General features: G+C 40.1%; 5 protein-coding genes and 1 pseudogene across 16 annotated transcripts; 4 read left to right on the forward strand and 2 right to left on the reverse strand.

The window, feature by feature from the left end:
- Positions 1-1,222: 1,222 nt before the first annotated feature.
- LOC113142781 (unconventional myosin-XVIIIa-like) lies at positions 1,223-58,973 on the reverse strand. 6 transcript variants are annotated; one of them, XM_026328032.1, is made up of 47 exons: positions 52,822-52,977; positions 51,868-52,103; positions 51,688-51,711; positions 50,028-50,795; positions 48,532-48,621; positions 47,942-47,968; positions 46,945-47,010; positions 46,089-46,176; positions 45,576-45,682; positions 45,312-45,488; positions 44,977-45,187; positions 44,736-44,878; positions 44,464-44,564; positions 44,243-44,306; positions 43,705-43,849; positions 40,845-41,015; positions 39,955-40,045; positions 39,388-39,580; positions 37,428-37,514; positions 35,698-35,836; positions 34,669-34,828; positions 34,383-34,569; positions 32,932-33,157; positions 32,677-32,786; positions 31,434-31,499; positions 29,861-29,989; positions 26,018-26,161; positions 25,706-25,795; positions 25,354-25,473; positions 25,114-25,231; positions 23,755-23,882; positions 23,341-23,495; positions 22,320-22,443; positions 21,985-22,185; positions 21,554-21,664; positions 19,700-19,804; positions 19,371-19,517; positions 19,037-19,150; positions 17,953-18,069; positions 17,331-17,414; positions 13,583-13,720; positions 12,875-13,060; positions 12,638-12,777; positions 11,960-12,004; positions 7,235-7,357; positions 5,235-6,651; positions 1,223-3,421 (listed from the first exon to the last, which is right to left on the reverse strand). In XM_026328032.1, the coding sequence occupies exons 2-46, from the start codon at positions 51,904-51,906 to the stop codon at positions 5,250-5,252; spliced, it is 7,401 nt and encodes a 2,466-aa protein (XP_026183817.1). In that variant the 5' UTR covers positions 51,907-52,103; positions 52,822-52,977; the 3' UTR covers positions 1,223-3,421; positions 5,235-5,249. The 6 variants fall into 6 exon arrangements, with proteins under 6 accessions (XP_026183817.1, XP_026183819.1, XP_026183821.1 ...); XM_026328034.1 differs by having other exon boundaries at positions 51,868-51,934; positions 52,822-52,947; XM_026328036.1 differs by lacking the exon at positions 46,945-47,010.
- Positions 58,974-62,006: 3,033 nt separating this feature from the next.
- On the reverse strand, positions 62,007-62,814 carry LOC113143057 (gap junction alpha-3 protein-like; annotated as a pseudogene).
- A 2,925-nt stretch (positions 62,815-65,739) lies between these two features.
- LOC113143560 (vascular endothelial zinc finger 1-like) lies at positions 65,740-77,310 on the forward strand. Of its 2 annotated transcripts, none has more exons than XM_026329263.2 (5): positions 65,740-65,834; positions 70,788-71,539; positions 74,379-74,448; positions 74,549-74,711; positions 74,962-77,310. In XM_026329263.2, the coding sequence occupies exons 1-5, from the start codon at positions 65,742-65,744 to the stop codon at positions 75,327-75,329; spliced, it is 1,446 nt and encodes a 481-aa protein (XP_026185048.1). In that variant the 5' UTR covers positions 65,740-65,741; the 3' UTR covers positions 75,330-77,310. The 2 variants fall into 2 exon arrangements, with proteins under 2 accessions (XP_026185048.1, XP_026185050.2); XM_026329265.2 differs by having other exon boundaries at positions 74,992-77,310.
- A 7,319-nt stretch (positions 77,311-84,629) lies between these two features.
- ksr1a (kinase suppressor of ras 1a) lies at positions 84,630-106,673 on the forward strand. 5 transcript variants are annotated; one of them, XM_026328485.1, is made up of 21 exons: positions 84,630-85,146; positions 93,432-93,572; positions 96,342-96,489; positions 96,598-97,087; positions 98,562-98,731; positions 99,139-99,208; positions 99,320-99,403; positions 99,638-99,699; positions 99,790-99,899; positions 100,171-100,339; positions 100,654-100,695; positions 101,014-101,062; positions 101,145-101,223; positions 102,105-102,398; positions 102,491-102,687; positions 102,783-102,879; positions 103,005-103,138; positions 103,538-103,669; positions 103,769-103,904; positions 104,128-104,261; positions 105,938-106,673. In XM_026328485.1, the coding sequence occupies exons 1-21, from the start codon at positions 84,937-84,939 to the stop codon at positions 106,014-106,016; spliced, it is 3,027 nt and encodes a 1,008-aa protein (XP_026184270.1). In that variant the 5' UTR covers positions 84,630-84,936; the 3' UTR covers positions 106,017-106,673. The 5 variants fall into 5 exon arrangements, with proteins under 5 accessions (XP_026184270.1, XP_026184271.1, XP_026184272.1 ...); XM_026328486.1 differs by having other exon boundaries at positions 101,160-101,223; XM_026328487.1 differs by having other exon boundaries at positions 101,163-101,223.
- A 3,377-nt stretch (positions 106,674-110,050) lies between these two features.
- On the forward strand, positions 110,051-112,060 carry LOC113143172 (uncharacterized). Its single transcript, XM_026328652.1, has 2 exons — positions 110,051-110,205; positions 111,081-112,060. The coding sequence occupies exon 2, from the start codon at positions 111,089-111,091 to the stop codon at positions 111,812-111,814; it is 726 nt and encodes a 241-aa protein (XP_026184437.1). The 5' UTR covers positions 110,051-110,205; positions 111,081-111,088; the 3' UTR covers positions 111,815-112,060.
- A 1,530-nt stretch (positions 112,061-113,590) lies between these two features.
- LOC113143338 (oligodendrocyte-myelin glycoprotein-like) lies at positions 113,591-115,997 on the forward strand. 2 transcript variants are annotated; one of them, XM_026328910.1, is made up of 2 exons: positions 113,591-113,850; positions 114,562-115,997. In XM_026328910.1, exons 1-2 carry the CDS (start codon positions 113,843-113,845, stop codon positions 115,937-115,939), a joined length of 1,386 nt encoding a protein of 461 aa, XP_026184695.1. In that variant the 5' UTR covers positions 113,591-113,842; the 3' UTR covers positions 115,940-115,997. The 2 variants fall into 2 exon arrangements, with proteins under 2 accessions (XP_026184695.1, XP_026184696.1); XM_026328911.1 differs by having other exon boundaries at positions 114,565-115,997.
- Positions 115,998-118,284: the final 2,287 nt, after the last annotated feature.

The following is a 118,284-nucleotide window of genomic DNA, read 5'->3' on the forward strand; positions in this document are numbered from 1 at the left end:
ACTGCCTGGCAGGGTGGCCTTCAACCAAGGTCAAAATGTGGAGCTGCTTGGCAAATAGAGCTGCTTATGCATAAACTGGCACACGGTTTCATTTAACAGTCAGTTCTGACTCAGTTTGGCTTGTCTCCATCTACTTTGTAATTTTAAAAGCTTTCTCTTTGTCCACACCGTCAGAGAAGCTTGCTGGGAGAAGACAAGTGGTTTTCATGAATATTTCAAGAAAAGTACACACTTTAATCCAAATTCCAGGTGAAATATTAAGGATATGAGGCCTTGACATACTCAGATGTTCTACTCAATAAGTGAACGAATGACATGTATAGCAATGGTTACACTACTGGCATTCTATATTATTGTGTAAGGCAGTCCTATCCGTGGAAGTGCAGCATTAGACTTCCAGTGCAGCAAATGGCCAAGTCATTCTGTCTAAATAACAGGGAGGGTGGCACCGTAAACACAGACTTGCTTGGCTTTGTCGAGCTAATGACTTCCTGCTCCAGTGGCTTGTGAAACAGTGTTAGAGCCAAAATAAGTAAAATCGGGAGCAGAATTTAATCTGTCACTCAAAGGAAAGCCTTTAAGCAGAAACATGCAGCCGCCCAGAGGGTGCACACAAGAGAAGTGAAATTGCAGCAAAAGCTTCCTGGCACAGAGTGAAGCACCAGAACAGGTTGTGTATAGAAATGAGGATTACAGATTGGTTGGATAAATAGAGGATTCTTGAAAGAAAAACACACTGAAGATGAATGTCAACCAAGGTGGTAATCTAAAACCATCAATCCCTTTGAATCTAGGTAAGCGTCACCTATGTAGAATTGAGATTGAATGTGTGGAAAGGAAGACTGTGCTTTCTCTCGGTTTTTGATCTTCCTGAATATGCCCCAAGCTTGGTTTTGAACTGTGTAGCTATGCAGCAGTCATATTAACAACCCAAGTGTTGCAAGATAGTGTGAGCAAAGTTCAGTCTGCCTCAGAATTAATCATTTCTAAGAATTGTTTGTTTCCTCTGCAGTCTCCTGGGAAAAGTGGATGGGTATGATGAGAAGCTACTCTAGGGGAGATGAGCTAAAATTAATCAAACACATAAATGACTTGTTTTGCTAAAGCTGTCCTGCATTTTTTTAACCTCCTTTCCTCCAACTGTTTTCTGATGGTGGTGAATTCGGAACAAAGCAAAACAAACAACCAAATTATACCTTACAGCAAGCCGGCATCGATTCTGTAAACAAACAACTGAATTTATTTACCGAAAAACTCCAAAATCACTCATATTACAAATGGTGATCTGTGCGATAATGAAAATAGACACGCGTTTTCAAAAGATACAATGAAGTACACAAACTTTTGAAGCATTTTGTGGGAGGTGAGGAACTCCAGAGTAGAGGCAATGAAACTTACAATATATTTTTTTTTAATTTAACAAGTCTATTCTGAATCACCAACATCAAAGTTTCCTGTGTCCCACATTAATATTCATGTCTGAAGTAAAGGAAAAGAAAAACATAGAAAATAAGACATGAAATGCAGATTAGCCTCTCATGAAAATATATGCAAATAGCAAGCCAGACACTGGAAGATTTTTTTCACAGCACAGACTCTATATATATATGCTTCCTATAATAGCTCTAAACCCATAAAGTTATAGTCATCTAAGGATAATTATCATTCTGTAAGGCCAAATATAGAAAGTTTCATATGTGTCTAGACAAACATGGTAATTAGTGGACTATTTATGTCACTTCAGATCTGAAATCCCTTGAAGGTACTGAATTACAAGAGCAGAGTGGCTGTAATTTCAGGGTATTTTGGGCAGTATTCTATGGGCCTATAGGGGTGGATAAATGAGGAATGGAGAACACTCCCAAACATACCATTACAGAGATAAAGTTGAATTGTTTGACACTTGCTTTTCTGACAAAAAACCTTTACTGAATAAAAAAGTCAAAATCTCCATCCTCTGAGACTTCTTGGCACCTTGAACTAGGAAGACTAACATACTGAAAATGCTGCAATTATTTTCCTGCTTGAACCAATATGGACAAATTATCCCTCAATTCAAGATTATCTGCACTGTACACCTATAACACATAACCACACCAGCAGCTGAGACATGAAAATGGATTTCATTATACTCTATATCCAACACAGAATATTATTCTGCAGGATTCAGGATAAAATGGAGATTTGGTTTATTCTATACAGTAGAAATCCAGTGTTTCTGAATCTAAACAAACACCATGCATCCCTGCATTTGCAAATTCTAAAAGTCTCTGTGGAAAGCTCCTTTATAACAGCAAACAAATACATTCCCTTTGAACTTTAAGAAATATGACAAAGTGAACAAAAGCATGTCTGAGCCTTAATGGAGCCAAACCAAAAGCATTCCAGCATGTACTCCACTTCAAAATAAGAATAAATCAGGAATATGACATGTACCTTATCTTAATAAATACTTCTCTCGCTAGTTTTTGAAAATCTTACTTCATTTGAATATTATGATAAATAAAGGCTTTTATTCCACATAAACTATATATGTATACTATATATACACATTTAGATTAGATTTTGTTTTAAATCCATTTCTCAGCACTTCAGACATATAAATGGGATTTATCCTTAAACATCAAAGAGATTGTTTTAATAAAAATTCTATTATTTTTATATCAGCAAACATGACTTATTATCACCTTGTTCAAATGATAGCTATCTCAACTTGAAACAAGAGCCATATGTAAACCTGCAGCAAGATAATTAATTGAAAAGGGGTTAATTCCTTCCCCTGTGCTCGTCCACATTAATGGGTAAGAGATAAGAACAGTCTTTAATAGTTGGTCAGACCGTTCTGAAGACATCCACCCCGAATGGGCTTATCTAAATCCTCTTGGCAGAGCCATCTGAATAGTCAAAGGAGTGAGCTGAAGAGCGCTTAAATTTGCAGCTCTTATAAATAAAACAGGGACAGAAGTTACAGTGATAGTGCTCAACTTTACTGATGTGCATTAAGTACCTCACTCAATTTGTTGTGTTAAATCAAGAAAAAGAAAAAAAAGAAAAAGGACATTTCAGCCACAGAAGCAACATGATTTCACGATGTGAATGGCTGTGCCATAATAAGTGAAAGATTGTCAAAGGACTAAACTATTTCTAAACACTGTGTGTCTTCACTGTTCTCCCCTCTGGAAGCAGCTGGCCATAATGGTTGCCTCCAAAGTGGTTGTAAAGTTCCGAGGCAAATGATGTCTCTCCTGTGTGGTTGGAGTCAGTGAAAGCATGAGGTGACCTGAGTTTGGGTTATGATGCGCTCTCTCCCAGCGCGCCTTCGCTGTCGCTCTGCCTCAGCGACTGCCTGCTGGAGTCTCTGCCCGCCTCATCCTCTTCATCAGATCTGCCAAGACTCAGGTGCCTCTTGTACACAGGAGGGCTATAGGGGTCAACACACATAGAAACACACCATTATATCATAACTTGGCTACTTATAGGAGAAACGACACAGAGGAGAAATGAGGTTGTTAAAAAACACGGGACAGGAAACTACAAACTATTTAGGCTACAAGATTACATACTTCCTCAGGCAGCAAACAACGCATCCCCTGAAGCATGCATAGCCCATGTGTACATTGCTATCACAATTTCTTATAGTTTGTTTTTATTGTGAATTAGTAGTCTGTATGAGAAAAATGCTTGATATGTTTTTGGTCCCAGTATTACTGGGATTAAACCACAGAAATCCTTTCAAAAAAAACTCTTAGCAATATAAACATCAGCCACAAACCCTTTTCATGCACAAGTATTGTGAACATGGCATAGTGTTGAGGTCTTAGCAAGCAGTCAGTGAAGACAGTGATATAAATACCAGAAGTCCAATCATGCAAATTATTAATTCAGCACTGGTGACTAACAAATAATGATAACTCAAAGTCTCAAAGTACACTGCAGGTGCAAAGAGGTCAGTTCTACATTGTACCTTGCTACTTCTACAAACCAGTCTTATTAGAGGTGAATTAAGGCCAGGCCTTTACATCCTTCGATTATGTTGCCATGACAACACATGGTCACTAATTGCATTACTTGAATAGGAACCTAAATAGGGGAGATTTCCTATATCCAGAGTGCACTGCTCTTTAATACACAAGGAAAAAGCAACATGTCCTTCCAGCAGAATAGCACCCACAATGGGATCATGCAATTTATGAGGTGTCCCATCTGTTCCAGCCTTGTCATGCATACAAACTGCTGCACAAGTGTTAAATAAAGCAGAATAATGCTAACAAAACTTTGAAAACTTTTTTTTCTAAGCAGCATGATGTTTTGTATGGTAGTGAGACATTGAAACATTTCAGTATGAAAAAACTGAAATGTCAGAAAAATACATAGAGAAAAATATAGCTGTGTTTATTTACAGTGAGAGTAACCCTGTGTAGAAAAGACCGTTTTCATCACATTTTGGTGTGAACTGCACTCTTAAACTCTACAGTGGTGCTACAGCTAAGCAAGAAGACTAATGAAAAGACCTCCCACTAAAAAAAAAAAAAAAAAAAAAAAGCTAAACTAATTTCAGCATTTTGATTATGATGCTGTGTTCAAGTTAAATTACATTAACAATCATGTCACATCTCTGTAAATTCTTTTCATTAAAGCAAATGTAGGTTTCATTTTGTTCTTGTCTCACTGCCAGTCAGCCACGACTCTCGTACCGACACTTTATACTTATAACTGCATCAACACAACATTAGAAAAACACACAGATGTGCAGATGCAATAAATCTTTGCAAAATTGGAACATTGCTTTAAAACCCTAGTATATCTGATGACTAGCTTAAAGTGCATTGTACTGGTTGGAATGAATACATCTTAAAGCAATATAAAAATATTTGATGAATTACAGCACAATGATGGATTACTGTATATCACAAAATGTATCAAGTGCTGTTTATAATGGCATTTGGAAATGAAACTGAAGTGACTGGAGTGCAAAGAGAACTAAAGTCTACTGCAGGTATTGCAGTAATTTGGTGAGATTGTTTGGAAGATAAATGTGGGCAAATAAGAAAAGCATTTTTGATGGTTTCTAATTTGATAACATCACTTGTGAAAAACACAGCTACTCAATATTAAAAGGATTATTCACAGAGTCAATAAGTAGAAAACATTCACAGACAGAAAACAAAGTTAGTAAGTGAAATATCAGTTTCAGATTTGCCAGGCTCCTGTGTTAATATCACAGCAAGCATCACCTTCCACCGCTGGTATCAGTCACTGTCAGGTCTGTAGAGGTATTTCATCATCAAGCTATCCATCTTCTTTTGCCTCTTCTTACTGTCCTTCTTGCTAGATGGCCCATGACCTGAAGGCTCTTTCTTATCATCATCAGATGTGTGTTTCATGCCTCTTTTAACACTGCTGGAACTGCGGTAGGAAATCGTTGAGTCAGAGGAGGAGGAAGAGGAGGACTCTGATGAGGAAGAGGAGGAAGAGGAATCCTCTGACTCACTTTGCTTCTTCTTAGACCTCTTCTTGGACTTCTTGCCCTTCTTTGCCCTTGAGCTCTTTCTGCTGTGACGATCATCTGAGGAGGAGTCGTCCGACGCACGGGCTTTGGTTTTTTTATTTTTACGGCTGCGAGAACTTCTGGTGCTCAGGGTGCTGGACGGGCGATTGCCATAGTCCAGAGCGGACCCCGATGCAGAGCGACGCAGGCTGGACGTGCTGCGGCCAACCCCCTCGTCTTCTTCCTTCTTCTTACTGCCCTCGCTTCCTGCACCCTTCTTTTCATCCTCACTGCTAGACTCATCAAGTTTGCTGCGCTTGAACTTAATGGGTTTAAAACTCAGCACCTCATTAATAGCAGCCTCCAAATCAGGATCCAAGTAATTGCGGTGGGTAACTGTTTTAATGTCAGACGTATCAGGTAAATTACCATCTGAGGAGCGTGGTCGGGCCGGAGTGGAAAAGCTGCGGCTGACTGAGCGGGGACTGTAAGGTGAAGCTCTTCCTTGACTAAAAGCCACACTCTGGCCATCATCGTCACCATCTACATGCAGACCAAACTCACTGAGGCCACAGCTGCGAGCAACAGACAAGCGTGAGCTACTGCGTTTGTCGTCTTTCCAAGAAGAGCTGCGATGGAGCGACCTGGGGCTGGAGCGGCTCACACTAGTGATAGTCGACTTATTGTCATCATCCATGTCCAACACACCCCTCCTTGTGGACGCTCTGCTGGGAGCTACAGAGAACACCATGGATTCCTTATCAATTTCAGGGCTGCTGCGGGAGGTCCAGCGGGACTCCAAGCCCTTCCTGGCTCTGCTGGTGGCCTCAGAATAGGCCAAAGAGATGACAGAGCTTTTGTCATCCAAGTCTTCCTGTGTCTGGCTCTTCTTCCAATCCTCCTGGAGCTCCCCGGATTTAGACTTGGCTTTGCGAATTGATGCATGATCTGGCATGTCAGGCTGTTCTTTGAGAGTGTTAAACAGAGAGCTCTCATCCCCTGTCCCCCCGATGGAGTCTTTCAGGTTGGAACGCTTTCTGTAGCTTAGGGAACTCATGACGGACACTGATCTGTTCTGCTCTACCTCTTTTGCATCTTTACTTCCATCATTCAGCTTCTCTTTAACTTCTTTCACCTCTTTGACATCGGCATTTGCTGAATATCTAAAGGATTATGTAATGCAATCAACACCAAAGATAACCAACAAAATAAGAAAGTAAAATACAGTCAGAAACTCTGGCCAACGTTAAGGGGAAATTTCAGTCTTTTATGCAACATGTAGTATATTAAACCACAGCTGTTGTGTGCTAACATGGAATGTTGGTGCCTTGAATCATATCTCTGATTTCAGACTATAAAAATAAATTTTCATTTTGTGTTTGGGATCTGTCAAGTATCAGGGGATATATACAACACATCTGGCTATTGCTGTTATGTACAGTATACACTGTAACAAGTGAGGCAAGTGAGAAGATCTATCTAACTGTGGCAGAAGTGTCATTTAGCATGCCAACTGGCCATGGGCCACTTCAATAAATTTGACAGCAGCCGCTTCCCTATTCCGCCTCCTGTCATTAGACAGATTACCAAGAGAGAGAGATGACACCTAATCACGTGATAAACCCATCCTTCTGTTGCAAACTGCCCCGGGGCCTTTTACAGGCTGGGAACATAGACAGTTTTATCACCACAGGGATGTGCATGGTTATATTCTATATAAGGATGCAAAAGGGCTTGGGCACTAACCTGGTGCTTTTCAGGCTTCCCTCATCTGACAAAGCCTTGGTGGATCCTTTGTTTTTTGAAAGCCAAGACTTAACTCCATCCACACGGTCCTCCACCTCTGAATCTGATTCTGCCTCATCCCCACTGTGAAGAAATGAAATCAGCTAGATTTTGTGAGAAGCTTCTGAGACGCTAACACACCACAGCCAAAATACTCACCTTAACAGGTCACTTTTACAAGTGCAGCAATTTATAATCAAATGAGATTTGAATTTGAGAATTCACCTTTTTTAAAACATAAATTATCTTAAGAATTTTCCTAAATCCTCACTTGCTACTTCTAAAATAATAGTAATAATAGTTAACCACCATAGTTGCAGACACAAAATTGCATTAAATGACTTGTTTAAGAATATTTTATGCAGTGTATCATCAAAATAATTGCACAGGTATAATTTGTTTTTGTTAGTAACTACATAACCAAAGCTTTTTCTTAGTACATGTATTTGTTTTGTTTTGTTTTTAAGAACAATGGTCAGTATAATGCAGAACAATCCTGAGAGGCTGTAGATAAGAATAATTATGTGATACAATAAGATCTACAGGTACATATTCAAAATGTTTTTAAGAAACTCAGATGAGGGAAGCAAATGCATAATCTGGCTGAATGCAGATGAAGCTCTTAGAGGCATAATTAACTTGTTTGGCAGGTTCTGGGCTGCTAGCATCTGTGTGGCATGTCACCTGCTCCTGGTGTGATTGTTATTGGAGTGGTGCCATGACACAGCCCCATAGCCCTTTGCTTGACATAACAATCAATCCATGGAGACCTGCAGATCGCGTTGAAAAAGCTTGGTAGATCCCACCTGGTAAAGGTCACTCCTCTTTCATTTGTTTAAAATCTATGGTGCATTTTTGAAGTTATTCACCCTTATTGTCCTGTAAGGTTAATGTCACGAGAAATGGCGTGGAAGAGTTGGGTCAAGTGCAATAACCTTGAAGCTAATTTCCGAAACACATTTTGACCAGTATTGACAGTGGTCGAAATGTGTTTGATGAAGTGCATTGTGTGAAAAATGTTCCATTTCTCTGAGCAGACGCTTGCATCCAAAAACAGTGCTAGATACTATACACAGCCTTTCTTGGCTACACATAGTGTGAAAATTTATTTTAATAAACAGTTTTAAGAGTGCACAGAGGCATGCATGCTCTCAAGGTATAAACTATGTGTGATGTGTGTTGCTGTGGTAAGCCAGAGAAAATTAAATTCCCCATGATATGGTTTTTAGTTCCAGAACAACACGCTGTATATTAATAACACTAATGACAGTGTTGTTGTTGAGAAGCTGCAACTTCTAGTTCCTCTTGATTTGTAGACGACTTAGAAGTTTCATCTTTATGATTATTCATAGCCGTACTTCCAGTCATTTCCAGGGAGCCATGCTTAATCAATCTAAAATATCTGCTTGACAGCTGACTATCATTAAAAATCAGTGTCTTGGACAAGCATAGCTATCCAAACCCTTGAGCATGCTGCAAAATGCATGTAAGTAGCAATCTGAGTGTCTGCCACCAAGCTTTGTTTGCTCACCAGCTTGTTTTGCAGTGCAGTCTACCTAAAAACTTTTTTTTTTTTTTTTTTTTTTTAAACACAAGAAAGGTGGTGGCATTGCTGGTGGTGAGTGAGCACAGACAGAAAGAAACCTTTGTGACTTTGCCTGGATTGTATTCACGCTTTCAAGCTTTCTGAGACCATTTACATATTTAACTTTCTCATAATCGACCTTATGGCCAGGCTTTCTGGGGGGACGGTAATAATGATCCCAGAGAGACTAAATGGTCTGATTATCTTCTTTTCTAGAGGAAAAAAAACAGTTCACTTTAGAGTTTGAGAGGTGCTTCATGAGGCAGCAAGCTGAAATTGTGAGTCCAAGTTCAGCTATTATATCTCATCCGTTTATTTTCCACTCCCTCTCTTCTGCACCACATGCTAAATATAACTGATGAAAAGCTCAACACAAAAAAGATAATAGGTTCATTACACTAGCATGTTGATTACAGATGCTGCCCATTTGTCAGCTCTGTGATGCCCTGACTTTTTAACATGATATATTACACAACAAAATACTGAAACCAGCCCACAGCAAAATCATCTCCCTGTCCTCCCTCTCTAACACGAAATAAAAGGTGGCTCGCAATTGAGTGCTGCGCAAATGGTGTCACAAATGATTTGTCCTTGGCCCCACACTAGTAGCTAACCAGTCCTGAGGCTCGTAGATACAAACAAGCCCCAAGAATTTAGAAATAAACATTAATCGCTTCTGACAATCGGCCTGCACTGGTTGTAAATCTTTGTCACAAATACTTACACTCAGCATCAAATCTCGTATGGCTTGGTTCTATTAGTTTAGCACTTGTGGTACCAGCACCATATTTTTATGGTATCTAGGCAACATGAGCTATTGCATATTGACAAAAAAGCCCACAGTGCATCAATTTATGTTAATTAATCAGTGGGCACTCTACACATTATGATGCAATTCAACCCTTGCAACCCTGATGGTCAGTTCATACCGACTGAATCATTTATACAGTTAGCAACAGTACGTAATGCAGCCTCCTGCAGTTGTGAGAGGAAGCCCAGATTGAATTGAACACAATTTTTTACATTATCCCCCACAATAATGACAATACTCCTGCTATTGTAACCTCTGTTTTGAAGCACTGAATACAAACATGTTGAATAATAATGCAAATCATCTGGAAAACCCACTTCATAATTAGAAGAAAAATCACCTCCCCCAGTACTGTTCATCCATGCTGCTAATGCAGGGATGTTGAAGGAAGGGAAAATGCAATTAAGTAAACATGGCAAATCATTGCTCTTTTCCGTGAGATGCACAAAAAGAATGCAGTGCGCTGATACACACTGGTTGTCTGATGACAAATAGATAAAGAAAAAAACGATAAAGACTGTGATACCATGTCTCTTTGAAGAAGCAATCAGAGGTTAAAGTGGGAAATTATGGATGGGTATATGTGCTACAAACTGTAGACTACATTTCTTTGATACGCACTGATGAAGGTTTAAATAATTTAACATGCAACAAAAAATCCTTTCATTGCATAAAATCTGAAACAAATAGGATTTAGTCAGTCAAAAGAACATCTTTAACATTCACAATCAATGACTACGCATTTTACAAGCAAGACAAGGTGAGTATTTGTATTTAAAGTTAGATGTTTCACAGCACGCATGAAATTGGATTAGTGAAGCATTTACATGCATGGAAATCAACAGCAGAGCTTTGGGTGAAAACATTTCAGCAGTGCACTGTCACTGTCTCGAAAAGCTTGCTGACTGTGCAGTCATGGACGCACAGTCACAGGGTGCAGCAATCATTTCACAGGCATCAATCACACAATTGTGCTATGTGTCTTCCACAGCACATGTAATTCCTCCCACTGAGCTAAGTTCATGTAGTGGGGCCAATTCAGATCATCTCTTCACACTATAGCTTGAAAATGTATATAACAATACATTTCACTGGAAAATGCAGATAACAAATTGATGTATACATATGCTGTATGTGTTATATATTTTCAACAGTGCAAAACTGCACAGTATATTGTGAGAAATGGTTATTGTTACCAGTACCATACATTTTAACTATATTTGGCCTGATGCTATAATGTACTAGAAATAATGTGAATTTTTTGAGATAAAAATGCAATTTTAGATTACTTTTAAAAACAGCTCTGAAGTTAAGCTACACAGCATATATATATATTACCATATGCATGCATTCTGTACTGTATGTATATAATCTATCTGTGTTATTTTACAAAAAAAAAAATGTTACTGAACATTGAATTTCTCTCGTTAGGTGATGCACATAGTGCTGTAAGCCCAAATTTGTCCAAATGCATAATTCTGATTGTAGTACAGTTTATCTTCTGGTTATGCTGTAATAATTTTAACAGATGTATCTCAGTCTCTGTTCTTATTTCTTCTAATCTTAAGACTATAAAAAACTAAAGTAACTGAAATCGACATTATGGAACCTTCACACTAACTTAGCGGGACTTGTGCTGTGGAAAAGACACTAAGGAAGAGAATATGGGTTAAAAAAACAAACAAAAAACAGTGTCTTTCAATGCAAAATAACTTTAACCCTAAACCCAAACAAATGAATTTTGATGGTTCATGAGGATGGTGCAAATGTAGCAAAGGGTGATGTCTGATGCAAAAATATTTAGGGAGACAATAATACAGTATTACCACAGGTCTGTAACACCTTTCTGTATTTCCGATTTTCTGACTTTCTACAGGTGTGAGAGAGGCTTAAAGGAGTATACCAGTGTCCTTTAGTTTTAAATGTTTCACTATCCTTGTTTACATTTTCTCTGACATTGTAAATATCCTGCATAACGTCAGATTTTTCTAATACCTTCATGCTGCACTAAAGGTAAAAAACATCTTCAACGAGGCCCGACTGTGTATAGACACCTCCAGACACTTGGCACAAAACCAAATGAATAGCTTTTATCAGAGATTTATACCACAGACACGGTTTTCCATCTATTTAAAATTAATTCTCCTCACAGTGCTACAGTGAACAACACAAACTGAAAGGATAAGGAATACTGCATTATTGTCTTGTGTTGTTGCAAAGGGTGAGAAAAAAAAAAAAACTGGGAAACAACCATAATGACAAAGACAAAGGATGCATTTTTCATTCTCACGTTTTGTTCTTTCTTTTCTGATATTTTGTCACCATGTCTTGCAAACTGCCAGAAGTGAGGAAGACACCAAAAAGGGAACAAAGAAAAAGAGAAAAAGAGAAGGTGAGATACATAAACAACGGTGCAAAAAGAGGACAAAATAAGTTAAGCAACAAATAAATGGTTTTACACTTGCACACATAAAATAACTATCCATTGTAAAACACTGAGTCTGTAAATCAATTCGTGCTGTTGCTGGCCTCCTTCTCAAGTAGAGCTGGGGGTGTGTAATATCTTACTTCTAAAGCTCTGTATTATTGCAGTTAGTGTTTACCTCAGTGGGCTCAGAGCTAGCATAACCCTCAACCCCACAGCAAAGAGGGAAGGGGTAACCAAACAGGGAAAACCAGCACCAAGACAAAAGATCAGAAGGCAGGGAACCAAATTAAACCATGTGAGAAGTATTTGGGGAACAGAGAATAGTCTGACTCGCCTAGTACAAAAGAGGTTGGAGAGAAATAGAAGTAGGAAGATGTGAGATATAGTGAATGAAACGATACAAGTTGTGATTGACAGGCTACTAAAAAACCTTGCCGTTCTCATTTGGTAACTTTCTCAGAGAAAGTGCTCTAGCTTCACACAGTGTCCCCTGATGACCAAGCATATGTTACCTTTGAGAAGATTAAAATTGAGCTCTACCTGTTGATCAAATCCTCATTGTCGTCACTCTCCATCTCATCCTCGATGGCAGCCTGCAGGTCACCGATTCTCTTGAAGGCCAGCTTAAGGTCCACTTGTAAGCTTTGGTTTGCCGCCTCTAAGCTCTCAATGTCCATTTCCTGGGCAATGGATCACATCACAGAAGAAGCACGGTTACCTCCTCTAACATAAACTCCAGTGGATCACTTCAAAGTCTCCCAGCACCCAGAGCCTTACCAGCTCATGCCTCTTCCGGCTCGCCTCGCCCTCTTTCTTAGACAGCTCTGCCATTTCTTCTTTCATGTCCCTTATATTCCTCTGCATTCTCTTGTTCTGTTCTTTCTCCCTGTTCTCTGCAGCAATGTGTTGGTTTCTCTCCTCAGTCATCTTCTCGAGATTTTCCTTCAGACGACTCACCAGGCTCTGGGAAGTAGTCAAGGTGAATGGTGTGAAATCACAAAGGTGACATTTGGACAAAAGAACAACTCTTACACTTATGTGCAGCACTGTGTAACATTTAAGGGTTCCACGATATCGGGTTTGCTGTTAATACTGAAAAAAACACTGCAATATATCTATTTCCTTCCACCTTTTTTCCTTTTTATTTTCTAATTTAAAGGTGCACTAACCAGTGTAGTGTGTAAACCACTGGCAGTCATTTAGAATTAGAGAGGTGGGTTTTTTGGTAAATGTACTTTGGAGCATATACAGTAAAGATCTAAATGTCATGTGGTTAAAAGCGACTTTAAATCATGTTTTTAAATGGCACTTTACTGAATAATAAATCCAAAATATTTTTATTCATTGGTGGATGCATTTCATAACCAGCACCTCATAATTCTGAACCATGCCCTCACTTCATATTATCTCCGATTCCTAATAAATTAAAAATGAAATGTCAAATTTGCATTTACAGATTCACAGAGACAGGGAGGATTATCTCACCTCCAACCGTTTGATTTGTGTCCTCTCATACTCCAGCTTGGTCTCCAGCTCACGGATCTTGGCCTCCTGACGGCTCACAAGAGATTTTTCCACCATAGACTGTTCTTGGAACTCTAACTGGCTCTGCAGCGAATGAAGCTGTAGGAGAGACACATCCATACATACACATAAACGCAAAATCACTCCCTGAGAGGCATTCGCTGCACACCTCCACCCTGACCTCTAGTTTTCCATTTCCTCTTAAGTGAGTACTGTAGGTGTTATGTATTAAAACTAAATTAATGTTCACTTCTCACCTTTTGTGTGTAAATTTAATCTATCTTGGTGCATGTAAATATTGTGCATCAAGTCTGAATAATGAGCTCTAGATAAGTCCCCAATCTATCACAAATGGTCAAAAGAAGAGCTTGTGGTTCAGGCTGAATAACACAGAGTCACAGTAATTTCACAGGCTTTGAGATAGGACCAAGATTCATGCAAAGCACGTTTGTCCTTTCTGAATCGCTTTCTCATGACTGATAAAAAGAAGAAAGATACGTCACAACCCTGGCCCAAAAGGCAGCGTGGCACCTAATGAGAGACTTTGCATCTAAGACAAGGAGGATTTGGAGTTCTCCTTTGATATTACTAAAGAATCCCGATTTCCCTCCTTTTGGGGATGAGATAACCACTTCAAGGTCAGATGCTTTAGATGGCTATCACTGAATTCCCTGGCAGACTTTAACAATGCCTTACAGCCTGCTGTGTGTCTTAAGTGTAGCCAAAAATATTCTGATGGCTGGACCTTGGGTGTACCAGAGCTTTGGCAGGTGTGTAGCTTCATATAATAGAGCCTGGGTCTGCTGTTAGGAAGTGGCTGTGAAGTTATATTCGAAACACATTCTCTTCAAGGCAGATGGTTGTATTTGTTATCCTACTGCATATCAACACTTAGAGGGAAAACACCCACTGAAAGTCCACCAACTCTGAGCCTGAGCATGTATAATGTGCATGCAAACACACACTAAAGACTGTCATAGTTTCACTAATTGCAGCCTCAGCAGCCCAGAGGAAATTCATTTAGCAGACAAATGCACCGACTAAAAAAAAAAAAAAAAAAGGGCATGCATTAACACATGACACAGATGACATTTTAGACGTTATTGTCTGAATAAATAGTACTCTGTCAGAAAAACACTATCATTATAAAAGCACTATTATCAACATAGGCCTAAATCAGGTGCATTAACCTTTTTATCACATGAATCTACATCTGTGCTGAGCTCCAACCATTTAGCTGACAACTCCAGCACAGTATACAGTAACTAATCCAGTCAGCTGGGAAATATGCTAAATCTCAATTGAGAGCATGCTGACAATGTTAACATGATTTTTGCTGATATATTTTATACCAGGTTCATCATCTTCTTCATCATCTTGCATGTTACCATGCACACTACTTAGACTTACATAAGGACAGCTGTTGCTGATGGGTATTGGTCGAAAACCAAAGTATTAGATCATTCAAAATTTTCAGTCAAGGCACTAGAAAAAACTTCAGAGTGGACTAAAGAATTTGCATTTATGCTGCAGGGAATGTGACCGTGAATTACAATCTGAACCACAAATGTCAAATGGCTGGTGGTGCTACAGGAAAAGTCCAGTGATCACCAAAATCATTTGTTTACATCATCTTGACAACAGTGCCAAAAATGTGATGGCAATCCATCCAAACGGTTGTTGAGAGCATATGGACCAACACTAGGGGCATGACACTAGGCCAGAAAGAACCTAAAGTTATGTGCCTTGAATTAATATAATGTACAGCATAACACAGTTTAGCAATGAAAATATTCAAAGTTTATAGTAGATCTGGGTGATAAAATAATCTGAAAGCCATACTTAAATAAAAATGTCCTCCGTAATAGTGATAACCCTTGGGCACTGATATTAAATATTCTCATTGTGAGACTCTGCCTGAGCCCAAGCATTGTCTCGGTAAGCCTGCAAAGAGTATCTCACATGCTGATATCAGTTCTTTGTATGCAGAAACACTCAAGCTGTCATGATTCCTATCTCTGCCCTGTTTATGTTGCCTGTTCAGACCCCAATCACATTCTCACTTTCCCAGGTCCCTGCCATTGTCCATCCACTCAGTTAATAACCTCAGACTTCCCCTCCAGCAGCAGTCACCTGATCTTCCCTGCCCATCCATCCATCCATCCATCATCTATACCTGCTTATTCCTATTTAGGGTCACAGGGATCTGCTGGAGCATATCCCAGCTCTCTTTGGGTGAAAGGCAGGGGTCCACCCTAGACAGGTCACCAGTCCATCACAGGGCCACATAGAGACAAACAACCTCACACACTCACACTCACTCCTATGGGCAATTTAGAGTCACCAATCAACCTGACATACATGTTTTTGGACTGTGGGAGGAAACCAGAGTACCTGGAGAAAACCCACACAACACTCCACACAGAAAGGGCCCCTGCTGGGTTTCGAACCAGGAACCTTCTTGTTTCTATATAACCCTTGTGTGTTTCCATTTCTTTAAATCAGTACACTCACTGTTCTCACCATCCGGCTGTTAACGTGTAAGCCCTAATTTCTATTAACCCACTTCATAGCACCTTGTGTCTGCCTTGTGTCTGAATTTGAGTCCTCCTGCCTATGTTCTGTAAACCATTTGGGATATAACCAAAGCAAAAAAAAAAACAGTCCTGTTCTTGGTGGTGACTGTTAACACCTAAGAAAATCAGCAGCTTATGCCAAAGCTTAAAAAAGTAAATATACTTGCAATTAACTGTATGAACAGCTCCATATGGGTACAGTAGTGTTTCTGGAAGAGGTGGGAGGTTGGGGTACAATATCTGTATTGTTGGAAACACTGATTTATCAGTGGGAATTTTTTAAATATTTTTTGGCCATACTGTCAAGCCTACACTCCAAAAGCCTTGGGCAACACTGTGTTCTATGAATACATACTGCCAATAGTTTAGGTGATGATATACAGCAACTGAAATACAATGTGAGTTGGTAATTATTTGTATATTTCAGACTGATCAGTCTGTTTTTAAATATATAAATATATGTTTTTCATGTGAGAGTAAAATAGCACTTTCAGGGTTTTTCTATTAATTAGAATAAACATATAAATGGTGCATACAATCATAGAAGCACAGTAACAAGATTTTGCTACTACATCCAATTATCACATTATTTCACATCAATAGTTAAGACATTTTGAACAAACAAATCACACCATCCAACAATGTTTTCATAGTTGTTTCCAACTGCCACCTTTTCATTTACCTGAACATCTTCTGAAATTTCAAAAGGAAATGACACATTGGCAGGAAAAGACAAACAAAACCACAAATGAGAGACAGAAACTGCTGCATCAAGTTAAGAGGTAATCAATGAAAGGACATAATAAGTGCTATTTCTCAAATTTAATATAATTGGTCAAACCATTGAAATGGGTTGTTGAATTTATGTACCTGACCCCTTCTTTAAATATGAGGACGAAATGGCAAATGAACAATTTCTCTCCTTGACTTTGCCAATTTCTACTATTTAAATGCAAATTGCTTTGCCGTTTTGGAGAGAAAACCTCCACAGAAATGTAGCATTTTTTTCCCCCTCTTGGTCACAATAATCAGAGAAATTCTGTGAAAAGCTGAAGCCTAATCAGAGAGAAGTGTTGAGGCAGCAGGCAGGTTCCTGGCAGGCAGCTATAGTGCTTTTGAATACTTCCTTGTACCTTTTCTTGGATCTCCTGCTTCTCCTTTGTGGCTTCTTCCAGCTGGGCCTGCAGGTCACTGATCTGGCTCAAGTCCCTGGCAGACTGGCAGACACACACACACACATACATACACACGCGCAAACACACACACACACACACACACACACACACACACACACACACACACACACACACACAGCCAGAGAAATAGGGTTTGTGTGTGAGGGAGAGGGGAAATGTGAGTGTTCATGTGTGTTTCAGTTATCTGTGAAATAACACTTTTAATGTAAATGGTTAATGAACATAATACATCTGTGCCAGACAGTTTGTCATGTGATCTGCTGTAGAGCAGATTGCATCTCCCCGACTGCAGAGCACACACTGTGTTTGGAGGGGAGTGTGTCCTCCAAACCTCAAAGCCACTCGACTTAGACATGCAGAAAAGGACAGAATATTAATGCTGATCTTACAGCTGGTATCCCAGAAAATTTCAAGCTAAATAAGAATAAACAAATACAAAGTTACAGCTCCTTTATTATTACATATTTGTTGAGCTATGTGATTATTTCCTTCTCACGGCTACAGGCCTGAGTGTTCTGCCTAAAGGGGAAGGTGACAGCATGATGACAGGTTGAGCTACCTGGGCAACTGCAGCCTTGTGTTTCTTCATCAGCTCATTCATATCCTCCTGATCCTCTTCCATACGTGACTGCAGGTCATTTTTCTCTCTCTGCAGACGGCTGACCTGCTCCTCCAGCTGAGGGACAAAGAGAAAAGGAAACACACACTTTAGTTGGGAATGACAGGATTTATTCATGAGCTATTGAATATGATAAATGGTCATTAGCTGGCTAGGCTGTAGCAGTCCTGGAATCTCATCTAATGGCAATGAAACACAATCTGGATAGGGTTCTGGCTGGAGGATGAGACCAATTGGAGATAATCAATTGGCTCATTTAGGCAGGGAAAAGTGCAGCCAGTGCAGCATACTGGTGATGTCCTATTTAGAGTTCATCCCCGGTGTTCAGGGGGGAGACTTGGGCCCCCGATATTCATTCTCTAATCTAAGACATTTACAAAACCTTCCCTTGCCATAAATGCAGCAATTAACAAGCAAAGCACAGGCACACAACGCTCTGTGTGTCATCCCCGGAGACACAAACATCCTCAGTCTACAAGTCTGAAATGCAGGCAGTTCCCTCATGAGACAGCCATTAATGAGCAGATGGAGAAGAGGGAAAAAAACATTCGACAAAGCTTATTTATCCATTATAGCAAAATGTTGAAATCAGACATATGCCAAAGGGCATTTATTATTATAATATCCTACCATGGTTTGATGATGTGTGCATATTAATGTTAGAGCCCTGCTGCATTTTGAAGAGTGAGAATGTGATAGACACAAGCCCTCTATTCATTAAATTTTTTTTTTTTTTGTTTCGTTCATTTGCTCATCAACAGAAAGGTACAGAAGCATTCACATAATTTTTTCTCTTATAATTCTGAGAAGAAAAAGGGGCAGGTATATTTAATCATGTTTAAATGTGTAATACTATACACATTAGCAATTACAATGCAGACAAACAATACACAAAAACATACTGTTTTACACAATTGACATTCAAGCCTACTCAAGTGAATAATTGGAACACAATTAGTGCAGTTCCACTCTACATCCTATGTTCCACCCTCAGGATGCATAACTAATAGAAGTGAAAACTCACCGACGTCTTAGCCTTGACCACATCTTCCATTTGGATATGCAAGTCCTCTATTTCAATCTCCATGCTCTTTCGAGCCTTCACCGCTGCAGCACAAGTGAACTCTGACTCCTCCAGCTGTGAGAAACAGGTGGAAGGAAAAGGTACCGGGGATGAATTGAGGGACAAACAGCAGTAGGCCAAGATCAAGGATGTAGCCTATATATTGAGAGGACTAAGGAAATAAATGTGTGCATAGAGTTCACTCTCTCAGATCAAAGTGTGTTTTTGCAGTTTCAGTAAGAATATGACTAATTCAGACCTTCATCTCAGCAAAGTGTTCATTAAAGTGGCGTACTTGATTTTTGAGCTGCGCAATCTCTCTCTTGCTGGGGGCGTTACTTTTCAGGTGGTCCAACATAATCTGTGCATCAGCCAGAAGGACTTTGGTTCTCTTCAAGTCTTTCTTGAGCCTCTTCTCTGTCTCCACATCCCTCTGGCTCACCTGAATGACAAAACAATCCTCTTCAGCTAAAACTGGTACACTTTTTCTGTCGTCCTCCTAAACCCATAGCACCTCTCCAGACTCAAAAGCAGTTTTCTTTCTAATCAACAGAAAAAGTGGCCCACACTAAAGTGCACACACAACTGCACTGACTAAGACCAGAGGCAGTGTGATGGGAGTACCTGGTCCTTGGCATTCAGCAGTTTAGACTCCAGCTCTCTTCTCTCACGCAATACTTTCTGCTTGTCTTCGTACTCCTCTTCCAGCTGCACCTCCATCTGTTTCAGCTGCAGGACACATGCACAGGATGTCAGGACGCACAAACAAATGACCGGTGATAAACAAAGTCAGACATAACACACTACTGACCAACATGTGGCTGCTTTCACACGTAAAAGACAAATGACTCCCCTCTAGATGCATCAAACATAGCTATCAAATTCCAGTTTATATACAAATTTGGATTTATTCTGCATCTATAGTTTTGGCTTATCTCATCTTATCTCATCTTATCTTAAAAAGAATTTTAGGAAGGGTAGCTCTTCCTGCTCATAGTGCATGGCAGCAGGCAGGCTGTGCAGTGGATAAACAATAATTTACACTTTCATATTTGTATACAGCATGTGACACATTCTGAAAATGTACTGCATGGACATTTCGGGCAATCACCCTCCTCCATATTGCAAACTAGCAGCAATGCTACACAAAAGCGCTGGTGAACTGTACGGTATAATCAAGTGCAACAACATAGCCAGTGAGGGGATTCAGAAATTAAAGGACATCAATATCAAGAAAGAAAACAAATTACTGAGCAGGCCTACAAATCACAAAAAACTCATCACAAAACATGACAGGGTGAATTCCTCAGTCAAACCAGACTAAGTGCCAAAGTGATGAAGCCAAAAAAACATGCTCTTTGTGGTAACTGCTTTTCTTGGTCAGCTACCCATTAGGGGAACCTGAAAAAGCCCAATGCCCATAAAACACTAACTATATGGTCCCATATGAATCCAAGTTCACCCATAATTACTTTAGATGACCTCAACTCCAAAAGGCAAATTGATTTTGAATTTACATCAGACATAATTCTTCTACATGTACAGAATGACACACTCAGGTGTTCAGGAAAGAGACTGATCAAAACACCATGACAGTTATCATCATCCTCCTCCTCCTCCTCTAAAGAGAAATCTTTACAGTCTTTTGTTTTGCTATCAGCAAATATGTCACACAAGGGAATCTTTGTCTAAGATACCTAGTTGCAGTTTTCCTTGTCATAATTGTGTACAGTGTAATTTTTTGATTAGAGGTAATACTTTCACTCATCCTTCCCTTGGCAGGAGCATATCTGTTAAAGGCAGAATCATGTTTTTTTTATTTATTTACTGAAATGCCCAGTTGATCTTCTTACAAAAGCAATCTAAGTAATCTAAAAACATACATTTGTGAACATAAATGTTCCATTAGGAACAAAGATGAGAAGTCTCTAGTAGTCAGGCATTTCAGCACGTTTAATCATACAGATGGTGACTTGTGTTTTATGGGTATTGAGGTTATTCAAGTTCTCTCAGCAGGGAGGTGACCAAGAAAAACAGTTACCACAAAAGCAGGGTTTTGGACTCATCATTTGAGCACTTTAATGCCCTCTTGTTTGAATGAGGAATTCACCCTGTCCTATTTTCGGGATGAGATTTTGGTGATTTGTAGGTCTGCTCAGTAATTTACGAGTCCCTTTATTTGCTACACTGTTGTGCTTGATTATACTTTATAGTTTACCTGCGCTTGGGTGGAGCACTGCTGCTGGTTTATTTGGCAATTTCCCAAATTGTCCGTGCAATGCATGAATAAAGATCTCTCTTGGAGTCCTGTCCTACTCTTTATTACTCACCTTTGCCTGTGTTGATTTATTGATGCACATTCTGAAAACCAGTATAAAGCTGAAATAACCAATCTAAGAACCTAATACAAAACTGCTTCACATTTCCCTATCTGATCAAAAAAAATTGAACAAATGAGTGAGAAAGAGTAGTGTCTACCTTCTTACTGCAGGACCGCCTGATCTCCTCTACCTCTTCATCCTTACTATCAATCTCTTTTGAGTGGTTCTGGCGCTGCCTCTCCATCTCCATCTCAAGGCGTAGCTTAGCCTGAGTGTATGATGAGGACCCAGACATAGAGTAATAGCACATAAAATAATTCCACAATCACAGAATCCAAAAATGCATACATGATAAAGATCAACGGTCTGATTTGTCTCCAAAGTGAGAAATATCCCATCACAGAAAAGATTATAAAACATTTTCAAAGATGTTAAAATAGAAAGAAGCTCATTGCTGAGTTATAGAACTTTAAGAGTTACGTTTTAGAGCTTTAAAAGTGAGCGGCATAATATAAGCAGCGTGCAGCAGTAACCACTTCAATATGTTTCCATATTAGCATAAAATACCACATCTGCACCAAACTATACCTGCTCCAGCATCTGGATAGTTCCAGCCTGTTCATCCAGTTCCTCTTCCTGGTCTTTCACCTTGGCCTCAAGGTCACGAAGCTGCTTCTTGACCTTTGCCAGTGATGCTTCATCCTTGGACTCTTGGGAGGACAGATCCTGCAGCTCTGCCTCTAGCTGCTGCACCTTCACGTTAGTAGTGCACAATTCACTGTCCTTGTCCTGCAAAGAAGAACAGACACGATAAAGCGCACATCAGCCCAGTTATGTCATACAGAGAAGAGAGAGAGCAGACATGCAGTCCCTGAGAGAGGATGTCAGAGTACATCTGGAGTATGTTCTGTAAAGTAGCTTACCTGCAGCTGCTGGCGGAGGTTAAAAATCTCACCAGTCATTATGTCTTTTTCTCGAGCCAGCTTCTCCCTCTGGCTCTTTTCTTTTTGTACCTCAGCCTGAGACTGGTTCTGCTCCAGGTCAAATCTAAAACACACACAAACACAATGAGAGACAGTTCAATGAAATGTTGACCCTTCATCAGACAAGGGCTTCATAGGGTTTGAACAGTCGAGAATTAGCCTAAAATGTGTAGGAAGTGTAATTACACAAAGTGCCAATATGTGTCACGGAAGACAAAAGCGTACAGGAGATGTAGCAAGATAAGCCTGGAACACCAAATAATTTGTCATTATAACTTGTCAGGGTTTAATGATGTGGCATAATTGTGTATGAATATTTAACAAAATATCAGCGCTGACTAAATAACAGAGCCTACATCTAACTTCAGTTACTTCAGAGACTTTCAGCTTCTGAGACTATCCTTGACACAGAGCCCAGCACTGCTTCAACACTACATCTATTTTAGCCTCAACTGTTATCTCCTTCCATTAGCAATCAATTTACAATTGGGGTGTAATAATGTGCAAAATGTTTTCTTCAGTTGTCTAGGGCAGAAGCACTTATGGTTAGTGAACTTAACAGCTAAGTGTTTCATGCTGTCAGCTCGTTGTAATTCCCTGTTTTTCTCTCTGAAGCGCAGCTGAAAATAATTTCACCCACAGAGCATCTTCAATTAGCCACAGGGGAGAGATCACATTCTGCCACAGCGATAGCTTCTCAAGTGCTTAAAGTCTGAGTCATTTTCTCAGCTAATGCAATTCCACAGATTACAGCACATCTCAGTCACTATTCAAATTAAAGAAAACTTTAGTGTTCCGCCGAGTGGGTCAGAGTGTCTGTGCTGGGTAATCCAAGGAGAAAAGAGCAATATGTTCTCTGGAACTGTGTCTATGAAAGAAAGAAAAAAAAGACATATATACAGATAAACAAATGGATAGCAAGACAGAGAGGCAGGCTGGGGGGGGGTTAGTTGAAACTAACTTCTTCTGTTTCTTCTCCAGATCGTGGTTGCGGCTCTGCAGTCCCTCCAGGTGAAGCTTGGTGTCCTGCAGCTCTGCCGTCAGTTTCTGGCACTTCTTCTTCAGCTGCTGCACAGAGTGCTGCATGTCCTCATTATCTGTCTGCAAATCAGCCAGCTGCAGCATACACACACACACACACACACACACGCACGCGCGCGCGCACACACACACGCACGCACGCACGCACGCACGCACGCACACACACACATATACACACACACGCGCGCACACACACACACACACATTTGTATTATTCTATTATGACAGGTCAATGCATATCATTATTGTATTTACTGTATATGACTGAGTGTAGTCTTATATTAAATACATTTGTACTTTTTTAAGTGATTTGATATTACAAAAAGTTTCTTGCCTTTCTCTCAACATGTCTTTTGCTCTGCTGCTCCGTCTCCAGCTTGTCATCAAACTCCTGCTGGAGTTTCTTTTTAGTGAAGTCCATTTCACGAATGGCTCGATTGTATTTTATCCTCCACTCACCTCCTGGAGGAAAGACATACAATTCAGAAATAGTCTGCTGCATTTGGGTGTCTCCTGTCTTTTATGCAATCCTATCATGGGCATACAGAGAAAGAGGCTCAAAAGCTCAGAAATGATGGATGCTGTGGATTATGGACTGCACTGTGCTGCCTGTGATGGTTATCACATTCATGCACTGAAATAATATAATCTTTCAGGAAATAAAACTTCTTTCATCAAATCCTGACCTCATGAGGTGAAAAAACATGCAACAGGAAACTACAATGCAGCCTTTACTATTCATCTGTAATCTTGGATAAACCAGAGGTAAGAATTCAGGGCACACCACATTAGTAGTTAGAGGAGGACATGTCTAAGTGGCACTTTCCACAGTTCTTAGCCGACCCTAATTCTGAAACTGTCAGAGGCTATCAGAACTATAACAACGGCCAGGCAGACATTCAGGTTCAGGTTCATTTCCAAGCCTTATCATTTTAGAGGCTGTCCATTTCTCCTTCACATACCAACACCGACTCCTCCATCAGTGCTGCTCATTAGCATATATATAGCATAATGACAACTTGCAGGGCCACCGGCTCTGATCCCAACGATTATTTTCTCATTCATCTAAGAATTCTGATATGCTATGTAATGGCTTGTCTGCTGAGGTGGGTTGAAGGGGGTGGGAACAGCAAAAAAAAAAAAAAAAAGAAGGCTTGTGGACAATATGCTCTCAGCAGGAGCTCTCTCTCCCAGCAGGTGGAGACCAATCAGTAACAGGCATTAGCTGTATGCCTGGGAGCAAACATCTTAATCCCCTAGCAGTAAATTTCCAATCTTGAAAAATATACTTAACACCATTATGCAAGATGCACCCAAGCTTTACTGCGGTGTCTCCTGGTGAAACTGTCGAACAAAGCCATTCATTCCCATAGCTATAATTAGCATGAAGGAGATTTTTTTTTTTTTTTAAACTGTTCAAATAATCCTGGTATGAGCTGGTCAGTAAAAAATGCTTCAGTCCAGAGCTGACCTGCCCATTAGGCAGGCCCCCACAAGCTACTGCAAGTTGTCATTAGGTACAATTAATTAGGGAATTGAAAAAAAATGTTCAAAAGACACTGATGACCACGATGGTGATTACGATGAGAGAAATGTCACTGCAAGTCATACCCTCAAATAATAACATGGATGAATGAGTCTACAAAAACAGTTCACCTGCTGATAATATCTATCAGTTTCTAGTTCAACTAACCAGCATCACCGTCATCGTCATCCATCTCCCCATTGAGCTCTGATGTTCTCATGAGGCGAGCTTCGATCACCTCCATCTCCTGTGATTCTAACTGTTTCTTCATGGCATCAAACTTAGGCTGAAATTCACAGGTTCACACATAAATCAAAAAAAGAGCTTAACAGTCACATTAAAATGGGAATTTATGAACTTGTATGCTGTAACAGTGTGATTTTCTTTTATAATAGTGTGTATATGTGCCTGTAAATCCTTCAGGTCCCTATCCAGACGGAGCCTCTCTGAAGTCTCAGTCTCCAGCAGCTGGGATGCTGTTTCACTTGTGCTTCTCTCATCAGCCAGCTCTGCCAACAAGTCTGCAATCTGGACACGCACGGAGACGCATACACACACACACACGGGCGCACGCGCGCGCACACACACACACACACAAACACAAACACACCCAGGGTATAATGCAAAACTATAAAATACTCATCATAGTTCTTGTACAACTAAGTCATCAAATCTTTAACTGAAATGAAAGAGTAGAACTCCACCACCAGTCTCTAACACCACCCTCCCAGCAGGCATTGCCACAGGCGAAGGGACTCACCCTGCTCTCCAATCGATCTGTGTTCAGTCTCAGCTCATTTCGCTCTTTCTCCACCCTCTCAAACTTCGATTTCAGCAGCTGTATCTCCTCCTGGAGCACAGTAGACAGTTACACAGTAGTTATAGTTAGTGTAGGTTACATGTAATGTTTCACATTAAAGTGTAAATTATTAAGCATTACCAGAAATTTCAAAAATTAATGAGAGGAAGTGTCATTCTACAATGGTGGGTAGTGCATTTTAAATGTGGATTAGCGGCCATCTAGCTGAGAGGGATCTATAAGGTGGTGCATATCAGGCAGAAAGCTGCTCACGTCTTTGCTTCTCATCTGCTCCTCAGTGAGCTGGACTTTAATGAGGGGTTGGACTGTGGTGAAGAGCTTCCACCATGGCCAGTCCTTCACACCACGGTTCTTCTTAATGTTTTTCTGGATGCAACGGATTGCTAGGTCCTGAATCTAAACACATATATAGGAACAGTCGCCAAAGACACACACACACACACACACGCGCAAACACACACGCGCGCGCGCACACACACACGTACACACACACACACACACACACACACACACATACACAGGTGGTAGTGTAATATTATTATAACTGCTTATAGCTGTAAATTGACCTTCCAGTAGAAATAAGTTGCTTTACGATCAAAACAACAAACATAGTAAATAGGGTAACCATAAGTCCAGTGCACAGTATGTGGACCAAGACTATTGCATAGGGCTTCGACACCTGGTGGTCCATGGAACCAGCTCAGAAAAATCACTCAGTGGAGTAATTGCTTTACATAACTCATCTGCCGTTACTCGATCATCCACACCACTGATGAACAATATTTGAAAAACACTGCATTCCTCATTCTTGTGTTATATTGCTTGTTTATGGGCTAGCAGGCATCCCAAGACTTACCATCCTTCTCTGGAGAATTTTCTGCAGTCTGTTCCAAGGCTGGAAGCTAATTTTTGATTAATTAAATCAAACATGTTGGCAGCTAATTCCAAGTATTACACGATTTCCATGCTGCTTATGCATGAGGCTCTTGAGCAGCAGCAGATTATAGGCAAACCCAATTAGAGCAACACAATTCTCAGCATCAGGTACATTTTGCCCTGAAGGTACTCGCTATGACCAATTAGGATTTGTCACACAGTGAAAGCCTTAACATGGAGCAAAATGCAGCAAATCTCTGACAGAAGATTTAAACAGGTCTCACTTGTCATATTTAGTCTAAATTGAATAGAAAATAAACAAAAAATTATTCTAAACCAACACCGTGGATAAACATTTTAGCATTCATACCATATTAAGAGGGTGTGACAACTGTAAGACAGTGATGTGAATGAGGTTTGTGAGCCAAGATTAGGACAAAAACTCAGCTGTCAGTCTCATCTGCAATTTTCTACATTTCCATTTTAGTTATGAATGTGATATCATACAAATACTGTATACATATAAGTGTTCAGGCACATATGTCAGATATATGACTGCAGCACTGGCTAATGGCACTAGCCATTATGCCTGTAGCTTTACAATTGTTACAATTGCTTGTTCAATGCAAATAATGAAAAGAACATTTTTAGGGTATCTGAAGGACAAAACTCACAATACATTAAGTGGCAGCTGAGGCAAAATAACAGACTTTTAAAATGTCAGAGTGTCCCCTTGAGGAGACAGTTGAAGGAGAGAAACAAAAAAAACAAGAAAAATTGTGTTTTTGTCATTTAATGTCACATGGGCTTGGCACAGCATCACAAGGTTAACATGCAGGGGAATATCAATCAAGGGAACGTGTGACTTTCTGTCACATCCAAATACATCAACTAGCAAGTGTCTGAGAGGCTTCACCAAACACCAAATTACCATCTACTGTACCTGCTAAGACTGGATACTTCAAACGGTGCAAGAGGCAATAGAGCCATATCAATTTTCACAAGGGGATAACAGGGTAACAGTAAGGGTGCAAGTGTATGTTATTCTACAATGATTATTCCAAGACTGAACATCAAAACCCTCTGGAAATCTTCTATGTGGGAAGACAGAAATCTCACTCAATAATCCACTACAGCCCTGCTTCTGTTCCAGTACTCTGGTGTTGACTAACTCAATCAGGAGTCCTTCAGGTAATCATTGTTAGAAGAGGAAACTATCTATTTCATACAGCTTAATAGTAATAAATCCAGTACACTGTGCCTAGTTAATTAGTAGGTTAAAAAAAGGGAAAACCAGGGAGAAAAAGCCAGGCTTGGCACTGCTCCTCACTTCACTCCTGAGCATCACATTTTATTCTGACTGTAAATACTGGTATAAAAATGCTAAAAGCTTTGATATACAGATTTTTTTTTTTTTTTAGAATTTCACCATTAAGTTTTTTTTTTTGAGGAACCCTTGAAAAGACTTTGTGTATCATTCCATTACTGGACAGACCAGTGTTCGCCAATACATAATTTATCCCAATGCAGTAAATATCTGCACCAAACAGAATCAAACTGGGCCATTTGCTGTTTAGAGGGGTAAGATAGAGCTAAGCCCAAACAGCTTTTTAATCCAAAAATCTTATTACTGATCTGTGCTGACCTGTGATAGACTGGCGATCTGCCCGGGGTGTACCCCACCTCTCGCTCAATGTCGTCCCCCCTTCCCCCGACCCTGGATGTGCCAGGATAAAAGGTACTGGATGGATGACCTGTGTTGTCCACTATTATCATAAACTCTTTCAACTACACTGTGGCAATGATTAAAATATCAGATTTTCAGGCAGTTCATTTAATAAAATGTATCAACGTTTTTGTATTTACATTTTGGGAAAACCACAACCACATTCACTTTATTGCCAAGATCCCTTCGTCTTTGCTTAGCTCAAACACAGGGATACAGCTAGGCTAGGCAACACAATGATAGGATCATATGTCCTTTAAATAAACCCCTACACTAGGCTGAGATTGTCACCTAGATTGTTATATTCATAACAGGATGTTACAGGCTTGTCAACTTAATGTCGAATTTAACAGCAATAAAATTACAAGATAATAAAAAATAAAACTACAAAGGAAAAAAAAGAGTTTCATATCTCTATTATAGCTATATTTGCAGGGGATAAGAGGCATATGGGGACAGAGTGAAAAAAATAGCCTCTTTGTTAATGGATTTTTTAATTGCACAGTTGCCAGGCAATTTTAATGGTTTCTCGCTGTTGATGTTCTTCATGTTCTAGCAGAAACACCAAGCTCTAAGCCTGCTTCACTGTGTTAATAATGACCTTTGAGCCATAATTTTCATCCAACATCCATTACTAAATGGAAAAAATAAAAAGAAAAATAGTAAGAACAGCAAAGAGCTGAAGGTCTAAGTAATAGTAAAGGTCATACTGATTTACCTTATTACAAAAATTACAATTTTATAATTTTACTGGCATTATATGCAGGTGAACAAGATATTCACTCACTAACAGCATGTTGTAGGGGATGGGGGGCAGTAATGGTGATTCTGTTTGTGCTGGTTCATCACTAGCCAACTGAAGTGACACATTCACTTAACTAGTAATCACAGAGGGGAAGAAGGACTGTGGGCCTCCATACATCACAATGGGACACATATGAGGTCCACAGAGATGAACCCATCATGCACTGGGAGAAAAATGGAAGCTGGGTAAAACAGGAGGCAGCACAATGTCAGCAGCGCATTTGAAAAGGCAGCGTTTAAGAGGAGCACTTCAACAAAATGCGACAGAAATGAATGTGTCACCATCAAATACTTGATTGGATAGGATTACACTACAGGAGAGTCAGGGTTAGAGAACACATTTGTAATTAGTTGAAGATTTACAGCTGAGCTGGTTAGATCTACACCAAGAGCAAAGCAAACAGGACCTAAAATTAGCTTTGAACAAGGAACTCAACTCCTTGAGGACTAGACACCACAGCTTCTGAAGTTCCCATTCTTCATCTACTTTATTACACAATTACGGACCAATATAGACCTTGATACTTTGTTAGCTTTTGCTAATATCAAATGTACTTTGTGATTTGTACTGGAGTGATGATGTATATCAAACTTGTGACAGATAAATAACCAAACACCAAAGTCAATTTCGATATCCTCAGTGATTTGAGCTAAGACTAACTTCATCTAACTGGTGATGACTTGCTTACCTTTCTCTTCTTGAATGCTTGCCGTGCCAGGTAGCCTCTACAGGCAGCTTGAAACAGCACTAGATTATGTTTGGTCTGCTCGTCCCTCTGCTCCTCCAGCTTAGCCAAGGTGCCAGCTCTGAAGAACAACTAGAAGGAAAAACGAACACACACATAAGATTAAATTGACATATTAAGAAAGAGTAAAATTATTGAGAGATCATGTAATGCTTTATGCCAGGGGGATATTAGATTTAGTGTGAAGCACAAGAGCAAAATAAAAACAGAAGTGAGCTAAAAAGTAAATAAGTGCACTGAAGCAGTAAATCAATGAGAAACAGTGTAATCCATGGACAAGTGAGTCTTATCTAAGTGAGAAAGCTGTGATTAAGTTATTATCTCTGACAATCAGCCTTGTCTGTTTCTAATCTGGGCCAAAGGTAAAACACGGGTAAACAGCCAATAGAAAGCGGTTCACATCACGGCCTGTCAATACCTCAGAGGGATTAGCTACTGCAAATGTAATTCATGTATGATGGCAGCAAGCTATTAAAATGGATGGATGATGTCTCCACCCAAGGTCTCCCCACACAGGTCCCAGTGCTTTATAAATTACCAAATCCATATGTGATTTCTTAATAAAGCAGAAACTGGAATTGATCAAGCAGCTTAAGCTTCTCCCTACTGACAACCAGTAGGGAGAAGTGATGCATTTAATGACACTGATGAATATTACCTTTCAAATTTCTTAGTAGGGGTTGTGCAGAAGCTGTCTTTCATAATCATCAGATGCATGTTATATTTTATGTATAGCTATGCTGTTTTTAGACAGGTGGCAATTGCTAATGGCAGATTTTATCCCGTCAACCATGATTTTACTGCTGTAGGGTTATTTGGGGTTGGTGTAATTGGCATGCAAGTGAGACAGGTTTCTAAGATGCCACTGGAATGCTTTGTGAATGGCCAACTGTGCTTGTCTACCTCAGAGCCCATTTCACACTCCAAAGTGTGGCACCATGTGAAGCTGCCTCCAAACTACTCTTGTACCATGTGTTATGAAAGGGCCCTGTACACTGCACATATCTACGAGCATAAGTTCCACTGTTTTGTTTATTATTGTTTCCTTTGATTTCCTTCTTGGCTGATGGCCACTTTTCGGCTGATAGGATTAGCCCGTCAGTGTGCCAGGCAGCGTTTACTGTGATTACTTTACTATGGTCGTGGTGAAAAACAAAGAGGGCCATCAGTTGTGAGAATTTGCTCTAATGACCTGAAAAGAAAGAGGGAATTATGCTCACATAGTCAGGCAGGGTAGAAACATGCCTCTCAGGTAGCCACTAGCTTAAAGACTGCAAAAAGGAGCAAGGCTTGGCAGATCTCCGAAAGAGGATGGCAAGCAAAACTCAAAGGGACAGGTGTAATGACAGACACACTCCCCACGAGAGGAAGTGTCCTTTACAGAAATACAAGGATGAAAAGAGCTGTATACTATAGCTCTGTGTTTAGAGCTTTAAAAGGAGTCAAAGTGACAGCAATTCACAGCGATGGTTTATTCAAGCTGTTTATTTATTTGAGGTATGGCGGTATTACTCACCCTGCTCAAACCCATGTGGTAGCTGCTCTTCTCTAAATCCAAGGACTCCAGTAGCTCCTCCACAGCCTGGGCAAAGGCACAACATGTACACAAACAGACAAACAGACTTAGACTTTCAACTGCTGGATCCAGTGGGGACTACTACTGACAATGCAACAGTTCAGTAGTCCACAGCTCCCCTAAGTTGCCATGCTGAACTAATGGTACAGTGCAGTGTTTCCTCTTTTCTCACATCCATTCCCAACTGTATTTTCTTTTGAAAGTAAGACAGTAAGCTCAGGAAAAGTTTGACTCCCCAGAATCTCCCAACCTCAACCACAAACCAATTACAACTATTCCCCCCAGAATACACCTGCTCCTGGCTTATGCTACATGACCCCCCCTCCCCCCTCCCCTGGTGTTCCCGCCTCCACTGCAGCCTTAAACACATACAGCCTATGCAGAGGTACACCATTAGCTAGCCCGGAGCCTCTCCTAGCCGGTGTATACTGTAGACGTATTGTTGTCTCAGCCGCTTCTCTCTACTTGAGCCGCCACCCTGAAAGACCACATCTAGATTACACCAGGAGAGGTTTGCCATGAGCACTGAGGGGCTTTTGTTTGCCAGTGTTTCCACAGAAACTCAGCTACCAATACACTGACACAGGGGAAAGAGCTTTTCTCTCCCTTAACTCTATTCTTTGACTCTCTCTCTCATTTTTCACTAGAAACAAACCTGTGCATTTTTTTTCTCTCCACTGCATTTCAACCAGTTTCTCTTGCAGAGGAACAATGCACCATCACACAACACACCCTAACTTTTAACTTTTAAAGGAAAAAACGTCAGGTAAAGGTTTTTTATTTTACAATCATTATCCATAAATTTAAAATAAAAGCATTAAAGAGGGTAAACCAGTACAGGCCAAGAAGCAGGGAAAAGCCAGTGCAGCTTGTGTCCAATCCCAAGATTACAAAAGATGATAAGCACATCTACTCAAATAGTATTTGGTAGCTTTGAATGCAGTGACGCACTTTCTAAGCCAGAATCCTGATCTGCCTCTTTAACAGGCGTGGTACTGATAAGGTTAAGTTGATTAGATCATTACAATAGCCCTGATAAATGAAGGTTTATTTCTCTGTCAGTGGGCTGCTGACAAATCAGGGGCAGATGTAATGAAGCTGCCTCTCAACAACATTAATCTTGACTGTGCCTGGCCACTGGCGGAGCTGTATATTTTACTACCTCTCCTGTTGACTGACTTACTCTCCTCTCATCCTTCACAATGTAATTCCTCCCATGCTTCTTGGTGAGGTGTGGTGCCAATACATCGAAGCGTCGGCGAAACTCAGAGAAGACCAAGTGATCGGGGTAACCTGTAAAAGTTGGTAGAGAATAATAGATCTTTTGTTTTTTTTTTTCTTTTTGGGGGTGTTGGGGATGTCTATAGCTTGAAAGACATTAGCATACTGTTTTTCAATACCTGTCATTAGTGTGAGGTGATTGTACTGGCTATCTCACCTTGCCTGTAGATCCGGAGAGCATCAAGCAGCTTTGAGCCACGCAGCTGAGCACGGAGCAAGGCTACATCTAGCTGCATTAAGCTGGGATCACCACTCTCCCCTTGAGCCTCACATTCCCCTCCTTTGAACAGGGATCCACTCAGGGCCTTGAGGGCATCTGCCTTAGGCAATATGCAGTGAACAAAGTGAATCCTGGACCGCCGCACCATGTCAAGGACAGCATCCTGGAAAAGACAGAGCAGGGTTAGAGGGCAATGTCATAACTCCTACTGACCAGCAGAGTTGTTTCTTCACCAACTGTTCTGCATACTGAAATGCAGACCCTACAACATGTCATTTAGTAATTATTTGTGTTTTAATAACAATAGGCAGCTTAAATCTGACATCTTAATTCTGTACAAAGCTTGAGAAAAACTCTGAATTCATAAAATCTAAATTGTTAACTAGCCTAAGGTGAATTACAAGGCTCACAGTTTTTAGTTTTCACAAATGTTTATTGAGCAATTCCCACATTTTCAAATTTTAGACCCATGTTAATACAAAAGTTGCCCATTTTTTTGTTTTTTTTAACCTTATCACATCATATGGTAACTGTCTCTCTGATTAGTATTTATGGATTATTCTAGTAGTGCTGAATAAACTATTTTCTGTCACAAAGTCTTGCTAATCCTTTTCATTTCTTTGTATTGTGCTGTATTACTTTAATTTAAACTAGGTTTAATTTTAACAGATCAGGAGCTTTAGACATTATGTCCATGTTTGAGGATTCCTCACTCCACAGTTGACATCTCTAATGATGCCTTAATTAACCATAACATATTTGCCATGAACAGACAGCAGGAATTTTTAAAACAGCCTGGCACCGGTCTTTGTCGATGAATGTGATCTAGGGTTTTACAGAATTATCCAATATTGATATTGTTGTCAAGAAACAGAGTTGGAAGCAAAATAGCTGCAGAGCTGTTCACACAGCACACCAACACCAGGCCTAATATCACCAGATTTATCTATGGCTGCAGCCCAAATACTGGCCTTGATCCCATCCATTTTCTTTAAAGCTCTATAAAGCAATTTGAGACTGCTACTATATAAGGCCTTAAGTAGATTCCAAAACAAATTTACAGCTATGAGCCTTGATATACTCTATCAACCTTTCAAATCCCTATAGCTAAACATTACCGACCAAAAAAAAAAAAAAAAAAAACTGAAGACTGGTATCTCAGTGGGTTTGGCAGCAGTACTACATCCCAAGGACTCAGTTGTTTCAATGCTAACATCCACACCTCCAGAGAATATTTGTCCATCAGGGAGCAATTTTGGACAAACAAATGTATAAACAAGACAATAGCAGTTTTTTTTGCTCCTGAATGCAAAACTTCAAATCACCAGTGGACAAATACATAAAAATACAGTTTTGAATGACCGATTACTTTCATTTTTTCCTCTCACCACTTGAAGCTTTATCTGGATACACAAAGACTTCTTCTTAATAGCAGCTACGCCTGTGGTGAAGGTCATTCTCATGCTCGTGGCTCGCCGCAAGGACAGCTGGGAAACACCTTCAAGGCCCGCAATGGAGCCGGATAAAACAGAGGCTCCACCTGCTCGGCTCATGCACAATGAGCTGATGATCTTCCTGCAAGAGATAAAGTACTCTCAGCCTAAGGTTCCGCAGTTAATCCACTAAGATAATATTCTGAATATACAGTAGTCCTCCTGCATATGTGATGCTTACTTTTGGGAGTCCTGCAAGAGGCTTGTAGCATTTGTAAAGGCAGGGTTCAGCTTGGCATAGTTCAGCCACCCATGGGCATCATACTCCACCCAGTCAGTCCCATGACTGTGGCCCAGCAGGAAATGACTATCCTTTTCACTCTTCAAGAGGAAAGTGTGACCTAATGTAAAGGCAAGGTAAGGTAAGATGCACTGGATCATTGTACATATGCAGAAAGATGACAAAATAAAATAAATCTAATCACTTTCAGGAGTTCATACAGTAATTCATACAATCCTACAGTCTGTATTAATGGTTGATAATAAATAAATAAGTTGTAAGATGGATCCATCTCATCTTGACTGCTTTGGTATCTGCAGTATGCCACAAACCTACAAGAACTTTACTGACAACAAAAGTCAAGCTGCTCCTAATGGGGCCTATGAGCCTGTCTATGCAGTTTTAGAGTGAAATGTTTAAAACTATGATATAATATTGCCATAAATAATGCAATGGTCTGACTAAAGCATGATGTGATAGACTATCAAGAGATGGTGGTAAACTATAGAGAAAATTTGGCCTCCATGAAGAATATGGATCAGAAGCTTTCAGCTGTATTTTTAGGGGGATATCTGACACTTTTTTCTCTACTGAGTCGTATTAGGTGTTTTTTATAAGCTGTAACCTTGGAAGGTATTGCCAAGGTTGTCAACAATATACACAAAAACAATTTCTATGACTCATCTACAGTTTAATCTGTCAGATACGATGTATTACATCAATATGAGTCCATTGTCCATGACACAAAATCTTCAGTAGAGGATTATAATAGGTCTCAGAGACTATAAATAAAACTTTAATATTTATGCTGCAACAGAAAAAAAATATGGCAACAAAAATAATAATCTATTTCTTCTTGCTTGTATTACATATTGACATTAGCTTTACTATATCTGTTCTTTTCTTTAACGACCCTTATCAGAGGGTCAAGTCGAATTCTTTTGTATTATAGTCTGAGTTTCTGTGCATGTGTTGTGGGCCTCTCCTTGCCTTTACTCTCTCCCTCAGCAGGTCCATAGTAGCTAAAGAGACGTCCCAACAGTGTTTCCTCTGATCCCCCAGGCTGCAGTGCCTCCTCCTCCATCAGCCACAGCAGGCCCCGTGCCTCATCAGTTCTTGCTGCCCGTACCTGTCAAATAGGACAAACACACACCCACAAAATTTCAATGTACTGTTTTACCTTCTATCAGTGGCCTGATCACTGTGCCTTCAGCTTACGTCACCCATTTGACCCTCATAACTAAAAGGTCTGCCTCAAAAATTCTTTTTTACTATCAGTCCCCCATACATACAACCAACCTTCTTGCCCAAGTACACAAAATGAAAACAAGATAATGAAAAGATTGTAGAAATGACACTTGGAATATTAAGAGCTGGTGGTTTGCTGTATGTGAGACAGCTGTGACGAGCTTGATATTTATAATAGCATTGAAATTATAGTCCCAAAAGCATTTGTGGTCTGTGTACCCTTCAGCAGTTACTGTGATAATGGTATCAATTTAGCATTTCCTTATAATGGAAACAGAAACAAAACTTGGTTCATGAATACGAAGAGTGGCAGAAGAGAAGGGATTAAAAAGTAATACAATTAGTATTTCAATTAGTGCAAACATAGAAGAGAAAATAAAACACATCTCAGCACTGATGGTCATGGAATTAGCGCATAAGGTTTTTGTTTTCCTCTTGTATGATATCAACTAGATAAATGTGCCTATTATAGGTGCACATCTCAGCTGCCAGAATTAAACAGCACACTTTGTGTTTTTGCATATAAACTCATAAGTGCAGTTTTTGTCCAAAGACTTTTACTGTAGAATAGGCCACTACTGTTTTGCGGATGACAACGAGGTCCAGAAGCAACAATGACCATAAGGTGGCCGACTTGGTTAACATGGCTCTGGCCTAAAACAACACCATCAACTTAAGAACTAAACCCACTAAACCAAAAATAGTTTTAGCAGCTATCAGGAAGTTACACTGGAGACATCCTTATCAGCAGTGAACACTACACTGACTCAAAATATAACAGAGTCCGTCTGGAGGAGACATATGACAACTATGAAGCTTGCAATGAACTGAGCATTAAGGTTGTTTGTGATAACGGACATCTGAGCTTTTCATTCTCGGCAGCAGCTCTTCAGAGCTGACTTTAGAAATGATTTTGAAGAATCCGTGCTTATATATTTTCATTTAGGTTTTAGTGTGATTCACTGCAATTCAATGCTCCTGATGACATTCCCATTAGAGTGGAAACCCTTTAAAAAGTAAAGCACTCAAACCAAACGTACTGGAATTATACCAAAGTGATGTATGGCTCTCTAAACACTGCCACTTCTGTTTCCATGGTGCACATCACTGGCTGCAAAGGCCAAACATTGATTTTCTAATGGTTCCTGCCCGGGTCTTACTTCTCTTTTTCAAGCTTCTGCCAAATAGCACCTTCCACCGTTTAGAAACTCACTAAAAGAAAACTTCTGATGCTTAAAAATGATATTCATTACTGAATAAAAAAGGGTGCCCAGAGATTAAATGTGAAAATAGATCATGAAAGACATGCAAGTCTCTCAGGTGTTGTGAGAGGCATTCAGAGGCAAGTTATTACACCAATACCAGATTTATGCATGAAAACACCGAGAAAAAACAAGTGAGTATGCAAGTGGGAAATGCAGTATAATATCAACACAGAAATGAAGACAGCACATTAAAAACACTGAACTTACTAGTGCTTGGCTGGAGGCCTGGTCCACCACTGCCACAGACAGAGATGTGCTGTGTTCTGTGTCTTCTAAAGCAATTTCTATGTTTTCCTGCAGGATGAAAGGAAGATTGACGGACCTTTTATTAGCCAATAAAATGATTGATTATCCAAGAAAAATAAAAATTCCTACAAAGATGTATTTTGGACAGAAAACTGTTTGGAATTACAATTTTAAAAGCTATTCAGCAGCTGTTTTGCTTGTGGTTCCCTTCCCCCCAAAAAATCCATAGTCCTGAGGTAGTGCTCTCAGACTACCCAAGAACTGTGGAGTTTGCACAAACTTGATCCCATGCTTCCATGAGCCCAGGGAGACATAACTTCCTAGTGACCCTGGCTCACGTGACATGGATTATCACAATTTGGTAATCCACTGCAAGGAATCCCAGACAGAGCTGCAATGATTAATGGATTAGAAGGTCAACAGAAAATGAACTGGCAAATATTTGGTTGGTTAAGTGTTTCTGTCATTTTTTAACTAAAAAGACTATAGATTTATTTCCCTTTTGTAATACATATGACAGAAAAATGAATATATTTTTGGGTTCTTGACTGTTGGTCTGATAAAATATTTAAACATTTAAAAGATGCCACCTTGTACCTTTTCAACAGGGATTTTCACTTGCTTAAGACAATTTATAGACTTAACAATTAATCAAAAGCCCCATCTACTCGGTAACGAGGCAGAATTTCTCCAGATGAGAAGAGTCTAACGCAGGTCATATTTTAAATGCCGAGTACCCTATTTATGTATATTGCAATAAAAAAACTATTGTATATTAGATGTAAGAAAACTAAAAGCCACAACAAATCTATTATAATAACAAGAAAATCTGCCATTTCCTTTGAATGTTTTTTTCTTACAGATAAATAGAAACTGTAAAAGATTTCATTACTGTTGCAGATGATAACATTTCTGGGATAAAGTGGAAATAAATATGCTAAATTACCTTCACCAGAGCAAAACAGGCATGCAGCAACTCACAGTGACAAAGCACAGGCTGCACTAGAAATGTGGGAATACGCTGGCAGTGCTAATAGTGCGGCTATGACAGATGTTCAAGTTGTGTGAAGTAGCCTAAATGATTTTTGTTCTCTGCTGTGGAGAGTCAATATGCAGACGAAATACAAAAACCGCTGCAGCACTCAACAGCATATAGATTGAAAACATAAAGCACACTCCTGTTGTGTGTATCAGAGTTTAACCTGCCTGTCACTGTTGATACAGTGTGCTGTTTTAAATGAGTTTGACCCAGTTTTCAATGACAGCTTCACAGCTTCTTATATTTTCAAGATGTATTGACAAGAGAGAATTACACTACACAGATTTATGCAACACTTCATTTCACTCCAATTCCCATTTTCTCAGCCAGAGGATGTGGGTGGGAATGTGGGTGGGAAATCCCAGGATCGTTGTTCGCAATATTAAATACGTTAATACTAATACGATCAGAATTTATGAAAGAAAAAAAAAATTAATATTTAATCTTAAACACTTTAAAGTTTTAGGGATGACTGTGCCCATTTAGTATGGTCCAGCATTGCAGGACAGAATTCTAAGAAGGACAGAAGAAGAATAGTTCCTTCATCAGTGAGCAACACTGCTGTGCAGCTGGGCGTGTCTCCCAAAGGCAGTTGTGAGTGACTTTACTTTGATCTCGGCAGAGGAGGTGAAGACTGGCATCACTAATGAGAAGGTCTAACACATGAATTACTTTGGCTTGTCACAGCTTGTGACAGGTGGGAGGGATAGTGTATCTGATGTGTGAAAACATACACTATTGGAGATGATGTATTTGAGAGAAAGCAGCCGACACAGAGAGAAAGAAAGATGTAGGCAGAAGAACGAGACAATAACAATCAGGCTGTGTGTGTGTGTGTGTGTGTGTGTGTGTGTGCGCGCGCGCGCTGCATCATTTCCTTACGTCTTTGTATCTCTCCAATTCTTGAATGAAAGAACGCTGATAGAACAGGGTCTGCAGACGTTCCTGAGTGTAGTTGTGGCACAGGTCCTCAAAGGTTGCGCCACACTCACGCTTAGCCAGCCTGGGGTTTTGAAAGCCTGGTGTGTCCACAATGAGCAGAGAACACAGGGCGTGCTGGCTGGATTTCAAGGCCCTGAAGCACAAAAAGAAAACACACACGTACACACAAACATTAACACTGGTATAGTTCGACACTTTTTATTGATTACAATCCCAGCATATAACCCTAGCTTTAACCTTTATCCACCACAGGACCAACATAACTCACACTATAAATAATCCTTATTTTATTGTAAAACCCAAAACCAAGTCTTAAAGTCAGAATAGCCTTTTATACCCCTCAAATACCCATTAAACAAATTAAAAACCGACATTATCTGGATGAGTATTGCATAATCTCCACAGAATTACGTTAGTGTAAAATTTCATTCAAGATGCCAAGAAATATATCCAGCCAAAGTAAATTTGATACAGCTTCAGTTAAGTACCAGAGGAAAAAATACTAACCGGTTTATTAAAGAAATGAGGATCGTGAAGAGTTCAGAATAAAGCCCCGATGCCATGGCCTCTAAACACTCCATGGCTGTAGCTTTGGATCCTGGTATGAGAGCATCCAGACAAAACAAATCAGAACTAGCCAGTTCATCACAATATTTCCAACAATATAACATGAAAACCAAATGAAATGTTTTCAGCTAGACTAATACTAAAATCACCCTGTTTGCTTGTAGAAGCATTGTATTTGGCAACATTACGACCAAAGGCATAAAGCATTCAAACTAGGCCTGAAATTGTTTCTGTAAAGCTGTGTCATTTAGGACTCAGGTGTTTCTGAACTGGTCAGATCAAACAGTGCACACTCATCTCTGTGCCTAGTGGCAATGGCCACCTGTTAAGCTTTCCTAATTTATTGCACTATCATACAAAATAGTGTGATATGGATGTATGTTCATATGTGAGGGGAAATGCAGTGAAGGTGAATCAGAGGCCAATTCTGTCTATTCCTACTGTGACCGACAGCTAACTGCATCCTCATGCCCTTCAAACTGTGTTGCAGTCTTGATGGAAGTCAGACGATCTGCACATTTGAAAAATCAATGTGAGGCAATTATGATTTCAAGGACAATGAATGAAGAGTGGTTCCAAAATTGCTTGTCCCGACAATTGCTTGTGTGTACTTATCTGTCAATAGCCATTGTAAAACTGTGGTATTCATTACTAAGATAAGCTTTACTTTCTCCAGAGCATGCAATTTCCCTCAGGTGATGAGCGGAGCTGTACGTGTGTGCATGTGTGTGTGAAAACAGAGTGAAAGTGACAAAGAGGTGGTGGGGGTGGGGGTTTGGGAGGGGGATGAAGAAGAAAGAATCTGTTGGTAAATGTGGTCTGTGGAGTACCTGCATCTGCTGTGCCATTTTCATCTGAAGCCTGGCGGACAGCGCTGGCTCTGGGCAGGGTGCCCTTGGCCTGGTGCTTGAAAATGGAGGAGGAGAGCTCCTCCAGGGTGCAGCCCAGCAGGTAGGCTGCCTTCTGGGCCCACTCATGACGTGCAAATTGTTTCCTGCCAGCTGAGACACGTGCATGAAAACCTCCATTAGCCATTCTGCCAACTACCCCAGGCACATGACTAGCCTGGTAGCTTTGTGACAATCCTGTCGCTGACAGGGTAGGATTATATCTCTGGTCAAGCTGACACTGACACAGCTGGTGACAGCATGCACTAAAAACATCTTCAGAAGGTTGGCAGCTTGAACACACTTAACTATTGTTGAAAAAAAAAAGACGTATGCTTTATGTTCAAAAGACGTCAGTGAAGTTGAAGTGCTAATTGCCCCTTTTATCGGCTTGAGAATGAAAGCAAAACTTATAAGGGGACCAAATTAATTTATTTACATAAAAAACTCCTTTTGGAAACACACATTTCCATTTAATCTAACGGCTGAGTGATGGAAACATGCAGATATGAAAGCAAGCTTCAGCATAATCCACCATGAAGTGGTATCTACTTTGACTTAAGAGAGAAACTGGGGGATTTCACACAGAGAGTAGTGGGATCTCTCTGTTTCATCAGCACTGCAGAAGCCCTCTGTACTTTTTATAGTGATAAGCGGGACTGCTGTAAAGCAGACAAGCAACTACATTTTTTTATTTGCTTTAATGGATATTCACCACCACAATTATTTTAATCCCAGGAGAGGAGGAAATCAGGTTTGTCAGTAAAGCTCAATAATACTGAATCAAATATATATAAGAATGTATGACTCATACACACACGCATGCATGCGTATATATATATATATATATATATATATATATATATATATATATATATATATATATATATATATATATATGTTGCTATATATATATATATACACACACACACACACACACACACACAACATAGAATTTTTAGAAAACTCAATTCAGAATTTCTGATGGGTCCTATAATTACTTCTAGTGGATTAGAGATCATTGCTGCCCTCTTGTGTCACACTATGAAGCTGCACTGCCAATGAACATGTTTATGATCATTGTGACAGTAAAATACCTCACATCAAGAGTGTTCTTTTGGGCGTACAGTATTTTAATGAATGAATTCAGTAAAATCTAATTACAATCATTGTGTTGAGCCTTGGTCCCTTTGATCGCGTTATGCAATTTTCCTTCATGAAAAACACTGTGTTTAAAGGGAGCACAGAAGTCCATAAGTCACCCACTAATTTGAAGATCAGAACAAAGTTGTTTAGTGTCTATATTCCCAATAACAGATGCTACACAGGATAATATTCATTGCTGAAAATTTTAGAACTCTTCCTGGTGGTTTTATATTGCCATCAAAAAGTCTGGCAGCCAGCTGGAGGCGATCACTGAAAATAATTTGGCAAGCAATTCTGCACGACTGACTGGCAATTACAGCGCCGACAGACAGTGAAAAGTGAACAAACATATTAAAAACACAAAATACAGAGCTCCCGTAACTGCGATTATACAGTCCCTGTTATTTCAATGTTGCTATTTTATTCCAATATACTGTGATTTGTTAACAGCTTCCAAATCAGAGATCACGCTAATTGACTTAAATTGCAAAGTATCATTTAGCTTTGTTAAATATTCAGAAGACATATGTACTAAAGAGCTTTCTAAAGAAATTTCTAATTTCTAAAGAAAAAAATATATCCAGCCAAAGTAAAAGGGTATACATAAGAGAGTTTAAATAATATTATAAAGAAAAATTAAAACTCTTGAAGTTCATGGAATCTGTCTTTTTAGATGTAAATAAAGACATTTAAATCTCTGCTTGGAACAGCAACTATCTAAAAACACAAAAAATGAAATCCTTGAAAAGCTTTTCAAAAGGACTTTTCATACTTAAACCAAAATATGACTAATACTATCCTCACCAATAATAAAAATACTTTTGGCAGCTTCAACCTTGTGAATGGGCAGATATCTAATTTTAATACAAAGTCAAATGCTGAGAGAGGCAGGGGAAAAAATAAATAAATAAAAAAAATCTGTCTTACGTTAGGTTTCATCATTCAAATAGCTTCAAAGACAGGAACAAATCCTGATGTTTAAGAGAACCGCTGTTCCCATTAGTCTTCTGATGCATTCAAGATAAAACGTCTGTTAAAACTTAGGACCAGATTTTTGAGTTTTTCGTCTCAACTTGAGTTGAGAAAGTGTGGACTACCAATTAGACTCTATTTTTTTTGGTGTTGCAACACAAATCACAGTTTGCTGATTTATAATAATCATTGATAAGGATTAATAAAGCTGATCTGACAGAGGTTCAGTTCTAACAGACTGCTTCATCTGCTGTATGGGAGCAAAGGCAGGATCAGATCTGCAAGATGAATCTGTGTGGTTCCTGAGTACTGATACAGTCACCCAATTTTTTTTTCTGCGTAAAATTTCATTTCAAGCTGTAGTGTAGCAGTCTAACAACCTGTGCACTGATAACCTTCGAAGTGCAAATGCATAATTCATTCATCTCTATTACAAGTGTCTTGCATCACACAGAGGCTGTTACCTACAGTGAAATAATAAAGCTTTACATTTCTGTCATTACATAAATGGCTATTAAAACTGTTTTGGACAATTTAGCGTGTTCATTATGTACTGTAGCATTAGTGTTAGGGTCATCCTTTGCATCTTTGCTACTGTTATGTATTCTGTTGGTATGCATTATTCACAATAGTATGTGATGCAGCTGAAGAATAGTAAAGCAAGTGATGAATTTAGCAAGCTTACCCTTAGTGGCCCCTGCAGCTCCAAGATGGTAGATGGCCCCAAGAATGAGCCAGAAAGCCCTCTGCTCATCACCACTGATTCCCAGAACCTTCATGGCTGCTTGCAGCTTGGAAAACTGCTGAGATGCTCGCTGCTTATCTTCAGTCTGACAGACAGCACATGTACATGTATTCAAATAAAATTCCTCTTTGAATGATTAATAATAAGATGTCTTAGGCATGTTATTGGGAGGTTGATTTAGCTGTCAAATTATAGGTTTAAACAGGATTAGCTAAACTAACAATATCTGCAGAGGTTTAACAAATTTCAAAATACAACTTCTGACCACCTGTCACTCTTATGAAAATACAATTTTTGGATTTGCCTGTTACAAGCCAAAGCAAAATATGTCAAGGCTGATTGATGTTTTGAATGTCCATATAAGTGAGTTATTTTGATGTGAGTAGTTGCCGAAGCTCATTATGGCACTTTTCAGTTCCTGATTATTATTTGTTTTTTTCCATATGGGTCAATGTCTCATTAAAAAGGTAGCACTTACCTTAGTCTGAGGCATGATTCCAAATGTATTGTTTTCAGCAAAATGGTTGAGATGTAGCTCAGTTCTGATGAACAAATGACAACACAGAAGTTGCCAGTTTGTTATATTTGCTATCATGTGCATCAATAGAACTATGTAAGATGCAACATGTTAAGATATTAATCCAGCGTAGAACTGTGGTGTGTTGTACATTTAATTGGCTTAATAGTATTAATCCTGACCTGAGAGCGCTATCTACTGCAGCCATCAGGTAGTAGAAGACATGAAAAGTGGACTCTCCCTCTGGTCTTCTTGTCACCCTCGTCTTCTCCAGAAGCATGGTCTGCACGGCAACAGCAAAACAGGAAATTTACATGACAGAAAATATTATATTATTTATTGGTGACACTATCTACTATTTGAAGACACACTGTCTGAGGTCCTAAGAGGTATCCTTAAACGAGATATTTAGTAATGGAGCACTAATAACTTAAATAAATGTCTTTATTTGTACCTGGATTGAGGCTGAGGCCACCAGGCCTGATTGGTCAAAGTCCAAGGAAACAATATGGGAGAAGCGACTAGCATTCCCATTCATGCAGGTAGAAGCATTCCCAAAAGCCTCCAAAACTGTGTAGACTGCCTGCCATTTCTCTGCTACAGTCAACAAAGAGAAACACAGGTCTCTGTAGGAAGCAGCAAAAACATGCACTTGACTCGTATTTTATTTTGAGTTTGGGACTTTTTCAACCTACTGGAGAAGGTTTTGTTGGCACTGCCAGCAATGGTAACCAGATACTGGATGATGTACTGACAGTTGGTGGTCTTGCCACTACCACTCTTTCCCAGTAAGACAATGGACTGATCCTGGCGAGTGGTCAGAAGGCTCCTGTAGGCAGCCTGGGCCATGCTGTAAATGTGAGGGGCTGTGTCTTCTCTTCTGCAGCCCTTGAACATTTGCATAACCTGGAAATAAGACAAAAAAAGTGAAGGAGAGTAGAAGAGACAAGTGCATCACTATAAGTTTACTTCATGATGATTACACTTTTCCATAAGTGATGTCTCATTATACGCTCAGGCTGCAGCCTACCTTCTCAGAGTACATCGAGGGAGTGCTAATGGGGTTAATGACCACCATGTTTGGACCAGCGTGGGTGTGCACCAGGTTACCACCGTAGCGCTGCCGCAGGGAGTGCATTACGCTCGACTCATTTAAATACTGCAGAGAGGCCAGGTCCTCCACTCGGTCAAACATCGGAGGGTTTGCCTAGTGGTCAAAGTCAGAGATGGTCACATGCTCACCTAGAGTCATCCCTCACTGATAAGGTTTAGAGTTGATTTGATGATTAAATACCTTCTCTATATCATCTTCATCCACATCTAATAAAGATCCATCACTCTCCAGGCGGATTTTCACCTTCCCCTCTGGCAGACTGCCCACCTCTGTCTTCAGGAGAGTTGCTGCGCCACCACAAAGCAAGGCGTTAATTTATCATGACATATGGTTTCGACCTGAATGCAAAAGCTTCATCTTGTCTTACATGCCTGATAATGTGTGGCAGGTATATCTCTTCTAATAAGGGCTAAGCTTTATTAAAAACCCAACTCAAGCATCTACAGTTAAACATCTAATTAGTCCACAGTAATGACATACAGCCTGATGTAGAATGGAGTAATCTATTCATTTGCCTTCTTTTAGCATCACAATTTCAAAAGGTTTTTCTATGGTTCAAACAACTTCAGCCATAAACAGACATATGCACTGGCACTGACAGCAGAGCAAATTGAGAATTTGCTTAAAAAGCACTAATCTTAAAAACTTAACAAAAGGTCCAAAAGCAATTTAAATGCAGACATTTTCACTAACCTAAAGAAAATCCATCCTTGTGGACAAGCCATACTTTTTCTGTGTTATACCAGGATCTCTCTGCTGTTATCTGCTCCTCAGTCTTTCCCTGTTAGAATAGGTTCATTATTATTATACATTAAAAACAGTAAAAATAACTGTTTAATGATTCATTATTAAATCAGATAATTGCACAAAGATCCCACAAATGAGATTTTCACAAGCACTGATTAACATGCAGTTCACATTCACATGAGACATAGGAGGGGAAACCAAATTCTTTGGGTAGAGGACTTCTTCCTGTGCAAAAACATAAATGGATTTGTGTCAGCTGGTTCATTTTTATGTTTTACCTCCAGCATTTTAGTCCATTACACATCAGCCCCCTGTGCAGAACTAAACTAAAGTTCCTTGCGCCTTCACTTTAATGCACCTTTCAGAGCTCAGAACTCATTGAGTATGCATTTGAAGTGTTTACTAAAGAGATGTGACAGATGGAAGGGGAGAGGTGGGTTTTTCATCACAGCTAAGTACATCACATACACAGAAATACAGAACACAAAAGCACTTTGTGGGGTTCTACAGAAATATGCTAAAATACATCTAAACACAGCATAAAAAGATTGGATATCTGCACCAAAAAACTTTTTTTTTTTCTGTTCTCCCTCTGGAGAGCTCCCTCCCATTGAATTCCACATGTAGGACAAGGAAGATGACTTCTGGGCTCACAGGTCCTGGGATTGCCTCACTAACTACTGTGACATTCTCCCGCATTCCTTTACTAGTTCATCATAAACAAAAACCACAAAATACACATCATTCTGAAACACAACAGGGATACAGCCAAAACTACAATCACTTGTAGTCATGGTCAGACCTTAGCCGCAGCCGCAGCCGCATGCGCTGCCTGAAGGATGGCCACAGGGTCCTCCTCAAGCTGGGACTGGAGGGGGGAAGCAGAAATCTAATGAGAAGCCAGTATTTGGAGTGATTGTGATAGTGAATTTAGTAATTATTTCCAAGCGCACAGCAGAATCAATGTAAAATATGTTATAGGGCAAAAAAAAAAAAAAAATGTAGTAATGGTAAATCATCATGAGTACAAAAGATAATAGAAAACTCTGCAACAAGACCAGCGACAGTTGAATGAAGAAATACTAATTTAAGCAACAGTAGCAGAATGACTTATTCTGCTAATTCACCATATCAGAATTACCATATCAATGCATTAATGAGCAGGAATTACAAGGTGTATTTAAGTACAGTGCATTGGTCTATAGGCACAAAATTCATGTTCTACCGCATTACCAGTCACAGTTAACAAGATCAGTCGCACGCAGCAAGGTATAAATGCAGCCAAGTGTAGAACAATATAATAATGAATGCTAATGAACTTAGCTATTGAAATGCTATAATACTGCATACAAAGATATGACTCAATAAAATACCCAAAGGGATTCCTGGAGTTTTTATGTCTCAGACTCACAGGTCTTCTTAGATTTTTTTTAAGTTCAGGCTGTTGCTGTCCATATAGGTGTGGACAGCAAAACTATAAAGATTATCATACAACAAGACAAAATGTCTTAGCTGCAAACTGAATGCAGGATTGGTAAAATAAAGCTTTAATTCATTTTCCCAAGGACTTCTAAAACTGGGTTGAGCATCCCTGACGCAACTTTGGTAACCACTGGTTTATGTCACATTATTACATTTCAGGCCATCACACAAAGCCAGACTGATGCATGCATAGATAGTAGCGTGGCATCAAAGACAACCACGCAGGCGCAGACAAAGTAGGACAGACAAGGGTCAGTAGAGGAGAACAAGCTTAGACTCTACAGGTGAGGGAGAGAGGCAAACCCACGGTCGAGTACCTGAGAGGATTTGGGGCCTTTGGCACACTAGCCATTCAAACAACAAGGAGGGGAGCAGCAGGTCAGGATCCAATAACCCACAGAGAAGCAAAAGTAGAGTCATGATTTGAGACAACAGTAGATCAAAGCACAGATAAGCAATAAGAATATATGCCTTTAAGTGGTCTAGAGTTTGTGAAGAAATAAGCATGCCATATAATCCAGCACTGCTAAAATGATAACACAGTGCCAAAGGGCTCCTCTCAGCTTGACAGCAAAGCACTTTAGACTGCAGTAGGGACCAAACAATGAGCAACAAATGTTACATTTTTGGATCCATAAGGATTATAATATTGCCCCTTGTGTGATATTTAGACGTTCAAGTTCAGTTCATATTTCCAAAAAGAGCCTTCCTTTTTCTGAAGTAATTTCCATAAATTAATTGCAATTGCAAATACATAGCCAGAACATGAAATCAATGATCTAGAGTTACTCGCTGTGGTTGTTCACTTCAGACAAACACAACACATGTAGAAACATTTCATGAAAAATATTTCAATAGTGGTTTTGAATGTGAGAAACAGACTCTTATGTAACCAGATAAAACAGACCTGTTCGATCGATGCAGCCTTGGTCTGGGGCAGTGCAACAGAGGAAGGTTTACCATTGGGGAGCGCATGGAGATAAGATGTCTCCTTTACCTTCACACAGTGTATGCAAATATTCACAAAGACAGACAGACATGCACACAGAGATGGATTTACATTTTGGCTTTTTTAACTTTCTTTTAACTTTGGATTCACTTCATCACACCCACAATTACAACCAACCTTAAGGTTTGTTGCTACAAATGTAATTTTCCAGTTAATTCAATCAGGAAATGAGCAAATGAAAATGACTATTAAAGAAAATTGGATCATTAAGCGCTGCGCCATAAGAAAAAAATGACCAAAGGCTTTTGTTTGTCAATGGTTATTTAAGCAACAATGAGCTACAAAGCTCTTGAAAGTAATAAAATTGTTAGCATTGCCTCGACTGAACTAAAATACAAGAAGAAACAACATCCAAGAGAGCATCTGAAATTAAAACAAAAGTTCTGTGACACCGGGATGCAGCTGTAGCTCTTGGATCAATAATTCTAGTTCTTTCCAATACTTGCATCTATTTCAGGTTGTGCTGTTAAAAACTTTTTTTAATCATTACTTGTATCATATGTGATTTCTTTGACCGTAGTGTCACTACAATATCAGATTTCATTTTAATTTTACTGTAATGCAACTTTAACAAATACATTACATAATACAGAACCTAAAGGTGAATACATATTGCTACACACATCATACTGACTTTTTTCTAAGGATCATTTAGTTGTTTTTAATGTAATGGCTGATGTCTGCTGATATATAGCTCCTGTGAGAGCTCAAAAGTACAACTTTCCATGAATGCTTCATCACACCTCAATGTACATTTATAGGTTCAGCTGGCATTTTACTGCCTTTAATATTTCAAACCTACACCTTTTCCTAAATCTGCTAAAAACACAAAGTCCCTCAGCAAAAGAAAAATACCAGGTGCATATCTTCAAAATCAAATCCCTAAGTCCATGGCCAAATACCCTGCTACTCCCCAGATTTCACTGACATCTGCTGACAAAATATTTAGAGAGCAGAGAGACAAAATGCCAAAACAAAAACTAAATAAAAGAAAAAACCTTGTCAGAGCTACAAATTAAAACAGGAATTATAAAAAGAACTTCTTTTAAAAGTTGAAATTTAAACGTTACAAATTCAGCTGAAAAGCTTTAATTATCCAAGCACATGATGATGCATGACAAACTGGGATCCTGTTATTAGGAGAAGGGTGTGCAATTAACAAGAACTCCTGATTAATTTAATCTAAAAATGTGATTTGAATTCTTATTCTTTTCCTTTTTAAAAAGCATCCCAAGGATTCTTAAAGTCTCTGCATCAGTGGTCTGCAGCACAACTTCAAGCTGGAGGTAACACTAGAGGTAAATATCATGTGGTGGCTGTAATGCCTGTTATTATCACACAGCATGCTCCACCTAGAGGTTAAGAAGCAAACATGCACTTCTTTCACCCAGTACCTCTGGTTTCTTCACAGCAAGTGGACGAGGCCTGGGGATAAACCCTGCAGGCGGAGCCAATGGGTCTGTCTTTGGGACAGGGATGAATCCTGGAGGTCTTGCCAGGGAATTCTGTTTTGGGGGAACAGGACTGGATTTTCTGGCAGGAATGAAACCGGGTGGAGGAGTCAACAAGTTCTGTTTAGGGACAGGGATGAAACCAGGAGGTGGGATGAACCCAGCTGGAGGGGTGAGGGGATTAGACTTTAGTGGAGCAGGGTTTGGTGCTATAGTAGTAGCCACAGATGTGCCAGTGGCCTCCTCTGTTTTCTCCACTGTAGGGTTTTCCTGCTCTTCCTCCACCTTTTCTTTCTCCTCATCTTTCATGTCATCTCTCCGGTCCTGGGTGCGCGTGCGAGGCCGATGCTCCTTGGTTCGGCTTCTGCCCATTAGGCTGGTCAGGCCCAGGGAGATGTCATCCTTATCCTCCCCAGAGGCCTTAGTGGTTTTAACCACCGAGCCTGCAACGGCTGCAGCTGTTGCAGGCTCAGAAGCCCTGGACTGGTTCTGCTCTTCTGTCCCTGCAGGAACCACACGTCTAACAACTCTTCTTACCACCCTCACCACCTTCTTACCACTAGAACTCTGCTCCTGGCCTGGCGTGTCTGAACCACCCATAGCAACTTTATTATTGGACTCTTCAGCTGTTGATGCAGTTGACTGAGGACCACTTCCTGTGTCTGGGCTGGGTTTAGTGACTGCCTGAGGTTCACTACTATCTACAATGGGCTGGACACAAACACAGCAAGGCAGAAAATAGTGCAGATTATTCCCATGGCTGATGCAGATAAACTGTCAAAGATTTCAACAGCAGGTTCTCAGCTCAGAGATTCTGTATAGAGGATTATTCAAAAATGGATTTATACTGGCTTGTGTATTTCTATCTTTGTATTTTAAAACCCTCACTCAAGTTAGCATATGAGTCAATACTGCATTCTCATTCAGTTTTAACACTGGGGTTTACTGGCAAACTATAGACAGGGACTAAGTAGTTGAGCAGGGGAAAAAATAAAGTGTATCCACCGGGGAGTGTTTTGTTTGTATCATGCATGGATGCAATTGTTATGATGTATATCTTCTCACTGGTTTAACAGTATTGCACTGTATAGGTAGCAGTACACACAAAAACATAAAGAAAATGAAGCCTGCTAGCAACCAAACAATGATAAAAACATTGCATAATTTAAAGTATTTTAAAAATTGGCTTTAAAAATCTCATGAGGTGAGAAACATACACATAAGGATCAAATTCCAATCCAAACACCAGTGTCACTGGCCATATATCCCTGTATAACTGTTTAATACGATGTATTGAATTAGGCGGTGAGCCAAATGATACCCAACACTGACAATGCAGAGACTAAAATGTTCTTTATCAAACACATGCTGTGATCCTGTTCTTTAAACAGCAGATGCCTTGCAAATGTTGAACCTTCAGCCCTATCAGCCCAGACTTAATATATCACATTCCAACACTCACTTGCCAACTTGCCAGGACTACAGTAAGTGATTTGAGCTTTCATAACATCACAAAAAAGTATTAGTTAACCAAATTTCTTTCCGCACACAAAACCGATCATGTGAATTAGTGCCCACAGCATGCTGATGAAAAAACACTTACGTCTGGCTTGCTCTCAACTTTAACCTACACAAGAGAAAACAGCATAAAAAAAAAAAAAAATCAAACCAAAGATTTATACCACAGCGATTCTCTATCGTCATAAAATATCATTTCACAAAATCACTTAACAGGATGCAGAAATTAAACATGAGGCAAAAACAAAAGTAAACCATGACTTTCCTTTTGCTCCCAGAATGAAAAACGTGATCTGTATGCCATGGTGATGGGCCAGAAGTCATGGAACAAGCTGGGCGGCCAGAAGAATCAATATATGGAATGATGAGAGAAAAAAAAAAAAAATACAGACAGCCAAGAAGTGGAAGATGTATTGTGCAGAGCGATGAAGAATGGGAATTTAGGGGTGAGTGGTTGGACACTGTGGTCATATACCAACAGGACAGCAGGACCATGCAGCACTGAGGACAGAGCACATGAACATAATGAAATGTACAACTTGCTTTCACCACACAGCAGGAGACAAGTGGAAACCAACACTAAGTTCTAAGGCCTACAAATTGCCAACACAACTAAAAGTCTATACTCAGAATGTGTAATGTTATTTACTGTATATATAAGCCTCATTCTCAATCAATTACTATAACTATGTATGAAGAACCACCCTTTAACTCAATCAGTCCACTAAAATGATTACATACAACGCTGGTCATTTGTTTTACTTGTAGTGTTGACATAAAATCAATTCGAAAACATACGACTATCGCACACAACAGAAATAAGGGCCAACAGCCCAAAACATTAAAGCCAGTGATATTAATGGTCAGTGGACAAAAGAATCAAACATTCAGTACAGTTCCAGTTTTCATACTTCAACATAACTACAACTAATGACCAGGCAAACATGCACCTTGCTCAATAGCCATCACATCTTTTCATTAACAGTTTAAAAACTAAAAAATAAGCCTTTTACTCATTGAGGAGATGCAGCGACACAGCAATGTGTTTCACTGTCTCTGGCCCTGCTTTCAAAAGAGTCCACTCCTATAAATAGTTTAGGCAGTGAAGGAGGCCATTCTGATGTGCCATCAGAGTCTAAATGGAACCACTAAACAGAGCATGTACACCCCAAGCAAATCCCACTGCTCGCCACACACATGGCCCACCAGAGCCCATTACCTTCTCTCCGGGCCTAGTTAACCTTCCAATCTTCGCTCTGTCACTGGAGCAGTGCGGTCAGGGCCAAGGCAGAGTGAAACCTGGATCTGGAAAGAGCACACACTAGTCCTAAGTGAGCGGGAGGGCAACCACGAGGGCGGGGTCAAAGTCAGCATAGCATGGCAAAGCTGTGGTCTGAGGACTGGATGGGGGTAATGTAAGAGGAGCTCAGCAGGAAGATATGAGAGGGACAGCTGCTCTAACACAGGGGGGACTATAAATAGGATTTGCAGAACAACATTAGTTACCACTGCCACATTTCCCTGTCAATCTCTTTTCTTGGTGACATGGAATCACAGAGGCAGTCTCCCTCATCAGTGGGCTATTCAAACTTTCATATATGTTTCCCTTTTGGGGGAGACACAAAAACTACAGTAACCTAATAAAGAAATTAAAAGATAATCCAAAGATTTATGACTCAGTAGTAAGTGCAACAATTTTCTACTCCAGACTTCAAATTAAATAAAAACTTTTATCATCCATCCCCATAGATATTGACTGGTTGAATAAGAAATTTGTCTGCCGAGAATTTCGAAAGAACAAACAAGCATCCCGTGTTGTTTAACAAGTGTAAGGTAAGGCTGGGATGGACAGCTAATGAGCAGACACAAAGCACACATATACACACACCAAGGACCAAAGGACAGAAGTACTGATCTAAGGCCACAAGATGTCTTTAGTTAATTGTGGACGTTATGCTTTTTCACCATGCCTTTTACACCACAAGAGGGAGCTATTGAACAACGTATCTGATTTATCTGTTTCACAATAGGTTCTGCTGGGACACTGACCTAAATTCAAGATATTGTATTGATTATTCCAAACCCTTATATGACACTCATTTCATGTTTGTCTGTGGTAGTAAAGATTTTGAACATTTTAAAAAGACACAGACCTTAAAACTGCATTTCTGTTTAAACAAAATGTGCCTTGTCACGGCTTAATGACACGTCAAAAGCACGTTGCTGTAAAACCAGTTGGGTAAAAATAAATGTCAGAGCGAGTTGCCTGGAGGTAGGAATTCACCTCATTCAGGAAGGGTAGTCACACAAAGAAAACATGAAAATATAGCAGCAGGCTTTACTCGACAGCAATGAGTTAACACAGTCTTGGTATGTTAGTTTCCTTTTCGTGACCGCATCAAAAGTTTCATTCATCAAATAATAAGCAAAGCAAAGTGTGATAGCAATTGTTTAAGTATCTCAGCCAGAATCAGAAGTAACATCCATGATAACAACTTTTTTCTCCTCTCTTTATAGTGTGCAAAAATAGAGCCTTCCTTTAAAAAAAAAAAAAATGCTACTATCTGCTACAGGCTCACAGCTTCACATATTAACACTCAGCAAAAGCCAGCCAACACTCATCCTAGCTGGGCTATCTGGCACAATCTGCTAATCCCCAGAGTCAGTTACTGGGACAGAGCATTGCATTGGCTGTTTGTCTGCACATGGTTAGTCCAGACCAAAGATTAAGGATTCTGTGCACCACAAACACTGTTGATTCTGACCCAGTTAAATCCTTCCATACTATAAGATCTGTTCAAATCATGTTGAAAAAGTGTAACATAAACTGGAGTTTATATCACAATTAAAATTTATACAATGTAAATGAATGGATGAACATAATCATCTTAAAGCTTCATTAACTTGCTTAATCCTGAAAAAAGTATTACATTTATTAAGAAAATCTTATCATTTCAGATTAAAATCTGCATACTGTGCATCCCAGGTCAGAAATCACATCAAACGTTTGACATGGGGCTGTGCTTTGGGAGCTAGGAGTAGAAATCAATCATGGGACATCACACAGTCCACTGTCTACTTCATAAAATTCCCGGACGTGACCCAGATTTTACTCAGTAAATAGGCCTGAAAATCAGAACTTCTCCACGAGAGTGGGTGAGCGTGATTTAGGAAAAAGCAAACTTTAAAATCAGGTGTTATTCCACCTGTGGATACTGTCAGTAAGGATAATGTGGCTGACAAGTTAAGGGTGTGTCTGGTAAGTGTCTATGTTCCCCTGACTGACACAGAGGTTATCAGTTACACACCCAGGAATGTCAAGAATGTCTGCCTTACTATGTCAAACAGCAGGCCATGATGGACACACACATTACAAATTTAGTCTATAGGAAGATCTTTACCTGCATGTGTCAGGGGAGAAAAATGTTAAACTTAGAAATAATAGAGAAAGAATGGAGAGATGGTGAGATGGATAGATGATCTCTTAAGCACCCTCTTCATCATAAACCAAAAAGCTTTATCCTTTGAGGCCACACCTCTTTCTAATCCATGCCTGTGCTAACACTGCTCCTGTAGCTTCTTCCAAATAGCAATGGATATGTGCACTTTAAATGGGCAGTTTAGGGAGATTACACCATTTGCTCATTGCCCAATGAAAGAAAAAAAAAAACTGTGTCTGGGCTGTACAAAGACAGCAAATGTATTTGATGGCTCATTAGTGATGCAGGGATGTCTGTCCACCCTGGCATTAAGGCTCTTAATTTTCTTAAACATGTCAAATTAGGTTTATCATTTAAACATTACCTGGATCAGCTTTTTCTTGTTTGCTGTTATGGTATCATGTTGCTGCCAGTCTGTCTGACTAAATGTTCAGAAATAACAAAATGACATTCAGCCAAACAAAAATTAAGATATAAAGTTTTTGTTGAATACATGTGATAATATTTAAATATGAAAGGAAAGGGCAATAAAAAACTGCCACGTAAACTCTGGCAGACGGACTCAGGTGTACGGTAACAAAGAGGAATGTGACGTTCATGAATAAAGTATCCAATTCTCCTTCAGGCACCTCTGACTTGTTGAGAGGTGCCCTGCATGGTTACATAATGCCTCTGACCAATTGATTTACCTCCACCAGCTGGAAAATTGTCGAGCAGCGCCCCTCCCTTTCAGAATGTCTCAAAGACAACAAAGAGCAGCCACACAGGATCCCAGACCTACTCACACTGTGCACACCTGCTCATGCACAGTACAGCTGGATTCCCTCGTACAAACCGAACCAAATGGTACTGTAAGAACATTAATTTTTTTTTTTTTTCATGCTTTGTTTAGAAACAGGATAAATCAATCCTTCTTTAATTCCCAAACAGTTCCCAAGCTGCTCTACCCTCATGTAGTAATGGACAGTGGGAGGTGGATTTTTTGAGACTTTTGAACAAAGTCTTTCAGGGTTTAGATTAACTTTTAGTGTTTGTGCTACACTAAGTCACCTGGATGTAGCTTCATTTTAAGCAAACATATATAAGAGTGGTGTCAAACGGCTCATCTAACTCTTTGGCATTAAAGCAAATAAGCATATTTGTTAGAATGTTGAATTTGTCCTTTAAATATTCTGAGACAACATATAAAAATGCTGTGCACATCTCACAGGAAGGTTACCTGTTTTGCTGGGCTGTAGATCCAGCACCCGGACCTTATTATACCCACCTATAAATAGTGCTGTTGGTTCTAGGTCAGCTACACAGTCACACTTTCTGCTTTTTCAAATGGCCTGTCTAATGACGATCATGATCAGTTGAATGTAGGACAAAGACAGGGAGACTAGTGTCTCTTCTAGGGAAGCACATGAATGGTGCCTGACAGTGGACACATTCATTTCCACAGTTCAGTGTAATTCACAGCTATATTTCATAGGTAAAAGTGTTGGATGGAGGGAGAGACAGATAAGCACATATTAAGTTTACACCTACGGTTTCACACTTTAACATATAATATCTGTCTAACTCACTTATTTGATCATTTTCCAACACCACATAAGAAAAGCATGCTTCCTCCTCTATAGGTGGTCAGCATCAACAAAAGCTGTTGTAATCCCTCAGGTTTCTCAATACGAGCCTTGAAAGTGCACCTTTTACATCTTATTTACCTGCCAAAACAGCAATCCAATTATGGCCCCACAACATGGGGTTAAGCACTGAACTTTAGATTAAGCCAAGCAAATCTGACCCAGGTTTCAACCCGGACATTCTCTGGAAGTATGGAAACAATAATAATTACACACAAAAAAAAAAAAAAACTACACATTGGTTAGTAAGTCAGTCAATCCTATAACATTTGTCATTCTGAATAAATCTGTACCGGGAGGCTAGCCCAACGTGGTAGTATCAAAAGGAATTTAGTTTGCTAATTGAAACATCCATAATATTTTATTTTAATCAGAACCAAGGTTTATTTCACCTGCTGTCCAAACTCTACTACCACAAAATTAAACGCTTAAGAAATTCAGGTGTTTGTTATGCTGGCTAATAAACGCTCCTCTATTTGTTGCACTTGATTAACCAAGTGAAAAAAACTGAATGGGGTGCCAGCAGAGTCTTATAACACCATATGGCCATGAGCTGTGGTGGCGCTTGGGCCGTTGTTTCCTTCAGAATCCCATTGTTTAGTGTCAATAGACTAGGGGGAGGGGGCAGGGGGATTATATATACACACAGACAGAACACATGCTCGCTTTCAAAACACATACACACAAACACTCCTCCATACATAAAAAACACAAAAGCACAATCCGTTCCACTCATGATCCAGACATCCTTAATCCACTACATGACAGTGTGAAAACATATACAAAAGGTTACAGTAATTTTCAGCAGTAAACACCTTTACCTTTGTACATGTAGAGTATGTAGAACCCCAAACACAGATCCAGGTGCACCACAATGATACAGACACTCTTTCTCAGTACACTGCAAATTGGAGGAATCCTTTTCAGATGTCTGTAATTGTTACAATATCCAGGGTGTTACAGTTGGGGTGCACCCTGGACAGATCAGTCTGTCACAGGACACAGATAGACAAACACTGACATTCACCCCTACAGGCAACTTAGAGCCGCCAGTTAACCTAACCCCAACCTGAGTGTCTTTGGACTGTGATAGGAAACCCATGCAGACACACTGAGAACATGCAAACTCCAGGGTCAAACGGGAATCAAACCTGGAACCTTCGCACTGTGAGGCGACAGTGCTAACCACATCACTTCCCCATCATGCCGTCCATTGTTACAATATCCACAATGAAATTAGCATAAACAAAAGAAACAGCATTTTAAAAGACACAGGTATAACATTATATGATGGTACTGAAGAAACTCTGTAACACGGAATTTGTGTCAGTGCTACTTACATTGAATACTTCTTTGTGCAGGCCTTGAGTAGTTCTCAGCCAGCTGCGGCTCAACTCACTCAGCTCCAAAATCGGCTTCACCTTCAGCCGGACTGAGTCTCCAGACTGACGGATCATCTCCACGATCTCATCCCTGCTCCTGTTCTCCACATTGACCCCATTTATTTCCACCAGCCTGTCTCCTGGCAGTAGGCCCAGAGCTCGGTCCTTCGTCCCAGCACCTGGTTCAGCAAAGTGCACCACATGCCGGCACACTCCTCCGTCGGGCTGCCTGTCCAGCATAGTGGTCCTGCGCAAAGAGAAGCCAAAATCCCCAGTGTTGCGCCGCTGCAGCTCAAGTTCTCTTGGATCTGGAATTGGAGGAGGAATAAGTATAGGCAACTGTAGGTCTGCACCGGGAAAGGTCTTCTCCACCACCTCAGGAATGTTAACCATGTTGGAGCCTTTGGGGTTGGGGTGGGACTTCGAAGAAGGTATAATTGAGTTATGCCCAGAAAGATGTGAATCCACCAAAGCATTGTCCTCTTTGCTCCTCTGGGATAAAGACACTTGTCTCTGGCCTAACACTGAATTCAACTTGGCCAGTTCACCAAACTTAGCTGCTCTCTCTTTGACAGAGGTGCGATGAGGTTCCAGTTCATTTCCCTTCATATCTTCACCAGCAGTACTTGCACTTATTTGCTCCACACCCTGCTCTGGTGTGTGGTGAAGGCGCTCAGCCGGCAGGTCCATCAGGCAGAGCTCTTTGTTGCTAGGCAGCTTGATCGGAATAGGACTGGAGATCTCCAACTTGGTCCTTGACTCTCTTTTAGAGCTCCCTCGACTAAGGTGGAATAAGCCTCTACGTATGCTCATCTCTTCCAGGCTTTTTAACTCTGCCTGGGACATACGCTCTTTTTCTTTCTTCTCTTTCTTCTCCTTCTTACCTAAGTCCTTTTCCTTCTCTTTCTTAATTAGGTTAAACATGCTTTTTGATCGTTTTTTTTTTTTTTTTCTTTTGCTTCCAATCAGTTTGAATTACTTACCCTAAGAAAAGGAAAGTGTGATATAAATTATTGTGTGATGGCTTCATAGAAATATATCATCTACAGTAGACATGGATGCTTCATAATGCCACCTGCAGAGAAGGGGAAAAATTTTGAGATTTTAGAAAATATTTGTTGTCAGTATAATGCATCAAAACAGTTTAGTGTAACAATCAGAACGTGATAAGGAATCTATCAAGCTGATTTAGTGACCAATCTGCAATAGCATTTACTGTGCATTATGTTGACAGATACGGAAAAACAAAATGCAGTATATAAGCTATATATTTTATCTTTATTTAAGCCTTGTGTGCTTACTTCAAGAATATTTTTCATATTGTTCTGATTTTGACCTTTAAAAAAAAAATCTGGTATTGATCACATTATTGTGACAATAATAAATCCCTTCTCATGGCTGTATCCTCTTAGTCCTATCCAGTGACGTATGTCTATGCAACAATCCAGTGGCAAGAAAAAGTAGGCGATTTACCGGGTTTTCTGCAGTAAATGGGACTTATCTAAGTCACAAGGACAGACAGACAAACACTAACACAACACAAACAATCACAGTCTTTGGTGTGCTTTTTGAACACATTTCCCGAACGTTCATAGCACTGGTGGGAAAAGTAAGTCAGCTCTTGGATTTAATAACTGTCAAATCTCCTTTGGCAGCAATAACCTGAAATAAGCACTTCTTGTAGCTGCGGATCAGACCTGCACAACAAGGACGAGCTTTGGACTATTCTTCCTTACAGCACTGCTTCAACTCAGAAATATTCCTAGGATATGTGGTGTGAACAGCTCTCTTGAGGTATTTCCACATGGGTTAACATCTAGGTTCTGACTCTTAAAGGTAGATTTTCTTTGAAGCCATTCTGTAGTAGATCTACTTTGATCCCACTGCCCTGCTGCGTCACCCAACCTCTGCTGACCTTCAGCTACTGGGCAGCATCTCTGACACCATCCTGTAAGAAACTTGGATAAAATTAATTATCTCCTTGATCAAGCTGTGTCAAGCTGTCCAGGTCCAGCTGCAGCAAAGGACCCCCTGAATCATGAGGTTCCCTCCACCATATTTCACCTTAAGATGATGCTTTCATGTCTGTGTGCTGTGCTGCTTGTGCTTTCCAAAGAATTACACCTTCATTTATTTATTTATTTAGTAATTATTTATTTATTTTATTTATCAGCCTGCTCCAGCTAACGATGTACCATGATCTGTTTGCTGATGTCAATAGCCTAGGGGTTCACATAGTTTTTGCAACCAAAACTGTAGCTTCAATATTGTATTAGATATTGACAGAAAGAATACAACAGTTTGTGTGTTATTAGTTAAAACATAATGGGTTTGTTTATTATTGTAACTTAAAGACCTGTCTGTATTTTAGGACAGATTTATATATAAATGTTGGTTGTGTTTGTTTATTATTGTAACTTAAAGACCTGTCCGGATTTTAAAACAAATGTATACATAAATACAGGTATTTCCAAATGGGCTTCCTTACTTGTTCTTGCTGTTGTGCGTGCAGGCTGCACTTTGGGAGGGCTTTGATCGTATCTGTCTTGCTGCCAAATGTTCAGCATCGGCATTAAAGCGACACTGAACCTCTGAACATTTGTGCATGAGTTACTCCATTCGCAGCTGCATGCCTCGTACATGCCTAGCCAGCAAAACCTGCTTTGTTTTTGTCCCCCTACGAACAGTAAACTCGCATTATTCCACACGTAATCACAGGTCCTGAGGTCAGACAGGCCGTGAACCAGCCAAATACAGTATCAGTCACATATCCACACTATCTGGATATTTTCATGGGGACTTGTTTTAACAGAAAACATGAACACATTCCTGTGTTTTGTCTTTTCTGAACTTAAACATGGCACATGTTGTAACTATTCTGTCGCTGTGACTACTGCACAGCCGTAATGCTCTCCCTTTAAGCTGCTTGTCCTCATTCTCTAGCACCGGTGGCCTTAGGAAATATTTTCATAGTGTAAAAATGTCACTCCTGAAAAATAACAGCGCCTACGTGCTCTTAGCTGAGGTGATCGAGACCTACCTGTAATTGTCCGGAAATGACAGCGTTGATCTTACTAGAAGTTTGAAGCATTTTCCTCCTTTCAACTGACCGTAGGTGCGAGCTTGTGGTGCCTTCAAATGCTTCTCGTAAGCTCCGACTCCGGATAACTAAGGTCAGGTATTATCGATAGCCTAAATATAATCTCGTCTCTATGTTTTTGATCAGAAACATCAAAATGCCTAATATAGCCCAGTAAAGTGTGGTAATCTAACTAGACTTTGAACTAAAGAAAGTTAAGTCGTAATGTCAAAAAGCAAAACTCCACTGTAGGTTTTTAAATTCAGCATCCTTTGATCGTATTTGGGTCGTCAGTATTAAAAGCCTCGAAATACCAATAATTCCTTCGACATTTGAAGGCAGCACAGGTGTAAATTGGACGACAGTGACACCTCCTGGTTGTTTTGTTACTTGAACCACAAACCAACAGGGCAGTTAGATTACTGCCAGGGTGCCCAGTTTTGCTTGTTAGGGCTCAATGATTTCATTTAAAAAGTTTGATAGAATATTATTCGACCTGCTGATTAACACTTGGATTAGATTTAAAAACGTGCTTTTAATTAATTCATTTTGTATTGTTTGTGCGATGCTACTAGACTCAGTTTGTGCCTTCTTCTGTGATCAGTGTTGTTGATTTGATGAGATACAAATGCCACACAGGACAGCAAGATAGTGTTTTCAAATTATATCAAACTAATTATGAAGCTGCTGACGTTTAAACACATCATCTGCCTATTTATAAAAGATATGGTCAATGATTATTCAGTAGCTGTAAGTGTGGGTGTCAGAAGAAATGTTGTGACTGAATCATAGCTAGTGCATTACTTTAACTATATTTACAGAAACACTATTTTTGAACAGTGAATGAATGAACCAAGTCCATCAGTAAAACCCAAATGTCACAGGAGATGGTTGGTGTGGGTCTGCAGGAGGACCCAGCCTCATAAAAAATGCTTTAGCTCAAGCAACAGCGGGTTGTTGTCAGAATACGATTTCACCTGTATAGGGTCCACGGTCAAGCTACAGCACGTGTAACATGTAGAGAATAGAAGTCTGAAAATATAGATCCAGATAAAATAATGTAGCTCCACAGTGTTCAACGTGATGCAACCTAGGCTGACACTGAACATGACGTTGAGAGAAAGATGGCCTTTTCTGTTGCTCGACACACAAAGCAGTCAGTTCTGTTTGGGCATGCGTAGGTGTCACAGCAGTGTGGAAATTCAAATCCAAAAAGGTAATGAGGAAGATTATCTTCATGATGAAGCATAGCAAAATATGAATGATGTAAATGACTAGCACTTGGCTAGAGAGCTGGCTTGGATCTTTTTCATTTCTGACTTTCTCTTCCCGTTGGCTCTTCTCTTCACACTCCCCTTTCCTGTGAGCTCCAGTCTTCACTGGTATAGGTGATGTCATCTACCAGGGTTGTCTCTGTGTCTCTTTCTACTGTATATGTTTATCCCTTTCAAATGCAGGTGAGGACCTGGGGACCACTTCAACCTACTTAACCTCTAACTTTTCATTCTTGGCAGTCATTTGCAAGATGTAGACAATGTAGAAGATAGCTGGTGTGGAGACATGAACAAAACAGCTGATATTGTTGCATCCAGGCTATACAGTGTTGCAGGTAAACTTGGACTGCTCATCACTATAGACAGCATCTGCCACCAGGACCGCAAGCAAGATGTGGAAGATATGTAGCATTGTCCACCATCTGTTGCCAGTGGACCAGTCTCCCATTTCCCAGTGTCTACACTACTTTCCCCGTGCCGTCACACTGATGAACAATTAATCCATGTTGTCAACAGAACACTATGAACAACCCCCAGTGCAATACCTGTGCAAGTGCAATATGTAATTAACTTAATAACAGTGAATAACAACTATAAATATTGTAAATATAAAACAGTCACTCATAAGTTCTTTTCTACTCTCTGGACTTCACCTATTCCTAGTTCTATTTCTATCTGTATTCCTATTCTATTTCAAAGACTAATTAATCTATGCACATATTGTGTGAACTGTTGTGACCGGCACACTGAGAGCCACTGTACCGGACTCAAATTCCTTGTGTGTCCAATATATTTGGCAAAAAATCAGATTCTGATGCAGATATTTTTGAGCAACAACTGAATCATAGTTATACAGAAGTGGTTTTCCTAAACATGACTCACCAGTTTTACCAAAAAGGAAGGTGCATGAAATGTGTTGTTTGCATCTCTAAATTTAAATATTGACCAACAAATCCCCCATAAATGTACAAATATCCTAAATTTTCTTTCTTGTGTGTCATCGCCATTTCAACATCTGGCAAACCTTTGAGTATAATCATTAAGTATTTTTCAAAAGGTTCAACTGCTTAAGTTATAGTCCAGATTTCATTTATCATGTGTATTTGCTATTACATAAGACCAGCTGTTACATTAAGTTTTGCAATAATCAGTGAGAGGGTTTATAAATTAATTCTGAAATAACAAATAAACTTGACTTCTAACTCAATGACTAATGGAAGAAAATTAATTTAGGCTTCTCCAAAACTAATAGAAGCCAAAACAACTTCTGTTATGTTCATTTCACTGTCTTATCCTGGAGGAATTTGTCTTGGGAGAGTCTAAGACTTCCTTATCCAAAGCTGGAAAAATATCAGAGGAAGCAGTATGTATAATTATAGTTGAAGGGAGGCCCATTACTGGATGTTACCTTGTCCTTTTAACTGGAATAGGGGAAGATAGATTGACCAAACATATTCTGCAATTGAAACTAAAATGTTTATTGCACTGTATGTGAAAAGGGGCTTTCAATGTGCAGTGGGACAGAATGAAAAGTACAATGGGTGAACCTTTACTGAGTAGAGTGAAGAGTTCAAAGAACGTACTGGAAGGCACGTGATCTATACTGAGTCATGCATATTAGTGAATTTTAGAGCTGATGTCATGAATTCCAACAAAATTTGGTCTTAGTGGAGGCACTTGACTGAATGTAATGTGAAGAATCCACACAACAATGTAAATCAATTTTCCCATTTCTCTTATGACAAAGTTCATAAAGACTTAGCAGCGACTTTGAACTTTTTTTTTGCAATATTTTGTTTCAGTATGAATATGCTACAAATCATACTTATAAACTTTACACTTACAGCACCTTTAACCATGCATTTTCTCAGTCTAACAAAGTCTGGAATAACAGTAATCTTTTTATGGGCCTACTTGTACAGTCATAATCCTGTCATAATGCAAATTAATTAACACAATAAAAATTGAAATTTTCTGCATTTATTTATTTTTGGTTTTTTGTGATTTTTTTGTGCAAAAAAGTAAAGGATATTTGATATACTGCACATGCCTAACTGGGTTTGAATGGAAGATGTTGCAATGGTATGCAATCACATGTTTCTTAGTTATTTGAGCCTTTAGGACAGCCTTCAGTGCTTATGAAGGTCATCTGGCATTACCTACTGTTCTTGTAACTCCAGATGCTCTGTACTTTTTTCTTGGCTGTCTACAAGGTTGAATGTGTCATTTGACCACAGTCAGGCATCCTGTATTCCTAATGTTGTCTGCCTGTATTTAATAAGAGACATCACCCTGCCACAACAGATATAGGCCTACCAGCTATTTATTAATAGAAATCACATCACATTTTCTCTTTAACAAATGACTAGTTCTACATGTGAAGCATCTTTGGAGGAGATGCTGCTATGACTACAAGGGCACATGTCATTAACCATTCAAAGGTTTGTTAGCTAATTGTTGGTCATGCAATTTGATTATGAATGACAAAACTGCATTTGGCCCTCAGATGACTAGTGCTTATAAAAAATGCTGACAGGGTGTGGTTTATATATTGGTTTAGACCTACAGTGTCAATTTCCATGTTCTAAGTATTTAAAGCTAGGTAGAAAATGTATTTCTGCCACATACACAACTTGTAGCCTACTTAATGTACTAAAACTAAAACTTAATGTGACAATGACCTTAATAAACCTCTCATAAACAGCCTAAAGAAGAAAAAAAGAAAGTAATTCATGGACTTAATTGTCACCTACCAACTTAAAGCATGAGGCTCATTCATCACCTCAGAAAATGTACACATTTAAAACTCAGAATGTGCCTACAACACATGGCAAGCAAATTATTTTATTTTAACTTTACTTTTTATAATGTAAGGAGTGTTTTCTCAGTACTGGATCAGGCTTAATGGTCATCTAGAGACATTTTACTCGTTTTCATTCAACCCCATTTAATGAATGAAGACAAACTGCTTATTATATTTTATTAAAAATGCACTTTTTTTTTTACTAAAACACAATCTCAACCCAAGCACATGCGACAGTAGACTATAACAAATGCCCCTCGCAGAATCAACGAAATACCATTCAGAGGGGTGTTTATAAACCCAACTAAATCAAATTAGTTCCATGATAGGACAGAAACGATTCAGATCATTTCTAGCAATTATATTTCGCAATACATTAGTAATTCAACAGTCTTATTTTATCCATCTAATTTTCATGCGCCGCGTAAACGATAAGAGTAATTATTTTATGCATCGCAAATTCAACACCCCCTGCCCTCTCAGTCGTGTGTAAAATGGTCCAGCCCTCGAGGTTACCGGAAGTTGTCTCAGCTGCCATGTTTGGTTGCTTTGTTGTAGGCTCTACCAGGTTTCCTTCAGAATTAGTAAGTGTGGAAATGGAGCCGAGCTGGAGTACGTTTCTTTTTCAAGTAAGTTGACTCTTCAAGAGGGAAATTGGGATACCTCGTAAAACAGCCTGTAGAACCTTAATCACCGGTTACGTTAGCAGTAAAACCAGTTTTAAACGAGTAGTGTCCAAGATCAAGTAACCAAGCAAAACAATGGTTTATGAATCCAGGCTTCCAGCTGTGAGGCTTGGGAATGACGCTAGAACAAAAAAAATCAGTTCTTTCAGCGAGTGTTTGAAAAAAATATGACCTGTTTTTATACTGTACCTGATATATAGATAGTGGGTGTACAATATCTCGACGGCGCTGGTGATTTTGAAGTTTGTTTGCCAAGTGGAAAGCAGCGAAACATGCGGGATGACTAGAAGTGAAGCACCGTTACAGCCGAGACACACTGGTTTCCCCTTGGAGGCGAAGACGCCGTTGGATAATAAGATGTAACGTGGGCGCAGATTTTCGCAGTTTCATCGATAATCCCGCAGAGGTTTTTTTTTAATTTAACGTGGGTCATGTTAGTGAGCATTTGATGCCTGGGTTATGAGCTGCTGAGATTTACTAACGGCGATGGGCAAGTCCGAGATGAACTTTCCGCTCGGCTCCGCCGGTTCGACAGTAACTAGCCAAGTTAGCTAACGGTGTTTGGACTGCTCTGTCAGACTCGCTGGCTAATTCGGCTTCGTTTGGGCGAGGCTGCCGTGGCGAGCTTGTTAAAACTATCGTTACACGACTCGATAACGAGCGCTGCACACAGCCCCCTGTTTATTAAGTGGCTATTTATTCGGGTGACCGCGGTGGAAAGGAATTCAAACTATGCACCAGCTAACACTAGCGACGAAGACGCAGATGTGAAATTAGCGACGACATTACGCAATTTGTAAATTCATTTTCAGCCAGAAAGTGAACGCTGCTGTTCAGACACGGGGTTTAGTGGTTTTCGCTGTTACCAAGATGGAAGCCTATTGTTCAGTGGAATGAATGAAATATTTTATTGTCATGGCCTTATTTATCCTAGCCTTAAAAGAATCAAGCCCAGTGTGAACATGAAATATTCAAGAGCCAAGGGGGAGTATTTCATTCTGCTGTGTTTCCTAGTGCTAAGAGGGATTTTTCTGTACCGGTACCATCATTAAACTTGTGCCTCAGTGGGTGTGATAAAGTCCTTATGGGGAAAACTTCTTCAGGGAATATTGAGTGAGTTCAGTATTATTCACAGCAGCTTTTTTTGTGTTAGAAAACTACTGTATCTCTCCTTTAATGTTCACAGCAGAGTTAGGTTAGTGCCATCTCAGTTTCTTTTAATGCAGCATTTGTCTGTTACGGTTGAATTTTATCTAATATTTTGTACAATCTTTGGGGCCATGTTTACTGTCTACTGTACTGATCAGCTGACTAAGTAAATAGAAATGTGTAAAATTAGTGCCTCTAGAGAAATGATGGACTATAGCGATGAAAGTCAAATAAATTGCAATAAATTATATTGTGGATCTGTAATGTTTTTGATTTAAAAGTTCTTAAAAGGGCTGGATAAATGTTAATATTGATGATGAGATGTTAAACATTTTGTGTGTAAGCAAGAGTCAGAAATAATATGAATAGTGCTAATAATGCTTTTTTTTTTTCTTTTTGACACTTCTATCATTTTTGTCAGCTGTCAGACACCGAGCACCTTCATGATAAAAAAAAAAAGCAGATGGATGCTGTGGCTTGTGTCTGGCGTCTAGCCAAAATCTCTGCATGTATCATGTACCTCATAGTGTTACTCTGTCAATCTCATGTAAGTCTGTGCACATCCACTGTGTTATCTTGTTATAGAAGTGGATTTTACCTTGTTTGACTTGATGGTATATTGAGTTTTAATAGTTTATCAGGTTGTTTAAATAATCCCTATTGTGTTATAACTAGAATATTACCATAAGAAGAGCTATCCCTTTTTTCATGTGAAGCATAGTAAGAATCCAGTATCAGCAATGTACAACCCTGCCCCCCCTTGTAAATCACACTAGCTCTGGAAGTTCAGTGATCCACCAGTAATGATGTAAAGATAATAACAGTAATAATACCACAAAGTGAGAAAGTCATAATGTTGTACTTCTGTGTCTGAAACTGTAAAGGCTGTAAGAAATGTTATGCATCAGTTCAGTGGTGTTTACCTAAGGACTTGGCTGTCAAGGTTTAAAAAAAAAAGACATTCAACAGGTGAACACACTAGCCTAAACTAAAAATATGAAATATTTTAAGGATAACCGGATCTTACACTGACATTATTAAGCTTACAGGACACTGCAATGAATACAAACATGGTTTAAAGAAAGCTGTGATCGGTGATGCACTTCTGTATTTGGAGGGCATATAATTCATTTACACCGGTGTACAACCCTGGCATTTGTTCAGCTGTGGTTATGCTGGCAAAATGTGAACTTTAGGGTAACTTTTTCTAGCTTTGCTTTGATTTTACATCAAGTTTGGGTATCCAGTTTTGGCATGTGGACGTCTGTGTCAAACCTCATATAGCGTGGCGTGTTTTTTGTTTGTTTATTCAGTTTTTTCCAGGGTCTATCTAATTACTGAGAGTCCGTTTTCGATGCAGTCCATACAGTATTCCCAGCTGTTTCACTATAGCTGAAATGCCAAAAATGATCTTTTACTCTGCACCTTACCTCTGCTACATTATAAATGTATTGTATATCAGCTGGCTCACTATTTTAAATATTAGGGTTTTTTTTTTTAATAAGTTACTATAGGTTTCATCTGAGTGTTTTGTAAGGCAGGGCTGAAGTTGTGTGAAATGTCTTGTCTTCATATATGATGCAGTCCAAGTCCAGTTGAAAGAATTGGCAGCTACATCTCTGCAGCATTCATGTCGCTTTAGATGCTATGAAAAAATCCTGAAGGATTGCAAACATTACAAAAGTGCTGTTTGGTAAGAATTCTTGTCAACTCAGCAAAGTGGGTAGCAGCCAAAGATTTCAGCACTTGTAAACAAATGAAGAAAAGCCCAGAATAAACTTATAAAATTCAGGAAAAGTGAAGACTTTGCATATAACACATGCATGCAAAAAGTCAGTTATATTAAAAATAAGTTTTAGTTCCCCTATCCCCTGTCCCCTCTTTCCTTCCCTTTTTATTTTATTTTTTATATTGGGATTTTGGCGAGCAGCTGTGGAGAATCAAAAGATTGAAGAAAGACAGTGCATAATCTGACTCAAACCATGAGCGCAATTCAAGTCTACAGTGGCCCATGGAGCCATCAAGACACTCCCTCCATTTTGATGTTATTTATGAGGGAGCAGCGCCAGTTGTCAGAGCGCATTTGTGTCAAAATGGTCAGAGCTGCATGAAGGCACAGCAGCTTACAGGCTCTGCACCTCTGTGTAGAGGCCAGGCTGTCTGCACTGGATATGTCTGCCGTTCACAGGCTTCACAAAGAGGGTTCCCGGCTGGTATCCCCCCCACCCAAACATAAAGCCTCACCACCACCCCTGGTGTGCCAGCGGATGAGTTAGCATTGGCATGATGACGACTAATCCTGGAAGGTGGCAAGTGTGAGCAGGTGCTTAGACAAATGGATGGGTGGGCTTGGTGGCATTCTCCAGGAGTTCCCAGGTCCCATCGCGTATGAGGGAATGACAGCTAGTTTAGCTGTGTAGTGTGTGGATAAACAATGTCCCCGTCTCATGAATAGATGAGCCAAATCAATGAAGATGTGCATACAAAGATCCCCTGCTGGGGCTTGAGTGCATCAGTGCTCAGATTTGTGTCCTTCACAATAGGCTAGATGACATAAGGAGGACATTGTGTGGTTCATTTTTCTTTTCTGTCCCCTGCCTCCTCCTCTGCGACTCCTTTCTTGGCCAGCCTTCTTCGATGGATGATTGAACCTCAAAGGGAAAGGTCAAGTATTTCACCTTGCCCTTTCTTGCTGGTGGTTGACGACGTAGTTGTCTTGACTGTCCATTTACTGAAATTGTGATACAGTTTTTATGTTTAGGTATGACAAGAAAGAAATGCTGCCTTTAGCAAAGGGATGCCAGCAGAGCTACAACTTAAAACAGTACTATGAACGTCCTCTGTTATTAGCTCTCATAAATCTTCATCCTCAGTGAAAAACATGCCCAAACCAAATGCACTCACTCCTTTATTCTTCTTTTAGCAGGATTTGTCCAATTATTTTAACATACTGTCTCAGAAAACCTATCTAGTTTTAGGCCCTAGCTGTGCCAAGAAATGCAGATTTTGTCTGACCTCCTCAGTTTGGAGGTTCGATTGCTTAAATAAGTGGAATCTAACTCAGCAGCTTTTTTATTGTTGCTGCTAACTGCTTCCAGCCACTTCACTTCTTTTCTGGCAGGAGTGGACAAAACCCTAGTAACAAGAGTTTGCTTACATGTTTTGTTTTTTTTTTTTTTTTTTAACTGTTGTCCACATGTGAGCCTGCTATTACTCCAACTGTGAGGACGAAAACAGTTCGTACTTACATAGTGGGTACTTGTCTTCCTTGTGGGGGTGCTGGTCCTCACCATGTAAATCAAGGTTTTAAACTTGGTTTAAGGTTACGTTAGGGTGAGGTCAGGAATATGAGCGTGTGCATGTGTATACTTCACTTCTTTACTGACTCAGTTTGTAGCTGAGCTAATGGTTGGCTCTTCGAGAGCTTTCTTGGCAGTTAAACTGGACGCTGCTGTGCCTCTCGTTCATTGTACTCGCTTTTCCGTCACATGATGAATCAGCACCGTCATGATCGTTACTGGTCTAGTACATTTGGATTCTTTAGTGTTAGTAACATGCTGCATCAGCCTCATTAATGACCCAGTGTGCATTTTGTGTGCTGTAACATCTGACTCATCTAACCCTTGTTGTTTTCCTAAATTTGTCAGTGTATTTGTAAGTATTGATACAGTGTAAAATTCCTACTCTTTTGAAACTTCAGTTCCCAGTAGTCAAGGTTTCACTCTGTATGTTTGTGTTTGTCATCAGCAGGCCAATGAAGCCCTCCACCACCAGCACCAGGTGGCCCAGAACAGCCTGCTGCCACTTCTCAATGCAGGAACTGAACAAGTTGACCAGAAACCTGTTCTGCCCATCCAAATAGATCAGAAGCCACCTTCCAGTGCTGCTGATCTCCTCAAAGACAATGTGGCCAGTGGAGGAGGCATACGGCCACCGGTGGCTGTGATAAAGAAGGAACACAAAGGTAAAACTCCTTTCGTGTGTGGCTACTGCAACAAGGCCTTCCGCGACAGCTACCACCTGCGACGTCATGAGTCCAGCCACACTGGTATCAAAATGGTGTCACGGCCAAAGAAGACAGCCCAAACAGCCCCCACCATGGTACCCATGATCTCTACAATGCCACGAGAGAACAATGGCAACCCTTCCTACATCTCCACAGTAGCAGGTATTCTGTCCACAGCAACCACATCTGTTTCCTCAGGCACAAGTATCATGACTTCGTCTGCAATGGGCAACGTGCCGCAGCAAAACATCGTCAAGAAACCTGCCAAACCAGTCAAGAAAAACCACGGTTGCGAGATGTGTGGCAAGGCTTTTCGCGATGTCTACCACCTAAATCGCCACAAGTTGTCCCATTCAGATGAGAAGCCATTTGAGTGCCCCATCTGTCAGCAACGATTTAAAAGGAAGGACCGAATGACCTACCACGTTCGCTCTCATGACGGGGGAGTCCACAAGCCCTATGTATGTTCTGTGTGTGGGAAAGGCTTTTCCAGGTAAGGATCACAAAGCATTTTGTAAATGAAAAAAAAAAAGCCATTTACAGTATTTCTGTAAATGTGACAGTGGCTTTGTGACAGTGTGTTAGTGACAATTGCAAAATTGGGGAGAAAGTGGTAGCAATTGCAGAAAGTTTGTATTTGCAACTGCAGTAGTTTACTCATGTGCTCTCAATAAACAAGTCACAAGGCTACTGTAAACAGGAAGTATTCAAAGATGTGATGTGTTCTTATGGCAGGGGAGACAGAGAAATTTCGTCCTCTGGTGGTTGCATTCCAAGGTCAAAGAGGAAAGTCTTGACTTGTCTGGATGGAATTTTAAAAATAACATGGTGATAAACAAATTTTAACGGTCATACGTTTTAGAAGAACTACTTAGCAGTCCAAAAAACTGCTTTTGCTGATTCAATAAGAAAACATGCGTGCTAGACTGAAGCGTAACTTTACTCTCAAATCTTTCATGTTTTTTTTTACAGTGAGTAGATTTCTTTTAACAAAGAATGTTAAATTTAGATGCTGTGATTTAAAACATTTTTTTTTTTTTTGCTTAACCTGAAGTTCAACAAAAGGCCACCCAATTCCTTTTAGTAATGTTGTTAGGTGTATGCATCATGACTACATACAGAGGAACTTCATGGTATAGCCAGTTTCATTTGTGTGTCTAGCTTTCCACTGGTTGTGTTTTCATATTTATAGTTGTGCTAAGCATTACTTGTAATGACCCCTCATGCCATTTCAACCATGTTTAAACAGTCGCACATGGGAGAGCACCAGTGGTTGAGTATAGAGGGAGGGGGAGGCGTCACTTGTCACTTTGCGGTTCCCGCCAGCATGTCACAGACACTCTTTCCCCTGGGAATAGACTTAACTGCACAGTTGTTGTTCAGGTCAACATAATTACTAGGGAGTGAACTGATATTTTGTTCAACGTCACAGTGGCTTCATATTTAGATTTATCAACACAACAAACATTTTGTTATGTTTTAATTTGCCAAAAATATGTCTCAGTGCAAGTAGAGTAGCACTGAGTGATTGATAGCAGCATAAGAGGTCTGTACTGAAACAGCACTATGACAAAAACATCAGCAGTGTGCCCTGGCCAAGCTGTAACATTAGCACTGTGCAGGGTAGAGCAGTTTCAGGCATGCCTCCAACACAGTGACGTGGGGTAGGGATTCATCTGGATACTGGAAAGTGAGAATGGGGGCTGAATAACACGGCACTGACTCACTGCCACTCAGCCAGATCTGCAGGCATGCACTGTCTGGAGTCTGTTCTTCTCGACAGGGTCACAAAAAAATAATTGATTCCGGTTCATGGCACTGCTGAGAAGATTGTACTTGACTCCTCTCATTTGTATGTAAAAAAAAAAAAATCCAGCAGCATGAAACCTTCCGGATTGGGAGCAGCTGCCAGTGTTGTGGCCCTTACTCACTCCATTATGGCATTTCTAAATGATTCAGCTCACAGTTTCACTGGAATTAATAAGCAGACAGAGGAGAATCAGTGCCAAGTGGAATTTGTGAATGCTGCAGTTGCACTGTAAAGGTCAAGAGGGAAGTATCCGTTTACTTGCAACGTCTACCAGAATATAGCACACGTACTTAAACTAAAGAGCACAATGTTTTTGGAATATATATTTATATGACTGTCATCTGAAGCAAATAAACATCACCCTTTCCTTATTGTCAAGGTTCCAAATGTTCAATGTTTAACGTGTATACAGTATATACAGTAAGAGTTACATTTTCATGCCAGATCAGTGAATGGGGTTATCAGGTGGTGAGTTACCAAACTTCATAACGCAAAGTCCAGTCAGACAGTAACTATCAAATTTTCTCTTTTCTTTTTTTTTTTTTTTTTTTTTTAGGACAAACTCTTTGTTGTACAAAGAGTGATGCAATACTTTCAACCAACTGTCGTCTCTTGCCAGAAATATAATAATTGAATCCCCTCATGGCAATAATGAAATTAAATTAACATTGTGGCCTACATAGTCTCCTCCTAATCCTCAGAGAGATATCTGTAAATTCAGTCTGGGATTCAGTCTTGGTTGGAAACTACTAGACAAATTACAGGAAATTCTCATTAACCTACTACTCTTTATATTTCTGTGAGTAATGTTAGGGATGCTAGAAAATAAATCAACATTGTGAAGTGTAATCACAAACTGAGTTTACTAAAAAAAAAAAAAAAAATCATTTCTTTGTGGTGTGTTTTTAAAACTAGGTCAAACTAAATCACGCACGATTGATCATGGAGAATTAACTGCCACTGACTGAAATTTTTGGGAGGTTTTTGTGTCTATCCCCACATTATCAAAGCAAACAGAGCATATTAGTATAATATGGTATGACATATGCTGCACTTGGGACCGTATAGACAGGTTCTACAACACAAGTTAGTATGGTTTTCATGTATGCCTATTTAATGCTACTTCCCAGTAAGTCATTTTTTATCATCCCATAGTAAATTAGCTGGTTAAATCACAAATATAACAAATACCATGTTGTAAATATAGCCAATATAGAAAATCTAGAAATAGATATTTACTATTTAATTGGAAATCATCTGCATTATCATTTCATCAGTTATGCATCTCGATAATTTTTCGCAGTCTGTTTTTGAAAATGTGTTTTTGTTTCTAGTTTAAGAAAATCAACAATGTAAATTCCTGTGTTAATGAAAATATCTGATCTCTTTAGTAGCAGTTCTGTGCTTCAGTGAGAGTATGCAACCAAAACACCATGTTGTGTGACTCATCTACAAGTCACACAGTTCAGTGCGTTGCTACGACTAAATGTGTTATTGTTTCTTTTCTTTTTTTTTACTCTAGGCCAGACCATTTGAGCTGCCATGTGAAGCATGTGCACTCCTCAGAAAGACCGTTTAAATGTCAAGTAACGGTAAGAATCATTACCATCACAATCCACACTATAGTTATTTTTTTTATTATTGGATTCCACTGACCTTTGACCTTTGACCTTGTGTGCTGTGTGGCTGCAGGCCTGTACTTCTGCTTTCGCCACCAAAGACAGACTCCGTTCACACATGATCAGGCATGAAGGCAAGGTCACCTGTAGCATCTGTGGGAAGATGCTCAGTGCGGCCTATATCACCAGCCACTTGAAGACTCACGGACAGACAAACTTTAACTCCTGTAACAAAGGTAGGTCACACTAGTCAGAAATTCATACCCTTAACATCTCAACAGTATTCACTCAGTGAACGATTCCTGAAAAATCCTTTGTTAATAATTGCATCATGAAAAAGCCCATTACCCTCTTATAGTCCTGGTTGTTACATTACTCTATAATGTTTTTGTATTACCTTAGAGTGTGTTGCTAACATAGTTATAATTTTATCTCCTACCAATGAACAGTTGTTTTGAGTTGCTGCTTCATCTTATGTTTTTCCAGAGAGTAATGAAGTCTGCAATTCTGCCTCAGCTACCCCTGTGACCATTTCTGCCCCCATTACCACGGCAATGAACCGGGGCAACTCCAACAACAACAACCCTGTCACCATAGCCGCACAAATGAACATTAGCACCAACACAGTCAACATCACATCTCCAGTCAGCCTCCAGCACCCGGTCACCATCACTGGGCCCGTCAACATCGCCTCTGTCAACATCCCTGCCACAGCGCCCATGAATATTGCCCACCCAGTCGCAATAACCACCCCCATGCCTATGAATATAGCCGGTCCGCTGAACATCGCCATGAGGCCGGTGGATAGCATGCCTTTTCTGTCCCAAGTCTTGCCTTCATCCCCACCATGGTAAAATGGAGAGAGCACTGACCTGACCAGGGAAAATGAAGTCAAACAAGTGGCACCTGTCCTCATAATTTACACCTCGAGCCCTAGCGCTTTCTTCCCCTGAACCAGCTTTACTTCATCAAACCTTGAAGTGAATATTTCCATGAGCTGTGCAGCTGGCAGGAGCTCCCCAAGTCACCGCCACTAACGTTAAGTTACTGACATGAGATGCAGGACACTTGAATAGAAACTGAGTAGGATTTATCTTGAAATCAGGACAGCTGTAAGACTTAGTGTAGTCAGTTAGAATGAAACTGTGATTTGTAATATGATGAATGAGAGGAAAGGATTCCTCAAGCACCCATAAGGACTCCATAGGAAAACACACTCGTACTTTTGTAAAAGGGAGATGAGAAATGGACTAAAGCAATAATGATAAATTGCTGTTTTTGGTGATTTTCAAGTTCTCTCCCAAAGCGTCTGGGTGCTTACTTTTTTTTTTTTTTTTTTTTTAAACTATAGCCTGCTAATCACTATTTAATGTTATAGGAAATGAGTCTAGTAAAAGGGACAGCAGCTTCCACTTGCATGGAAGAATATTTTTTCACAGTGCTATATAGCTTTCCTTTTTCTTTTCAGATAGTAAGTATGCTCTTGAGGTACAGTGACTAACTTGTACAGTTGACATAGTAATGTATTTTCACATTAGCATTTGCATTTTTTTGCTTTTATCATTCAAGTGGGCATCTTGACCCTGTCCTCTTGGCTATGAGTTATTTGTACTTTGTTTTGTATAGAAACACAAATGTTTGTTTTTATTTGCCTATTGTAGTGTTCATTTTTCCATGAAGTCAGAATGAAATGAGTCTTGCACTGAAAGCATATCCTTCATGCAGGTAAACAGCAGTATTATCAAAGATCAAATAGGAGTCTTAAGTGTTTTGGGTAGTCAGCCTGCACTTGAGGTCCATCTAGTGGCTGAAACGTGGAAAAGCCTGGCCTTGTAGTGAAGCTTTTTCAGCCTGTCATCATAATGGTGACTGCTTAGTTTTGTCTGACTCGTCTGTACGCCGTTTTTTTTTTTTTTTTTTTTTTTTTCCTTTTTTCTTTAAGTCATTTGTCTGTGATAGCCCAAGATGATACGAAGGACTATTCACTCAGGAAATGCACATAAAACTCCATTACCCATGAACTTTGTTCCGTTTAAATAGACTTCCATTAGGAACAAGAAGCCCAAGAATTATTCATTTTAAACATCGCCGTCCATTTAAACGATCATTTACTGTACAACAGACTACATGCTGTGTACCTTTTTACATTTCCTTTAAAGTCCAGTTCAGTCTCAGGCTGACATCTTTGATGAAATGCGAGTTTGTGTCCATTAAAATAATGGTACAAGATTGACGTTGCATGACCCTGAACACTAGCTGTTGAACATGAACTACTTTTTTTTTTTTTTTTAAATGAATGCCATGTTACCAGTGTTGCAGCTCTTTGAGTTGATTCAGTTTATACTGAAAATGCAATATGCATGTTTGTCATTTTCCCAGGTTTAGTTTTAAACAGAATATTAGTATAGCTTTTTCTGTTCTTATGCATTTACGTAGATACACTATGATAGCCTGTTTGCCAAATTTGATACAATAATAATGTGATGAACTCAACATTTCATGTGGAATTTTTTTAAGGAAAAAAATAATAATTGGAAAATTCCAGCACCCTCGTGAAAGCAGTTGAATGTATATCTTTGTACAAAACTATTTTAGTTTCAAGGATATGGTAGTTACAATAGATGTGAAAGATAACCTTTTTTATAAATCTTTTGTATTAGAACATTAACAATGGTAATTTTGTATATATAAGAGGTTAGGGTTTCTGATTAGCAGAAAGGTCAAACATTCCTACATTTTTTTTTAAATGTACGTTTGTCAAATTATTACATAAACATGCGCAATGTTATGTGCCTTTTATTTGGGTTGTCTAAATAAAAGAAAATTATGTTTAAATGTTTAAGTAATGTTCAGTATTAACACTGCACCATCACTACAATTACTGTAGATCTTATTTACTGTTAAAGCTTGAGATTTGTTGTCTATAAAGCCAACGTATACTCTCAAAATAAACAGAAGGAAAGGAGAATGCAAACTTTTGGCTAATGTAAGTGTTGCACTACCTTAAATAGAAAGACAGAAAAGTCAGCGTACCAGTATTTTCACAAGGATGTAAAGAGAGTCAGTAGTAGAATTGCAACCAGATGGTGCACCACCCTCTGGTCAAACAGGTCAACATAGACTATCAAACTGGAAACAGTGAGGGAATAACATCTGTAAATGTCAGCAAAATGCCAAGTCTCTGCTGCAGTGATGCACTTTTGGCTGTGGTCTGCATCAAATCTGCACTCTTCAGGCTACTGGACGCCATGACCCTTAATTTAAATTAAATAATATGTTTTTAGTAAGATGTAGGACTTTTATCATTCCACAGCAAACAAGTGACCTCCCAAGAATGTTACTCAAGGGTTCTCATTTGGGCAACGCTTTAGGCTAATATTTGGGAATATTCTTTAAAGACATGTTGGGTATAGGAAAGTACCATGACTTTTTTTTTTTGTTTGTTTGTTTGTTTTGTTTATAGAGGTTAATCTTGAGAAAAAGAAATACAGTATGTATTTGTGACAATAGTTCTGTATTTTTAGTTGTTTTTTTTTGTTTGTTTGTTTTTTTAATTGAAGACTTTTTCTAATGCATGTACATGTGCATTCATATACTGGTCCGAATGCTAGTTCACTGGTGGACCAATAGGACTGCAACATAGGACTTCCTGGAGCTTGGTAAAGCGTTCCAGAGAATCCTTAGACAAGTCTTAATCCAATACATTTAGATAGATATTAAGATGTTCAGTTTGTACAAACACAGGCTCTCTAAGCTCAAAGCAGAAATTTAAAATCAAAAATGTAGATACTGTTCTGTCATTAATATCTGTGTGCAAGGCCAGACTGATATAATAATTTAGGACTGAGTGAAAACTAACTGCATCCCAGGCCACACATTCAAGACCAGTTGTTACACTGTGCTCACACTGGCTGTTAACTTGAATAAGTCAGCTCATTCTTCTCTGATCTCACCCACTGACAATTTGTTTTCAGACACAGAACCACTTCTGACTGTTAATCAATCTGTTCTTTGTCAATTCTGAACAACTTAGCACATGAAAATCCCCCAAAGACAGCTCTGTGTAGGGCCACACATCTGGCACAAACAATCATTCCACATTCAGAGTCACTTAGATCATGCAGCTCATCCACTGTGGTCAAACCACTGACGCTCTAGAGCTGCCTGCATGCGTGTTTACTGAGATGCAACCAAACAGCAAAGCATGTTAGTAGCATGTGTTCCTATAGTGTAGGCAATATGCAACCAACCATAAAATCCATCAGCCACATGGCTCTTCTACTTGCTTAAATTCCACTGGAGCTTGTGCAGTGTAATAATGTTAATTATTATTGAGTATTTTCTGTTATGTCTCTGTTTCCATTTGAAATCAGTTTGTTTTTAGAGTTTCATAGAGCTGTGATCTTCCTTAACCTGTCTTGCCTTGAAGAATTGTACCAAAAAAGAATGAAAAATAGAAATATATCATTTCCATAAGGAATGTTTTGAAGGCTGAAAAAGGCATAATGTTTTTGCAATACAGAGTTGTCCAGCAGATGGTGTTGTCTGTGCATATTTCACTATTCCATGCCATTTCACTATTGTCTAGTTTTATCTACCCATGTGATCCCATGTAGGGACTAATCCAAATGGTCCCTAGTCTCAGTAAATAAATAACTTAATGCCAAATTTTTAATTTTGTTCTGCCAGAAAGCGGGGGAAAGGAAGTGGCTGAGACATGAAGAGAGAAAAGTATCTGGTTGTGTACGTCTTATAGCGTTTACCACCTACATGTCTGAGGTGATAACATTTACATTGAAGTCAAGTGTGCAAAGGCAATCGTTTCTGCTGTATTTCTGCAGAAAGTGTGGCAATGCTGCCTCCTACTTTTTTATGTCCTCCTGAATTTGTTGGCGTTCCTAAATGTGTCTGACAAAGTGCTATTCACTTGAAAACCTCCAGAAAATTCTACATTTGTTTGGTTTATTACACATGCTTTCTCTGCTGTGTCCCTTTATGCTGCCTTCATTTCTGTGTTCCATCCGTGCCGTATGCATGCAGTCAAAATAGTAAAGGCTGGAAGACTGCCCTGTACTTTAAAAAAAAAAAACCCAAAAAACTCATAGGATTACTCCATGGGGTGAAGAGTTTAACTTGAGTTCACAGGATGTCTGCTCTTCCTGTTTTTATAATAATGCAATACTATTACATGGGCAGTGGACATAGGATTCATGTATTCTTTGTTATGCAAGTAAAAGAAAATATAATGCAATAAATTTGCACAGACGTATGACTAAACTACAGTGTGATAGCAGTTCACTGTCATACCAACATGACTGAATTCAGTGACTGACAGGTTTCGCACCAAAACACAAGCCGACAAGTAAAGCCTACTGTCTGATCCAGATATGACCAAAGCTTATACATGTGGATAACATACAATACTTTTAGGAACAAGTTTGAGTGGTGAGTTTACTGTAAACAACTAACAGCTCGTGTACTCAGTAACATGCAACCCCCCCGCCCTGAATTGCTCTAGACTGAGGCATGGTGTTATGAGTGGCTGCATGACATATTGGACTGGGACTTTGCTCAACCTGCAGTGAATATTTTTTGCTCTTATGTCATGTGGGAACTGTGAACAATAACACAGCATTTCCTATAACCAACACTGAGTTGGTGGTTATGGAGCAAAATGGGCACAGGTGCCAATATGTGTGAAACTGAATCAGCCAACAGCTTGACTCCAGGGGTGATACAGGGCTGCATCACATATTCATATCATTACACACCTCGTCAGGAATAAGACTAGCTGTCAATCATTGTGTGCCGTCCCTGCATGCTTTAATATGCAAGAGGTACAACTGAGAGAGTGTCTTAGAAATGTGTGCCAAAAGAACAGCTTCAGTGAACCTTGGTATTGACTCTACAAGTCCCTGAACTTTCCTGGAGGAATAGAACACTATTATCCAAAATCATGATCTGTCATTTGGTGTTTTGATGACGGCTGTAGAGAGCGCATAAGCCTAAAACCTCCAGCTCCCACACTACAGCTTCCTCCCACAGTCCAATCACATGCAGATGGGAGTGGAGCTATTTGGTGACTCTGAATTTCCAGTAGGTGGGAATGTGAGTGGGATGTGTCAGGCCAGTGATGGACTGACGATCTGTCATGAGTGTACCTCGCCTCTTGGCCAGTGTCAGCTTGGGATGACTCTCTCCCAAGGTGCATTGAAGCTGTTCTGGTGGCATACATTTCTGAGACACTTCAGCTGTACCTCTTACCTATTATAGCATGCATGCACTGCACACAGTGAATGACAGGAAGTCTTATTTTTGACAAGGTGTGCACCGATATGAAGTTGTCATGCAGCCCTGAAATACTGTATCACCCCTAGCATCAAGCGGTTGGCTGCTTCAATGTTATACATATTGGCATTGGTGTCCGTTTTGCTCTGCACCCACCGACTCAGTGTGGGTTGCAGGAAAGAAATAATAAATGCGTCAGTTCTATGTTTCCTTGTTGTCTGTCAATCCAGTTTGAATTTTTGTATTTCACACCTCATCTAATATAATATATGTTTAATGTGTTTAGGCGGTGGAGTCACATTCTGAGAAAATCTGATTGTGTTTATGCAAAATCCAGCATGCAATGAACTGTATTAAGACGATAATTATATGCTGTTTATCAACTTATCACCAAACACTTCCAAAATACGGAAAGTATAAAGCTGCTGCCTGCACTGGTCCCTTCTAACAGACTCACAAAAGTGCCTGGCAGCCTGGAAAATGAAGCACTTGGCCTCAGTTTATTTACCCAGATCTCTTGGTCATGTATATGCAAACATACATACATTTGCATCAGAAATATGTATCCACATATTGCAATAAGTTTGGTGCTTTCTGTGCTGTAAACTTCATGGGTACATGGTAGGGAATGAAGATTGTGGGACTAAAATCATTCTCTCCAGACCCTGAAGGGTTGGTACCTAGAAATCCTGGTGTCTAGAAGATGGAATCAGGTTGTCCACGTGTCTAATTTAATCTGAATCCAGGAGCTGTATGCTGTGTGAGGCTTAAAAGGCTTAAGTGCCTGGCAGGCTGGAAAAGGATCATGCTATCCTCAGCTCATTTAGTCATGTCAACAAGCTGACAAGTGCCTGTCTGAACATCACTTACGTTCTTTTTTTAAATATATTTGGGTTTTGTTTTGTTTGTTTGTTAGTTTCCTGCATGATGCACATTATTTAATAATGACAAGAGGTCAATAATCCTCAGGAATCACTTAAGAGGAAAATTAAGTCTTGGAGAAAACTGCAGCAAAAAGAGAGAACACCCTGAGAAGGGCAGGGGAAACTAATGGTAAGGACTCTGAAGTGTTTTTCTTCAGAAATACCATCTTTCATGAACTACACTGTGCATGTTGTGAAATGATGAGATTTGATTTGTTTCTCTGAAACAACAGTGGCTTCTGTTGTGCATTCCACCATTATGGTGAGCTGTCAGCTGAATTGCTAAGTAGTCACAAATACAATCGCTTGCCCACAGTAAGAGTCATTATGGTGCAGTTATGCAACAGATGATAAGGCATTTACATGGTACCAAAGTTTGAAATTAACATTTCAGCTTCAAGGTTGTACTTGTTAGATCTAGCTTTATACCAACAGGTAGTACTGAGGATTAACAGCCATCACACTGAATAAATGAAATATAAAGAAGTGAAGAGACGTGTGCAAGCAGGTTGGAACGGGTGGAGGAAAGTGTCAGGTGTAATGTGTGACAAAAGAGTGTCAGCAAGAATGAAAGGAAAGGTGAACAAGACAGTGGTGAGACCAGCAATGTTGTCTGGTTTAGAGACAGTGGCACTGAGAAAAAGACAGGAGGCAGAGCTGGAGGTAGCAGAGCTGAAGATGTTGAGGTTCTCTCTGGGAGTGACGAGGATGGATAGGATCAGGAATGAGGACATCAGAGGGACAGCTCATGTTAGATGTTTTGGAGAAAAAGCCAGGGAAGCCAGATTGAGATGGTTTGGACATGTTCAGAGGAGGGACAGTGAATACATTGGTAAAAGGATGCTGAGGTTAGAGCTGCCAGGAAGGAGGCCTAGAGGAAGACCAAAGAGGAGGTTCTTGGATGTAGTGAAGGAGGACATGAGGATAGTTGGTGTGGGTGAGGAGGATACAGAGGATAGGGTTAAATGGAGGCAGATGATTCGCTGTGGCGACCCCTGAAGGGAGCAGCCGAAAGGAAAAGAAGAAGACACTGAATAAATGAAATAACACCAATCTACCTAGTGTAGGGGTGCCTGTACAAAATATAGAGTGTATGCTTTACTTATGATGTTTAGGCAATTCCTCTGTGAGCACACTCACTGTCATTGCTCCTTAAATGTTAAATATCTTTTGAAAGCTTGTCTTTACTCTGATCCCACTTTCATTGCTTCCTAACTTGATTTTGAAGGCAAAGAAGAGCTGAAATTGGCATGGTGTCCTTCTGGCATGTCACCATCAAATCTGTGCTGTTAATACAGCACAGGACTGAAATTGCAAAGTACTGGACCAACAACAACACATAGTTTATCATCAGAACTTGGTTTGGGTCATTTTCATTCCACTGCAGTTATATGAACTTACAGCTTGTAGTTCCATCTGCGTCTAATCTCAATGTATATTTTGAGGATGTTATATTGCTATTTTCAGGTGAATTGAGGTTGAATCGGTGGTATGCCAAAGCTCACAATGAGGTTTTGAATTTCTCAATCTGGATTTTCACTTCTGCATTGCCTGATTCGTATATGCTACCAAGCAAAACTGTTCTGTTTGGACTAGTGCATGTCTGCTCAGTGTAAGATACAGTATAGTCTTCCCTGCAATCAGAAGAGCAGAAGAGACAGACAGATGGAGAGAAGGAACACAAGGCTCCATGAAAAGTGACTCACGTACCATTGTATAATCAGGGTATATTAAAGGAAGGAACATCACACCCTCATTAGAGCAATGAGCCATGTGTACTGTTGCTTAATGGTTGTGGAAACCTGCACACTCCTCCCACCCCCATACATATGATATGTTCTATCCTGATATGAGGCCAGATGATCTACCTTGGTCTTGTATTGCAATAACAAGCTGCTGTTTCTTAGTTTTTGGCTGTTTGTTTGAATTTGACCACCTCATTTGCATAACTACAGTAAATGTGAACTTGGATTGTCTGGATGGGGAAAGGCTGTGCTCTAATGTACTGTATACATTTTTCACATATGTGCTGTTGATTAAATACACAAAGTACATAAATAAAATGATTTCTAGATAAATATAAATATTATTAATATGGTGTCACATTTAGTCCAAACTGTATTGACTCTGCAGCCTATTAAAATCTGCATATTCTCCCTGTGGGCTTTAGGGTGCATTTCTTATGCTCTTGAAACACAGAGTGCTATGTACTGACAGTGCATGGTGCTGTAGGTGAAGTGAAAGGTGGTGATTATTGTTGGCGCCCAAAGCTGCTCTGCCAACCCCATCTCCCTACACTGCTGTTCAACTGTGCAGCTCCAGTGTGGGAAATAGAAGACACGCTCCTCACAGTACTCCCATAATGCTACTGATATTATATTACTTTTTGGGCGTTTTTTAAATCTGGGTTGTTGTCGCAAACTCAGAAATCATACCACTGAGCCATCACGCACGATAGACCTTTTGACATCAGACATTACTGAAGAAGCACATCACTAATAATATTAATGATGGCTCCATCATGAGCGTCCCATTAGGCCATGCCAGCGTCAAAGTGAGTGCAATAAACTGCAGGACCCCGGAAACTGAGAGAGCTAAATGGAAATTATTGTTTTTAAAATGTTTTTTTATCTTATGGTCCATGTGAAAAATATATTGTGGGAGAACTTCGGATTCCAGCCATTCCTCATGTTATTAATTAGCCTACACATGCACTTTCTTCTTGTTGCTTCATTTTTTTTGGATAAAAGTAATTAACTGCATTATTAAAACAAAACAAATGAATGTTCGTCTGCGTGTGAACATGCGCATAAGTGGGTGGGGGAGGTTAAGAGGATGCAGCGTGGAGTGCAGTTTTTTTTTTTTTTTTTGGTAACCAATAGAACTTCATTTCCCAGATTACACCGCGCTTCATGATGTTCCCAACAGCTGACAGACGGTGAAAGCCTCTGCTAGAGCTGTCGGTGGAGTATCCAGTCGGTAGCCTGAACGGACAGAAAATACAAGTCGAGCACTACTAGACTTGAGCCCGTTTCACTACCCGACTAACAGCCACTTGTTTTCACAGAATAGTCTTTAGTTTTCATCCTGATTTTTTATTTTTTTTAATTTTTTTTCAGATTGGGAGCTGGGGACATTTGCTGTCAGCGAACTTCCACAATAGGTCGCTGCGTCGCTGGGCGGCTGCATGTGTTTCATTTGAGCTTAACAGTTTAACTCCAGCCCCTCCAGCCGTGCCCAATGCCGAGGAATGGATAGTGTGTCTGCCAAAGGTGGAAAGATGGTCGAGAGTGATGAGCATCCGGAGAGGGATAGCCGCGGTGGCGCAGCGATGGCCGCACTACATCAATGCGAACTCATCCAGAATATGATTGATATCTCCATCTCCAGTTTACAGGGGCTACGGACCAAATGCGCCGCGTCCAACGACCTCACGCAGCAAGAAATACGCACTTTAGAGGTAACGAGCTTTTCGGATATGTCCTGCTATAGAAAGAGGTCTAGTCAAATTGCGGAGTCATGAAGCTCCAACGCTACGTCTGCTTGAATATAGGCTGCGAGCGAGGCTCCCACAGTGTCAGTGAGCCGCTCGTGTTTTGTCGCTCACATTATACTACAGGATCCACGCATTGAGATGAAGACGATAATAATAAAACAGGTTTCGCCTTGCCCGGCCGAATGTGTCATTTCTCCAGATATGATCGCGATATTAGTGATGCCCGATCCTGTTATTTGTGTGTGACCTCTTTCTCTAGGTGGAGATATTTGTCAGGGCAGTTCACAGCACCGTGCTGTTGCAGCTGAATTCCCGTCTGGCCTAATGGCACACATTCAATAATCTGATGCTGTTACAATTTTATGTTACTGTGCTGTGTTCCCCATGTACAGTACGGGCCTGCCAGACCAATGCAAAACGAAACGTACGTGATCCATGTGTCTGTCTGTTTCCTGTGCAAGCGCCTGCTTTCCTGCATCTGGATGCAGATTCAGTTCGCTCGTGTTGGGATGACTTGACATTGTTTTTGCGCAAGGACCATGGCTCGCAGGGCCTCAGTGGATCATACCAGAGAAGTCATGCCTGGTTGCATGCAGGCATCAGCAGAGTCTGCACACAGTATTTTCTGTTTCTAACCTCTCAGTCAACAATTTGCATATTTAAAAATGTACCAATAAAATTCATAAGCAGGTAGAGAAACTCCCATGATACTCAAATAGTCCCTTTTTATGTAAAGTGGGCCTGTTTGAAGTCATGAGCAAGGGCCAGTTTTATCTCAGGCCTGCATGTTTCCATCCATGGGATGTTTACAGTCACATAGTGCTTTTGTTATATTTTCAGCTGCAAGATGACTGAAGGAATCATGTCATGGAAAGTACAGCTTCATATTGTTAGTAACAATGCCATGAGGGGACAGCATGCTCTGCTACTGCTGAGCAGGGTGATGGGAAGAGGGGGTTTGTGTGGAGTGTTGTGGAAAACAGTCACAAGTTTAATGCCTTCAATTATGAATTCGTAGCAGGCAGATGGCTGTAGCTTTGTTATAGGCTCCAGACATGCTGACACTGTAGAGATGATGGTAAATGGGTTTTTCTGGCTCATGGTTTATTTAAGCTTTATACCTGGGATAAAAGGAGTGTTCACTCCTGATTGGCTGGAGGCTATCAATTATCCATGTCTGTTTTATTTCAGTATAACTGAACACCCCATGAACAATTGTGCTGTCGCCCCTAAAAACTAATGTTCCAGAAAGCTCCGAGCATTTCGTTTCAGCCGTACGGCGATGCAGTAGCACTGGTGAACCCGTTTTAAGTGACCTTCAAAATGGTCAGGAATCACAGCCGATGAACAAAGTGCCACCAGCAACATTATTTAGTCACTAAGTTATAATGTGTGTCTTGCTACTTGCAGACTGTTTTCCTGAGCGGGCTGGGTAGCAGCACATCATCGCCTGCTCAAACTTCTATTTGTGTTTGTGATGCGTAGTATCAGTCTGCAGAAATAGTCAGAGATGACGGAGCGGTTCAGTGTTTCGTGGTGCAGTTTGATGATGTGCATGTCTACAAAATAATTCGATAGCTCCTTTCCTGGCTGGCAGGTGCGAGTTGAGAAGCCACTGTGTGAACACATTTTCACAGGCTGAAGTCAAGAAGTCTGGTATTAACTGAAAACTACAAGGTATTAACTTAAATAGAAGCCAGAGCAGATCAGTTTATATATTTATAGTTGTCCTTGTCAACCACTCTCGCACTGCTTCTGTAAAATCAACATGAATGAAGCCCATTTACTAAACTGTATCTATTTGAATGTCGACCTTAAGGTAAAAAAAAAAAAAAAAAAAAGAATCTTCTGTTTAAATAGTTTGTATAAAGAAATGCAGAGGGAGGATCATGGCATGCTTCCTTTACATATTTTAACTCTTCTTTATCTGTTATCATGCATACCTTGTCACTGTGGGGAACAGGACATGATCTGGCAGAGTACTTCCTGAGGTACACTGTCTTGTAGACGTGCTTTGAGCCGGCATTGTTCTGCTTGACAATGGGCAGGTTGTGCTGGTTGCACATGTTTCTTAAAGGCTATGAAAACTTTTTCCTGTGGTTGTGAGGCCGTTATGAGGGGGGTATCCCTGAAAGTCACAAGTGCAAACAGAAGGTCTGGTTACTTCGAGTTAGATTTCCTGGTTTATGGTCTGGCAAGTTTCAGTCTCCTTTTTTCAGTCTCCTTCCTTGTTGCACTTTGAATATTAAAGCAACTGAGTTTTTTTATTATGTTGAGCTCAATCTACTTCCAGCTTCAGCAGTGGAAACACGGTGATGAAATCCTCTATCAGCACTCACTGCTTTTACTTGCTGCATTGAAAACAGGTACAGTAGATACTTTCTGGTTTACAGCGCAGCTGAATGGTGGCCTCAGTGGTATATTTACTCATATTTAGTCTTATTTTAACAGGTTATAACTGTACTGTTGCATTGGTGGTCTGATCAGCAGTGAGTTCAGAGTGCAGGTATTAAACCTCCCATCACCTTAGATTACACAGTATATATAGATTATGCACATAAAACTGGTTTGTCAGTTCCACCTTGTGAAGCAAAGAAAATGTATGATATGATTTGAAACATTTCAGGTCACAGCTCAAGTCAAAGGTTTTGGAAATTTCCCTGGTAATTGGATGATGTTCTCATTTAGTGTCAGCAGAAGTGTTGATTCATTTGAAGATGTCTGGCATGTTTTTTTTTTTTTGTTTGTTTTTTTAAAATAAATATTGCACCTAGACCTTTAGTGTTGATGATATCACTGTTATTCATCTACTCAGTTGAGGGAGTATAAATAGATGTGATAAGGCACAAAATTGTATGTTTTTTGTTTTATTTGTAGATGCAAGTGTCCCCTTTAATTAAATTTATTTTGTATTCATTTTCTAACCTGTTTTACAGTCATCTTATTCTTTCTCATTATCAACGTCTTGTGTGCCACAGATACAGACTGAATGCACTATCCTCTTGCTTTTCTATTATTTGGAACTACTTAATAATGAAACCAAGTAGATTTTTGCTTTGAAGCTAATTTCCTGTCATTCACGCAAAGGGAGCAGTCACTATTGTTTAAACAGAGAATTAGATGGAGGACTTGAAATGTGTGCAGCTTACAGTACAGTACAGTTGCTGTCTGCTGACATACTTATGAGCCATCTTAGGTTTTGGAAATATCTTACACGTAAAGAGCTTATCTGCTCTGTTCTTCCTGTTTGACATTCTGGTGTGTTTTAGTACAGTAGTTTGAACCAACAGAACAGTGACTTTTAATCAGGTGATGAATACTGATCAGGCTCTTTGTAACATTCAAATGAATGAATGAGTCAAATATTCATCTTTGCCAAGTCTGGTCTACAACTACAGCCTTCCAAGTAGAACTGGCAGGAGATAGTGTGCTGTCTTGATCAGCAGTCTTACTTCCTATGTTTTAACTGGCACACTGTTTTGAAACCACGTCTTGCCATTTTTCTGTGCTTTCACTTCTTGCTTCAGCCCACCGCCTGATTTCATTTGTCAGACGCTTTAAATACTAAAAGTCAGCAGATTGGGGAGGTAATCATATATTCTAGACAACGCTGTAGCTCCTGGTACCATCATGAAGCTGATGTTTCAGCCAGTATGTCAGATGCTGTTTGTCAGACACAAACAAGACATCCTTAAAATTTGCAGTGTGTCTGTCGTGTCTAAACCCTTGACCCACTGGTGGAGGGGAGTATTTAAGCCTAGAAGGCTTGTCGTAGTCTTGAAATTCTAGGGAGCAGCCTGGCCTGCAACTCCCATGTCAGTGTAGAGGTGATCGCATGTAAACCACTAAAGCTTTAAGCCACTTCATGTGATGAATTTGAGCGAACTGTGCGAGGTCAAAGTAGTTGTCGCGCTCGTGGTGCAAACGGGTATCTCTCCAATGTCGCACTGGAGTGTAATCAAGAGAGGCTTGAACTGAGTTTATACTCTTGTTGAGAGAGATTTATTATTCCACTTGAACTGTGTGTTTTTTCTGCCTTGCCAGTGAGAGTATAATGATACTGGCCTCTCAAATGGAGTGCTAACTGGTACTTCACTTTTCACATGTTAATCCCACTCAGCCTGGTCTCTGTCATCCTCTCATGCTGCCTCTGTATTACATTTACTGTAGCTATTTATGTATTCCTGACTTTTGCCTTATCACATCCATTTATGCCACCTGAGTAGCTTGACTATTTTAAAAACCAGGTCCAGCTCTATCTACATCATCCAGGCGTGTAAAAACATTAACCTAAAACCACCCTATAAACAGTATATCTGTTTTGCTTACGTGCTGTGATTTATATAACGTTAAACAAATGTCAAATGTTGCTAGATATTTATTTATTCGTGTAAATCTTTCCATAAAAGCAATTCACCGTCTTATCTTTGTAATCACTGCTCTTTGTAATGTTCAGTAAACAGCAAAGCGTCACTCTGTTTTGTCTCCTCATGGTGTTGGAGGGAGTTGGAGAGCGCTCGTGGTGCGAGCTGTTGTGGCTGCATCTATATTTAGACATCTTTCTTCCTACGCATTTTCAGGGTTGGTTGTTAAATAAGAAAATCAAATGACGCGCAAAGAGCCTGTGGAAGAGGGGAGAGCAGGGAGGAAAGGGGAGGGGAGAATCAAAGCCAATCCGCTGGGCTGCCTCTCATGACATGACAACCACTGTGTGTGTGTGTGTGTGTGTGTGTGTGTGTGTGTGTGTGTGTGTGTGTGTGTGTGTGTGTGTGTGTGTGTGTGTGTGTGTGTGTTAGGGTGTTTGTGTGTGCGTGTGTGTGTGTGTGTGGCGGGGGCTTAGTTGAAGACAATGGAAAATGTCGCTCATATGAGGGTATAGAGGAAACACAACTCTAGTGAATGTAGCAACGCTGACCCTGTCTCATTTCCTTTTTTTTTGTGTTTTTTTTTTTGGGTGGAGTGGGGGGTTGTAGTCAATAGTCGGTAAGAGTGGACTGCGTGATGTGGAAATCAGGATGGCTGAGCAGTGTAGGCAGGCCTTGATCTATTCTTGAACTGACTCAGGATGAGTTGCATTACATCCTGTAATTTTGAGGTCTACTGTACGTCTTTTGTGTGTGGGGGGGGGGAGTCTGGTTTAGATGGTTAAAATTGCAGTATCGTGTATGTGTTTAATGCACTTATAGCATAGCTTTATTGACCCATTTGAAACAAGTATATCCCTAATTTTAAACTTTCATTTTTCAGAACTTTGGTTTGTTTTCTGTCAGGAAGTCTAAACAAGGGTCTGTCTATCTCTGTGTAGGTTGCTAAGGCAGAAACCGACACTAACCTTACTCCACCTTAGCACAGAGAACTGGAGACCACCTTATCTCCTCCTCATCCTCCAGCCCAGTCTAGGGGTCAACTTGCAGTAGTGGTAGCAGGTGGAGGAGGGGCAGCAGGCCATTGTTTGGGACTGTCAACCGTGTATGTCCAGACCCCCCATCCCCCATCCCAATTTAGCCTGCTTGTCTTCATTGTATTTTGGTGTTTTTCATTTTCTGCTTTTTTTACATTTGCAGATTAATTTGTGCATCAGCCCTAAAACCTCTGTCTAGTCATCACTGGTTTACTTGCATGATCCTGTTTAAAAAAAAAAAAAAAAAAAAAAAAAAAAAAAAAAAAAAAAAGGTGTCTTTGAAAGCAGTGTTACAGTTTGCATTAAATTTGCATTAGCTCCCAGCTCCAGTGTGGCTGTTGCTGTTGTCACATTCCATGTTGACAGTTACACTGAGTGGAGCTGCCTCATGTAAAGACAGGAGCTTAAATACAGCAGCTCATATTAAACATGGAGAGCTTTTATTCATTAGGCCTGTTCTGACACCAAGATATGTGCATTTTTAGTCTGAGAGAAATGAACTGACCTTCCTGTGCCCATATCATTTTCTGGGACAGAGCTTTGTTTCTCAGTTCTCAGATTGAGCATGCAGGTGCTCCAGAGTGGCTGTGTCAGCAGTAGCCTTAAGAAACCGACTGGAGCGATGGGATCTGCTCCCTGAGTCCGCCTTGTCAGGCTGGAAGGAGCTGGGACTTCTCTCCGCCTCTCTGGTGGCTGACATGCCAGCTGTCACTCAGCATTAGGCCGTTGCCATGGTGTTGTTTAGCTTTGCTGACAGGTGGGCTCTGACGCCATTTCTCCTCCCCCTCCTCCCACCTCCAGGCCACACGTCAAACACTGCTTTCTCTGCTCTGCACCAAAAATAATATGCAAGGGGCCTGTCATTATCTTTTGCCTTGTTGATGAACCTCACTGTGCTTCTCAAAACAAATACACACATTGATATCAGTGGGGAGACTCGTGTAACCTTGTCTGCCTTATTCATCTAGGATCATAAAAGGAAAAGTGAACGTTAGATACAAATGTCGGTCGGGTTTGGAGCTACTGCAGTTACTGTCCTGCGGAGACACTTGATGACATTTGTATACTGCATCTGAGCTCTGTGTTTCACATGTATGGGGAAAATCCCACTGAAATGTTGCTGACGATTTAGAAGAGGGGTTGCTAGGTAACCTGACGTCACAGGGCTGCACTAGTGTATGCGGAGGTAAAGCAGGAGGCTACCTCATTGGTCACATTGCCTCTCACAGTTTTGCTTGTGCAGATGATGGGAGTGCAGGAAATAATCTGTGAGGCCTTTATAATGTGGTCCTTGCTTGTAAGGATTTTATTAGTTTATAATCAATGATGCACACTTTTAGTTTTTTTTATTGCTCTCAGTGCAAGTGGTAATTGACTAGTAATTGTAGAGCAGAATAGCAGTCAGCAGCTCAACACAGAGCGTTTAACTCCTTTCTCTCTCCACTCTCATCACCCTGACCTACAGTGGAGATGGTTTTGTTAGCTGTCAATAAGTAGCTTTTTTATATCCCAAGGCCAGACTTTCTGAGATCAACGTGGCTCTATGAGCTGGAGAATGGATGTGTCACTGAGACTGTTGAATAAGCAGAGAAAGACACACACTCCTCATTGTTGGTCAGGCACTTGACGTGTGTGTGTGTGCGTGTGTGTGTGTGTGCGTGTGTGTGTGTGTGTGTGTGTGTATGTCTGTGTCTGTGGTGGATCAAGAGCTAGTTGGTGTTGCACAGCTCATTTGAAGGTGCTGCCTGCTGTAATGGACTCTTACAGATCGACCGAGAGATAAGGAGACACACTATACGGCAGCGCTGAGCTGCACAACGCGGGTCGCTGCAAAGCAATACCGTGGTGTTCATCGTAAAACTTACTCACAGGACCACTGCACTTGGCAATGGCTTGAAAAGAGTTCGGTGAAACCTCACAGCTTCATATGTCATCTGTGGAGACTCTGGTTTAAGACAGAAAGTAAAAAAGAAAACAAAAAAAATAAAAATCAGTGTAATCATGCACATAGGGTAAACACTTGATGTGTCTCGCTGCCAAGCACAGCAGACTTTAAGATATTCTTCAAATATTAACCAGAATGTGGGAACTCTGGGGATACTCTCTGGAAAGTTATACATGATTATATTGAAGTTAAGGAAGTTGTGACAAAGGTAGAATTCTCTACCATGATTTCTTAGAGTGCTGGTGATGACCGTACAGTACCAGACGGGAAAAGTGACTGGTCAAATGCCACTTTCCTCCCATCACTGAACACTCTGCTGCAAAGCTGCTCCCTTGTTCCAAATAAACCTGTTTGCTGTGCCAGCATCACAGATGCTCTCATTAGATGACCAGCTCATTGTTCCTCTGTACAATAATAGCACTGTATATCTAATTAACTGTCGTGTACACAGGGGGCACTGGGAAATTGGGTTAAACAAACACTGGGGTCATTACTGCAGGTACATTGAGCTCAATGGAAAAAGAGTCTGGTGTATTTCTTCCATCAGGTTAGTCTTTATTGAATTTTAAAGGCATCTGCTGATGGAAAATACATAGCAGTTTGTGGTAGATGAGGTGAGCATAACACTTGATTGGATGTCACTTGTCTGGAATCAACAATAGTCAATATTAACTTTTAAGAATCACTTATAAGCTCAAAATAATCATGGTGTCACAGTATTTATATGATACATGATATGCATAATTTTTAATGTCATAATGTCACAATTTTCAAATAATCCCACTGGCAGCACAGAGGTGTGACATGTATCTTCCACACTGAAGGCCTCCTCCTACCATACTGTGAGTCTCCCCTCTAACCTGCCCCTCCCATCTCTGCTGTGTTCTCTATTGCTCCCTGCAGGTGAAGTTGATGAAATACATCTGTAAACAGCTGCAGTGCAAGCAGAAAGTGCCAGAGACAGAGAGGCCTGAGGCCCTGGACAGCTACCCACACTTACGAGACTGGCTACGCACCATCAACCTGCGGCCAGAGCTCATCGAGGTAGGTCACACTGTTTTGTGTGGATGTCGGTATTTCTGGCCTGGGTGACTGTGTTAAGTGTCACATTCATGCGCTTTCAGTCTGTGTACTCAGTCAGCGCTCACATGTATGTGAGGAATACCTGACCAGTGACTGTCAAAATGCCTTTCTAAAACAGAAGCTCAGTCATTTTTTTTATGATCTTAATATAGTTGCGTTTTCATACTTGGCAAAATACACTAAACATGTTTTGTGAGGCTAATATGGCAGGGAATGCACCTGCTCGCTGTCACTTAAACAAAACATACCTGTCCTTCTTTAAACAAACTCCTCTTAGGTGCCTATGTCTGTATGCCATGTTAGTGAGACTGAAGTGTCTTTTAGAGAAGCGTATGAGGAATTTCTACATAGAAAAATTTTGGTAAATTCTCCTATTCTTATTGTTGCATGGAATGGTTCCTGATGCTTGCATGTGTATTACAAATATATCAGCTATGTTTAATTCTCATGTTTAATTTTTCATCCACTTTAAACTTGGAAATTCATTGCTTTGTCAATAATAACCTGTTCTCCAGATTAGAGCAAACTGTATGAATTGATCTCTTAAGCTATTTAAAGGAAACCCTTTATTAGAGCTGCAGGCTGTGCCGGTCTTTGAGAATATGGGGTTTTTCCTAAAGGTCTAAACAAGGGGCCAAAAGTTGCCTCCGTCAGTGTGTGATGATGATCTGATGTACATGTATGACAGCAAAAAGACGTTAATTGAGTTAAGTCAGTTGTTTAATACTGAGCAGGACACTGCTGTGGTTTTTATTTATATTGTCCTGACTTGTGGTTTGACCTTAGCTTGTGAAGTTATTGACGCACTGAACTAAATTTGCATGTGTTTTTGTATAAGGATACTATAGTGTTAGCTGTTAAGGTGCTGCCTAGAGTCTGTCTTTTGGATGACCACTTATTTACACCAACACCCTGCTATTAGCTGCTTATACAGATACTAAAGGAAAAACACCTCAAATGCACCCGTTTCCTTATTTTGCATCTTTAGTGCAACTGTTTTTCTACCACATTATTTGCTTGTCATGTTTTGTTTTAGTTTTCTCTTTCTTTTGCACCATTTCTGTGCTGCTGTAAACTGCTGTAATTCCTTAAAGCAACTGTTTATGTTGTTCTTGTTGGTTTGTCTTATTTTTGTGACCTAACTGCAACCTGCTTATTTTAAAATGTTCCCATACTTGTTATTATTTAATATGTCTCCATCCTCATGCATGCTTTTTGTTTCGTTTGATGGCCTCGTTCCATGGCTGATTATTTGTCTTGGCTCTGGTCATGTCTGTCATGCTCAGTGCTCTGTTTGCATTTCAGTGTAAACCTCACAAGCTTCCCTTCAAAGAATTTAGCTTTGAGCTAGAACATAAAGGTTTTTTTTCTAGCATAATAAACATGCTCATTTGAATGCCCTCCATGTGACTGGGGACTTCCCAGAAGATGTTGATACTGATGACTCATTTAATTTAAACATTATTAGATTAAAATATCCATATTACTTGACCCCGCTGTTACACTATAAGGGTTGGATTATGTATTAAAGGAAAGGAAAGTATTACAATGATTGCATTGTACATACACTACCACTGACCAGTAATACTGTATAAGGAGAACCCAGCACTTCAACCATGTATGCAAGCAACCTATTGTGTGTGCTAAAATTGTAATGTTATTATGAGTAAGGAGGTGGGATGGGAGCATGGGGCTTAGCCACTTTTGACTATCGCATCACTCACCCTTGTGTTTGTGTATCCGTGTGTGTGCACGATTCTTTTTGCTTACAGTGTACACACGAGAGTGGGTGGCTGCCCTAGTTTTCTGATCAGTGTTTGCCCTCTCAGAGCCAGGGTTTAACCTGGCTGATATGCAGTTGTGTACTTCCCATGTCAAAAAATAAAACATCCTAAACTCACAGGACTGTTAATGGACTGTCTCCTCTTTCTGCCTGTTATCTCCAATTGTTGTTTGTGCTGTCTTTTTGCCTACTGTCCCAGGAACTGAACATTAAACAAATTGTGTATTTGTCAGGTTTGAAGGTCTCATCTATTCAGCCTCACTTTCTGTATAGACTTTAACCCCTTGGTGCTCAGGTATTTTAAATTTATTTATATTACTGTACACTACATAACTGAAGGAAATGAGGCCCACATACTTGACGAAGCAAGAATTTGTAGTATATGGAACCAACTTAAAAACTGTTCTTACATGTATATCATATAAAATGCTATCAAGATGCTTGACATCCAGTCTACCATTTAACTATTTAAATAGTATCAAACAATGTGAACTCAGTGTAAAGTTATATTTTTGATGTAGTTTCCTTTTGCTGCTATGGCATTCAGGCATAATGTCAAACCAGAATCAGGCTCATTAATAATCAACAAGCTAGAATGATAGATGATTAACTGAGTCCACAGAGGATCACAGGCTCATCTGTGTATTTTATATATGGAAGATTCTACCCTGAGAAAAAGCCCGAGGCCTGTCTTATTGATATAACCTCATCACCTGAATCATTTTTGAATTTTTTTTTTTTTTTTATGTTTGTCTATGCACACACATAATCACCGTGAGCAACTTCTTTTGTTTTCAGTTATTTTTTTAACAGATTTCCCATACCTGTTTTTCTTGTAGGGATACCTACAGAATACTGCTTGTGTGTTTGTTCATTCTTGTATAGTTATTGAATGTTCATCATCTCACCTTCATTTGTTTTTATAAATTGACTTTGTCTATCTGCAGGTGGTGGAAGCGAAGTTGTCCTTGGATGCCTTATTGCAGATGACAGGTGCTCAGGTGCGGGATACAATGCGAAGACTAGGGTCCAGTTCAGAAGAATGTGCCAGACTCATTGCTGCCCTCTCCTGTCTGAAGAGTGCCACTGAATCGGGTATGTATGTGTGCTCCACGAGACCTTCCATGATCACACTGTATACTGTTCTGTGTGGGGTTTCTATTGTCTTTTTTTTTTTTTTGGTCTGGATTGTCTCTTGTCCAGGTGGTGAACTGAGGGAAGATGGCAGTCCATGGCTGTCTGAGCCCACCAGGAGGGACAGCGGCTCTCTACTGACTGTAGACCAGCTAACAAGCCTGGGAACTCCCCTCCGCCCTCACAGTCCTTCACCTCTAGCCCGGCCATCCACCATCCAGTCCACCCCATCCACACCCTGCGCTACCTTCCCTCATCCTCGTTCAGGCTCAGTGTCAGCAGCACCCACACCTGAAGCACTGGTGTCACACATCCACAGTGAAAGTCCCCTTATAGATCAATTCCCTATGTCCTTAGCTCGCACAGCTCGTCTCCATGGACACACTTCCACCCCTCCTATAACTCCGCCCTCAAAGAGGCGTCACCGACTGAAGCCCCCCTGCACCCCTCCACCTCCTTCCCGCAAAGTGTTGCATCTACTTCCCAACATCGCCCTGACACGCAGCAAAAGCCATGAATCCCAGCTGGGAAACCGCATTGAAGACCCTCCCACCAACAAGTAGGTCACATTGTCTCAGATCACATTGTTATGACAGATTTCCACTCTTGGCTGTTTTTAGGTGTTGGGCAGTGGGAAAAAGTGTTGTGAGGGAAACGCTGAACTATCATATACTTCGCTAGCAATTACATTTTTTTTTTTATCAGAACAATAAATTCAATTTCTGTGTCTTCAAACCAAATGAAATGTTCACTTCCTCAAGACTCAGTTTGTTTTTGCAGAACTCTGGATTCTTAGTGGCATACACTATGTTGGGTAAGGGTCAGTGAGTGATGCTGCCATTTATTTGTTAAACAATTAAATGACAAATTGATCAACACAACATTAAAGACATCTTTCTATCTGGCAAAAAAATAAAGCAAAACTGGCAAACATTATTTAAGAGAGTACTTCTACTTCCATTCAAGTAATGATACACACAGTTGAACATAGAAATTTTTGTCAAACCCTGCAGATAGCAGTAGAGGGTGCTGTGTCCTAAATAAGCACGATTGTGGCACTATCATTGGTTACTGCTGAAGCCTTATGTTCCTTGTCCCCGACTGAGTTATAATAACCATAACTATAGTTTTCTTGAAAATTGCTGTCCTGTCTCACCTCAGTTTTAAGACTCACCTCTGTGTCAGGACAGGAGCACAACTCCACACAGACTCATATTTGCTCTTTCTCTCTCTCTCTCTCTCCCCCTCTTCGTCTTTCACATCCTTTTACATCCTGCCTGTTGCTTCTTTGACCTGACTGTATGAGCTAATCCGCACACAGATTCCCAGAGATTATGAGTCATGTCAAAACAGGAAGTATTTCCTAGGACTAATGCTCAGAGGTGGCAAGACACACACAATCTCTCTCTCTCTCTCTCTCTCTCTCTCTCTCTCTCTCTCTCTCTCTCTCTCTCTCTCTCTCTCTCTCTCTCTCTCTCTCTCTCTCTCTCTCTCTCTGTATTGTGATTGGGTGCACATAAACAAACAAAACACATGTTTATCCATAATTTCCTGTCTGAAACAGTTGATTGAAAAAAAAAAAAAAACCCAAAAAAACCTGTGAAATTGCAGAAGTAAATGTGTCTTATATAGATCCTGTACTGTAATAGCGCAGACCCAGACAATCCTTCTGGTTTATCCAGGTCACAGGTCTGATAACTGACTGAACAGGACTCGAGATAAAATTAGACCAATGAATCGCTTCCCGATTACTCACGTGCATATGTGCATGTGACTGTGTAAATTAAAGGACTGGCACTACTTGCTGCTTTGGCCTGTGACTTCAGTCTGGGTGTTAAGGATGTCACACTGGCTATCCCGTGCCAGTGTTATTTAGTTACTCCAACGAGGCTCTCCTATCCCTTATATAACCTGTGTCATACATTATGGCGTGTAAGCAATGCTCTGGACCTTCTGTGCTTTTCAGTCTAGTCTTTGCCACGATCCAAGACCTACTGATACCCTGGTTTTTTCTTTGCTTTCCCTCTCTCCAGATGTGTTAAAAAGAATAAGTTGTTCCTGAACATGCAAATGAACGGGAATGGATGTGAGGACTCGCCTTCTCGCTACCCTGTCATGTCTTCACGAACTCCCGGTGCCAACACAGCACCGTACACCCTGCCTGGCACTCCCACCCTTATGGAGGAGCACAGCATCATTAAGAGTGAGTTATGCTTGTTTACACATTTATTTTCTCTGCTGATTTCGTGGATATGCTTGTTTTAAATTACTCAAATGTTTATCCATTGTGACCTATAATATAATTATTTCTGGAGTTAATGGTTTGGTTGTACAGTGGATTGAAGGAAATTTAACATTCCTAGTTTTTATTTCATGGGTTCAAGTGGTTACATGTATTGTGTTCGTGTTTGCTCATGATCTTGAACTGGTCTGTTAACTACTGTGATTCGACCCTGTACTAATGCCAAAAACTAAACTTAATGCTTTGTTTTACCCTGTGTGTGATCACTGGGGTTACCTCATTAGATCAGTCTTTGTTGGCATAATCTAATCCTCTCCTTAATCTTTCTCCCAATCTTTCCTATGTACCTTCTCCTGCTCCCTGGCTAGATAATGTAGCGGTGCATCGCAGCTCCCCACAAGCAGTGAGAAGGGATATAGGCCTAGCAGTCACACACAGGTAGATCTTTGCTTGTTTTTACAGGGTATGTTTTATGAATTAACCTCATGTATAATAACCCAAGAGTAATGTTATACTGTTCTTGTAACGGTGGGACTTGCATTTGCATAGGTTTTCGACCAGGTCCTGGCTGTCCCAGACATGTCAGGTGTGCCAGAAGAACATGATGTTTGGGGTTAAGTGCAAACACTGTCGGTGAGTTGAGCGTTTTCTATTTTAAGGGCACTTAAATCAACTTGAAGTGACCTTGTTATTGATTGTGACTGTACAACAGTAGCAGGAGAAAGGTCTGTCAGGGGGTTGATTTGTAACCAGGGGGAGCCTGATGCCTTGAAGAGATCTTGTTCTGGAAATATAGACTGTTTCTAGGTACCATGTTGATTGATGGTCGCTGCTGAGTTTCTCATGTGCCACCTACTTCCTACACAGGTTAAAGTGCCACAACAAATGCACAAAGGAAGCTCCATCCTGCAGAATCTCCTTTCTACCCAGTAGGTTTTTGTTCAATGCTACTTTGATGGGCATAGTGTGTTTTCGTTTATACAAGTGCATATACGTAATGTTACCGATTTATCTTGTAGTTGCCAAAATTCGGAGGACCGAGTCTGTCCCGTCGGATATAAACAACCCTGTGGACAGGCCTCCAGAAGCACCGCAGTTTGGCACACTCCCAAAGGCTATTACAAAAAAGGTACTGTTTGTAGTCATTTTAAACAGTTTTAGTGAATCATTGTCAGTATAAGTGATATACACTTCGATATTAGTTGAGCCAAACTACAGCCTAACCATTGGCAGTAATCACTACTGGTTCCTGTTTCATATATGGCTGTTACTCCCTGATCCCATTTCAAATGTTTGTTTTCGAGAGAAAAAAGAATAATTCTGCAAGTAATTCCGGGAGGCGTAAAAGTCATCTTAAATATAATATGATAATTACCCATCATCTATCCACGCCCCACCAGGATCATCCTCCTGTGCTCAACCAGCTGGACTCCAGCAGCAATCCATCCTCCACCACCTCATCCACACCTTCTTCCCCAGCACCCTTCCAGCAGAGCAACCCCCCCAGTGCAACTCCACCACCCAACCCCTCACCCAAAGGCCACAGGGACAGCCGTTTCAACTTCCCAGGTAAGCACAGATACAGAACAAAATCCAGGAGTAGAGATAGTCTGATAAACATAGACACGTTTAGTATACTAAAAGGTGCATGCTAGCATTCTGTAGTTGATTTGATAGCACTGTAATAGTACTGTATGTGGCTAACACACAGTTTGTTTTCCCGTCTCTCCATTTATTAAATTAACACTGAAGAACTGTGCTTTTATAAGATTTAAGTCGAAGCTTATAACTAACGTCTTTCTCCCTGCTATGCTTGTTGGCCCTTTCCTCTCTCTCTTATTTTTTTTTTTATCGTTATTGTTTTGTTTGTTTGTTTATAAAAGCTGCCTGTTACTTTCAGCATAGACAACAATTTATCTTCCCCGGTGAGTTCACTGTCCCAAACTGAAATGCTATATTGTTGCTGTCCCATCATCCTATTCCCAAACCTTAGCTTCCCTGCAGCTTTCTCTGTCCTCCCCATGTTTGCTTTTAGGGTTGTAGCTGTCACTGTAGTGTATCTTTCACTGTGTACCTCCATTGGGATTGCATGCAGAAACTTTTATCAGCCTTTTGTCACCATCTGCTGGATGTAGTTGAAAATTGCATGAGTGTATGTGATGTCATGAGGCTTTCCTAAAGCAAAAAGACATATGAGAAATCTAAACTCAATCCTTTCTAAAACATCCTATTTTTCTCTACAGATGTCACCAGTCCTGCTAATTTGCATTGTGATGTTCTCCAAGACACCGTGTAAGAAATCTTTTTTAAAAAAATAAATCTCAGTTCAGTGAATTCTTATTCATTTTCTTGGTTTTAATCCTTCTGATATCAGTTCTCTGTATCGCAGCAGTGGAATAGAGCAATCAGCAGATGACATACATGCAGATCTGGTAGAAGATGAAGATGAGGAGGTAATGCTACAGTGCGTCCTGTATGCTAGCTAGAGAAAACACTTCACTACCAATTTCAAAGTTGTATTTCTGAAATGCATCTTGTATCATCTTCTGAGATAAATTGATATGAAGGACAAAAAGGCTGAGATGTCACCATGGAGCTCACTAAATAATAACGAGAACTGACGTGTTGCCACAGCATTAAAAAAAAAAAGAAAACCCTTAAAAATCTTAACAAAGCACAAAGCTAAAACTGGTGACACTGACCTAGACCATAATGACAGAGGAGCATTTGAATGGGTGCTATGGCACAAAAACACATTTTGAATGTCAGCTGTTGTGACACAGGTCAAATTAATTTCTTTCAAACTGTGTAGGTAGTAGATCTATTATATTAGTGCATCAGGTCAAACAGTGCGTACTCTAATATGATGATTATTCATTCAATACCCAGAAGAGAGATTTCACGTGAATAATTTTGACACGAATGGCCTGGCATTAACCAAAAACAATAGCTCCTCTGACGTTTGTTTATTGGAACCGGGCTGAACTGTTTGGCTGAGTTGATGCTGCTGTTGTGATGTTATTAATTTAGCCGAGGGAGTCTTGCTGACATGAAAATATTACTATTTTACAACCGAGACACCAAGACAAAGCAGATTATATTGAAAAGAGCAGCACATTTTTAACTGGCTCCTTCTCAGACAGCACTAAAAATATTCCCACTCTTGATTTTGTATTATGAAGATTAGACCACTATATAATACGTGACATATTAAAAAAAAAAAAAAGAGATGCAGTTGAAGTTTCCTTTCATTTAATTGCCTTTTTCTGGCTTGACTGTGTTTTATTAATTTACACAGACTTAGAATAACAAAGCCATCCCCACACTCTTGTAGGAAGCGGAGGAGGAAATTGAGGTTGAAGATGAAGATCCAGAAGCAGTGGAGGAGAATGAGGAAGTAGAAGAAGAGATTGAGGACGAAGGAGAAGACGAGGATGATGGGGAGGAAATCAGGATGAGCATGGGCTCTGACGGGGAATTGGATGGCGACGAGCTGGATGACCTGCCCAGCTCTCGGGGGAACCAGTGGAAGGGCCCCATCTCCCGCAAGGCAAGTCAAACCAGTGTTTACCTGCAGGAGTGGGACATCCCTTTTGAACAGCTGGACCTCGGAGAGCTCATAGGAAAGGTGAGGAAGCTGAAACAGTTACATTAGTAGTATACAGTATGTGTTATATTTCAAAGAGGCATTTTTGCTAAAGTTGATTTATGTACATACAGGGCCGCTGGGGAAGGGTACATAAAGGTCGGTGGCATGGCGAGGTCGCTATTCGACTTCTGGAGATCGATGGGAACAATCAGGATCATCTGAAGCTCTTTAAAAAGGAGGTGATGAACTACAGACAGACCAGGCATGAGAATGTGGTCCTCTTCATGGGGGCCTGCATGGCTCCACCCCACCTAGCCATCATCACAAGGTGAGGGCACAGATATCAAACATACCTCTAAAATAATTGTAACCCACATACATGTTTCTATCTTCAATTTCATTTTTTCTTCCATCTCTCCATAGTTTCTGTAAAGGGAGGACACTGTATTCAGTTGTTCGGGATACTAAAAACACTTTGGATATTAATAAGACAAGACAAATCGCTCAGGAGATTGTAAAGGTATATTTTTTTTTTATACAAACTCCTTTACACCACAGAAGTAATGAGTGCAATTCTAAAAGGTTGAAAACATGAATGAATGACAACCCTTCAGCATGAATTGTCATGTTATTTTTCTGACACAGGGAATGGGCTATCTGCACGCTAAAGGAATTGTTCACAAAGATCTGAAGTCAAAGAATGTTTTTCATGATACCAATAAAGTCGTGATCACGGACTTCGGGCTGTTTGGGATCTCTGGAGTTGTTCAGGAGGGGAGGTGAGATTCATCACTCAAGAGACCTTAAGAACACAATTTCAGCTAAAGTGCTGTTCACACCACACTGCTTTTACCCGGGGAGGTCCAGTTATTTGTAATAACTGCTGAGGTCCACAGTGGCTCCAGTCCTGCAGGCATCTCCCTTGTCAGCCAGTGTTTTCTGATTGAAAAACCTGAATAATTTTTGCACTTTTGTTTTTGAAGTACACTTTGAACACGCAGCCTGGTAGTTTTGTACTTCTCCTGTGTATGGCTTCATAAATAGCTGTTTCTACACTGGAGAGGAGAGAGATGGGCTGCACTCACCTAATGCGTTTTCCACTCTAGTTAATGCATGTTCCCTCACAGATTTTACACTCCATTTGATTTGTTACTGAAAAATGTGTACCTTTTTCCCAGGCGTGAGAATAAACTAAAACTTCCACATGGCTGGATTTGTTATCTCGCACCAGAGATTGTGCGCAGGATGAGCCCAGGTAACAATGAGGACCGTCTTCCTTTCTCGACGGCAGCAGATGTGTACGCGTTTGGGTAAGCTCTACACGCTCGTGTCTCAGCTCTAGAGGCCTACTGTACTGTCACACCTGTGTCACAAAGTAGTAATAATGCTGCTGCGTCGCTCTCTTTAAGAACCATTTGGTATGAGCTTCAGGCTAGGGACTGGCCCATCACCAACCAGCCTGTGGAAGCTACCATCTGGCAGGTGGGGAGCGGAGAGGGAATAAAGAAGGTCTTGGCAGAGATCAGCCTGGGCAAGGAGGTCACTGTGAGTTGAATAAGAAGCACAAATGTGTCAGTCATTCAGAAAAGTGCATGCTTACTCTGCTCGTGTAGGAAAGGCAAGTAATCAACCATGTTCTGGTGGTGCAGCGACATCCAAGATGTTGTGAAGCTTGGAAGATTGATCATCACCCACTGTGCACGGTTCTGTGAGTGCATGACTCAATGCTTTGCCAAGTGCACTGACCCACACTGGTTTGTCCTCTCAGGAGATCCTCTCCGCCTGCTGGGCGTATGACCTGAGGGAGAGGCCGACCTTCACCCATCTGGCCGACATGCTCGAGAAGCTGCCCAAACTCAACCGCAGGCTGTCCCACCCTGGACACTTCTGGAAGTCTGCAGAGTAGGTATCCAGAAATGAAGAATGATGTGAAGACACTGGACACATGAAAAAAAAAAAAAAAAAATTCCTTAGGCCTTATCATGTATCTTCTGGATCCTTGTGGTACAATGGGTTGTCAGTGATTAGACTCCTAACTCAACAAGCAATATTAGCAATATTTTATCCTCAGCCTTAGGCTTACATCATCTTCTTTATGGATGAGGCTCATAAATGGGTATTAGTTTGATATATTTTGAATATAGGAGAAGAAAAATCGGTTAAGATGATTTCATAACTTTGTAACTTGACCTGAATGCACTCTGTCACTGCACCATGGCACACTGTAGATCTCAGCTGCTGTTGCTTTCTCTCAAATCAAATGTGAACTTTGTGTTTGATGTACATATATGTGAATTGTAAGCTTAACTTATTCTTCACCATGCATCACACTCTTGACAATTTCTTCTTGTCTTGATTCATGATAGTGTGATAGTGCCCATAGTGTGAAATGACAAGAGTCACAACAGATGAATCATGACAATTTATGGAGCTAAAAATAGAGGAAAACAATGTTTAACTGTGAAAACTCACTTTTAATCTCACTTACTGTCATCTTCAGCACTGTACATTTCTGCATCAGAACAGATCTCACCCCCTTTTCTTCTTCCTCGCCCACCTTGAACCACTCACCCATTGCCTCGGTTATTTACATGACTTCCTTCCAGCTTCACTTTCACACCGCATTTCTTGCTTTTTTTCTGCTTCTTGCTTATGATGTCTTTCTACACAACCTCTCATCATGTTCTCTCCAAGATGACATGCCACCTTTTTATTTTGAGTGTAAAACCAGTAGTCAGCATCATCGCTGTGGCCCATGTATGGCTTGACACCAGTTTTGTTTAGCTAGATGGTGGCATAAATGCAGGGGCATCCTCTTTGAAAGACAATTGAAATTAAGAGGTCTGGTTGTAGATAAAATTGTAAAACTACATGTTGATTGAACTTACGATGCGTGACCTGCATTAATGAAAGGTGTTTAACTGATCTATGCATATGTAATATCTTGCTGCTTTTCAATGCCTTCTTCACTGTAAGCCTGTTACTCTTTCACTAACCATCTAACGTTTGTGTTTTCCTTTTGGTTTTTTCTCTCTTTCCTTATTCTCTTTTCTAATCTAGGTTGTAGCAGTCGCTCTGAAACATAAGCAATGCAAAACAAAGCCTGGGTCTGCCTTGCATGCTCCTGAATCCTTAACTGTTACAGGATTGATCAAAGCATTGCCTCTGCCTGAAACAGACACTGCTTCCACTAATCCACAGTCTGATCTTCCATGTCTAACCATTGTGTTTTCTTATTGGGAAGAGAGGATCAGTGGACTGAGGTGTGGCATGGGGACAACCACTGTTCTCTGCGCTTTCCCTCCTTTTCGTCTAATATGTCTTTGCCTTCCTTTTTGGTTTTGTTCTTTAATGTTGTTCGGGACTCTGAGGCTTGTGAATAAACTGGCTTGCAGTGTCTGTGCTGAGACTGACTGGTGTGCTATGGTCTGTGCCTGCTGATGGCTGCCCTGTCCTCGGCCTGCTCACCTTCTCTGTGCTGCTGTGATTTGGTTGTTGTCGCCGGGGCCTTGACCACACAGCTCTTTTTTTTTTTTTTTTTTTTTTTTCCTCTCTGAAACACAAACTTGCACAAACAGACACACTGCTGGACATAAAATGGACCCTGCTACCAAAACGGACCACTTCATTTATCTGTTTTCCCTGGGGGGGGGTTGACGCGCGTCTGACAGGTTGCCTGATTGATGTTCTCAAACCAACTGCCTCTCTGCTCCCCTCTGTGTTTTTAACAGTTGTGTTATGGCATGTGCTGAGATGTTCACCGGCCCATGTCCAGACACAATATGCACTTTGTCAACAGGAGAAAAATAATCATGAACTCTTTTTTTTTTTTTTTTTTTTTTTTTTTACTGTTGTTGTTGTTGCTGTTGTATTTGTTGTTGTTGTTTAGTTTGGTTTTGAATAGTCATATTTGCGGTGTTTTCTTTTATTCTTCAAGAGGGTCTCAGAGGCTCGGACAGTGCGATATGTTCACTTGTATGTTGTTGTTTTGGAGCATAACCTGGTAGATTCACTGTTCATTGGATGCATTTGAAAACAGGGCACTGTTAGAGACTTCTATATGTTAAACAATAGTTGAAATGAGAAGTAACAGGTGAAATAATTCCCTTCAGCATTAACAATCCACATGGGAACACAGTTATGCTGGCTATTCATGAGTGAAGACTTTTTAATAATAGTGTCCATCTGTTGAAGTGTAAAGTGCACTTTATGAGAATATGAGTTCCTTAGAAAGGTCCTTCTTTCGAGACGTTGAGTGATTTCATTCTCTGCGCAAAAAAAAAAAAAAAAAAAAAAAAAAAAGCGAATCAGGAACCTGGCGCAAAAGTGTCCTATATCTTCCTAAAACATTACCTCTTGTGCGAGCTTGTGCATACTGTTTGTGATTGCTGACTTCAGTTTGGTGTGCTTGTATTTATGTGTTGTATGTGGGCGCAACATGCGACTGAGCGAACGTGCTGTGTTGGAATACGTAGGGTTGGTTTTCGTGAAAGATTGCCGTAAAGGTTGTGTTGCAAATCAAAGGGTATGTAGTGTATATACATTATTTAATGTATAGCAAATTAACATGATTCTTCTAATATTTGTATAAACATTTTATATGTAAAGTACATCACAACATTTTAGGTACTGCTATGGCTACAGATGCATATATATTTATATTTTTGTCATGTATAAAATCTGTATAAAAAGCTGTACAATTTTTTAGAACGGGCCAATACATGTTTTTTATGTTAATGTAAAAAAATCATATTTTTGTATTGCATGTGACTACCATTCTGTACACACAGTCTGTTTTCATCCATGGAAGACAATAAAATGAGGCTTGTCATGTAACAGCAGAGTGGATATTGTTCTTTTGCTGTTATTGCCTTCCTCATTGATTTATCTTACTCTCGCTTGTCCAAGGCTTATAAAGAGATCAGAACTGTGCAAACAAAAAAGCTGAAATAAGGAATCTTTTTGTCTCTTTACAGACAATAAAAAAACAGCTCTCCAGTTGCGTAATGATCAAAGTTTGTCTCTTGGTATCATAAAGGCCCGACAGATTTTTGTGGTTGGATGAGTGCGTTTTACAATTAGATCTTTTTGTTACATGGTGTTACTTTCTGTATTATGTAATATTTAGGTGTGAAAGTCATCTTTTATAACAGCTGAATTATGTGAAAATAGATAGATACTTTATTTATCCCCCATGAGAGAAATTCAGAAATAAATAAGCTACTATGTCCTAATTCTGGAAATGACTTGAGTGGTTTGCATTTAGCAAGTCCTTAAAGCAAAAAAAAAAAAAAAAGACACTAGCAGTATCTGCTGCAGCAGTTGTGCTGTAAATATAAACTTAAACAGCAAGGGGGGTAGTTTCTCCATCTTGTGTGGCAGGGTGATGGCTGCATGGATGTGTTGACATTTATGTTTTGTATTGTTGTGTTGTGGATTACAGATGACGTATGATACTGGACTTTGTAAATTGAGTAGGAACTATAATATATCTATACCCACTTATTCCCATTTTAGGATCACTGGGATTTGTTAGATCCCAACTCTCTTCTGGCAAAAGCCAGGGCTACCCCCTGGACAGGAAAATAAATCCATCCAGCTGTCAGTAAAATGAGAAATACTGCTTGCATTTAGTCCTTGAAACCTGTTATCAGTAACGCTGCATCTGAAGTATGGCTTGGACTAATGATAATGGATTGATTTCTGTATGCTGGTACCAGTTCAGTGGAAAACAAAAGGACCTTGTATCCTCTTGTAAGCTCCAACTGGTACTGGATCACATGGCCTGTATTTAGTGAGGGGGAAACTGTTTCCCTCGCTGGGAGACCAGACACATAATGTCCTTTCTTTCCTGAATTTCAGTTTAAACAAGTGACAATTAGCTATTTCTGTTGAGGCCCAGAATTTTCACATGAATATTTTAACAGTCATTAACAAGTTTGGTGTCTGTAGAATCCAATGCATATGCTTATGATGAAACAATATAGCAAACATGTTTAATTTGGAAGTTTAGCAAACCTCAAATTCAGACACAGACCTTCACAGGAACATCGTCACACATTTGCTGGCTGAATCAGAGAGCAAGACAAAGAGAGAGAAAGTGATGAGGTGATCATGAGATTTGCTGAGCCTAGTGCTGCAGTACAACTCTCAGCAATCAACTGACGGCCGTGGGATTGTCTTTAATGAAGCTGTCCACCAAAACCTCCACCTAGTCTGTTATATATAGAAGTTACAAAATGAGCAAGAAGGTTGACATCTGGGCACACTTCCACTATATGAACAAATACACTATGCTGAGGTAGCTATTACTAACACATGGGGCTTTCCATCACTCAAGGGAACGTGTGGGGCTATAAGTAATCATCTGCATTTATTCTGTTCTCACTTCCTCTTACACATATTTAGCCCCACAATACTTTTCTCCTCGATCTTAGAAGGAGAATTAACACTGTATGAGATATATTGGTTTATTCTGTATTAGTAAAAGCACTGGAAAAATTTAGAAACTTTTTCTCTTCAAAATGCATATAGAACTACATCAATCTCCAATTTGGAGTGATTTTGTGTGCAGCCTTTCTGTTTGCTGATGCGTGAAGAAAGATGCTTAATTTTGAATGGCAGTGTGGTGTAAACAGATAAATTTATAACAGCATCGCTATTATGTCCACTTTTATACCGCAGGGAAACCTGGTGTTTTTGTCATCAGTCGTTTTTCTCGGTTTGGCGAGACTTTCTAAAGTGATATTTGGTGTCATTACCTGTCCCTCTTGATTGAGCAGCAGGAACACATTGTTGATGGCATCTGCAGGGATAAGATAACTTGCTGAATCAAACATTTTCACTCTAAACGTACGAGTTACAGGTGCAGGCACACTGCGAAAATGATCACAGATGGGAAACATCATAGAGGAAGCTAGAAGAGGAACTTCATGAAATCAATATGTGTGGGCAATGCAAATTAATACAAACTGTGTATAAACCCCATGGCATCTCAAATATATATGAGAAGTGGGAGGTTTTTTTAAAATATATTTACAAATTGCATTCTACACATGCATTTATTGACAGTGTGTTAAAAGTGTGAAAAGGCCTTTTGTACTTGACGTTAAATAAGAACTATAATTAAGTCATGTGCTTTTGTGGCTTGGACTAAAATACATAGATGACACTGAAGACATGTTGAATGTGTACAAGTTCATAGCAGTAATATCACTTAGACTGAAATATCTCTGTGGGCTCCAACATGAAGACAGACTGTCATTGTAACCTATGATAATTAATAATAGCTCATCAACATCACAGAGACCTGTGACAGGTCTTAGAAGACAAAGCACATTAAAAAAGTAGTCAATTTACAGCTTTACCCCTTGTGTTAACGCTGTTTCTAATGTTGCTGGTATGTAGATTGCAGAGTGTGTTGAAGGTATTTCAGAATTCGGTAGTTTTGTAGTTAGTTTTAGTTTTTACAGTTGATGCTGATGGCTGCAGTGTATACCCATATTGAATGTGAAGGCCGAATTGCACTGATTCAAAACTCACTGAACTGAAGTGAAACATGATTTCAAATGAAATAAAATCAGTCATGATCAGCAGTAGGCATTTACCAAGCATTCAACTATTTATGTTCTGCTAGTACACAGATGTCTGCATGACAAACTGCAGGACGGAGCACCAAAACCACTTCCTTTTCTTCTTATAGTCCAAATAGAGAAGTAAGAGAACACCTTGAAATACTGGCATTCTCTCTCAGTTCATTTACACATCGGTAATTGCGTTCAACTACTCTATTAGCACGGCACTTCGTATCTATTCTTTTTGGAACTACATCCAGACCATCAACAATGTAAGTGACTCTTTAATTCATTTTATTATTAATACAATAAAATGACAACTGTGCCAAAGAATAATAGCGTGAACTCCATTTTTAGGACACACCCGGTAAGGACTCCAAGAAGAAGGAATGGGTGCTAACATCTGTATTTACACTTAGTTGTCACTTTATTGGGTAGACCTGAATTGTTGTAGTAGACAGCATTAGTTTTTGCTTGGTGTGCCTAATAAACTGCCATCTTAGTGCATATCTATTGTTGAATGGTTCTAAGTCCTGATGATTTTAAAACAATTTTCTATTTTAAAAACATGCTTAATTAACAAACCTGTCAAGTTTATATACTTGATATATATATCAAGTATATCAAGTATATAAACCAACCAGCTGCCTAAAAGGCCAACTTCAACAGAAATGTACTATGATTTCTAACGTCATTTAAAACACCAATATGATCCTTGAGGATCATATTTGAATTTATTGGCTAGAAGGCCTATAATGTTTTGCTCAAAAAAACCTCAAAAATTGAAATTATTTTAGTGTTGTCTCAAGTTCAAATTGAAATTTTGGTAGTTTAGATATATATATATCAAGTATATCACATCAGTTTATTCCAGTTTAAAGGACATATAATGTAAAGGGCATAGTAAACTGATGTGATATACTTCAGTTTATTCCAGTAAACTGATGTGATATACTTGATAAATATATCAAGTATATCACATCAGTTTATTCCAGTTTAAAGGACATATAATTATGAATTTGATTCATATAAATGTATAAAGGAATTGCTTACATACTGTTGTTTTGCAGACATTTAAATTGTAGCTGCTGGTTTCTGAACATAGATGTAATTTTAAAAAAGGAATAATTGTTATTCTTCTTTTCAGATACCAATATGAATGGCTTACTAGTGTTACTGTTCTGCAAAGAAGTCCTATGTGCAGTGGCGACTGAAGGTCCAATTTCATCATCTTCTGGAAATATCTTTGCTCTGCAGGCCCCTCAGTCAACAACTAATGTCTCAGCTTCCATCAGTGGTGTGATGAGCACTCAGTCACCTACAACAGTCTCCAGTAGTCATGCTGATGGTGCACCAGCCATCACCACCACCAAGGCCATGTCTCATGTCATGTTTTACAGAAAGGAATGTCTCCCATTGCTGATGATGACCGGCGGCCTGATCATCTCCTGTTTTATTTTGCTGTTTCTTACGTTGTTCTTCGCATGTAAGGTGTACCAGCTGAACAGGCGCTGCAAGATGGCAAGCGGCACCATTGACCAGATCAGCAACTCTGAATACCTGCTGGGAGTTGCCAAGAAGAACAAAAGCCAATCTGAGACAGAAGCCATGTTAATGGATGACTTCAGTCAAACACAGGAAGGTGTGGGGAATGGTCCCACATTGGAAGAAGGAGAAAATGAAAATGAGGATGGACAAATGGGAGAAGAGAACAAGAAAGAGGTGGGGGACACTGTCAAAAGTGAAGAAGATTCACCAGGTGAGAATGGGGCGAAGATGCCTGTAACTGCTGAGGCACATTCATCCTCCTCAAAGCCCCAAGAGGACGCCATCGCTCCCCATGAAGCTGCAGTTGCCTGTCCCTCTGAGGGCACAGGGTGACCAAAAGATGTGGCGTAGAGTCGTGTGCCAAAGACTTCCAAATTCACTTCCTTATAGCTTTATAACTCCTTTACCATAAAGAAATAACTTTTTTTGATAGCTTTTGCATTACAGTAAACATCTAAACAACTGTATGACCTTCAAAACTTGTCAACTTGAGCACTGAGCATTCTAGCTAAAACCTGGTTGATGCTGTATTTCTGTCCTATTTGTGTTTTTTGAATAATAAAACATATTCATATTATAGTAGACTCTGCTACAGGTCAGTTTGTTTCTTATACATGATACAATTAGTGCACTGATTTTAAACATGTCTGACATATAATGTATCAAACTGCCAGAGATATACAACAAATTTGAACCAGCTACTTCCACTAGCACTTTCCCTTCAGTTCTGGCTGTGTAATGTGTGTATTAGTGTGTGAGAGAGACAGACAGGGAGATCTGCTTGATTAGTAAACAGAGAATGTGCCTCTTCTGGGCAGCGCCACTCAACTCAGAAAGCATGTTCTCTTCCTTTCACCTTGGCCAGACCTGACGAAACCATTCATTAAAAAAAAAAAAACAACATTATAGGGTCATTTCCGCCTGTTTTGTGCAGGTATTTTGTTTATCTACTCAGTTGTGACGTCATGATGAATATACGCCTTTCATTAAAAAGTCTGAATACTTTTGTCCTCCACAATACAGCCTCTGCTGAGCGAGCCCTGAATCTAAAACTTCAACCTGGATTCAAAGCAAATGGATGGAAAAACCTTGAACTGGGGTAACTCTGAGTGATGTGCAACTTTAGAGATAGTAATCGTGACACACATCTCAGGCACCACGATTTTTTTTTTTTTTTTCGTATTAAAAGTGAAAAAGGTAAAACTAGGATATGACAGATTTGGATGATTTTTCTTCCCGCTGCTACAGTATGTGGTAACAGCTCGAACTGACAGCCTGGCATGTTGTATGGTGACTGACAGTGGCAGTGAGGATATGAGTTTGAGGCTTGTTGAAAGTGACACTGTACTTTCAAACTCAGTGCAGGTAGCTAATGGAAATAATGTCAGGCAAGAGAGGAATGTACAGAGCAAGATGGTGTGTACTGCAAAAGAGGTAGATACTGTACGCTGGCAAGTTTATGTGACAACTGAACAGAGACAGGCGTGACATGAATACAAATGAACCATGACTCTTAGCTGCTGTGGTTGCATGAATCAGGTCTCTAAAGTTAGACCATGATTAATGTTCGTATCAATGTTGGTGTGTTGCTTAAAACTGAAGGTAAATCTGCGTGGTAGAGTACAGCAATGCAGTGCAGAATGGAGCGTTGCCAGTATTGGTGATGACAGGTGGGAAGCTGCAGTGAGGGAAATTCCTCTGCAATAAATCTCAAAGCTTTTTGTGGAAGCCTCTAAATTTGGACACGGAAAATAACAACCCATTACAGCACACTATTCATTTGCAAGAGATCTTAAAGCAGGATACTATTGATTTGAGTGATAGATGTTAACAGCCTACTTTATTTTGAATGGAAACAGGACAGTCAGTTAATCTAACCATAACAACTGCTATCACTTTAAATGACAACACAAATGCTGAATGTTGGCTGATAAGTGACTGAGGAGTTTCCTTTATGGCGCTCTCACATGCAGGGATCCCTCCATTATGTGCTCCATTTCTCCTTACACCCCTCCAAATACATCCCCGCACCAACACCCCACCCCTCCCCTCTCATTTCCACTGCACAGTGTCCAGAGCCTGCAGTACCTGATCGCACTAACTCAGAAGATCCATACAAGAGGCAATAGAAATTTCTTGGCGGACAATAAGGACCAAACTGCGAGGCAGTGAAGGGAACCTCAAAAACCTCTACTGGACAAGTGGGCAAGGGTCAGATTTTATGAGGGTGATTCAGACATAGAAAAAAAAAGTTCCCTTTCAGCAGAACAGCAGCTGGTCCTGAACTGGAAAGCAGGCGAGGAAAGGAAAGACAGGCTGGACAGCAAAAAAGGAGCAGAGAAAAGTGACTGGAATGATAAGATGAAAAGGTGAGTTATGAACAAATTTAAAGACTCTTTTTACACACATATTGTGCCACACCCTTGCTCAACATATGCTGCAGTTTCAGCAGTGTAGCAGTGGCTGTGTTTTTGCCTGCCTTTTGAACCAGCTGATGCATGATTTCTCTGTGGAGTCATTAATAAAACCCATCTATTGAGCTAGTTCTCCTCCTTTGAGAGCATGGGACTGACTGCGCTGGCAGGAACACGCAAACTGATGCCAAGGAAAATAACTACATGGATTTCTCATCCTTTGTGATGAATGATATTCTTGAATAGACTAGAAACACGCTCTTGCAGATCAAGTCAAATGTTTATCTTTTATAGAAAAAGACACATTTTAATGATACATATACAGAATGTTGCTACAGCATCCCATAAACTGGGGAGTCTGACAGTTAATGTGTGCAGCTGCAGTATGTGTGTGTGTGCGTAAGAGATATATGCTTTATTGTGTGTGTATGTGGCAGAAATACAGAGAGGGATCCTTGCAGAGGGTGGAGCTACAATGAAATGATATAGGAAGCCAGTTTTATTCAGCAGAGCTCTCTGCAGTTATTATGCTTCCTCTAAAACTGTTCTGAGTCTTGTATTTGATATCCAGGCACACTGCAGGGATTACTTCTGCTTTCACAGTATGCCTCCTGGAGGTCGACAATGCTGTGTAGGGCTAATAACACTAATATTCTTTTCCTTTAGCAGGCATGTGCTCTTGAAGCGTTCCCCTAATGAGGCCATTCTGGGACTCCTGCTTGTGCTGTTGCTGGGGTTGCAGGTCCAAGCCATGTGCCCCAACATGTGCTCCTGCAGCCACAGCCACAGGGAGGTAGACTGCTCCTGGAGGGGTCTGAGACATTTGCCTGCTGGCCTGCAGCACAACGTGCACTCCCTCAACTTGTCCCACAACCGACTTCACAATCTGGACGACCAGCTCACAGCATACACCCATCTTCGCATCCTTGATTTGTCTCACAACCGGCTGAGCCACTTACCCACTGGCTTGCCTCGCTCACTCTGGCAACTCTATGCCACCTCAAACCGCATCCAGTTGCTGGACAAGAACGATACAGTCTACCAGTGGAATCTGCAAATTCTTGACCTCTCTGACAACAAACTGAGGCGGGCCATCTTCATCAACAATACGCTGACCAATCTGTGCACACTCAACCTAAGCCACAACCAATTCTGGACTTTGCCCACCAACATGCCTCTACACCTGGAGGCTATTGATCTGTCCCACAACTTCCTTGTGACGGTTCTGTCAGGTTCGCTGGACCGTCTTCCTAGACTAACTCACTTCTATCTGCATTCTAACCGCTTTTCTACAATGCCCTTTGGAGTGTTTGACAAGTTGGCATCACTCAGACTCATCACCCTGGGTGACAACCCATGGGCCTGTCACCTTTATGCTGACATAACCTACTTACTGTCCTGGACTCAGAGCACCCCTGCCCGTGTCCTAGGCTGCCCCTGCCACACCCACCCTGTCTGTGGAGGCATACGCCCCGGCAGGACAGGAGGGTGGCACTTTGCCTCCTACAACCTGCCTCCTCTGGCATCCAGTGCCCAGGATGTGAGCTCCATGACCCCTGATGCTAGTATCGCTGGGTGGTGGTACATGACTGTTTCTACTCAGCTAAGCACCCAACACACTCCCAGAGAGACCCACCCACAGCACCACCCCTTCACAGACACACCTATCAGCATCTCCACCCTACCACCCAGAGGCACAGGAATGCACATAACAATTAATCACCATTCTGCAAGTGCTAGCCCAGCAGAGGTCGACCACATGCTCCACACTGATACCCATCTTATTTCTGTCACCGATTCACTCCACAGCACAGACACATTACCAACCAGGGCTGACATGAGACCAGGCACAGATTTCCTCTTTACAACAGAAAGCAGCTCTGTCCAAACAAAGAAAACAACCACACTTCGCACCAGGAGTGTGAGGAGGAAGTTCCAGATTAGTAGCATCAGCAACAGCAGTCCGGCTCTTACCACCTGCTCCCTGCTCCTTTTCCTAAACAACCCGGGGCTTCTGTCTCTCATTCTGAAACACGTTCTTTGAAAGACTAATGAAGAACACTGACAGCTCAGCGATAAATCTGCTTTGCAATTTACAGCACACACAGACGACTGTTAAATGTTTATATTACTACTTATTTTTTCTCAAGCAAAAATTACCAGAGCAAGGACAGACTATGTTTCATAATCACTGCTATCCTGAGTGTGCTATAAGGCTACTTTTATAATTATATCCTAAAAAAGAATCCTTTAATTTAAAAAGAAACAAAAACACTTCTTACAAACCTCCCTTTGAAATTCACCTACCTAGAAATAACATTGTAATGAATATAGGTAAGCACATGATGGCACTATGCATTCAGGTACCAGTGTATGTACCTAGGTGTAGCTTGGTGCTAATCTGCTTCTACAGTCTATTTATTTCAAGGCTGACTGAGGTGCTTTCTGGTACATATTACAGACCACAAATTATTATATAGCTTTTATTTTTATTTTTCACAGTTTTCTACAACTGTTGGCTGATTTTGATGATACTTTGTTGATCAGTCTGTGGTTGATTTTTGTGCAGCATTCAAAGTTCTAACTCCTTTTGACTCTTCTACCTATTTTACTAGATGTCTTTCATGCCTACCTACTTATTTTGTGTAACAAACCAGACCAGTCGCTAGAGAAGCAGTCTTTTCTGGAGACATTATAATGTAAGACACAGGTCATGACATGTACATAACAAGGAACAGCAGAGACTCTGTGGAGCAGAGGGCAAACAAATGGACAATGTCACGTCACTATCTTTAGTAAACTCTGAGAGCTGAGTACTGCTTCTGTATTTTGATCACATCTTAGATTTAAGTGTCCTTCATGATTCAGTGACGCTCGTGAAAAATGATCTGCATGGTAATTGAACGTTCCAGGAATGCTAACCTACTGCTATTTTGCTGCAGAGTATTAAAGCACAGACATTTTCAGCCTATTTATATGAAATGTTATGATATTCAGATTTTGATTGCATTAAGTGGACATATCAGTGATGTGCCAGCCTACGGATTTTAAATTTCAGTAATACATTTACATAGCGCATTAGTATGAGAGTAGTAAGATATGCATCACAACAAGCTGCATTTGCATTTGAAAAACTAAAGAAGATCACTAAGTCAGTTTACGTTTAGGTACTTCTCAACTGCAATTTCTGTAAAGTTCAATAAAATGTGCTGAGTTATATACTTTTTTTTATGATTGTTTAAATTTTGCTACACCTGCTTTCCTTTACACCACATTTTGCTTCAATGTGCACTGCTGACGGTTGGTTTTAATTTAAAACTGTTCTCAAGGGAGAGGCCAGACACACAGCTATTTTATCCTAAGTATTCAACAGCCATATTTCCCATGACTCTTTGACATAGACGACAACACTAATGGGGGCTGCAATTGCACAATGCTAAAAAAATGACCATAATAAAAATTAAACATTGACTTATTTCGATTGAATTAGCCTTAATAGATTTGTTTTTTCAAGTATTAAATAAAGGAAGGCTTTATTCAGACCTTGCCTCACACCAGGTAACTGCTCAGAGCAAACACTCTTCTCAGTTGGCAACTGAGTAACCACTCTAAAATACTAGGTCCACTTTATTAGTTAATAAATAAGAACAGTCTGCTCCATGCAGAAATATATAGACTGTCCAAGGATGTGATATTTATATGGTCCTTACGGAAGAGAAATGAGAAATTCCCACGTGCAGGAATTTTGGTTAAAGAGGAACGAGCATCCCTCTTGGCTCTGTGTGGTACAGGAAGGTGAGAGGCTGCCTGGTGAACAGGTGACAGTGTACTGTAGGTCAACCAGGCACAGCCTAGAGAGTCAACACCCAAACTGTGAATGATAAACTTCTGACATAATGCTTACACGTGAATAGCTCTACAAACAGGGGCTAATTTCAAATTACATTTAAAGCAATTAAATTATGTTTTTAAAAATTCTCAGAAAATACTATACAAGTGGATAATTAGATATGCAGTCAATAATAGTGTGATACAATGATTTAGCAAACAGTAATATATTATTCTTAAGATTGTATATAAATTATAGAATAAATATAAACAAGGGTAGTAGTATCTGTAAACAGTAGTATCTGAAGACTAGTCCTTATTTTAAAAAAGTTGAACACCTGCCGGTCTGTGTATTCACAGCTTAGAACCAGAAGTTTAAGCTAACAGGAACTTTTAGTTAGTGCGGTGCTTATTTATAGGCATGACTCAGGATGAAAGAGAAGTTTGCCTCATTTTTATTTATCCCCTTCACTTTCACTTGCTCTTTTTAACTTGCATTTTCATTTAATCAGTTATTCATTTATTGAGTTTATTCTTATGCAACACAAATTTCAGTCTTTA

The sequence above is a fragment of the Mastacembelus armatus genome, chromosome 14 (genome assembly GCF_900324485.2).
Source record: "Mastacembelus armatus chromosome 14, fMasArm1.2, whole genome shotgun sequence".
In the NCBI taxonomy this organism is placed as follows: Eukaryota; Metazoa; Chordata; class Actinopteri; order Synbranchiformes; family Mastacembelidae; genus Mastacembelus; species Mastacembelus armatus.

What these genes read in the sequence shown, in the direction of transcription:
- LOC113142781 (XM_026328038.1), bottom strand. Translation starts at nt 58,973, where the DNA reads ATGTTTAACCTAATTAAGAAAGAGAAGGAAAAGGACTTAGGTAAGAAG. An exon ending in TGCACAAAGAAGTATTCAAT is followed by an intron (nt 50,796 to 58,007) that starts GTAAGTAGCACT and finishes GTTTGTGTCCAG; the next exon opens with CCCATTGTAGATAGTAGTGA. An exon ending in CTATCCAGATGCTGGAGCAG is followed by an intron (nt 21,665 to 21,984) that starts GTATAGTTTGGT and finishes TCATACACTCAG; the next exon opens with GCTAAGCTACGCCTTGAGAT.
- LOC113143560 (XM_026329263.2), top strand. Translation starts at nt 65,742, where the DNA reads ATGTTTGGTTGCTTTGTTGTAGGCTCTACCAGGTTTCCTTCAGAATTA. An exon ending in GGAGTACGTTTCTTTTTCAA is followed by an intron (nt 65,835 to 70,787) that starts GTAAGTTGACTC and finishes GTTTGTCATCAG; the next exon opens with CAGGCCAATGAAGCCCTCCA. An exon ending in CGTTTAAATGTCAAGTAACG is followed by an intron (nt 74,449 to 74,548) that starts GTAAGAATCATT and finishes GTGTGGCTGCAG; the next exon opens with GCCTGTACTTCTGCTTTCGC.
- ksr1a (XM_026328485.1), top strand. Translation starts at nt 84,937, where the DNA reads ATGGATAGTGTGTCTGCCAAAGGTGGAAAGATGGTCGAGAGTGATGAG. An exon ending in TGCGGCCAGAGCTCATCGAG is followed by an intron (nt 93,573 to 96,341) that starts GTAGGTCACACT and finishes GTCTATCTGCAG; the next exon opens with GTGGTGGAAGCGAAGTTGTC. An exon ending in GGCCTAGCAGTCACACACAG is followed by an intron (nt 99,209 to 99,319) that starts GTAGATCTTTGC and finishes GCATTTGCATAG; the next exon opens with GTTTTCGACCAGGTCCTGGC.
- LOC113143172 (XM_026328652.1), top strand. Translation starts at nt 111,089, where the DNA reads ATGAATGGCTTACTAGTGTTACTGTTCTGCAAAGAAGTCCTATGTGCA.